The sequence below is a fragment of the Manihot esculenta genome, chromosome 7 (assembly GCF_001659605.2).
Source record: "Manihot esculenta cultivar AM560-2 chromosome 7, M.esculenta_v8, whole genome shotgun sequence".
Classification (NCBI taxonomy): domain Eukaryota; kingdom Viridiplantae; phylum Streptophyta; class Magnoliopsida; order Malpighiales; family Euphorbiaceae; genus Manihot; species Manihot esculenta.
In genome coordinates this window covers 33594239-33735649 of record NC_035167.2, presented here as the reverse complement: position 1 = coordinate 33735649, position 141411 = coordinate 33594239, and the positions used below count along the sequence as shown (strand labels likewise).

General features: G+C 38.5%; 8 protein-coding genes and 2 pseudogenes across 15 annotated transcripts; 7 read left to right on the top strand and 3 right to left on the bottom strand.

Annotated features, from left to right (window-relative positions):
• Window positions 1-43080: 43080 nt before the first annotated feature.
• On the bottom strand, window positions 43081-43644 carry LOC110619087 (serine/arginine-rich splicing factor SR45). The gene is made up of 2 exons (XM_021762340.1): window positions 43397-43644; window positions 43081-43294 (listed from the first exon to the last, which is right to left on the bottom strand). Exons 1-2 carry the CDS (start codon window positions 43642-43644, stop codon window positions 43081-43083), a joined length of 462 nt encoding a protein of 153 aa, XP_021618032.1.
• A 5657-nt stretch (window positions 43645-49301) lies between these two features.
• Window positions 49302-52272, top strand: LOC110618888 (probably inactive leucine-rich repeat receptor-like protein kinase IMK2). Its single transcript, XM_021762161.2, has 2 exons — window positions 49302-51402; window positions 51485-52272. The coding sequence occupies exons 1-2, from the start codon at window positions 49524-49526 to the stop codon at window positions 52105-52107; spliced, it is 2502 nt and encodes an 833-aa protein (XP_021617853.1). The 5' UTR covers window positions 49302-49523; the 3' UTR covers window positions 52108-52272.
• Window positions 52273-59467: 7195 nt separating this feature from the next.
• LOC110618774 lies at window positions 59468-62566 on the top strand (annotated as a pseudogene).
• Window positions 62567-68200: 5634 nt separating this feature from the next.
• LOC110618765 (laccase-5) lies at window positions 68201-70842 on the top strand. The gene is made up of 6 exons (XM_021762004.2): window positions 68201-68362; window positions 68466-68617; window positions 68713-68957; window positions 69057-69185; window positions 69574-70530; window positions 70644-70842. Exons 1-6 carry the CDS (start codon window positions 68264-68266, stop codon window positions 70772-70774), a joined length of 1713 nt encoding a protein of 570 aa, XP_021617696.1. The 5' UTR covers window positions 68201-68263; the 3' UTR covers window positions 70775-70842.
• An 18193-nt stretch (window positions 70843-89035) lies between these two features.
• LOC110619761 (dehydration-responsive element-binding protein 2C) lies at window positions 89036-91792 on the top strand. The gene is made up of 2 exons (XM_021763306.2): window positions 89036-89221; window positions 90005-91792. Exon 2 carries the CDS (start codon window positions 90133-90135, stop codon window positions 91297-91299), a length of 1167 nt encoding a protein of 388 aa, XP_021618998.1. The 5' UTR covers window positions 89036-89221; window positions 90005-90132; the 3' UTR covers window positions 91300-91792.
• Window positions 91793-94405: 2613 nt separating this feature from the next.
• LOC110619086 lies at window positions 94406-100497 on the top strand (annotated as a pseudogene).
• Window positions 100498-102966: 2469 nt separating this feature from the next.
• Window positions 102967-104352, top strand: LOC110618627 (abscisic acid receptor PYL4). Its single transcript, XM_021761801.2, has one exon. It carries the CDS (start codon window positions 103230-103232, stop codon window positions 103890-103892), a length of 663 nt encoding a protein of 220 aa, XP_021617493.1. The 5' UTR covers window positions 102967-103229; the 3' UTR covers window positions 103893-104352.
• Window positions 104353-108848: 4496 nt separating this feature from the next.
• On the bottom strand, window positions 108849-111744 carry LOC110618859 (protein trichome birefringence-like 33). Its single transcript, XM_021762130.2, has 6 exons — window positions 111341-111744; window positions 111019-111235; window positions 110129-110300; window positions 109837-110036; window positions 109580-109738; window positions 108849-109457 (listed from the first exon to the last, which is right to left on the bottom strand). The coding sequence occupies exons 1-6, from the start codon at window positions 111516-111518 to the stop codon at window positions 109118-109120; spliced, it is 1266 nt and encodes a 421-aa protein (XP_021617822.1). The 5' UTR covers window positions 111519-111744; the 3' UTR covers window positions 108849-109117.
• A 2399-nt stretch (window positions 111745-114143) lies between these two features.
• Window positions 114144-125117, bottom strand: LOC122724062. Of its 6 annotated transcripts, XM_043958481.1 has the most exons (9): window positions 124719-125117; window positions 124226-124268; window positions 123184-123247; window positions 117262-117380; window positions 117113-117150; window positions 116090-116179; window positions 115920-115983; window positions 115068-115115; window positions 114144-114531 (listed from the first exon to the last, which is right to left on the bottom strand). In XM_043958481.1, the coding sequence occupies exons 1-6, from the start codon at window positions 124853-124855 to the stop codon at window positions 116170-116172; spliced, it is 411 nt and encodes a 136-aa protein (XP_043814416.1). In that variant the 5' UTR covers window positions 124856-125117; the 3' UTR covers window positions 114144-114531; window positions 115068-115115; window positions 115920-115983; window positions 116090-116169. The 6 variants fall into 6 exon arrangements, with proteins under 6 accessions (XP_043814416.1, XP_043814419.1, XP_043814418.1 ...); XM_043958484.1 differs by lacking the exons at window positions 117113-117150; window positions 117262-117380 and having other exon boundaries at window positions 114144-114330; window positions 114486-114531; XM_043958483.1 differs by lacking the exons at window positions 117113-117150; window positions 117262-117380 and having other exon boundaries at window positions 114144-114327; window positions 114486-114531.
• Window positions 125118-125877: 760 nt separating this feature from the next.
• LOC110619355 (DEAD-box ATP-dependent RNA helicase 18) lies at window positions 125878-131891 on the top strand. 3 transcript variants are annotated; one of them, XR_006351291.1, is made up of 12 exons: window positions 125878-126442; window positions 127370-127682; window positions 128007-128243; window positions 128579-128827; window positions 129252-129331; window positions 129435-129540; window positions 129625-129738; window positions 129887-129985; window positions 130107-130196; window positions 130297-130383; window positions 130620-130726; window positions 130880-130906. XR_006351291.1 is itself a non-coding variant. In XM_021762748.2 (12 exons), exons 2-12 carry the CDS (start codon window positions 127413-127415, stop codon window positions 131575-131577), a joined length of 1770 nt encoding a protein of 589 aa, XP_021618440.1. In that variant the 5' UTR covers window positions 125890-126442; window positions 127370-127412; the 3' UTR covers window positions 131578-131891. The 3 variants fall into 3 exon arrangements, 2 of the variants coding, with proteins under 2 accessions (XP_021618441.1, XP_021618440.1); XM_021762748.2 differs by lacking the exon at window positions 130297-130383 and adding an exon at window positions 131304-131891 and having other exon boundaries at window positions 125890-126442; window positions 130880-131023; XM_021762749.2 differs by lacking the exons at window positions 130297-130383; window positions 130880-130906 and adding an exon at window positions 130797-130842 and having other exon boundaries at window positions 125880-126442.
• Window positions 131892-141411: the final 9520 nt, after the last annotated feature.

Sequence of the window (141411 nt, the reverse complement as noted above, 5' to 3'; positions counted from 1 at the left end):
CGCCAAAGTCTAACACACATAGGCGAAGCATATCCTCTATGGTCTGGATGGTCCTTTCTGACTGTCCATCAGTCTGTGGGTGGAAAGCAGTACTAAAATCCAATCTCGTGCCCATTGCACTCTGCAGACTCCGCCAAAAGCGAGAAGTAAATTGAGGTCCTCTGTCTGACACTATAGACACTGGGACTCCATGTAATCTCACTATCTCATCCAGATAGACCTGTGCCAACTTATCCACAGAATAGTTACTCCGTACTGGAAGAAAATGAGCAGATTTCGTGAGTCTGTCCACAATCACCCATATCGAGTCTATCCTGTTGGACGCTACTGGTAAACCCACTACAAAATCCATGGCTATGTTCTCCCATTTCCACTCTGGAATCGGTAATGGGTTAAGCATTCCGGCTGGTTTCTGATGCTCTAATTTCACCCTCTGACAAACCTCACAGGCTGTCACGAACTGCGCCACTTCTTTCTTCATGGCTGGCCACCAATAGACCCTTTTCAGATCCTGATACATCTTGGTGGCTCCTGGGTGAACACTATACCTCGCATTATGAGCTTCCCTCATAATGTCTTCTTTCACACTGCCCCTATCTGGTACACAAAGTCGACTCCCATAGCGAAGGATCCCTTTGCTGTCAAATCTGAACTCTGCATTGTTGCCTGACTGAACAGTCCTGGCAATTTTCATTAACTCAGGGTCCTCATGCTGTCTCTGAGCTATCTGCTCCAGAAACACAGGTGTCACTCTCATATGTGCAATCAATGCACCTGTACCAGACAACTCTAACTGTAATCCCTCGTCAAAGAGCTTATAAAGCTCCATCACAACCGGTCTCCGCTCTGCTGCTATATGGGATAAACTGCCTAGTGACTTCCGGCTTAGGGCGTCTGCGACAACATTCGCCTTACCCGGATGATACTGGATCTTACAATCATAATCACTGAGCAATTCAACCCATCTTCTCTGCCGCAAATTCAGTTCTCTCTGACTTAAGATGTACTGTAAACTCTTGTGATCAGTGAAGATCTCGCATTTAACTCCGTAGAGGTAATGCCGCCACATCTTAAGTGCAAAGATAACTGCTGCCATCTCTAGATCATGGGTAGGGTAATTCAACTCGTGCTTCTTCAACTGTCTAGAAGCATAAGCTATTACTCTATCACTCTGCATCAATACACAACCCAATCCCACCCGAGATGCATCACAGAACACTGTGAAATCCTTGTCACTAACAGGCAGAGCTAACACTGGTGCTGTTGTCAATCTCCTCTTGAGCTCCTCAAAGCTCTCTTCACACTGGTCTGACTAGATAAACTTCTGGTTCTTCTGAGTCAATTTAGTCATAGGAGCTGCTATCTTTGAGAAGTTCTGAACGAACCTCCTGTAGTAACCTGCCAGTCCCAGAAAGCTTTTAATCTCAGTTACTGTCGTGGGTCTGGGCCAGTTAGCTACAGCCTCTATCTTCTTGGGGTCTACCTCAATACCCTTTGCTGATACCACATGTCCCAAGAAGGCAATGCTCCGTAACCAAAACTCACACTTCGAGAACTTGGCATATAAACCATGCTCTCTCAGTGTCTGTAAAACAATCCTCAGATGCTGGGCATGCTCCTCTGCATCTCTGGAATACACTAAGATATCATCGATAAACACAATGACAAAGTGATCCAGAAACTCACTGAATACCCTGTTCATGAGATCCATAAATGCTGCAGGGGCGTTAGTCAACCCGAACGGCATCACTAAAAACTCATAATGCCCATATCTGGTCCGAAAAGCTGTCTTAGGCACATCTGCCTCTCTGACTCTCAACTGATGATACCCAGATCTCAGATCTATTTTCGAGAAACAACCTGCTCCAGCTAGCTGGTCAAATAGATCATCAATCCGAGGTAAGGGATACTTATTCTTGATAGTGACCTTGTTCAACTGTCTGTAGTCGATACAAAGTCTGAGGGATCCATCCTTCTTTCTGACAAAGAGCACTGGAGCACCCCAAGGTGAGGTACTAGGGCGGATGAAACCCTTATCTACCAAGTCCTGCAACTGTTCTTTCAACTCTGTTAACTCAGCTGGCGCCATCCTGTAGGGAGGTATAGAGATAGGTCTGGTACCTGGCAATAATTCAATATCAAACCCTATTTCCCTATCAGGTGGTAGTCCTGGCAAATCGTCTGGGAACACATCGAGAAACTCTCGGACTACTGGTACTGTGGCTGGTTCCCTAACCTGACTATCTAGCTCTCTCACATGAGCTAGAAACCCCTGACAACCCCTCCTAAGCAAACGACGAGCCTGAAGGGCTGAAATCATACCTCTGGGTGTACCTCTCCTGTCTCCTCTGAAGACACACTCTGACCCATCCTGGTCTCTGAGACTCACTAGCTTCTCTCGACAGTCCAACGTAGCACTATATGCAGATAGCCAATCCATCCCTAGAATGACATCAAAATCCATCAAGTCTAGAACCACAAGGTCAGCTGGAAGGCATCTACCCTCTATGAACACTGGACTGAAACGACAGACTGACACTGCCACTGATGGGTCACATCTAGGTCCACTGACCCAGAGAGGATACTCTAACTCAGAACTGATCAAACCCAACCTCTCTATGGCTCTCGAAGCAATAAAGGAATGAGAAGCACCGGGGTCCATCAAAGCATACACATCTGAACACCCAATGATGAGATTACCTGACACCACTGTGTTCGACGTGTTAGCCTCCTCCTGTGTCACTGTGAAAATCCGTGCTGGGGCTACCGGATTTCCACCTCGGGAACCTGCTGCTGACGTAGAGGCTACCCCTCTCCCTCTACCTCTGCCACTACTCTGAGGCATGACTGGAGCTACTGGCCGTACAACTGGCTGTACCACACTGCCTGAACTCATCTGCTGGGATGGTGCAAAAGTCATCTGCGGACAATCCCGAGCAATATGCCCTTCCTGTCCACATCGAAAACAAGCTGTAGATCCCAACCGACAAACTCCTCCATGTGGTTTTCCGCATCGTCTGCAGACTGGAGCTGTGCCAGAGCTTGAGCCACTACCGATTCCCAGACCTGACTTGACTTTATTCCAGAACTTACTCTTTGTTCCTTTTGCTCTATCCCATCTTTTACTGCTTGGTGTGGGGGCTTTAGAACCCGAAGCCTGTGCCTGTGACTGCTTCTGAATATTGGCACTAGCTTCCATTTTCCTGGCTGCATCTATAATAGAGTGAAAACTCTCCTTTTCTGCTGGAAGGATCAAAGAAGAATACCTGGGATGAAGTCTCATGGTATATCTCCTTGCTTTCTTCTGATCAGTATCATAGGCTTGACCCACGTACTGAAGCAGATCCAGGAACTTATCTGTGAATTCATCAACACTCATCTCGTCTGTTTGTCTTAACTGTTCAAATTCAATTACTTTCATCTCCCTCGAACTGTCAGGAAAAGCCCACCCTGCAAACTCATTGGCGAACTCTCCCCATGACATACTGTCCATTCTAGGCTCCACATAATGCTTAAACCATTCTCTGGCTTTCCTGCACTTTATTGTGAAACCTGCCATCTCAATGGCTCTCCTATCATCTGCTCCCAATTCACTGGTGATCACCCTAACTGCTCTGAGGTAATCAAATGGATCATCTCCCGTATTGTATTTAGGAGCATCCAATTTCAAGTACTCCGTCATTTGGACTTTACCTCCAGAAGAGCTAGGTTCATGTCTGTCAACAACAGGGGCTACTGGTTCTGGTGGTAGTACTGGTTCATTTGGTTCATTTGGCTCTAGGTGTGCTGCACTTGGATGGGTAGGGGAAGATGGATACATAGGATATGGTGGATATGATGGATAATAATGAGGATATGGCATATATGGCATGTATGTAGGATATGGGTCAAATCGAGAGTACTCCGACATCCCCTCCATCGGATACTCTGGCTCCTGAAACAAGGATGGATAGCCAAAACCTGAGGCTTGAGCACCACCCTGTGATTCTCCCATCCCTTCCTCAAAACTGCCTATACCCATGCTGTCATCTCTAGACGGATCAATTTCCATAGCTTCCCTCCTTTCCTCTGATCTTCCTCCCCTCACTGTTCCTCTTCTGCTCTCGTCTACAGACCTTCTAGGGTCTATTGACATGCCTTCCCTGCTGGATCTCTGAGACCTTGCCCTTGGCAATGCAGGAGGACGAGCAGCTGATCTCTCATTCTCTGGTGGGACTCCAGTCAATCGAGCTGATCGACGAGTTCCTCGCATCTTTACTCTGGAAACACAACATATAACATACCATTTTAGCACATAAACATCACATAGCAATCATACACTCATGGCATATCATAACAGATAGGACTCAAGACCCTATCCTAGTGGACATGATTTCCTATTGTGCTTGACCACTTCTAACCTGTCTGAGCCCAACACTGTCTCTATAGGTCCGATCATGTGAACCTAGGGCTCTGATACCAATCTGTAACGACCCCAAAAAGGACCGTCACCGGCGCTAGGATTCAGGTCGGCTTAAGGCCGCCAGAACCCGTAGCAAGCCTACTATACTCTCTGTGTACCTGTAAACCTCATACATGATCATACATTTTCAGTGAAAATAAAACTCTTTTCTAAACCAAGGCTTAACCTGTGCATGCACTATCTCTGTACTCTGTACTCATGTACTCTGTACTCTGTATCCCTGACTAGAGCTTGCTCTAGATGGGTTCATTCATACCTGTCAAGCCTGGTTTTCACATACAAGAAAACATATATACATATACAGATCATGTACAACACATACATCACTAGGTCGAGCAACAACTATTACATCTCTTTAATATTACATGTCCACTCTAAGCTATTACAGATCTCTTTACTCTTCCTGTACTCTGCTGAACTGTCCCTGTACACTGTACACTGAACCTGCAAAACTGGGGTTAAGGGAGTGGGATGAGCTCTATAGCCCAGTGAGTAGAACAGTAAAACATCTCAGTAAAATATGATCTCATGGAATGCACCACATCACAGACAAGCCACATCAAGAGTAAACCTGTCACCACATAGTCCCAGTAACTCTGTGCCAGGGCGTAGAATCGAGCACCTGGTCTTCCTGTCATATATGTATATGTGTATATAACACCTGTGAACTTACCATTGCCAGGGCGTAGTCAAAGGCTCCTGGTCTTTGCTATACGTGCCAGGGCGTAGTCAAAGGCTCCTGGTCTTCCTGTCTGTGACTATTGGATCATTCAGCATTTACTCACATCATCAAATAACGATGCAATGCAACATATTCGTGAATACTAATGCAATCAACCTATGGCATAAACATGATGCATGAGATATGCTAAAAGCAGTTTGTGGATCAATTAAAAGTTATAAGTTTAGTTCCACTCACCTCTGGCTATCTGGACTGACTGACTCTGCAGGCTCTGAAACTCTGGAGCAGTACTCACTGCTGCTCTCTCTGGTTCCTCTGGTCTGTACCTATACAGATGGACTCAAATGAGGGACCAAACTAACTTATCAATACCTCTATTAAACTCCCCAAGAATCCCCTGACACTCACTTAACTAATCATGCAAAGCATGCAAAAGAAAAGCTGGACAGAACACTTTCGGCGGCAGGTTCGGCGGCCGAATGTCCTCTCCAGAGACGAAACTCAAGCACCTTCGGCGGCCGAACCCTTTCGGGGGCAAGTTTCGGAGGCCACAAGGCACTCCAGAGACGAAAGTCTCTAACCTTCGGCGGCACCTTCGGCGGCCGAATCCCCCAAACAGAGCCGAACATGCACAAGCTCGCGGGGGCAAGCTATGGCAGCCTAAGCCACCATGCAAGAGGTTCGGCGGCCGAATGAACTTTCGGCTGCCGAACCTGAGTTCATCCAGAACTCAGTTTCAATGGCAAACCATCTCCCTCTTTCCTTCAACTTCTCAATCCATGCAAACTTCACTTCCTCAACATACATATACTCATGTATATGATCACAGGGGTCCAAAACTAGCTAATAACCCCAAACAACAAAACAAACATACATATAAACGTGTAACCATGCATAATTCTTTAAAACTACCATTAATACCCTAAGCATGCATCTCCTTCCTTTATCCCCATAAACTCAAAACATATACACATGTTCAAGTGCATCACTTACCTCCTGTAGCAAGAAGCTAAACACTCTGAACAAGGGAAAACGGATCACCTCTTCTCACACTCTCAAACTCTCTCAAACTCACTTTTTGCTTCAAACCCTTCAAAACTTGGTGAATGAGCAAACTCCTGCATGAGCTGCTCAAAACACTTGCAGATGAGTCATAGAAGACGTGGCTAATTCATGGCAAGAATCTGAGGCCAACATCTGTCAAAAGCCATGACTCAGCTTGGCTGGCCAACTCATCGTCGGCTGCCCAATCATATGCAAGACCATGCAACGTTCGGGGGCCGAACTTCCCTTCGGAAGCCAAACACTTTCGGCGGCCGAACTTACTTTCGGCGGCCGAACTTGGCTCAACTGCCTTAGGTCATTTCAACTCAAAACTCACTTCCCTTAACCTTAAAACATTTAAACACATCATAACACCTAGTAAAAACATAAATCCTACCCTTTTTAGAATTCCGACACCCCGGATTCCATCAAACAACAGGAATTCCGGTGCCGGACTCTAGCCGGGTATTACAGGTATCTATGATCCGCACTGGCTGTTCAACATAGGTGAGATCCTCTTGGACCTCTACATCAGGCTCACTAAGAACCTTGCTCGGATCTGACACAAACTTCCTCAACATTGAAACATGGAAAACCAGATGGATTCTTTCCATTGAAGCAGGTAAATCCAGCCTGTACGACACATTCCCAATCTTTTGAAAGATTTCAAAGGGTCCGATGTATCGTGGGGCTAGTTTACCTTTCTTCCCAAAGCGAACCACTCCTTTCATAGGAGACACCTTAAGCAATACCAGATCCCCCTCCTGAAACTCTAACTGCCTTCTGCGGATGTCTGCATAACTCTTCTGTCTGCTTGCAGCAGTCTTGATCCTTTCTCTGATTATGGGTACTACCCTGCTGGTAATCTCTACTAGCTCAGGCCCTGCCAAGGCCTTTTCTCCAACCTCTTCCCAGCAAACAGGTGATCTGCACTTTCTTCCATATAAAGCTTCATATGGAGCCATCCCGATGCTAGCATGATGGCTGTTATTGTAGGCAAACTCCACCAAAGGTAGATGCTGCCTCCAAGAACCGCCAAAGTCCAGCACACACATCCTGAGCATATCCTCTATGGTCTGGATGGTCCTTTCTGACTGTCCGTCCGTCTGTGGATGGAAAGCAGTGCTAAAATCCAACCTAGTACCCATGGCATTCTGCAGACTCCGCCAAAATCTGGAGGTGAACTGGGGCCCTCTATCTGACACTATCGAAATAGGAACCCCATGCAGCCTGACGATCTCATCAACATACACCTGCGCCAACTTGTCCACAGAATAGCCACTCCTGACAGGGATGAAGTGAGCAGATTTGGTGAGTCTGTCCACAATCACCCATATGGAGTCCACTCTGTTGGACGCTGCCAGTAACCCCACTACGAAGTCCATAGCTATATTTTCCTATTTCCATTCTGGAATAGGTAGCGGGTTAAGCATTCCAGCCGGCTTCTGATGTTCTAGCTTCACCCTCTGACACACTTCGCAGGCTGACACAAACTGTGCCACTTCTTTCTTCATAGCTGGCCACCAATAAACCTTCTTTAGATCTTGATACATCTTGGTGGCTCCGGGGTGAATGTTGTATCTTGCATTATGAGCCTCTCTCATAATGTCTCCTTTTAGCCCGATGTCATCTGGTACACATAGTCTGCTCCCATAGCGGAGGATCCCCTTGCTGTCGAATCTGAACCCACTATCATTGCCTGACTGAACAATCCTGGCAATTTTCACTAATTCCGGGTCCTCATGCTGTTTCTGAGCCACCTGCTTCAGAAACACGGGTGTCACTCTCATCTGTGCCACCAATGCACCTGTACCAGACAACTCCATCTGTAGACCTTCCTCAATGAGCTTGTAAAACTCCTTCACCACTGGCCTCCTCTCTGTCGATATGTGGGATAAACTGCCGAGTGATTTCCGGCTTAAGGCGTCTGCCACAACGTTCGCCTTACCCGGATGGTACTGAATCTTGCAATCATAGTCACTCAGCAGCTCCACCCATCTCCTCTGTCTCAAATTCAAATCTCTTTGACTCAGGATGTACTGCAGACTTTTATGATCTGTAAAGATCTCACATTTAACCCCATAGAGGTAGTGCCTCCACATCTTGAGTGCAAAGATTACTGCTGCCATCTCCAGGTCATGTGTGGGGTAATTCAACTCATGCTTCTTCAGATGCCTAGAAGCATAAGCAATCACCCTCTCATTCTGCATCAGTACACAACCCAGTCCCACACGGGACGCATCACAGAAGACCGTAAAGTCCTCATCACTAGATGGCAGAGCTAAAACTGGTGCTGAAGTCAACCTCTTCTTAAGCTCTTCAAAACTCTCCTCGCACTGGTCGGTCCACAGAAACTTTTGATTCTTCCTGGTTAACCTGGTCAGAGGAGCTGCTATCTTCGAGAAATCCTGAACGAACCTCCTGTAGTAACCTGCCAAACCCAAGAAACTTCTAATCTCTGTCACTGAAGTGGGTCTAGGCCAGTTAGCCACAGTTTCTGTCTTCTTGGGGTCTACCTCTATACCATTCTCTGACACTACATGCCCCAAAAACGAAATGCTCCTCAGCCAGAACTCACACTTGGAGAACTTGGCATACAAACCATGTTCCCTCAAGGTCTGCAAAACTAACCGCAGATGATGGGCATGCTCCTCTGCATTCCTGGAATACACCAAGATATCATCTATGAAGACAATAACAAAGTGGTCCAGGTATTGACTAAACACTCTGTTCATGAGATCCATGAATGCTGCAGGGGCGTTGGTTAACCCGAACGGCATTACAAGGAACTCAAAATGCCCATATCTGGTCCTGAAAGCTGTCTTTGGCACGTCTTCATCCCTTATCCTTAGCTGATGGTACCCCGATCTTAGATCTATTTTGGAGAAACAACCCGCTCCGGCTAGCTGGTCGAATAGATCATCGATCCTTGGCAGAGGGTACCTATTCTTGGTAGTGACTTTGTTCAACTGCCTGTAGTCGATACAAAGTCTAAGGGATCCATCCTTCTTCCTTACAAACAAGACTGGAGTACCCCAAGGTGAGGTACTCTGTCGGATGAAACCCTTTTCTACCAGCTCTTGCAATTGCTCTTTCAACTCCTTCAACTCGGCTGGGGCCATCCTGTAGGGAGGGATAGAGATCGGTCTAGTTCCAGGCATCAACTTTATCTCGAACTCTATCTCCCTAGCAGGTGGTAAACCTGGAAGCTCGTCTGGAAAAACATCCTGAAACTCTCTGACAACTGGCACCGAGGCTGGCTCCCTGACCTGACTGTCTAGCTCTCTCACATGAGCTAAGTACCCCTGACATCCCTTCCTAAGCAACCTATGAGCCTGAAGAGCTGATATCAGACCTCTAGGTGTGCCCCTCTTGTCTCCTCTGAAGACGACCTCTGACCCTTTCTGATCTCTAAACTTGACTACCTTGTCTCTGCAGTCCAAGGTAGCACCATGGGTAGATAGCCAGTCCATCCCTAGAATGACGTCAAAGTCTGTCAAAGTCTGTCAAATCTAGAACCACAAGGTCGGCGGAGAGGCATCTTCCTTCAATAAAAACTGGACTGAACTGGCAGACTGACACTGCCACTGATGGGTCACACTTGGGTCCACTGACCCATAGGGGACACTCTAACCCAGAGACTATCAGACCCAACCTCTCAACGGCTCTCGGAGCAATAAATGAATGAGATGCACCCGGGTCCATTAATGCATACACATCAGAACACCCAATGACGAGATTACCTGACACCACGGTGTTGGATGTGTTAGCCTCCTGCTGAGTCATGGTGAAGATCCTGGCTGGAGCTGATGGACCTTCACCTCGGGAACCAGAAGAAGAGACTGCCCCTCTCCCTCTACCTCTGCCACTGCCCTGAGTTGTGGCTGGAGCTGCTGGCTGTGCCACACTACCAGAAGCTGTCTGCTGGGGCTGACCCATAAAAGGTGCTCTAGGACACTCCCGAGCTATGTGTCCCTCCTGTCCACATCTGAAACATGTATTAGTCCCAGTTCGACACACTCCTCTGTGCGGTCTTCCACATCTCTGACATTCTGTACCATCTGAGCTTGAGCTCGAGCCACCGCCAAATCCCAGACCGGATTTCAACTTATTCCAAAACTTATTCTTCTTCGGCTTCTTGGTGGTGTTATCCCACCTCTTCTTACTTGAGCTCTGAGAAGAGAAACCTGGTCCTCCTCTGCCTGGGGTCTTAACCCCTGAAGACTGGGTCACTGACTGCTTCACTGACCCCTCAACTATAGCACTCGCCTCCATCCTTCGAGCCATATCCACCACAGTGTGGAAACTTTCTCTCACAGCTGACTGAATCAACGAGGAGTACCTAGAATGCAGCTTCATAACATATCTCTTGGCTTTCTTCGTATCTGTATCTAGAGCTTGCCCTGAAAAAGGCAATAGCTCCAAGAATTTATCCGTGAACTCCTCTACACCCATGTGCTCTGACTACCTCAGTTGCTCAAACTCAATCATCTTCAGTTCTCTGGAACTGTCTGGAAAAGCCCATCCCACGAACTCATTCGCGAATTCCTCCCATGTCGTGCCGTCTAGCCTCGGGTCCACATAACACTTGAACCACTCCCGTGCCTTCATGCACTTTAAGGTGAACCCTGCCATCTGAATGGCCCTGCTATCATCCGCCCCTAGCTCATCAGTTATTGTCTTCACTAGTCTCAGATACTCAAAGGGGTCATCCCCTGACTTGTACTTGGGAGCATCCAGCTTGAGGTAATTTGTCATCTTTACCTTGCTCCCACCAGCTGAGCTAGGTCTAGAAGGTTGAGTAACTGGGGCTGCTGGTTCTGTAGGTGGTGGAGGTGGGGGTGCAGCATTCCCCGAGGTGGGGTTCGCCGGGTTAGGATAGAAGGGTGAGGGTGGATAAGCTGGGTACTGTGTGTAAGGTGGATAGAAAGGTGGATAAGGCATGTAGGTAGGGTAGGGGTTAAAGCTGGAGTAATCCGATGTACCTCCCATCGGATACCCTGAACCCTGTGGGAAGGGTGGATAATGGGGTGGAAAACCATACCCCGAGGCCTGAACGCCTCCCTGAGACTCCCCTGTCCCTTCTTCCTCCATGCTCACATCTAGGTTCCCATCCCTCCTCTGCTCCTCTTCCATAACCTCCCTCACATCTGCCGAACTTCCTCCTCTATCTGTCCCCCTTCTGCTAGCATCAAAAGACCTTCTAGGGTTCCTTGACACTCTTTCTCTGTTGGCTCTACAAGACATTGCCCTAGGCTGTAATACCCGGCTCGAGTCCGGCATCGGCATTCCTGTAGTCCGGTGGAATCTCGGGTGTCGAAACCCTCGAGAAGGGTAATACATATGTTTTCCAAAGTCTTTTTACTTGTTTTCATGTTTTGAAGTGTTAAAAGCATTGAGTGGTGAAAGAAAAGCAACAAGGGAGAAATGCAAAGGTTCGGCCGCCGAAGGTCACTTTCGGCCGCCGAACATTGCATGGTTGCGGCTTCACGTTCGGCTGCCGAAGGTGGTCTGGCCAGCCACCTATAAAAGGGCCAAAGGTCGGTGAGAGGAGGGTATTTTCTCCTCCACTTGCAGCCAGAGGTGAGTTTCAGCCTCTCCACGTTGACTTTCATGTTTTCCATGATTTTCATCAAATCTTTCAAGAGTTTTAAGAGTTTTGGTGCCTTATGAAGGTTTTAAGCAAAAGAACCAAGTTTTGAAGTTTGGAGCTTTGGAAGAGCTTTTCTTCATATCTCCACGTTAGGATCCTTCATCCTCAAGTTCTTTAAGAGGTAAGTGAAGATCCTGAGCTTCTTTGATGATTTTGAAAGGTTTTATGAAGTTTGTATGGGTAGTATGCATGTTTAGGTTTAGGTGAGGTTTTGGGTGATTTGAGGTGTTCAAACATGTTTAAGTGTTATGTGCTATGTTTGTTTGGGGTTTTAGGGTAGTTGTAGACCCCTTTGTGCATATATATGTGTATATGCTAGTTGGGAGTAGTTGATATGCATGTTTGTAGGTTTTTGGGCAAAGTTTGCATGAAACAGAGCAGGGTTCTGCCCTTCGGGCAAAACCAGGTTCGGCCGCCGAAGGAAGGTTCGGCCGCCGAACCCCTTGTGGAGGCAGTTTCGGCTGCCAAAGGTTGCCCCCGAAAGCTAGGCTTTCAGTTTAGAAAGGGACTTTCGGCCGCCTAAAGAGGGAGTTTGGCCGCCGAAAGTGTGTGAGTTTCGTCTCTGGACGAGACCTTCGGCCGCCGAAGGTGCCGCCGAACATGCATGAGTTTCGTCTCTGGAGCAGGATTTCGGCCGCCGAATCTGCCGCCGAAAGTGCCCTGTCCAGCTTTCTTTTGCATGTTTTATGTGATGGTTTGAGGATTGTTTAGGGGGGTTTTGGGGAGTTTCTTAGAGATGTTCTTGAGTGAGTTTAGTCCCTCATTTGAGTCCACCTGTGTAGGTACGGACCAGAGGAATCAGGGAGGTCAGCAGTGAGTCCAGTGTCAGAACCTGCAGAGTCTATTCAGAGATAACCAAAGGTGAGTGGAATTTAACTTAATGTTTTAATATGACAACTGAATATTTTATCATGCTTCATGCATCATGAATATGCTTTAGGGTGAGTGCATTAGTTTACACAAAGATGATGCATTGCATTTATCCTTGTACTTGGCATTGCTCCTTGTACATTGTTTATGTGAGACGGCACGGACTTCGTGAGGATTCATTAGCCCTCAGAGGAAAGACCTGGAACAGCCCTACGGGGACCAGGCACAACACAAAGACCTGGAACAGCCCTACGGGGACCAGGCACATGGTACTTAGGTACCCCAGATGAGATAGAGGGAGTTTTGATCCGTCCGGCCGAGGTGATGTGATTATGTGTTGCATTCCATGAGAGCATGTTTTATCACCTGTTATTTTATCACTATTCGACTCACTGGGCTATCGTAGCTCATCCCTCTCCCCTAACTCCAATTGTGCAGGTTCAGAGGTCAGAGAGAACTCAGCAGGGTACAGGAAGAGTACAGAGTCTTGTAATCACTAGTGTGGACATGTAACTGTATAGAGATATTGTAAATGTATAGAGATAGTGTCTATGTACAGTTTATAGAATGGTGCTTGATTTATAAGACTTGTAATCCCTTTGTGGAGTCACATGATCAGTTTATGTATGTTTCTTTATTGTTGTATGTTTATGAGCAAAACCAGGCTTAACATTATGAGTTTGATCCGCCTAGGGCCATGAGGAGCTCTAGTAGGGATTAATAGAGCACAGAGAGAGTGCATGCACAGGTTAAGCCTTGGAAAGAAGAAAAGTTTTATGTTTTTACAGCAAATGTATGATCATGTATGGGATTTCACAGGTATACAGACAAAATAGCAGGCTTACTACGGGTCCCGGCGACCTTAAGTCGATCTGGATCCTAGTGCCGGTGGCAGTTCGGTTCCCGGGCTGTTACATAGGCAATGTAGGAGGACGGGCGCTCGTGCCCTCATCCTCAGGTGGTACTCCGGTCAATCTTGCCGATCGACGAGTTCCTCTCATCCTGTTTTCTGAAAAACAGTACACATCATACAAACATTAGCATCATATGGTTCATGTGGGCACACATGAACCCTCATCACATAAACATATCATTCATATCATAGCATCAATGCACATGTATATAATCATGGCATTTCACATCATCATACAAGACAGGACTCCACATCCTATCCTAGTGGACATGATCTTTCCTATTGTGCTTGACCTTCTAGAACATCTATGAGCCCGACACTCTAAGTCCGATCCTATGAACCTAGGGCTCTGATACCATTCTGTAACGACCCGAAAATCGGACCACTACCAGCGCTAGGATCCGGGTCGGCTTAAGGCCGCCAAGTTCCGTAGCAAGCCTGACTTACAACCTGAAAACCTGCTTAATCCCATACATGATCAACAACATACATAAAAAATTTAAAACTTTTCTTTCACTCATAAGCCAAACTCAACCTGCACGTGCACTGAACATACTCATAATCATAATCATGACCCCTTTGTGGGATCTCATCAATGCCCCAATGGGCGATACATCATAAGATGAGTTGGCTTTCATGAACATTATAAAACATTTATGATCATGTAACAAAAGGGATACCTCATACACAATGTCAAGCACAATATCTAATCCTCAATATCATTACATGACTGAACTATACTTTTACATAACATTAATACATTTATCATGTCCACACTATCTATTACATACACAGGACTTCAATACTCTTATGGATCTCCTGGTCTACCCTGTACCTGCAATCCTGGGAAAAATGGGAGAGGGGTGAGCTACTAGAGCCCAGTGAGCAGAATAATAAAAACATTTAAATCATATGGATCATGGAATGCATCACATCACAGCTAATCACATCAAGGATGAACTTGTCACCAATAGCCCTCTACATGGTCCAACTGTGTCAGAACGTAGAATGGGTCCAGGTCTTTCCCTTACATATCATAACATAACAGTGTCCAACTGTGCCAGAACGTAGAATGGGTCCTGGTCTTTCCCTTACATAGTGCCAGCGAACGTAGAATGGGTCCCACTGGTCTTACATTCCGTACCGTACATATCACATCGTCATATCATAGATCGAGGGCTATGGATCATCCAACATTCATCCACATCAACATAAAAATATGCAATGCAACATGTTCGTGAATTCTAATGCAAGCAACCTAATTCATCACATGGCATTCATGATGCGTGAAACATGCTGAAAAGTTCATTCTTTTCTTTAAAACATAATAAGTTATTCCACTCACCTCTGGGTAGCTCCGACCAAACACTGGGGCAACAGACTCACTGCTGGGGTCCTTGGTTCCTCGGGTCCGAACCTACACAGGTGGACTCAAATGAGGGACCAAACATACATGAACATAACTCTAAACTACTCCCCAAAAACCCCCTAAAACATCAAGAACCAATCATAGAAAAACATGCAAAGGAAGGCAAGACAGGGCAGGTTCGGCGGCACCTTCGTCTGCCGAAAGTCCCTCCAGAGCTGAAACCCAGGCAGGTTCGGCGGCACCTTCGGCGGCCGAAAGTCCCAGACAGACACGAAAGTCTCTTTTCGGGGGCAAGCTTCGGCAGCCGAAGGCTGCCTCCACAAGAGGGTTCGGCGGCCGAAAGTCCCTTCGGCTGCCGAACCTGGTTTCTCCCAAAGGGCAGAAACTCGGTTCAAACATGCACAATTGCCTCCAAACTCAAACCAACATGCATTTAGCTCAACCAAAACATGCATTCAAGCTCCTAGGGGTCTCAAACTACCTTAAGCCCCTACTACAACACATCAAACACACATTACAAGCCACATTGCTCAAGAACATAACATAAACTCAAAAACCTAACTATGAGCTAAACATGCATTCTACCCCATAGATCTTGCATAAAACTTATTTAAAACATAATGTAAGCTAGAGATCGACTCTTACCTTTTGAAGATCGAGGGTGGAGGCGATCTAACTTGTAGTTGGAAGAGATTTGAGTTCTTGAGCCTCAAAGCTCCAAAACTCGCTCAAAACTCGGAAATCTTCAAAACAAGATGAAAACTAGTGAAAAACTCGAAAGATCTGGAGGAAAAGACTCAAGATCGGTGAGGGGTGGCGGAGAACTCACCTTGGCCGGAAATGGGGAAAAAGCTCGCCCGTTTTCGGCTAAGGGACCCTTTTATAGTGGCTGGCCAGGCCACGTTCAGGGGCCGAACGTGCCTCCGCATGCATGCCATGTTCGGCAGCCGAACTTGAGGTTCGGCGGCCGAACCTGGACTTTCCTCACTTATGCTTTCGGGGGCCTAAAGGTGCTCCCGAAGGCATGCATGTTCGGCGGCCGAACTTGAGGTTCGGCGGCCGAACCTGAGTTTTCCTCCAAGATTATTTTTATGCAAAAACTCATTTCCATTTTACTTAAAACCAAGAAATACCTTAAAATATTTTATGAAAACATGATTCCACCCTACTAGAGGCTTCCGACATCCGAGATTCCACCGAACGGTAGGAATTTCGATACCGGAGTCTAGCCGGGTATCACAATGTACCTGTCGCGATGATGAGCAGGGCTCGTCTTTCTGCCTTTAGTTCTGTCTTGACAGGGACTGGAGTTGAGGTTTTATCTACTTCGTGCCATTAGATTTTCCTTGGATTGCCCCTTTACTTCCTCAGTATTTATTACATGAATAGTGAAGGAGTAAATCCCTGTACTTTTATTTGTACTTGCACAGCTTCTTTTAAGGCGATTTTACTTTGCTTTCTGGTTGTGAGCTCGGATGTCTGGTCCTCCTCGAGGTGATCCTTCGTCAGGCGGTGCAACTTAATTTGCGTGCTCCACTGGGACGGGGAGTTCGGTCTTTGTCGTTTTCCTTCTTCTTGGGTTATTCTTGCTAAATGTTTGTTCATGGCAAACTGACTCGAGCTATGAGTACAATCCTTTGCCCTCGTTTATCCTCTTATATGTTCCTGCATTTATGGGGCCTTTTCATAGAGGGAGCTCGGTTCTCTGTTATTTCCTCTATACTTAGCTTTATTCTACCTGAATGTTGCATGTTACGAGTCTATCCGAGCTGGGAGTTCGGTCCTTTGCTCTTTGCTTAGGCTTTTATGCCTACAGTCTGTAACGCTTCTTGTATCGCGAGCTCGGGAGTTCGGAATTTTGCTTTTTTCACTTCGGCACCCCGAGCTCATTTGTGAGGTTGGACATGGTTCGGGAGCTCGGTTCCTTGCCCCGTGCTTAGGCTTTTATGCCTACAGTCTGTAATGCTTCTTGTATCGCGAGCTCGGGAGTTTGAAATTTTGCTTTTTTCACTTCGGCGCCCCAAGCTCGTTTGTGAGGTCGGACATGGTTCGGGAGCTCGGTTCCTTGCCCCGTGCTTAGGCTTTTATGCCTACTGTAATATCCGGCTCGAGTCCGGCCTCGGAATTTCTGTAGTTCAGCGGAATCTCGAGTGTCGGAACCCTCGAGAAGGGTAAGACATATGTTTTCATGTGTGTTTTAAGAGTTTTGAATGTTTTCAAGTGTGAAAGGAAATGAGTTTTGAAAGAAAAGCAACAAGGGAGAAATGCAAAGGTTCGGCCGCCGAAGGTCACTTTCGGCCGCCGAACATTGCATGGTTTCGGATTCACGTTCGGCTGCCGAAGGTGGTCTGGCCAGCCACCTATAAAAGGGCCAAGGGTCAGTGGAAGGAGGCTATTTCTCCTCCACTTGCAGCCAGAGGTGAGTTCCAGCCTCTCTCACGTTGACTTTCATGGTTTTTATGATTTCCTTCAAATCTTTCCAAGGTTTTAAGAGTTTTGATGCTTTTTGACGGTTTTAAGCAAAAAGAACAAAGTTTGAAGCTTGGAGAGTTTGAGAACGGATTTCTCTATATCTCCACGTTAGGATCGTGTAATCTCTTGTTTAGAAGAGGTAAGTACAGATCCTGAACCTTCTTTGTTGATTTTTGAAGGTTTTATGAAGTTTGTATGGGTAGTATGCATGTTTAGGTTTAGGTGAGGTTTTTGGTGATCTTTCATGTTTAAGTGTTATGTGCTATGTTTGTTTGGGGTTTAGGATAGTTTGAGACCCCTTTGTGCATATATATGTGTATGTGCTAGTTGGGAGTAGTTGATATGCATGTTGTAGGTTTTTGGGCAAAGTTTGCATGAAACAGAGCAAGGTTCTATCCCCTGGACAAAACCAGGTTCGGCCGCCGAAAGAAGGTTCGGCCGCCGAACATGCTTGGAGGCAGTTTCGGCTGCCAAAGCTTGCCCCCGAAAGCTAAGCTTTCGGTTTAGAAAGGGACTTTCGGCCGCCGAAAGAGGGAGTTCGGCCGTCGAAAGTATGTGAGTTTCGTCTCTGGACGAGACCTTCGGCCGCCGAAGGTGCCGCCGAACATGCATGAGTTTCGTCTCTGGAGAGGGGTTTCGGCCGCCGAACCTGCCACCGAAAGTGCCCTGTCCAGCCTTCTTTTGCATATTTTCTGTGAATGTTCTAGGATGGTTTAGAAGGGTTTTGGGGAGTTTCTTAGAAATGTTCTTGAGTGAGTTTGGTCCCTCATTTGAGTCCACCTGTGTAGGTACGGACCAGAGGAATCAGGGAGGTCAGCAGTGAGTCCAGTTTCAGAACCTGCAGAGTCAGTTCAGAGTCAACCCGAGGTGAGTAGAACTGAACTTAGTATTTTAATATGAGAAACGAGTATTTTATCATGCTTCATGCATCATGAATATGCTATAGGATGAGTGCATTAGTGTGTACACGAATATGATGCATTGCATTTATCCTTAATTCTATGACTGTATGGACATAGTAAGGATTCAATAGCCCTCAGAGGAAAGACCTGGAACAGCCCTACGGGGACCAGGCATAAAGACCTGGAACAGCCCTACGGGGACCAGGCATAAAGACCTGGAACAGCCCTACGGGGACCAGGCACAAAGACCTGGAACAGCCCTACGGGGACCAGGCATATGGTATAGAGGGAGTGTTGATCCGTCCATGCTGAGATGTGATTACTTGTGATGTGATACATTGCATGAGAGCATGTTTTATCACCTGTTCTTTATTACTGTTCTACTCACTGGGCTATAGTAGCTCATCCCTCTCCCCTAACTCCAGTTGTGCAGGTTCAGAATTCAGAGGGAAGTCAGCAGGGTACAGGAAGAGTATATAGTTTGTAATAGTTAGTCAGTGTGGACATGTAAATGTAAAGAGATAATGTATGTGTACAGTGTATAGAATGGTGCTTGATTATAAGAGTTGTAATCCCTTTTTGTGTTTTCACATGATCAGTTTATGTTTATATATTGTTGTATGTTTATGAGAAAACCAGGCTTAACATTATGAGTTTTATCCGCCTAGAGCAATGAGGAGCTCTAGTAGGGATTGGTAGAGAACAGAGATAGTGCATGCACAGGTTAAGCCTTGGAATGAAGAAAAGTTTTATGTTTTTTACAGAAAATATATGATCATGTATGGGATGTCACAGGTTCACAGTCAGGATAGCAGGCTTACTACGGGTCCCGGCAACCTTAAGTCGATCTGGATCCTAGTGCCGGTGGCAGTTCGGTTTCCGGGCTGTTACAGATTGGTATCAGAGCATTAGGTTCACATAGTCGGACCTATATAGACAGAGTTGGGCCTATAGAGGTTTTAGCAGGTCAGGCACCATAGGGAAACATGTCCACTAGGATAGGATGTCAGTCCTGTCGCTATATGCTGATGTGCAATGCCATGATTCATACATGTGCATTAGTTTACATGTGATGTATGCTGATATGTGTTGCTTATGTGCTCTGTGATGTGTTGTTTTCCATAGAGAGTTAAGATGCGAGGAACTCGTCGATCCGCGAGATTGACTGGAGTCCCACCTGTAAGTGAGCGTACAGCTGCTCGTCCACCTGCCTTGCCAAGGGCAAGATCTCACAGGTCAAGCAGGGAGGGAACGTCAAGAGACCCTAGAAGGTCTTCTGACGAGAGCAGAAGAGGAATAGGTAGAGGGGGAAGATCAGACGAAGAGAGAGTTTCTATGGAGGAGGATCAAAGGAGAGAGGTCAGTATGGGTATAGGAAGGTCAGAAGAAGGTATGGGGGAGTCCCAGGGAGGCGCACATGCCTCAGGGTTTGGCTATCCACCCTTTCCTCAGGGCCCAGAGTATCCGATGGGAGGCACGTCGGATTACTCCAGCTTTGCCCCATATCCACCCTACATGCCATATATGCCCTATCCTTCCTTCTATCCACCATATCATATGTATCCACACCCACCTTTTCAGCCAAGTTCAGCATCGCCTGAATCCAGAGAAACAGTACCTCCACCACCACCACCTGAACCAGTAGCCCCTGTTGTTGAAGCACAACCCAATTCTTCAGGGGGAACTAAGGTGAAGATGACTGAGTACTTAAAGTTGGATGCTCCTAAATTCAATACGGGAGATGATCCCTTTGAGTATCTCAGTGCAGTCAGAATGATAACAAGCGAGTTGGGAGCAGATGATAGCAGGGCCATTGAGATGGCAGGGTTCACATTAAAGTGCAAGAAAGCCAGAGAATGGTTCAAGAACTATGTGGACCCCAGAATTGACAGTATGACATGGGAAGAGTTCGCCAACGAATTTGCTGGGTGGGCTTTCCCTGACAGTTCCAGGGAGCTAAAGGTTGTGGAGTTTGAGCAGTTGAGACAGACGGAGGAGATGAGTGTTGATGAATATACAGATAAGTTCCTGGAATTGTTACCATATGTGGGTCAGGCGTATGATACAGATCAGAAGAAGGCAAAGAGATATGCCACAAGGCTTCATCCCCGATATTTCTCTTTGATTCTCCACGCGGAGAAGGAAAGTTTCCACTCCATTGTGGATGCTGCTAGAAAGATGGAGGCCAGTGCCATAAGTCAAGGAGTAGTCAATCAACCAAAGGCACAGTCTTCTGGTACTAAACCAGGTTCCTCCTCATAGAGTATAGCAAGTGTGAGTAAGAAGAGATGGGACAAACTCAGAGGAAAGAGAGGCAAGTTCTGGAACCGGATTAAAACGGGTCTGGGAATGAGGAGCGGCTCCAGTTCTGGCACAGATATTCCAGTTTGCAATAGGTGTGGGAGACCACATAGCGGAGCTTGTTTGCTGGGATCTACAGCCTGCTATAGATGTGGGCAGGAGGGACATTATGCACGGGAATGTCCTCAGGCGACTTTGGTTACACCATCCCAGCAGATGACCTCAGGTAGTGTCGTTCAGTCAGCAGCTTCAGTCCGTCCACCAAGCAGTGGCAGAGGTAGAGGAAGAGGGGCAGCCTCTTCATCAGGGATGGGTTCTCGAGGTGCAGGTCCGTCAGCCCCAGCACGGATTTTCACCATGACTCAACAGGAGGCAGACACTTCGAACACAGTGGTGTCAGGTAATCTCATCATTGGGTGTTCAGAGGTGTATGCTTTGATGGACCCCGGTGCTTCTCACTCTTTCATTTCTTATAGAGCCGCAGAGAGATTGGGGTTGATAGTCTCCGAGTTAGAGTGTCCTCTTTGGGTCAGTGGACCTAGATGTGACCCATCATTGGCAGAGTCAGTCTGTCAGTTCAGTCCAGTGTTTATAGAGGATAGATGCCTTCCAGCTGACCTTGTGGTTCTAGAGTTGACAGATTTTGATGTCATTCTAGGAATGGATTGGTTATCTACCTATAGTGCTACCTTGCACTGCAGGGACAAGGTAGTGAGTCTCAAAGACCAGGATGGGTCAGAGTGTGTCTTCAGAGGAGACAGGAGAGGGACACATAGGGGTTTAATATCAGCCCTCCAGGCTCGTAGGATGTTGCGGAAAGGTTGTCAGGGGTTCCTAGCTTATGTGAGAGAGCTAGACAGTCGGGTTAGGGAACCGTCCTCAGTACCAGTTGTGAACGAATTCCCAGATGTGTTTCCTGAAGAGCTTCCAGGACTACCACCCTAGAGGGACATAGAGTTCGAGATAGAGTTGATGCCCGGTGCTAGACCGATCTCTATTCCTCCCTACCGGATGGCACCAGCAGAGTTGAGAGAGTTGAAAGAGCAGTTACAGGATTTAGTAGCTAAGGGTTTCATCCGTCCGAGTACCTCCCCTTGGGGTGCTCCAGTCTTGTTTGTCAAAAAGAAGGATGGACCTCTTAGACTTTGTGTCGACTACAGACAGTTGAACAAAGTCACTATCAAGAACAAGTATCCTTTACCCAGGATCGATGATCTATTCGACCAGCTGACAGGAGCAGGTTGTTTTTCTAAAATAGATCTGAGATCCGGATACCACCAGTTGAAGATCAGGGAAAGAGATGTATCCAAAACTGCTTTTAGGACCAGATATGGGCATTATGAGTTCCTAGTAATGTCGTTCGGGTTGACTAATGCCCCTGCAGCATTCATAGATCTCATGAACAGGGTTTTCAGGGAGTACTTGGATCATTTTATGATCGTCTTTATAGATGATATCTTGGTGTACTCCAGGAATGCAAAGGAGCATGCCCAGCATCTGAGGATAGTTTTGCAAACGTTGAGAGAGCATGGCTTGTATGCCAAGTTCTCCAAGTGTGAGTTCTGGCTAAGGAGCATTGCCTTTTTGGGACATGTAGTCTCAGAGAAAGGAATAGCAGTAGATCCCAAGAAGGTAGAGGCAGTAGCCAATTGGCCTACACCCACGACAGTGGCCGAGATCAAGAGTTTTCTGGGTTTGGCAGGCTACTATCGGAGGTTCGTTCAGGATTTTTCAAAAATAGCTGCTCCTATGACCAGACTGACCAGAAAGAATCAGAAATTTGTATGGTCAAAGGATTGTGATGTAAGTTTTGAAGAGTTGAAGAGACGGTTGACTTCAGCACCGGTGTTAGCTCTGCCGATTAATGATGAAGACTTCACAGTGTTCTGTGATGCATCCCGAGTGGGATTAGGTTGTGTGTTAATGCAGAATGACAAAGTGATAGCTTATGCTTCTAGACAGTTGAAGAAGCACGAGCTAAACTACTCGACACACGATCTTGAGATGGCAGCTGTTATCTTTGCACTTAAGATGTGGAGGCATTACCTCTATGGGGTAAAGTGTGAGATCTATACGGATCATAAAAGCCTGCAACACATCTTGAGTCAAAGAGAGTTAAACTTGAGGCAGAGACGGTGGGTAGAATTGCTCAGTGATTACGATTGTAAGATCCAGTATCATCCGGGTAAGGCTAATGTTGTAGCTGATGCCTTAAGCCGAAAATCACTTGGCAGTTTATCCCACATTGCAGTAGAGAGAAGACCGGTGGTGAAGGACTTTTATAGACTCATGGATGAAGGACTACAGTTGCAGTTATCTGGTACAGGTGCTTTGCTTGCACAGATGAGAGTTACACCAGTGTTTCTAGAGCAAGTGGCTCTGAAACAGCACGAAGACCCTGAGTTAGTGAAGATTGCCAGGACTGTTCAGTCTGGCAATAGTGCAGAGTTCAGATTTGACAGTGAGGGAATTCTTCGTCACGGTAAGAGATTATGTGTACCAGAGGACGCCAGTTTAAAGGAAGACATTATGAGGGAAGCTCATAATGCAAGATATAGCGTTCACCCTGGAGCCACCAAGATGTATCAAGACCTGAGAAGAGTATATTGGTGGCCAGCAATGAAGAAAGAAGAGGCACAGTTCGTGTCAGCCTGCGAGACATGTCAAAGGGTGAAACTAGAGCATCAGAAGCCGGTTGGAATGCTTAACCCACTGCCGATTCCAGAGTGGAAATGGGAGAACATAGCTATGGATTTTGTAGTGGGGTTACCAGCGACGTCTAACAGACTAGACTCCATATGGGTGATTGTGGATAGACTCACCAAATCTGCCCACTTCATTCCAGTCAGGAGTAACTATTCTGTGGACAAGTTGGCACAGGTGTATGTAGACGAGATAGTGAGGCTGCATGGAATTCCAGTGTCGATAGTATCAGATAGAGGACCTCAGTTCACCTCTAGGTTTTGGCGGAGTCTGCAGAGTGAATTAGGCACAAGATTGGATTTCAGCACTGCTTTCCATCCATAGACAGACGGTCAGTCAGAGAGGACCATCCAGATCATAGAAGATATGTTGAGAATGTGTGTGTTAGACTTTGGCGGTTCTTGGAGGCAGCATCTACCTCTGGTGGAGTTTGCCTACAACAACAGCCATCATGCTAGCATAGGGATGGCCCCTTATGAAGCTTTGTATGGGAGGAAGTGCCGAACACCTGTTTGCTGGGAAGAGGTAGGAGAGAAGGCTCTTGCAGGGCCAGAGCTAGTTGAGATTACCAGCAAGTTAGTGCCTATCATCAAAGAGAGGATCAAGACAGCTGTTAGCAGACAGAAAAGCTATGCAGACATCCGTAGGAAACAGATACAGTTCCAGGAGGGGGATATGGTATTGTTAAAGGTGTCTCCAATGAAGGGAGTGGTTCGCTTTGGAAAGAAGGGTAAACTGGCCCCACGGTACATTGGTCCCTTTGAGATTTTGCAAAGGATCAGAAATGTGTCGTATAAGCTGGATTTACCTACCTCTATGGAAAGAATTCACCCGGTATTCCATGTTTCTATGTTAAGGAAGTTTGTGTCAGATCCAGAGAAGGTTCTTAGTGAACCTGAGGTGGAAATCTTAAGTGATCTCACCTATGTAGAGCAGCCAGTGCGGATCTTAGACACCCAGATCAGAAAGCTGAGAAACAAGGAGATACCAATGGTGAAAGTCCTATCGAACCACCACAATCTAGAAGAGTGCACCTGGGAGACACGGGAGTCTATGCTCCAACAGTACCCATATCTGTTTTAAGGTTAGTTTTTCCCCTTTTCTATGTGTTTTATGTTGTGTTAGGGACATTCGGGGACGAATGTGCTTAAGGGGGGGAGAATGTAATATCCGGCTCGAGTCCGGCCTCGGAATTTCTGTAGTTTGGTGGAATCTCGAGTGTCAGAACCCTCGAGAAGGGTAAGACATATGTTTTCATGTGTGTTTTAAGAGTTTTGAATGTTTTCAAGTGTGAAAGGAAATGAGTTTTGAAAGAAAAGCAACAAGGGAGAAATGCAAAGGCTCGGCCGCCGAAGGTCACTTTCGGCCGCCGAACATTGTATGGTTTCGGATTCACGTTCGGCTGCCGAAGGTGGTCTGGCCAGCCACCTATAAAAGGGCCAAGGGTCGGTGGAAGGAGGCTATTTCTCCTCCACTTGCAGCCAGAGGTGAGTTCCAGCCTCTCTCACGTTGACTTTCATGGTTTTTATGATTTCCTTCAAATCTTTCCAAGGTTTTAAGAGTTTTGATGCTTTTTGACGGTTTTAAGCAAAAAGAACAAAGTTTGAAGCTTGGAGAGTTTGAGAACGGATTTCTCTATATCTCCACGTTAGGATCGTGTAATCTCTTGTTTAGAAGAGGTAAGTACAGATCCTGAACCTTCTTTGTTGATTTTTGAAGGTTTTATGAAGTTTGTATGGGTAGTATGCATGTTTAGGTTTAGGTGAGGTTTTTGGTGATCTTTCATGTTTAAGTGTTATGTGCTATGTTTGTTTGGGGTTTAGGATAGTTTGAGACCCCTTTGTGCATATATATGTGTATGTGCTAGTTGGGAGTAGTTGATATGCATGTTGTAGGTTTTTGGGCAAAGTTTGCATGAAACAGAGCAAGGTTCTGTCCCCTGGACAAAACCAGGTTCGGCCGCCGAAAGAAGGTTCGGCCGCCGAACATGCTTGGAGGCAGTTTCGGCTGCCAAAGCTTGCCCCCGAAAGCTAAGCTTTCGGTTTAGAAAGGGACTTTCGGCCGCCGAAAGAGGGAGTTCGGCCGCCGAAAGTATGTGAGTTTCGTCTCTGGACGAGACCTTCGGCCGCCGAAGGTGCCGCCGAACATGCATGAGTTTCGTCTCTGGAGAGGGGTTTCGGCCGCCGAACCTGCCGCCGAAAGTGCCCTGTCCAGCCTTCTTTTGCATATTTTCTGTGAATGTTCTAGGATGGTTTAGAAGGGTTTTGGGGAGTTTCTTAGAAATGTTCTTGAGTGAGTTTGGTCCCTCATTTGAGTCCACCTGTGTAGGTACGGACCAGAGGAATCAGGGAGGTCAGCAGTGAGTCCAGTTTCAGAACCTGCAGAGTCAGTTCAGAGTCAACCCGAGGTGAGTAGAACTGAACTTAGTATTTTAATATGAGAAACGAGTATTTTATCATGCTTCATGCATCATGAATATGCTATAGGATGAGTGCATTAGTGTGTACACGAATATGATGCATTGCATTTATCCTTGATTCTATGACTGTATGGATATAGTAAGGATTCAATAGCCCTCAGAGGAAAGACCTGGAACAGCCCTACGGGGACCAGGCATAAAGACCTGGAACAGCCCTACGGGGACCAGGCATAAAGACCTAGAACAGCCCTACGGGGACCAGGCACAAAGACCTGGAACAGCCCTACGGGGACCAGGCATATGGTATAGAGGGAGTGTTGATCCGTCCATGCTGAGATGTGATTACTTGTGATGTGATACATTGCATGAGAGCATGTTTTATCACCTGTTCTTTATTACTGTTCTACTCACTGGGCTATAGTAGCTCATCCCTCTCCCCTAACTCCAGTTGTGCAGGTTCAGAATTCAGAGGGAAGTCAGCAGGGTACAGGAAGAGTATATAGTTTGTAATAGTTAGTCAGTGTGGACATGTAAATGTAAAGAGATAATGTATGTGTACAGTGTATAGAATGGTGCTTGATTATAAGAGTTGTAATCCCTTTTTGTGTTTTCACATGATCAGTTTATGTTTATATATTGTTGTATGTTTATGAGAAAACCAGGGTTAACATTATGAGTTTTATCCGCCTAGAGCAATGAGGAGCTCTAGTAGGGATTGGTAAAGAACAGAGATAGTGCATGCACAGGTTAAGCCTTGGAATGAAGAAAAGTTTTATGTTTTTTACAGAAAATATATGATCATGTATGGGATGTCACAGGTTCACAGTCAGGATAGCAGGCTTACTACGGGTCCCGGCGACCTTAAGTCGATCTGGATCCTAGTGCCGGTGGCAGTTCGGTTTCCGGGCTGTTACACCTACAGTCTGTAACGCTTCTTGTATTGCGAGCTCGGGAGTTCGAAATTTCACTTTTTTCACTTCGGCGCCCCGAGCTCGTTTGTGAGGTCGGCATGGGGCTATGGCGCTCTTGGTTATTGTGCCCCGAGCTCCTTCGGGGGGTCGAAATCTGATTTCTCATTGGTAGCTTAGGACTCATCTTTTGCGTGAGATCAAAGCTGTGTTTTTATGAGTTGTTCCTGCACATGATATTGGGAATTTTTACTCCGGGAGGCCCTTAAGACCTTCACCGACCGTTTTTGTTTTGTTTTCCCGGGAGTTCTAGGGGATCCTGGCCTTCATGCTCCGGGAGGTCTTTTAAGATCCTCATCAGCCGTTTTTGTTTTGTTTTCTCGGGAGTTCTAGGGGATCCCAGTCTTCTTTGTTTTCCCGGGAGTTCTAGGGGATCCCGGTCTTCATGCTCTGGGAGGTCTTTTAAGATCCTCACCGGCCGTTTTTATTTTGTTTTCCCGGGAGTTCTAGGGGATCCCGGTCTTCTACCTCTGAGGTCTCTATGTCTCAGGGTCTTCGTTGCCAGGAGATCTTGGGGATCCTGGACTTGCATCCGAGAGATCTTGGGGATCCCGGTCTTCTACCTCTGAGGTCTCTATGTCTCAGGGTCTTCATTGCCAGGAGATCTTGGGGATCCTGGACTTGTATCCGGGAGATCTTGGGGATCCCGGTCTTCTACCTCTGAGGTCTCTATGTCTCAGGGTCTTCATTGCCAGGAGATCTTGGGGATCCTGGACTTGTATCCGGGAGATTTTGGGGATCCCGGTCTTCTACCTCTGAGGTCTCTATGTCTCAGGGTCTTCATTGCCAGGAGATCTTGGGGATTCTGGACTTGTATCCGGGAGATCTTGGGGATCCCGGTCTTCTACCTCTGAGGTCTCTATGTCTCAAGGTCTTCATTGCCAGGAGATCTTGGGGATCCTGGACTTGTATCCGGGAGATCTTGGGGATCCCGGTCTTCTACCTCTAAGGTCTCTATGTCTCAGGGTCTTCATATTATGTTCTTTCTTTTTCAATGAGAAGTGACATTCATAATAGAGATAACATCATTATGTAAAGAATGGCGTTATTTTATTCATTTGTGCTTTTCAGAGTACAATATTTTTCTTTACAAATATTTCAAGGGAAATGCCTCTTCAAGTGCTGGATATTCCAGGCATGGAGCTCAGGGTTTCCCTGCATATCTTCAATTCGGTATACTCCTGGCCTAACCACTTTTGCTATCCTGAATGGGCCCTCCCAGGTTGGTGCCAACTTGCCCACTGCCGCTCTTTTTCCCGTAACTTCCAAGTTTCTTAGGGCTAGGTCCCCTACCTTTAGACTTCTTTCCCTGACCTTTTGGTTGCAGTAACGGGCTGCCCGTTGTTGATAAGCAGCAGTTCGGACTTGAGCTTCCTCCCTAATTTCTTCGAGGGCGTCCAAGTTGCTCCTTAATTTGTCGTCGTTAGTGTTCTCGTTAACAAATTGGACTCGATGAGTGGGGATTTGCAGCTCGACTGGGACTACGTTCTCTGTGTCGTAAGCAAGTGCAAAGGGCGTTTCTTTAGTGGACGCTCTAGGGGTAGTTCGGAGTGCCCACAGGATACTGTTGGGCTCTTCTGCCCAGTTCGCCTTTGTCCCATCCAGCCGTTTCTTTAATCCTTGGAGGATAGCTCTGTTGGTAACCTCTGTTTGACCATTAGTTTGAGGATGGGCTATGGAGGAGAATTTGTGCCATATGCCCACGTTCGCCGTAAATGCTTTGAAGGTGCTACAATCAAATTGTCTACCATTATCTGAGATGAGCGCCCTTAGTATGCCAAATCTGCAAATGACGTTCCCCCAACAACCATATTGATGGTCTCACTGGATCCATCATTCACTGGTCCAGCTCTCGTTCTCCTCTGTACTAGGACTGCTGGATTAGGCTGAGGTCTCTGTCCCTCCGGTCTTTTAACGAAGTTTTTCAGGTGCCCTCTCCTTATCAGCCTTTCTATTTCTGCTATCAATTGGAAGCAGTTGTTGGTGTCGTGGCCGTGTGCGCGATGGTACTGACAATACTTGTCAGGATCTCTCTGATTTGCTTTTGTTTTCATGGGCCGAGGCCATTGGAGGAACTCCTTGTCCTGGACGGCCATGAGCACTTCGGCTCTAGAAACGTTGAGGGGAGTCGGTGTTTCTGGGACCCACGGGGGGAGTGACCTTTGTTCTGAGGCCCGAGGAGGGAGAGGTCTTTGGTCCCTTCGCTCCCAGGGCTGTCTGTAAGGCTCAGGCCTTTTGCCATGTCTCTTCTCTTGCTTCTCCGGCTTCCTTTCCTCCGGGGTTTTCTCCTTACCTGCCACTCCCTTGGCGAATCGGCTTGTCACCAAGGCGTCATCCTGCCTTATATACTTCTCAACCCTCTTCATCAACTCGGCCAGTGAGGTCGGAGGCTTCCTACTTAACGAGCCGAAGAACTCTGCTGAGGTCGTCCCCTTCTGCATGGCTTCTACAGCCCTTCCTTCATCGAGCTCGGAGATCTGCAGGGCCTCTATATTGAAACGAGCTACGTACTCCCTGAGCGATTCGTCTCCTCTCTGCCTGATTGTCTCCAGGTAGCTCGTCTTCCTATCTGCGGGCACTCCGGCAATAAACCGGCTGATGAAGCGAGTGGCCAGATCCCCAAAACTGCTGATACTCCCAGCCTCGAGGCTGTTAAACCACGGCCGCACTGGCCCCGAGAGCGTCGTTGGGAATACCTTGCACATCAAGGCATCCGATAAAGTTTGCAGCTCCATGACGGTCTTGTAGTTCATGACGTGCTCCCTCGGGTTGCCAGCCCCGTCATTCGCTGCCATAGAAGGCATCATGAATTTCTTGGGAATAGTCTCATGTTGTATCCATTTTGAGAAGGGCGAGGAAGTGGGCAGGAGGGTTTGGCTCTGATCCTTCTTTCCCAGCTCGACCAAGAGCTGTTCTCTCAACTTCTGCAGCTTTTGGTCCACATTCTCATCTTCCAGCCTGGGTTTCTTCTCCAGGTGGTATTCCTCCTCCTCTGCTTCACTTCTCGTCCACCTGGTTGTCCCGGTGGAATAGTTGTCAGCCTCATCATTCTCTATCATCTCCCTCACCCTCCTTCCATGGACTCGAGCCTCCGGTTCTTCCTCTTCCCCGGCTCTTCTCCCCTTTTCTCCGGTACCGCGGCTGCTGGTTTGAAGGCGGTCAAGGGCAGGTTGGGGCTCATTGGTTTGGGGTTCTTCTACCACTGGGAGTGTATTTACCGGGGTGCTGAGGCCCCTTTGTTGCATTATCTGCCCCAACCAGTGGGCGGTATTCTGTAGTTGGAGGGCCATGGATTGAAGGTCCTGGTTAGATAAGGTAGCAGTGGGAGCATTCCCTGCCAAGCTTGGCGAGGGATTGAGAGGAATAGGTGTTTGGTTATTTAGTGTTGTAGGACTAGAAAAGGAGAACTGTTGCCCCTCCTAGGCAGAGCTCAGGTCATTTGGGATGTTAAGGTTGCTTTCATTGTGATTAGCCATCGTGGATCTCAGTGGGTTTTGTTAAGAGTGGAACTCCGGTGATGAAAAGATCTCCTTCGGTTCACACAGACGACGCCAATTGATAATCTGAGATCCAGAGAAATAGGGTTTTACAGAGGTTTTTGGAATAATGAAAAACTTAGAGCTTAGGGGAGGATCATTCTCCTTTTATCTCTTTTTCTCCTATGCTAGTGACGTGCAACGGCCCGGCTATCATTGGACCACCTGTCTCTGCCATATTAATACGATCGTACGAGGATATTCGGTACATGTCTCATGCGTAACGGCCCCCGATTCACTTCGTGCGTGTGTGGACGGGTCTACAACGCTGAAGATGGGGCCTTCTTCCCGATTTCGGACTGGGCCGGGAAATAGGAATAAGACTGAACCCAAGGAGGATCATCCTGAGGAGCCATGAGGGCTGAGCCGGCCTGAGAGGCAGTGAAGACTGGGTCGGCCTGGTTGAGAAATCCACATGGACCCTGTATCAAGATTCGAACGGGCTAGACCTGTTTGTATTGGGGTCGTGTGGGCCTCTGAGCGATGGGCCATGATTAAGGGCTTGGCCCCTGACCGGGGTGGAGAAATCCAGCGGTCATCAGGTGGCATTAGTTGTTATATAGCAGTAGGTTTAGGTGCTGCTATTTTTGCACTAAAAAATCTTTTAAGGGAGTTGGACCGAAATCGTGAAGCTGTTGCCTCCATCCAAATAGGATCAGCTGGTGGGAGTTGCGATGTAGAGAATCCTACTCCTCAAGAGCAAGCTAGAGATGAGATGGATAATAGAGCCGCTGGAGATGAGATGGATGATAAAGCCGCTAATAAGCGACTTATTAGTCCTGAACATTCTAGAAGCAATGTAGGAATAAGCGATCTTTTTCCTACAGATTTGCCAAATAAACCTCCTAGACTACCAAGATCCCGCTCCAGACATCCCTCCCCAGTTAGTAGTGAAGAGAGGAATGTATCAACAGCATTGAACTCTCCAATTAAACCATTGCCACCTGGGCGAAGTATGAGACATGGTCATCATAGGTATGATTTACATTCCACTTTATTTTTTTGTTTACTATATATTTGTGGTTATCAGTAATTATTCTATATTATTTTTAATTGAAATTCTTTATTATTTTTAAATAAATTTATTTTTTTTAATTTCAGTTTTTAGTAGCCGAAGGTAGAACATGCTGAAAGGACTTCGATTCACTTAAAAATGAATTCAACAAATTGTATTGTGACATCTGAGTTTTGTCCATCTCTTTTCAATGTTATAAGAAAAAAAAATATTGTTGTTAAATGGAAGTAATTTCTGTTTGATTTGATATTTGTATTTATTTGTGTTTTTTGACATTGTCCTTTAAGTTTTTCAAATTAATTATTTAAAAAGTTCTCTTCTACTATTATTTTGTTTTTCTTTATTCACTATGCATTTTACTATTAGAGAAGTTATTATTAATCAACAAATAAGATATACTTTATTAAGAGCAAAGTAACCTTTGAATTACTAGTATTTTATTTAAATATAAGACAATGGAACAAATGTATAAATGTGTAAGAATTTGATCAAAGAATGGAAAAATTAAGTTGGAGTTTGTGGAAGTAGGCAAAGCATTAGGGCCTTTTCTAGAGCAATACAGCCTCCTTGGAAAGAATTTGGGGGGCACAATTAATGATAAAATGGGGCAAGTTCAAGCACTTGAAAGGTCAGTCTCCATGAGAATCTCATAGGTAACTCAAATTAAGAAAGCATTTTTAAACTTAGCAGATACAGAAGGCTTTGCAAACTATAGTAATGAGAAATCAGAGATGCTTAATGCATAGTTGACAAGGTTCTTTTCACTGATAGTCAGAGTGACATACTGTTAGTGAAGAACCTAATATATCACTTCATAACAAAGCACATCTGGCATAGATACCACTTCACTCGCAGTCTGGTGGAAGAAGGTGAGATGTGCTTGAAGAATATTGAAGGTACTAAGAATCCAGCAGACATGTTGACTATAGATATTGATAACCTCCAGATTTTTCCTAGCCCAGGAATAAGGTCAGATCCAAAAGAAGGCCACAGGTCCAAAGCCCATCAGATTGTACGCTCGAAAGACGGCCCGACTTCACGAGCCTGGGCCAAACGACCCAGGGCAATTCGAATCAGATACGAGCACAAGCCCAATAGGGGAGTAGGCCCAATCACTCACCAACCCTGTTCGCATGCGTATCCGGGCGAATTAAATGGCCGTTATGCATGAAGCAGGCGTCTGACATATCTGTAGGTACGGAGCTGAGTGACAAGGACAGGAAGCACTATATACTGGGGGTTCTTCTCTTTCAAGGGAATATCTTCTTCTTTCTCTCCTCCTGCCTGGACTCCATTTTTATTTTCTCTCTGCAACTCTTGCCTAGATATACTATTCTTGTAATACCCGGCTAGAATCCGGCACCGGAATTCCTGTAGTCCGGTGAAATTCGGGGTGTCGGAATTCTAAAAAGGGTAGGATTTATGTTGTACTAAGTGTTATGATGTGTTGCAATGTTTGTTTTAAGATAAATGGAACTAAGTTTTGAGCTAAACTGAACCAAGGCAGATGAGCCAAGTTCGGCCGCCGAAGGTAAGTTCGGCTGCCGAAAGTGCCCAATGTTCGGCTTCCGAAGTTCAGGTTCGGCCCCCGAATGTTGCATGGTTTTGCATGTGATTGGGCAGCCGAAGCTGAGGTGGCCAGTTAGCTGAGTCACTGTTTTGGACAGCTGGTGGCCTCAGAATCTTGCCATGGGATAGGCCACGCCTCTTATGACTCATCTGCAAGTGCTTAGGCTGTTCATGCAAGGATTTTGGTTAAGTGTTCAAAGGTTTTGGAGGTTTTGACTTGTAAAAGCAAGGTTGTGAGTTTAGTGAGTTTGAAGAGAGATTGAGCCATTTTTCTTTGTTCAGATCGTTCATCTTCGTGGTTACAGAAGGTAAGTGAAGATCTTGACCTTATTGTAAGGTTTTCCAGAAGTTTTGTAGAGGTTTGGTTAGAGATGCATGTTTAGGTGAAAAATGGTAGTTTTGATGCTTTATGCATGTAGTTATGTTTATGTGTTATGTTTATTTTGTTGTTTGGGGTTATTCGATAGTTTTGGACCCCTGTGATCATATACTTGCGTATATGTGTGGTGAATAGTGGAAAATATTCATGTTTGGAGAAGTTGAAGGAAAGAAGGAGATGGTTTGCTGTTGAAGCTGAGTTCTGGAGGAACTCAGGTTCGGCAGCCGAAGGTTCATTCGGCCGCCGAACCTCCTGCATGGTGGCTTGGTTGCCACAGTTTGCCCCGAGTGTTTTTGCATGCTCGGCTCTGTTTGGGGGATTCGGCCGCCGAAGGTGCCGTCGAAGGTGCTTGAGTTTCGTCTCTGGAGAGGACATTCGGCAGCCGAACCTGCCGCCGAAAGTGTTCTGTCCAGCTTTTCTTTTTGCATGCTTTGCCTGAGTTTTAGAGTGAGATTAAGGGGATTCTTGGGTAAGTCAATAGAGTGATTTTAAGGTAGTTTGGTCCCTCATTTAAGTCTTTATGTGTTACAGACCAGAGGAACCAGAGAGAGCAGCAGTGAGTACTGCTCCAGAGTTTACTGAACCTGCAGAGTCAGTCCAGAGCCAGAGGTGAGTGGAACTAAACTTAGTACTTTTAATGAAACAATGGAAGGTTTTAGCATATCTCATGCATCATGATTATGTAAATAGGTTGACTGCATTAGTAATCACGAATATGTTGCATTGCATTGTTAATTGTTGGTGTGAGTAAATGCTGAATGATCCAATAGTCTCTGAGTTAAGACCAGGAGCCTTTGACTACGCCCTGGCAGGTATAGTAAAGACCAGGAGCCTTTGACTACGCCCTGGCAATGGTAAGTACAGAGGTGTTATACACATATACATATATGACAGGAAGACCAGGAGCTCGATTCTACGCCCTGGCACGGAAGTTACTGAGGCTATGTGGTGACAGGTTTACTCTTGATGTGGCTTGTCTGTGTTATGACGCATTCCATGAGATCATATTTTATGACTGATTTTGTTATTCTACTCACTGGGCTATAGAGCTCATCCCACTCCCTTAATCCCAGTCTTGCAGGATTTCAGTGTACAGTGTACAGGGGAAGGTCAGAAGAGGTCAGAAATAAGAGAAGAAACTTGTAATAGCTTAGAATGGACATGTAATATTAAAGAGATGTGTTAATTGTGTTTACAGTTAGAACTGTGCTTGACATAGTTGTGTTGTAAATCTTTGATTTTTGTACATTATCTGTTTATGTATTTATTTTGCTGAGTATGTGAAAAACCAGGCTTAACAGGTATGAGATAACCCATCTAGAGCCAGCTCTAGTCAGGGGTACAGACAGAGATAGTGCATGCACGGGTTAAGCCTTGGATCAGGAAAAGAGTTTTTATTTTCACATCAAATGTATGATCATGTATGAGATTTACAGGTACACAGAGAGTATAGCAGGCTTGCTACGGGTTCTGGCGGCCTTAAGCCGACCTGAATCCTAGCGCCGGTGACGGTCCATTTTGGGGTCGTTACAGATTGGTATCAGAGCCCTAGGTTCATATGATCGGACCTATAGAGAGAGTGTCGGGCTCATAGAGACTAGAGTTGGTCAAGCACAATAGGAATCATGTCCATTAGGATAGGATGTTGAGTCCTGTCTTTTGATGCTATATGATGCATATGCATGTGAGTAAGATATATGTGTTTATGTGCTGATATGCTATAGTATGTGTTGTTTTCAGAGGTAAGATGCGAGGAACTCGTCGATCAGCTCGATTGACTGGAGTCCCATCAGATAGTGAGGGATTAGCTGCTCGTCCTCCTGCATTGCCAAGGGCAAGGTCTCAAAGATCTAGCAGGGAAGGCATGTCAATAGACCCTAGAAGGTCTGTGGACGAGAGCAGAAGAGGAATAGTTAGAGGAGGTAGATCAGAGGAAGAGAGGGAGGCTATGGAGACTGATCCGTCTATGGATGAAGGTATGGGAGAATCCGAGGGAGGCGTTCAGGCCTCAGGTTATGGTTATCCATCCTTGTTTCAGGATCCAGAGTATCCGATGGAGGGTATGTCGGAATACTCTCGTTTTGACCCATATCCTACATACACGCCATATATGCCATATCCTCACTATTACCCATCATATCCACCATATCCTATGTATCCACCCTCCCCTATACATCCAAGTGCAGCACACCCAGAAATAAATGAACCAGCACCTCCATCACCACAAACAGAACCAGTAGCCCCTATTGCCCAAATGGTTTCATCTAGTTCATCTGGAAGGAAGGTAAAGATGACTGAGTACCTTAAATTGGATGCTCCTAAGTTTAACACAGGAGATGATCCATTTGAGTACCTGAGATTTGTAAAGATGATCACTGATGAGTTGGGTACAGATGACAGTAGAGCCATAGAGATGGCAGGATTTACACTGAAGTGTAAGAAGGCTCGAGAATGGTTTAAGAACTATATAGAGCCCAGAATGAACAGTATGTCGTGGGGAGAGTTCGCTAATGAGTTTGCAGGGTGGGCTTTTCCTGATAGTTCCAGGGAGATGAAGATAATTGAGTTTGAACAGTTAAGACAAACAGATGAGATGACTGTTGATGAGTTCACAGATAAGTTCCTGGATCTGCTTCAGTACGTGGGTCAGGCCTATGATACTGATCAGAAGAAGGCGAGGAGATATACCATGAGACTTCATCCCAGGTATTCTTCTTTGATCCTTCCAGCAGAAAAGGAGAGTTTTCACTCTATTATAGATGCAGCCAGGAAGATGGAAGCTAGTGCCAATATTCAGAAACAGTCAAAGGCACAGGCTTCGGGTTCGAAGGCCCCCAGTTCAGGTTCTACAGGCAGTAAGAGATGGGATAGAGCGAGAGGAACAAGGAAAGGGTTCTGGAGTAAAGTCAAGTCAGGTCTGGGAATGGGTAGTGGCTCAAGCTTTGGCACAGCTGTTCCAGCATGTAGGAGATGTGGGAGACCACACAGAGGAACTTGTCAGTTGGGATCTACAGCTTGTTTTAGATGTGGACAGGAAGGGCATATTGCTCGAGAGTGTCCTCAGGTGACTTTTGTGGCACCTTCCCAGCAGATGAGTTCAGGCAGTGTAGCACAGCCAGTAGGGCAGCCAGCAGCTTCAGCTATGCCTCAGGGTAGTGGTAGAGGTAGAGGGAGAGGGGCAGCCTCTACTTCAGCAGCAGGTTCCCGAGGTGGAAATCCTGTAGCCCCAGCACGGATTTTCACCATGACTCAGGAGGAGGCAAACATGTCGAACACAGTGGTGTCAGGTAATCTCATCATTGGGTGTTCAGATGTGTATGCTTTGATGGACCCCGGTGCTTCTCATTCCTTTATTGCTTCGAGAGCCATAGAGAGATTGGGTTTGATCAGTTCTGAGTTAGAGTATCCTCTCTGGGTCAGTGGACCTAGATGTGACCCATCAGTGGCAGTGTCAGTCTGTCGCTTCAGTCTAGTGTTTATAGAGGGTAGATGCCTTCCAGCTGACCTTGTGGTTCTAGACTTGACAGATTTTGATGTCATTCTAGGGATGGATTGGCTATTTGCATATAGTGCTACTTTGGACTGTAGAGAGAAGATAGTGAGTCTCAGAGACCAGGATGGATCAGAGTGTGTCTTCAGAGGAGACAGGAGAGGTACACCCAGAGGTATGATTTCAGCCCTTCAAGCTCGTCGTTTGCTTAGGAGGGGTTGTCAGGGGTTTCTAGCTCATGTGAGAGAGCTAGACAGTCAGGTTAGGGAACCAGCCGCAGTACCAGTAGTTCGAGAGTTTCTTGATGTTTTCCCAGACGAACTTCCAGGACTACCACCTGGTAGGGAGATAGAGTTTGAAATCGAATTGCTGCCTGATACCAGACCTATCTCTATTCCTCCCTACAGGATGGCGCCAGCAGAGTTAAAGGAGTTGAAAGAACAGTTACAGGACTTGGTAGATAAGGGTTTCATCCGCCCTAGTACCTCACCTTGGGGTGCTCCAGTACTTTTTGTCAGAAAGAAGGATGGATCCCTCAGACTTTGTATTGACTACAGACAGTTAAACAAGGTCACTACCAAGAATAGGTATCCTCTACCTCGGATTGATGATCTGTTTGACCAGCTAGCTGGAGCAGGTTGTTTCTCTAAAATAGATCTGAGATCCGGGTATCATCAGTTGAGAGTCAGAGAGACAGATGTGTCGAAAACAGCATTCCGGACGAGATATGAGCATTATGAGTTCTTAGTGATGCCGTTCGGGTTGACTAATGCCCCTGCAGCATTCATGGATCTCATGAACAGGGTATTCAGTGAATTTCTAGATCACTTTGTGATTGTTTTTATTGATGACATCTTAGTGTATTCCAGAAATGCAGAAGAACATGCCCAGCATCTGAGGATAGTTCTGCAGACACTGAGAGAGCATGGTTTATATGCCAAGTTCTCGAAGTGTGAGTTTTGGTTGGGGAGCATTTCCTTCTTGGGACATGTGGTATCAGCAGATGGAATTGAGGTAGACCCCAAGAAGATAGAGGCTGTAGCTAACTGGCCCAGACCCACTACAGTGACTGAGATTAAAAGTTTTCTGGGACTGGCAGGTTACTACAGGAGGTTCGTACAGGACTTCTCAAAGATAGCAGCTCCTATGACCAAACTGACTCAGAAGAACCAGAAGTTTATATGGTCAGACCAGTGTGAAGAGAGCTTTGAGGAGCTCAAGAGGAGATTGACTACAGCACCAGTGCTAGCTCTGCCTGTTAGTGACAAGGATTTCACAGTGTTCTGTGATGCATCTCGAGTGGGATTGGGTTGTGTTCTGATGCAGCAGGATAGGGTGATTGCTTATGCTTCTAGACAGTTAAAGAAGCACGAGTTGAATTACCCCACCCATGACCTTGAGATGGCGGCAGTTATCTTTGCACTCAAGATGTGGAGGCATTACCTCTACGGGGTTAAATGCGAGATCTTCACTGATCACAAGAGTTTACAATACATTTTGAGCCAGAGAGAACTGAATTTGAGGCAGAGAAGATGGGTAGAATTGCTTAGTGATTATGATTGTAAGATCCAGTATCATCCGGGTAAGGCAAATGTGGTGGCAGATGCCTTAAGTCGGAAGTCACTAGGCAGTTTATCTCATATAGCAACAGAGCGGAGACCAGTAGTGATGGAGCTTTATAAGCTTATCGATGAGGGGTTACAGCTAGAGTTGTCTGGTATAGGTGCGTTGATAGCACAGATGAGAGTGACACCAGTGTTTCTGGAGCAGATAGCACAGAGACAGCACGAGGACCCTGAGTTGATGAAAATTGCCAGGACTGTTCAGTCAGGCAACAGTGCAGAGTTCAGATTTGACAGCAAAGGGATCCTTCGTTTTGGAAGTCGACTTTGTGTACCAGATAATAACAGTCTGAAGGAAGACATTATGAGGGAAGCTCATAATGCACGATATAGTGTTCACCCAGGAGCCACCAAGATGTATCGAGACCTAAAGAGAGTATATTGGTGGCCAGCCATGAAAAAGGAAGTGGCGCAGTTTGTGACAGCCTGTGAAACTTGTCAGAGGGTGAAGTTAGAACATCAGAAGCCGACAGGAATGCTTAACCCACTGCCGATTCCAGAATGGAAATGGGAAAACATAGCTATGGATTTCGTCGTGGGCTTACCGGCAGCATCCAACAGGATAGACTCTATATGGGTGATTGTGGACAGACTCACGAAATCTGCTCATTTCATTCCAGTTAGGAGTAACTATTCTGTGGATAAGTTAGCACAGGTGTATCTGGATGAGATAGTGAGATTACATGGAGTCCCAGTGTCTATAGTTTCAGACAGAGGACCTCAGTTTACCTCCAGATTCTGGCGAAGTTTGCAGAATGCTATGGGCACGAAATTAGATTTTAGTACTGCTTTTCACCCACAGACTGATGGACAGTCAGAGAGGACCATCCAGACCATAGAGGACATGCTTAGAATGTGTGTGTTAGACTTTGGCGGTTCTTGGAGGCAGCATCTACCTTTGGTGGAGTTTGCCTACAATAACAGTCATCATGCTAGCATTGGGATGGCTCCTTATGAAGCATTATATGGGAGGAAATGCAGATCACCTGTTTGCTGGGAAGAGGTAGGAGAGAAAACTCTTGCCGGACCAGAGTTGGTAGAGATTACCAGTAAAACAGTGCCCGTAATCAGAGAGAGAATCAGAATAGCACAGAGTAGATAGAAAAGTTATGCAGATGTTCGCAGGAAACTGTTAGAGTTTCAGGAGGGGGATTGGGTATTGCTGAAAGTGTCTCCAATAAAAGGAGTGGTTCGTTTTGGGAAGAAAGGTAAGTTAGCTCCACGATACATTGGACCCTTTGAGATTTTACAGAGGATCGGAAATGTATCATATAAGCTAGATTTACCTACTTCTATGGAGAGGATTCACCCGGTGTTTCATGTTTCTATGCTACGAAAATTTGTGTCAGATCCGGATCAGGTTATGAGTGCACCTGATGTGGAGATTCTAGGGGATCTCACTTATATAGAGCAGCCAGTACGGATTCTGGACACACAGATCAGACAGCTAAGGAACAAGGAGATTCCGATGGTGAAAGTGTTGTGGAACCACCATAACCTAGAAGAATGCACGTGGGAGACGCGGGAGTCTATGCTCCAGCAGTATCCACATCTGTTTTGAGGTTCGTTTCCTCCTTTTGTTATGATTGTTGTTTGTTTTAGGAACATCCGAGGACGAATGTTCTTAAGGGGGGGAGAATGTAATACCCGGCTAGAATCCGGCACCGGAATTCCTGTAGTCCGGTGAAATTCGGGGTGTCGGAATTCTAAAAAGGGTAGGATTTATGTTGTACTAAGTGTTATGATGTGTTGCAATGTTTGTTTTAAGATAAATGGAACTAAGTTTTGAGCTAAACTGAACCAAGGCAGATGAGCCAAGTTCGGCCGCCGAAGGTAAGTTCGGCTGCCGAAAGTGCCCAATGTTCGGCTTCCGAAGTTCAGGTTCGGCCCCCGAATGTTGCATGGTTTTGCATGTGATTGGGCAGCCGAAGCTGAGGTGGCCAGTTAGCTGAGTCACTGTTTTGGACAGCTGGTGGCCTCAGAATCTTGCCATGGGATAGGCCACGCCTCTTATGACTCATCTGCAAGTGCTTAGGCTGTTCATGCAAGGATTTTGGTTAAGTGTTCAAAGGTTTTGGAGGTTTTGACTTGTAAAAGCAAGGTTGTGAGTTTAGTGAGTTTGAAGAGAGATTGAGCCATTTTTCTTTGTTCAGATCGTTCATCTTCGTGGTTACAGAAGGTAAGTGAAGATCTTGACCTTATTGTAAGGTTTTCCAGAAGTTTTGTAGAGGTTTGGTTAGAGATGCATGTTTAGGTGAAAAATGGTAGTTTTGATGCTTTATGCATGTAGTTATGTTTATGTGTTATGTTTATTTTGTTGTTTGGGGTTATTCGATAGTTTTGGACCCCTGTGATCATATACTTGCGTATATGTGTGGTGAATAGTGGAAAATATTCATGTTTGGAGAAGTTGAAGGAAAGAAGGAGATGGTTTGCTGTTGAAGCTGAGTTCTGGAGGAACTCAGGTTCGGCAGCCGAAGGTTCATTCGGCCGCCGAACCTCCTGCATGGTGGCTTGGTTGCCACAGTTTGCCCCGAGTGTTTTTGCATGTTCGGCTCTGTTTAGGGGATTCGGCCGCCGAAGGTGCCGCCGAAGGTGCTTGAGTTTCGTCTCTGGAGAGGACATTCGGCCGCCGAACCTGCCGCCGAAAGTGTTCTGTCCAGCTTTTCTTTTTGCATGCTTTGCCTGAGTTTTAGAGTGAGATTAAGGGGATTCTTGGGTAAGTCAATAGAGTGATTTTAAGGTAGTTTGGTCCCTCATTTAAGTCTTTATGTGTTACAGACCAGAGGAACCAGAGAGAGCAGCAGTGAGTACTGCTCCAGAGTTTACTGAACCTGCAGAGTCAGTCCAGAGCCAGAGGTGAGTGGAACTAAACTTAGTACTTTTAATGAAACAATGGAAGGTTTTAGCATATCTCATGCATCATGATTATGTAAATAGGTTGACTGCATTAGTAATCACGAATATGTTGCATTGCATTGTTAATTGTTGGTGTGAGTAAATGCTGAATGATCCAATAGTCTCTGAGTTAAGACCAGGAGCCTTTGACTACGCCCTGGCAGGTATAGTAAAGACCAGGAGCCTTTGACTACGCCCTGGCAATGGTAAGTACAGAGGTGTTATACACATATACATATATGACAGGAAGACCAGGAGCTCGATTCTACGCCCTGGCACGGAAGTTACTGAGGCTATGTGGTGACAGGTTTACTCTTGATGTGGCTTGTCTGTGTTATGACGCATTCCATGAGATCATATTTTATGACTGATTTTGTTATTCTACTCACTGGGCTATAGAGCTCATCCCACTCCCTTAATCCCAGTCTTGCAGGATTTCAGTGTACAGTGTACAGGGGAAGGTCAGAAGAGGTCAGAAATAAGAGAAGAAACTTGTAATAGCTTAGAATGGACATGTAATATTAAAGAGATGTGTTAATTGTGTTTACAGTTAGAACTGTGCTTGACATAGTTGTGTTGTAAATCTTTGATTTTTGTACATGATCTGTTTATGTATTTATTTTGCTGAGTATGTGAAAAATCAGGCTTAACAGGTATGAGATAACCCATCTAGAGCCAGCTCTAGTCAGGGGTACAGACAGAGATAGTGCATGCACGGGTTAAGCCTTGGATCAGGAAAAGAGTTTTTATTTTCACATCAAATGTATGATCATGTATGAGATTTACAGGTACACAGAGAGTATAGCAGGCTTGCTATGGGTTCTGGCGGCCTTAAGCCGACCTGAATCCTAGCGCCGGTGACGGTCCATTTTGGGGTCGTTACAATTCTTATTCATGAAACCTGACTAAAACGTCGGAGGGTCTCCGCCGGGGCATCTCCGGTGGACCCCTGACCATTTTTTCTTATTTTATAGGTCCTTTCATCAGATAGAACATGGAGAGACCCATTTGACAGACCCGTCAGGGAGCCCAAAAAGGAATCAGATCCATATAATAGGGGACGAGGGAGGACCAGATCTAGTAAATATGGAGCCCAGGGAGATTTAGAGTTATCAAATGGCACCGTCTGTGGGAACGAAGGAGATCTTTTCGTCACCGGAGTTCCTAAATCCACCCATTGAGATCCACATGGAGGTATGAAAGCTTATGCGAAAAGAAAGCTGGAGATTTACAATAACCCAGCTGAATAGCCTAGCTGAAAAGAAAGACCCAGCTAGTTCAAGAATATCTTGACAGTCTTTTAATCTTCATTTTCCTGCCCTCGTTGTTTATTTTAACATTTATTAAATTTTATTACTACTAACTTTTTCTTTGAGATCTGACGAGGTGAAACTTCAGATCGAAATGCTTGTCTATGAGTATAGATTTTAATCTTTTCTATAAAAAGAAAAAAGAATCAATGATATATATATTTTGTGAGTTGGCTGTGTATATATTGTCAAGGTGAGAGGGGCAGATCGGCTGTGAAATCTCAGGTTAGCAGGTTAGAAACAAGATTAATAAATAAAAAATAGACGAGGTCGGACTAACATTTCAGGTCGGATGAGGCATGAGGTCAGATGAGACACGATTCAGGGCCATCCAACTCGGTTGCAGAGCAGCGCCCCTCAAGCATCGGAGCAACATGGAGACAATGAGAAATGAGACAATGAGAAATAATCAAACATCCGGGCTGCTCGAGATGGATGAACTCAAAGGTCGGTTAGGTTACGAGGCCGGCAGCAATAGGTTTTGGGGGTGGTGAAACCCCCTGTCACGGAGGTAATGTGAACCTTGCTCGAACAACATTGCCATCAATCTGGGTCCCATCCATGTATATTAAGGCCTTCTCAGCATCAGCCCTTGCCTTGAGTTCAACATATCCATATCCCTTGGGAAGATTAACAGTATGGTCAATTGCCAGCTCCACATGTACAACCTCACCAAAGTTACTGAATATCTCTTTTAAATGGCCTTCATGCACATTCCTGCTGAGTGAGCCAATGTGAAGAACAAGAGACTCACGAATGGGAGAAATCTTCCTTAGCGGAGAAGTCTTTCTAGATTGCAGGTGTGGACAATGACCTCACTTAGCCACTACAGCGAAACTCTTTCTATGAGCAGTAGGGCTGCGACTAACGGAGCTGAGGCTGCGAGAAGGGGAGGAGGATGAAGAGAACGATTTGGAACGAGATCGGGAGGACAAAGACCAGGAGCGTGGGCTGGAGCGAGAATCTGAACCAGAGTAAGAGCGTGACCATGACTTCGAGCGGGACCTGGACAATGAACCCGAGCCAGAATCGGAAGGCGGCAAACGGCCTCGCTTTGGCTTCACCATGGATACAAGCCAACAACAGCGGACAAGAAACCCTGGGTAAACTCCTACGGTGAAATTGTGCGACAGAAAGAAGGGGCAAGAACCATGTGAGTTTTATCTGTCCAGTGCTTCACAGCTCCTTATCAGCTCATGCTTAACAGTCGACGGACTCAAGCTCGAGACCGAAATCGTGAAGTCGGATAGATGTACGCCTAAGGTCGAAGTCATGTCCGAGGTCAATCCCGCATTCCTGGTCGTAATAGCAAGACAGAAAGGCTTGGAAAATCCAATAAGCACAGCGTTAGATTACTCATTGAGATCAGATCCGTACTCGAGCTTAGATCTATGATCGAGGTCGGATCCGTGCTCGAGCTTAGATCTATGATCGAGGTCGGATCCGTGCTCGAGCTTAGATCTGTGATCGAAGTCGGAGCCGCGGTGGAAGATTGGGCTCACATTTCAGGTTGGATAAAAGTGATCGTTGCGTCCAGTCGCCACTCTCTACTGTGGTCCGTGTAAAGCCGTCGGTCTTAGCAAATCCATCGTTGCTGGTTTTCTGCGTTTAAACTAAAGAAGCACTAAGGCGGGCCTCAAATCCTCCACCACCAATCTCTGCGATGGTACCGTCATGCACTGCTAGGTCCCCAAAATTCACAAAATTCAATCTCTATGCCCCTTTACCTCCTCTTCTTCGGCGATTCCCATACAACCCAACCCGAGCGGATCGAAGCGTTTCAGGCCCACTGTGTCATGGCTCTTATGGATGCACTTAATGCTAGGAATATGGATCTTATCGCCTACAGTATGGTGACGCAATTCAAGGAGCACGTCGAGCGAAGTGGTGCTGGAACACACTAGAGTGTGCTTCTGTCTCGTTTTCTAAACGATTTTATCGAGGTCAGATTAATTCATTTGACCACCTGAATTGCCTGTTATTTTAAAATTGATTTCTTGTGTGATTGGACAAATAACCTTTTTTATGATAGTTTTTATTAGGCAGAATAAAATATCTTGCATTCAATTGCAATTAATGCCTTGATATTAATTACCGAAAAATAAATTTGCGTCCATCTAACACATGAAACTAAGTGGTATGTGCGACATATTATTTATTAATGAATTGAATTAACAACGAGCATCTTCGTTATATACGCTCTGTGCAAGCTCTTATTTTGCAGAAAAATCTTGAATCCTTTAGAAGACCCTGAGCCATAGATACCTCAGAGGTAGAAGACTGGGATCCCCTAGAACTCCCAGGAAAATAAAACAAAAACGGCCGGTAAGGATCTTAAAGACCTCCCGGAGCACGAAGACCGGGATCCCCTAGAACTCCCGGGAAAACAAAGAAGACCGGGATCCCCTAGAACTCCCGAAAAAATAAAACAAAAACGGCCGGTGAGGATCTTAAAAGACCTCCCGGAGCACGAAGACCAGGATCCCCTAGAACTCCCGAAAAAACAAAGAAGACCGGGATCCCCTATAACTCCCTGGAAAACAAAACAAAAACGGCCGGTGAGGATCTTAAAAGACCTCCCGGAGCACGAAGACCGGGATCCCCTAGAACTCCCGGAAAAATAAAGAAGACCGAGATCCCCTAGAACTCCCGGGAAAACAAAGAAGACCGGGATCCCCTAGAACTCCCGGGAAAACAAAACAAAAACGGCCGGTGAGGATCTTAAACGACCTCCCGGAGCACGAAGATCGGGATCCCCTAGAACTCTCAGAAAAACAAAGAAGACCGGGATCCCCTAGAACTCCCGGGAAAACAAAACAAAAATGGCCGGTGAGGATCTTAAAGACCTCCCGGAGCACGAAGACTGGGATCCCCTAGAACTCCCGGGAAAACAAGACAAAAACGGTCGGTGAAGGTCTTAAGGGCCTCCCGGAGCAAAAATTTCCAATATCATGTGCAGGGACAACTCATAAAAATACAGCTCCGATCTCACGCGAAAGATGAGTCCTAAGCTACCAATGAAAAACCAGACTCCGACCTCCCGAAGGAGCTCGGGGCACAATAGCCAAGAGCGCCAAAGCACCATGCCGACCTCAAAAAATGAGCTCGGTACTGGAAAACCCAATAGGAAGACCGAATTAAAGGCAAAGTGAATCCTAAGCAAAATGCGTACCAAAATACAGAGAAACAGTGACAATCATAAGAGGCACCGACCTCGAGAATTGACCGCTGGCACTAAACTAGCTCAACTAGCCTAGAGAGAGGTCTAAACAGCAAAGAGCCGTAAAACACTCGGGGGCAAAAAACCTAACCAGCCAATACATACACGAGAGCCCAACGCTCAGATAAAGAATCAAAGAGATAGGAGCAACATAAAAAGCCAAATAAGCCATTCTGAACAACCAAATGGAGCAGTAGAAAGCCCTGACTCATCAAGATACAAAAGAATCGAACCACAGTACGGTCAAATCCAAAACAGATAGTCCGACCCCTTCAATCTAGGATCAACCTCCCCGGAAGCCTGGAGGGGCCTCATATCTGGACCGGAAAGGCTGTAAGCCTATAAAAGAAAAGTTAAAACCGAACAAACGAACAGTCAGACTGAAACACAGCCCGAATAAGGCTCGACAAGAAAGCAAGAAATTAAATCCGACTTCACAAAAGAGCTCGGGGCACCAAAGTGAAGAAGGGGAAATTCCGAACTCCAGAGCTTGCGATACGGGCAGCGTCACAGGCTATAGGCATAAAAGCCTAAGCAAAAAGCAAAGAACCGAGCTCCCAGCTCGGACAAACTTGCGACATGAAAACGCTCAAGTAGAATAAAGCTGAGTATATAAGACATACCAGAAAGCCAAGCTCCTTACATGAAAAGGCCTGCAAATGTAGAAAAACACAAAAGGACAAACGAAAGCGAGAGACCTTGCTCACAGCTCGGATTAACTCACAGTAAACAAACACTTAGCAAAGATGACCCTGGGAGAGGAAAACGACAAAAGACCGAACTCCCCATCCAAGTGGATCACACAACTCAGACTACCCTAATCGCCAAAAGGTTACATCCAGAGGGATAAGATGTCTGAGCTCGTAACGAGAACAAGATTTAAAATTGTCTAAAACGGGGCAGTCATGCAAATAAGACATTCCTCTAGGTATTATATATCCAAGCTCGTAGCACTGACGAGGTCATGAGCCTAAAACAGAAATGCCCTCATAAGAATAAGAAAAACTTGCAAGTCAGAAGCTTTACCTGACTCCGAGCTATTAGCCTAGGTCAGTTCGACTAGCAAAGCCCCAGTAGAGCCAGCCCGGTCCATCAAGTAAGTAAAATTGACAAGCCAGAAGACAGTCTGAGTAGGAAATAATGATGATGCACAGGCCGAGGTGAAATATCATCAAGAACACGTCTCCAGATCGCCATACATTTAAACACCAAAGTAAAGAGATAAAGAAATAAGGCAAGTAAAGGACGTTTTGACAAGAGCCGTTCTCGAGCGGCACGGTCATTAATGGAGCCTAAGTATTTACCTCCTCACCAGTCATGGAATAACCGATGAGGAGGTAAAGGGGCAATTGATAACCTCCAGATCTTTCCTAGCCCAGGAATAAGGTCAGATCCAAAAGAAGGCCACATGTCCAAAGCCCATCAGATTGTACGCTCGAAAGACGGCCCGACTTCACGAGCCTGGGCCAAACGACCCAGGCAATCCGAATCAGATACGAGCACAAGCCCAATAGGGGAGTAGGCCCAATCACTCACCAACCCTGTTCGCATGCGTGTCCGGGCGAATTAAATGGCCGTTATGCATGAAGCAGGCGTCTGGCACATCTGTAGGTACGGAGCTGAGTGACAAGGACAGGAAGCACTATATACTGGGGGGTCTTCTCTTTCAAGGGGATATCTTCTTCTTTCTCTCCTCCTGCCTGAACTCCATTTTTATTTTCTCTCTGCAACTCTTGCCTAGATATACTATTCTTATTCATGAAACCTGACTAAAACGTCGGAGGGTCTCCGCCGGGGCATCCCCGGTGGACCCCTGACCATTTTTTCTTATTTTGTAGGTCATTTCATCAGATAGAACATGGAGAGACCCATTTGACAGACCCGTCAGGGAGCCCAAAAAGGAATCAGATCCATATAATAGGGGGCGATGGAGGACCAGATCTAGCAAATATGGAGCCCAGGGAGATTTAGAGTTATCAGATATTGATGTTGAAAAGCTGGGGTTGTGCAAGGCCTCAATCGGTCTTCTACAGTAGTATGGAAGATATTTGCGGCTAAGTATTTTTGTTGGATATATTAGCATGGAGAATGAAGATGGTTGGGTTGACTAGATTAGTCTCCAAGTGGGAGAATTGTTAAGATACGGAAATTAATGATATATTATGGATTGTACATCATACCTCACAGTCGCGGATCCACATGTATTTTGTCTTTTTATATTTTTTCTAGTAATATACATATGTAATATTCTTCTAGTATATTTTGATCGAAAAACTCACCGAAAAATAAAAAAACTCTAGTCGCTATGAACATAGCCAAATTGATAATCTATATTAAATTTGTGTGTTATTTACTTTTTTGTATTTATTTTTTGATTATGTAATTATTTGATTTTTAACATAAATATTATAGAGACAACTGGTTAAGAGGAAAAAAAAAATCATTTGTCCCATCATAAAGATTGTGTGCGGGTTGTGAAGCGGCATCCTAGAAACATATTAATATTCCAAAGCACTAAATATGGCAGGTCAATAGAGAAAAGATGCAAAAGATTTTGAGTTTCCATCGATAAAAATCGCTTTTAAAAATTTTTTTTTCAAAGAGTAAAAAAATTCACCAGCATGCAAGAAAATAATTAACATAGAACAAGTAAAATGTAAAAAGCAAAATATAAATATAACCGATCAAAAGAGTATTCTTATCCTTATTTAATAAATACGGATTAGTAAAACAAAATAAAAAGACTTATCATAGGAAGGATTAATTTCACGCTTTGAAAAAAATAAAAAATAGCTATTATCTTGACAGAACAAATAGAGGATAATTATTTATCCGCGATAGAATGATAATGGATGAAGCACCATCAAGAACTTGTTTAGGTAAAGAACTTATTTAATATAATTTTAATTTAAAGATTTTTTTATTTGTTTAAATTAAAAAAGAAACAAAAAAAAAACACTTGTTTTAAAAAAATATAAAAATGTATTTAATATCCGCTTCCCAAATTCAACTTAATCCGTTACATGGTGATTATGCTAGCCTTTATAGGGACTTCCACGCAACCCCACCATCTAACGGTGTGAATTAAACACTTCTTCGTCCTCAACCCCACAACCGGTCAGGAATTTTATTTTCGCATAGCATCAGACAAAGACATCTCGTGTTATTTTTATCCTCGTATGAGTTAACTTCTCAAAAATGGCCATGCTTTTTGTCTGTATTATCACAACAAACCCATTAAGTATACAAATTCCTCAGGGTAGCATGGTCTTTTCGTCCATCTCATTTGAATAGTGATCTTACGTGGCTTAGTTTATGTTGGATTTTGAAGCAGCCGGCTTTTGGAGCAGCAAAAGACCAGATTAGATATAACCCACAATAAAAATTGGTCCATGCATATTTAGAAGACCCATCCTTGCAAAACTAGCCGTTCCTAAATAACAATAAAAATTAAAAAAAAAAAAAAAAACAAAGTAGCCGTTAGGCACTTTATGTGAGGAGAAGAGCCTCTATCCCAGCTCTCTACAGGAGAAGAGCCTCCTCTCTCTCTACCTACACGTGGTCTTCCACAGAACCCCGCCTCTAAATTCGTACTACAAAGCCCAGTAACTAATGTTTGAATCAGCTCCTGTTTCATTGTTGCTAAAGTTCAAATAAGAAAGAAAGCCTAGGAAAACAAAATTTTGTTCTTGTTTTCTGCATTGTTTGCTGTTTCTACCGAGGGTTATGGAAAATCCAAATACATATTTCAGTAGCTTCTGCAAGTACCCTTTTAGAAGTTTTGCAGATTGGTGTTGCATTTCCAATAAGAAGAAGGAGAAATGGAAGATTCAGATGGAATTGCAAGTACCCTTTTTCATCTATACCCAGTTTTTCTTGTTGTTTCATCTGCTCGTTTTTGTCGTTCAACCTGTTTCCTGCCAAGATTGGGATGGTGTGGCTGTCACCCAAGCTAATTTTCAAGCATTGCAAGCTTTCAAAGCAGAACTTGTTGACCCGAAAGGCTTTTTGAAGAGCTGGAATGACAGCGGCTATGGAGCTTGTTCCGGAGGTTGGACTGGAATCAAGTGTGCTCAAGGCGAAGTTATTGTAATTCAGCTTCCTTGGAAAGGATTGGGGGGCAAAATTACTGACAAAATTGGGCAACTTCAAGCACTTCGAAAGCTCAGCCTCCATGACAATCTCATAGGTGGCTCAATCCCCAAGACATTGGGAATCCTCCCAAATCTTAGAGGTGTTCAGTTATTCAACAACAGGCTTTCAGGCTCAATCCCACCTTCTCTAGGATCTTGTTTTTTGCTCCAAACTCTAGACCTGAGTAACAACTCTCTCACAGGGACAATTCCAGAGAGCCTTGCAAATGCTACCAAGCTTTTTAGACTCAACCTGAGCTATAATTCATTATCAGGTTCAATCCCACTTAGCATCACTCGCTCTTCCTCTATCATTTTCTTAGATCTTCAATTCAATGACCTCTCTGGCTCCATTCCTGCTTTTCTGGGAAAGTTAAGTGAGCTCCAAGATGTTTCCCTTAGTCACAACCGAATCACTGGAGCCATTCCAGTTGAAATAGGTGGGCTTTCTAGGCTAAGAACATTGGATATTTCTAACAACGCCATTAATGGAAGCTTGCCTACTTCTTTCTCTAATCTATCATCGCTTGTTCTTCTGAATCTTGAGAACAACAACCTTGATAACCAAATCCCAGAATCTTTTGGCAGATTGCGTAACCTTTCTGTTCTAAACTTGAAGAGAAACCAGTTTATTGGTAAAATTCCTACAACACTGGGAAACGTTTCCACAATCACACAACTAGATTTATCAGAGAATAAGCTCAGTGGAGAAATTCCAGATTCCCTAGCCAATCTACAACGTCTGGTTTCTTTCAATGTTTCTTACAATAACCTCTCCGGTTCTGTTCCGACGACTCTGTTACAAAAATTCAATTCAAGCTCGTTTGCTGGTAACGTCCAACTATGTGGATTTAGTGGTGCAGCTCCATGTCCTTCTCAAGCACCTTCCCAGAGCGTCCCATCTCCACCACCAGAGATGCCTAAAAAACGTCATCGTAAATTGAGTGCTAAAGACATAATTCTCATTGCAGCTGGAGCTCTTCTCATTCTGTTATTAATCCTTTGTGGCATTCTACTGTGTTGCTTGATAAGGAAAAGGTCAGCATCATCGAAAGCCAAGGATGGTCAAGCCACAGTGAGGGCTGCCGCTGCAGGAGGTGGAAAGGGAGCCTCACCAGTTGTGGGTGAAGTTGAATCCGGTGGAGAAGCTGGAGGGAAACTAGTACATTTTGATGGTCCCTTAGCTTTTACAGCAGATGATCTCTTGTGTGCAACTGCAGAAATTATGGGAAAGAGCACTTATGGGACAGTGTATAAGGCCACATTAGAAGATGGAAATCAAGTTGCAGTGAAAAGATTAAGAGAAAAAACTACAAAAGGACAGAGAGAATTCGAAAGTGAGGTTAATGTGCTTGGTAAAATCAGACACCCAAATCTTTTAGCTTTGAGGGCTTATTATTTAGGACCTAAAGGAGAGAAGCTTCTTGTTTTTGACTACATGTCTAAAGGAAGTCTTGCAACTTTCCTCCATGGTAAGCAAAAACACAATTTCCTGTCTTGTTTCCTACACTGAAATCAATTATCAGCCATTGACAAGCTCTACTTTTGTTGCAGCCAGAGGACCTGATAGAACAATTGACTGGCCGACGAGAATGAGGATAGCACAGGGCACGACACGGGGCTTGTCCTGTCTTCACAATAATGAGAACATCATACATGGGAATCTTACATCAAGCAATGTCCTGCTTGATGAGAATGCAATTGCGAAAATTGCTGATTATGGGTTATCTCGACTAATGACAGCTGCCGCTAATACTCATGTAATTGCAACTGCAGGTGCATTAGGCTACAGAGCACCTGAGCTTTCAAAGCTTAAGAAAGCAAACACAAAAACAGACGTATATAGCCTTGGAGTGATCATATTGGAACTCCTTACAGGGAAGTCTCCAGGAGAAGCAATGCATGGTGTGGATTTGCCTCAATGGGTTGCTTCTATTGTTAAAGAGGAGTGGACTAATGAAGTTTTCGATTTGGAATTAATGAAGGATGCATCTATAATCGGTGATGAATTACTCAACACATTGAAACTAGCTTTGCATTGTGTTGATCCTTCACCTTCTGCGAGGCCTGAGGTTCAACAAGTCCTTCAGCAATTAGAAGAGATTAGACCAGATACTGCTGCTGCTACCAGTTCCGAGCATTCTGGAGATGTTGCAGGAGTTCCCCTCAACGAGTGATTAAGGAAGCAATTCCAGGAAGAAACATAGTAGTAGAGTACAATTCTTTCATTATTAAGTATTGGTTTCAAGTAATAATTTCCATGTCTGTAATTATAAGATTGTTTGAACCTATTTAAGGATATTATTTTTTTTTTCAATAATAATAAGATTGATTTTTGAATCTATTTGAAGGAATACACCATAATTGATGTTTATAATAAAACAGTTGTATTATAAAGTTTCTCTATCATAAGTTGATAATTTTTCAAACATTGAGGGTTAGTGGATTGTTTGGGAGGTCGCCAAAAACGTTTGATTATACATGCAAAAAATCATCCTTAGAATTTTCTAAATTTAAATTTTATTTTTAAAATTTAAATAATTTATAAAATCTATTAAATAATCTAATATTACTCATAAAATACTTTTATTACTAAAAAATAAAATTTATTCTTTAAATTTAGATAGTTTAACGCATAATTTAATATAAATAGAGGCTCAACTAAATAAAATAAAAAAAAATTATCATTTCTTAGAATAAATTTGATATGAGATTAACAAAATAAGTTTAATGGTTAATGGTGGATTCTTTCGTAGAGTAATAATTATTCCCTAAAAAAAATTTTACTTTTATGATATTTGGTTCAATATTGAGAATAAAATTAACTTTTCTTATGTTTGGTATAATAAAATGATAAATAAAATAAGTTTGAGAGAATAAAATTTAATTCATTTAATTTGATATAATTCATTCGGATGTTGTATTAGAGGAGGTAGTGTAATAATTATGCAAGAATAATATATTAATCAATCATAGCTAAATGAAGTTAAGTATTACCTTGTAATATATAAATTTTATTTAACCTCACACCAAATGTATCTTATAATAAAAATATATTATAAAATTAAATTAGATTATGAGTAAATAATTTAAGAAAAATTTTACTATTTGGAATATTGAAATCTTGAAGATGAAAAGTAAATATTTTGGACTGAAAAATAATAAAAGACGAGATAGATTAAATATTATAATATAACTAAAAATACATAAACTAAATAGTATAAATATTAAAGTTCACAGAAAACTTATTTAATGATAAAAAATTTAAATTTATAAAAGCATAAAATATTTTAATCGAGTAATTTTAAAATAAAAATTATTAATGAATTTTCTAAACCGATAGAGATTTAATCATAACCATTTGATTCCAGCTCCCCTCGCCAGCCTCGATCCATCATCTTTTGCAGGTGATCTTTCATAGTATGTCTTTTTTTTTTCCCTTGTAATTTAATCTTACATTTAATAATTAAATTTATATGAAGCAGGGAACGAAGGCTTCTGTGGAAAGCCGCTGCCTGTATGTAACGAAGGAGTTCAACGCCACCTCCCACAAACTCACAGAAAATTCTTCATGCCTGTAAAAAATTGTGTTTTAGAGAAAATTTTCATCACTTTTTTTTTTCTTTTTCTTTTGAAAAAATTATCACCTATTTAATTTATGGACAAGTGAGAAAAATAAGGGAAAGTATTGTATTGGGTGTATTCTGATGAAGCTTTTGCTGCTTTTTTATTTAAATAAAATCTCCATATTTTAGGAAAAAAAAAATTCAAGTTAAGCTGTTAACTAGTGACAATGTCAATCATTGATTTAGTATAGAAGGAGATTCAGTTTATATGAATTAAAAATTTTATAAGAATTTAATTTAATTAATTTTTTATTTTTTTATAATTATTTTATTTGGAATGAAAGAATTTTATTTTTTTAATTTAATTTTTTTTATATAATTATGAAAAAAATTTTAAAAGGTTTCCGTATAAAATAATAATGCCAAACAAGGAGATATAGGCTGGGATCAAGGAGATGGATCCACCGCTTAGTGTTGGCTGCTACAAATAAAGAATTTTAACTGAGCTGAGTAGTATTTGTTTAAATAGAAAAAAATTGGTTAAATTGAATTAATTTAAAATTTTAATTTAATTTTTTATTTTTTTAATTTTGGTTTGGATTTTATTTTTAAATTTTTATTTATTTTAAATTTAATTTAATTTTAATTAAAAAAATTATAAAACTGAACTGAGTTCATTCGTAATAATAATATATTATTTTTTATAATATAAAAATTAAATTATAATTAAAGTTACAATATTTTAATTAAATTTTAGAATATTAAAAATAAAATATAAAAAATTAAAAAAAATTAAAAATTTTTTAACCGATCAAAATGAATCGAATCAAATTTAATTAAATTGATTCGATTTAAATTAATTTCTACTCAAAATTAATTCGATTTAATTTTTATAAATATTAAAAAAATTTAAATTTAAATTTATTTAATTCAATTTAATTTTAAACGTAACTCTAATTTTAACAGTTCTTTTTTCTAGATTTACAAAATAAAAACAAAGGACTCCATGGTCCCAAAACTAAAATAATCTAAATATGGGAGAATTCATTTTTGCATTAACACTATTTATTTGTTGAAAATAAATAATTTATGAAAAATATTTTATATAAAAAATAATTTATTTTCGAGAAAATAAAATACTAATAAGTTTATCTACAAAGCTATTAGTGTAATTTTCTAACCACAACAAAATGCTTCCTTCTTTAAAAATCAAATTATTTATAAAGAATATTAATAAAATAATAACTATGTTTTGATAAATTTATTTTTATTTAAATGAGTGTTGGACTAATCCTTTAAATTTGTTTCTAATTCCTTCAAACTTAAAAACAATAGTTTCATTAAATTTAATATTTAAAATTATATTATCACCCAATTGATCTTATTTTTGGCATACAATTTGTTTCTATTTATTTTATTACTTAAATTAATGAAATATATGGTTTATTAAAAAATAATAAAGTTTTATTGTTGTTTCATAAATTTTTATATTCTTTGAATTATTATAGTTATTTGTGATTTTTAAAATTAAAAAGTTTTTTTCTTGAATTTATAAATATACAAAATTTTTATTATCATTATTATTTTTCACCTCCAATAAAAAGATTTTAGTTATGTTTCTTACTTATAATAATACACTCATATATAAATAAAGATTGTATTATAAAATTTATATATAATATTTTATATGTCACTTGAATTAAAATTTAAAGGGGAAAGTTTATGTCAAAAAAAAAAAAACTTTTAAATTAAGGTATCATCAGTGTTTAATGGAAAAAAAAAAAAAAAGTGAGAAGGGAATATGTAGATGAATAAATACTGCTTCAATTTTCTTCCCAATGACATAGGCAAAATCATAAATCCTTAGTGTGGTTCAACAACTGTCCCAATAAATTAAACTCCAAGGAAAATTTTCATTATTGAAAAAAAAAGTTTTTTTTTTCTTTCCTTCAATAGGTATCTTTTCATTTCTATTTAGAATTAAGAATGAATCTCTTAAAATTAAAAAAATTATTATTTAATTTTTATAATATAGAGAAATTTATTAATTAATCATTCAGTTTTAAAAAATATATTAAAATATTTTTAATATTTTAAAAAATTTATTAATTAGTCTCCATTAATTTTACTATTAAATATTTTAATATTTAATCTTTATAATTTTAAAAAATTTATTAATTGATCCTTTAAATTTTTAAAAAATTTATTAATTAATTCTTCAATACCAAAGACATTTTAAATTTTTTTTTATAATAATTAACAATTAAAACTAATAGAGTGACCAAATAAGTTTTTTAAAATGTTAAAAATATTTTAATATATTTTTTAAAATCGAGATACCAATTAAATAATTTTATTATATCATAGAAACTAAATAATAATTTTTTTCTATTTTAACAATATATTCTCTAATAACTAAACTTGAGTTATGCTTTTGAAAAATAATGAGCTCTATCACTGTTTATGAAAATAAATACTTTTATAGCATTTTTATTTTTTCATAAAAGATGGGAGAAATTGAACTGAATTTTTAGATATTCAAGCAAGAACTTTTTTTTTTTTTTTTTCATGTCAATCGATATGAGATTTGTAAAGCCCACCAAACTCAGCCCATTGCCATCTCAAATTATGATTTAAGAGATTAAGAGTCATCTTAAAAATCAAGAAAAGTAACAAACTGAGCTTTTCTTTTTCTTTTTCTTTTTTCTAATTTTGGGTTAAATAAAAAATGGAAACTCAGTTAGAAAAAATAAATTGAGCTTATTAATTTTTAAATTAAATTTACAAATAATAATTTCGCCACTAAAATTTGATTTTTAAAATTAAATTAATACTAAAATGAAATTTCTGAGTTGATTTTGTAAAAAATTGAAATTAAACATTTATCCAATATAATTTCATAGTTGACTTTAAACAAAGTTGATTTGAAGAAGAAGAAGCCGTTAGCAGAGGAAGGTGACAGAACATTTGGAATAATTAGGAAAGAAAATGGGGAACAAAAATGTAATTAAAATGACACAACACCAGAAAAAAAAATTGACAATTTTATTTAAAAAAAAAAAAGTTGAAATTACGGAACATCCAATTAAAATATGAGGCAAAAAATCTTGCCTATTTATTAACTGAATGCGTATGGGGCAGGGAGAAAATAGGGATAATAATAAATTCTGATGTAGGTTACTGTTGATTCCTAACAAAGCCCAATTTCTAAGCATACACATTTGCTTTTTCAGTCTTTGAATGAAAATTGAAAGAGCTAGAGTACCTAATAAAGGAGATTAATTATTTTATCCTTAGTTGGAAATTTTCCTTTGTTACTAAGAAAATGGTAGTGAACAAAAATATTTGTTCCTTTATAAAATTTCTTGATTATTGGTTTGAACACTTACTTTTGATCTTATTTAACAGATAAATTTATTTAAAATTCAAATAAATTCTTAAACTTTAACAACCATTTGACTTCATATATTTTATAAGATACTTTGTACTTTGATATAGATTCTAGATTAGTGAAAACTTGTAAATTTTATATAAATTTAAATTTTCACATGATTTATGCAAGTAGTCACAGAAATTAAATTTGTATTTTAGTAATATTTAAAAATTAATAACAAAATTTAAATATTACTCTAAATTTTATGAAGTAAATAATTTATGTATCATTATTTTTTCAAAAATTTGATATATGCATAAAAGTTTATGCGTTTTTTTAATATATAAAGCCAAGACTCATATCATACTAAGTACGTATATCAATTCACTCTTTAATTTTATGCGTTTCTTTAATTTTATGCGTTTCTTTGATAGAGATAAAGACATGAACGGAAAATTTAGAAATAAGACTATATTATAAAAATTAAAATTTTTAATACTTAAAATAGTTAAATCTTTAAAATGACAAGTGACCTAATCTCAACATCATTAATCCCTATTTAGTATCTCTCCAACCAACATGTTGCTAAGAAATTTGTAGTTAGACCCAACAAATCTCTAGCACACATTATTCGTAATATCATAATTAATTTAACACCAACTTAAGAGGACTTTTGACACTCAATTTTTGTTAAGGAAATTTGATAAAATCTTGAGTTTGGTATACAATCAACCTAAACAAAAGACTTCTCCACCAGCATGCATAACTAATTATATACATAGTATTCTAACTCTCCAAGCTAATGATCTTGTTGACTGAGATGAATCTATGGGCATGCCTAAACTGTTTTTGATTATTGCAGGTGTTGGTCCATTTTTTTTAGTGTCCATTATTATTTGTCCCCAAGATTTTAGAACTAATAATAGGATTTCAAAGGTTGTATGAGTACCCTTTTCTTTTGGGCATGCCCTAAAATTAAGGTAAAAGCTCTAGGGTTTTTAACCTAATCATCATGTGCATAAAGGACAATTTCTCCATCATACTTGTTTCCTCTTGTCCATTGAGCATGATTAAGTGCACATGTTCACCAATATCAATGTGTTAATTAATTAATTAATTATCAAATCTTTAGATTTAGTGGGGCATGTTGTACATTATCAATTTAATAATAAATATTTATTTTATGATAAACTATACTTAAGAATGAAATTTTACCCTTTCTTTGCTTCAAAAATAGAATTTCCTTGCTAGATGAAGAGGTTTAATCATTATTAATGAGAAAGGTAAAGCAATTAAATGGAAGATTTCTCTAGAGGTGATTTTAGTAATTAAATTGCTAAATTTAATTTCTTTTAATTAAGAATCAAGCGTCTGTTTTATAATATAAAAAAATAACAATTTAAATTATTATAAAAGCTATTCTTGCTAAGACTCAAACCACGATGGATGTAAGATATAAATTTTAAGAGGATTTCATTTAATTTTTTTATATGAATTCATTATGTAAGGAAATTTATTTTTTTGTTGTTATGATATAAAAAAAAATTATTAGTTATTTCTTCAATTTTAAAAAAATATATTAAAATATTTATGAAATTTTTTTAAAAAATTATTAATTAGATATTTCATTAATTTTATTAGTTAAATATTTTATTATTTAATTTTTATAGTGTATAAAAACTCATTAATTGATTTTTTAATTTTATAAAACTGTTAAATTTTTCTAAATTTAAAATATTTTTTATTTTTTTATAATACTAAAGTAATAGAAAAATTAATTAATAAATATTTAAAATTTTAATTACATTTTAATATATTTTTTAAAATTAATAGACTAACTAATAAATTTTCATATATTTTGTAATCGTATAAATTGAATTTAAGTAAATTTTTATGGTTGTTACAATATCTTTTTATCTAATAAAATAGAAGAATTTTCTTACAAGTAAGATGAATAGTAAGATGAATTTGACAGGAGATGGGCATATTTGTATAATGTGTTTAGACTTTCGAAAATTGCATGCATGGAACTTCTAAAGAGATGGTCTACACCTTCCTCAGATAAGCTGTCAATAACAATGGAGGATGAACAGCCTTGATCATTCCACGTATCTTTCAGTTTGGACTTTTGTTGTATGCATGGAAAACAATGTGTTTGACTATTTCGTGCCTGTCATTTCTTTATATTAGATTAAGAATGAAGTCCATGTATTAGACTATTGTAATACTTCTTTGATATTTTACTGTCTAAATGTACATTAGAGTCGATCTTTTTAGTAACTAATTAAGTATTTAACCATTTAAAAATTTAAAGGACTAGAAACTCATTTCATTATTGCCTAATAAAACATTGTAATTATGATAATTTGTTGAATTTTATCACCTAAGAAAGACTTGTGAAACAAGCATTCAACAAAGTATTCTTCTTTTTCATAGGCTAGTGGGTGCAACAAGCTAACAACCACTATGGTGTTGAACCAAGTTTGCCTGTCTGTGATTCGACCACTTGGCTTGATCAAAACCTAATCTCCCACTTCATCAAACTAAATCTCTTTTCTTTTTTTGTTTTTTTATCAAATAGCTTCGACTGGTGTTCGAACTCAAGAATACCAATTCTAATATTCCTATAAATAGAGCATCACCCGGCTCCCATTCTACAGCTACATCACTAGCTAAACCATCACTGAAGCAAATAGACTTTAGAGATGGGCGATTCAAGTTCCTTCTTGTTCTTAGGCCTTTGCCTACTCATTGCTTCTGCATTGTCCTCAGCCAATGCAGACAAGATTCAATACCATGATTTTGTTGTATGTGATCTTCTCCTTCATGATCATTAACCAGAATTCTCCTCTTCTTCTTCTTCTTCTTCTTCTTCTTCTTCAAGTGCTAACCATTTGAGTATTGGTGCAGATTCAATCAACACCAGTGAAGAGGCTGTGCAAGACCCAGAATGTAATCACTGTAAATGGGATGTTCCCTGGACCAACTCTTGAAGTCAATAATGGAGATACTCTGGTTCTCTGTTGTCAACAGAGCTCAATACAATGTCACGATCCATTGGTAACTAATTCTAGAAATTCATTCCATTTATTAGTATTCTATTTCCAGTTTTCGGTTTATTTTTGCACACCAACTTTATTAAATCAATTTAAAATTTTAATTTAGTTTTATATTTTGTTTGGTTAGATTTGATTTTAATTTTTTTTAAAAATAATTATTTCAATTTATTTTGATTTTCATAAAAAAAATTCAGCAAAACTGAACCCAACATATCAATTAGCAATGCTGTGTTGTTGTGATAATATAGAAAAATTGCAATTTAATCAAAATTAAAAAATTTTAAAAAATTTAAAATAAAATATAAAAATTTTAAAGTTTATTAAAAAAATCCAATCCATTAAATCGAATTAAATCAATTTAATTTAAATTAATTTTTTTAATTCAACTAATTAATTTTTAATTTTTAATTTATTTGGTTAAACGCAACCAACGGAATGATCACCCTCCCCTCCATTTACATACCTCATGACATGCCATTAAAAATAAATATTATTGAATTAAAGCTAGTCAGTTTTTTTTTTTCTTTTTTTTTAATGATATTGTAGGCATGGTGTAAGGCAACTGAGGACTGGATGGGCAGATGGGCCAGAGTTTGTGACACAGTGCCCAATTAGGCCTGGAGGGAAATACACCTACAGGTTTACTATTCAAGGACAAGAAGGGACACTTTGGTGGCATGCTCATAGCTCTTGGCTTCGAGCTACTGTTTATGGAGCTTTAATCATTCACCCAAGACAAGGATCTTCATACCCATTCCCTCAGCCAAAGCGTGAAACTCCCATTATTCTTGGTATACAATAATTCCAAATTTGGATTTTTTTTTTCAAGAAAAAAAGGGAAATGATCATCATGATTAATGGTGATTACACATGATGATGATGATGATGATCAGGTGAATGGTGGAATGCAAATCCCATTGATGTTGTGAGGGAGGCAACTCGAACTGGAGGAGCACCAAATGTTTCCGATGCTTATACCATTAATGGTCAGCCTGGTGATCTTTACAATTGCTCCGCCCAAGGTTTGCTTGATTTCTAAAACCCTTTCTTTTTCTTTTTTATTTTTAAGATTCGTTTGGAAACCACAGAATCTTAAGACAAAAGTTGATGACGCTGTTTTCTTTTTTTTTTTTTTTTCCCTTCTAACATACTGTAATTGTCTTGCAGACACTGTAATTGTCCCGATTGACTCTGGCGAAACCAACCTTCTCCGAGTGATCAATGCTGCAATGAACCAACCTCTTTTCTTCACTGTTGCCAACCACAAGCTCACAGTTGTTGGTGCTGATGCTTCCTACGTAAAACCCTTCACCACCACAGTCCTAATGCTCGGACCTGGCCAAACCACCGACGTTTTGATCTCCGGCGACCAGCAATCTTCTCGATACTACATGGCTGCTAGAGCTTACCAAAGTGCCCAAAATGCAGCTTTTGACAATACCACAACTACTGCCATTCTTGAATACAAATCTGCACCCTGTGCTGCTAAAAATTGTTCAGGAAGCAAGCCAATTATGCCACCTTTACCAGCTTATAATGACACAGCTACTGTTACTGCTTTCAGTAATAGCTTCAGGAGTCGTGACAAAGTCTTAGTTCCAACTGATATTGATGAAAATTTATTCTTCGCAGTTGGCTTAGGACTCAACAATTGTCCACCCAATTTTAACAAGGCCAGCCAGTGTCAAGGACCCAATGGAACTCGCTTCACAGCAAGCATGAACAATGTATCCTTTCAACTCCCATCAACTTTCTCTCTATTGCAAGCTCATCAACTGAGAGTTCCAGGAGTTTTCACCACTGATTTTCCAGCTAAACCACCTGTGCAATTTGATTACACGGGTAACGTGAGCCGATCTCTCTGGCAACCAGTTCCTGGAACTAAGGTTTATAAGTTGAAGTATGGCTCCAGGGTTCAGCTGGTGCTGCAGGATACAAGTATTGTTACACCTGAGAATCACCCAATTCACCTTCATGGATATGATTTCTATATTATTGCAGAAGGGTTTGGAAATTTTAATCCTCAGACTGATACTTCCAAATTTAACCTCGTTGATCCACCTCTCAGAAACACAGTTGGAGTACCTGTGAATGGATGGGCAGTCATCAGATTCGTTGCAGACAACCCAGGTAAAAAAACTGCTCAAAATCAGACAAACTTCGTTGTCTTTTTGTTGAGAAATTGAATGATGTTATTTGTTTTTGCATGAACAGGTGTCTGGTTAATGCACTGTCATCTGGATGTTCATATCACCTGGGGACTGGCCATGGCCTTCTTGGTAGAGAATGGAGTTGGAGAATTGCAATCTTTAGAGTCTCCTCCTGCAGATCTACCTCCATGCTAAGATCAATCATAAAAACATTTATCCATTATTGTTAAATCAAATCAATTAACCCTGCAATAAGGGTCTTTGTCTAAGTATGTGAGTTCAGTACTGTTTTCCCTGCATTTGGGGATAGTTTCTTGCTCTGTTTCAATGTTGTTCTTGATAGATAGAAATGGGTCTGAAAACTATGGTGCTGGAGTGCACATGTAACACCAGGCACCAATAGATTTAGACATATAAATCTGCTATGTTTCTTGATTGAGGATGTAATTCTTTTTTCCTATAGCTAATGTTGAAAGAAAATTTCTCCATTTCTTTCCAGTTTTCTCTCTGTTTCAGAACCTGTCTTGATGAGTGAAATTATTACAGCAATACTTATCTAAACGGAATTTGAATTGTAAATAAATAATGAAATCTACCTGAAATTTCATATGTTTATACCATGAATCTATGTAAACTGGTCTGAATAAGTATTTTTCTATTGTGTTAAGAGATTTTTTTTTAATTGGATTTATTACATAAAAAACATATCAATAAAAAAAATAATCATCAAAAGTTATGATGATGGGCTTAACTTCCGTATCAAAGAATGAGATTTTTTGAAGTGTTTTGGTGATATTGAACAGTTCAATTATGAAAAAAAAGGAAACCTCCAAATGTCTTGATGATTCTGAAAAGTTCGTATTCTGCCTGTCCACCACTTCATGCCTAAGACTAGATTATGCCACATTACAACATAATTAAACAAGTAATCTTCTTTTAATTTTATGGTTTTCACTTCAAATAAACCATAATTCATTTCTCATAATCAATCATGCTTCTCACATGTGCATGCATTTCATTTCTCTTTTAGGCTTCTGTCCCTTCTTGATTTATCTTAGGATCAATTGGACCCCCTTCCTCATCTGTATGCAAAATTGAAGATTTAAGAAATTATGGTATTGATACTCTTACACTTCTTTTTTTCATTAAAAAAAAATACCGAAAAAAAGAAAGAGGATGGAGAATGATAAAGAACTAATTAGATTCCGTCAAAATTTTAATCAAATATCGTTTGTTTAAAATGATATAAGAGAAAAAATAGACTGAAAGGCAAACAGTTTTATTAAAATTTTTTAAATATTGGAAATTGTATTTCTAATAGTTAAAAAAAATTATTTATAATCGAAAAAATTTTAATATTTAAAATTATAAAACTCATTACACTTTTAAAAGTTGTGTGTCTCAAAATTTTCTTTTCGAAAAATTATTGTAGATTTTCATAAAATTATCGTAGATTTTTATCGGACGTCGACAGCATAAGTTAGGACAGATTCAATATGTCATTTTTACTGTTGTAATTTAATAATTATAACTAATAAAGCAGTTAATTTCTCTATAAACTTCCAAAATTAAAGCTATTAAAATAATTTGCTAATGACTGCTTAAGATTCTTGTATTTAGGTCTTTTTGTTCTTGGATTTTTTCTGTCTTAGCCATTAGATTACTAATGGCTGCTTCAGTTGAACTTGGTTTTATATGTTGGATTTTTCTCAGTTTCAGGTAAAATTTAAGCGCAACAATCAACAAACTTCCAAATAAAAAATGGTTTTATCAGTAAAAATTTGAAGTTTGGGTTTCTGTTATAGTTGCTTAATACTTTAATGATTATTTTAATTACATTGATGATGATATCAAGCATTATTTTCCTAATGTTAAAATAAGAATGAAACATATGATAATTCTCTAATAAAATTTTTATTTTCTATAATTTACAAAAAATCTCTAAAATATTATCATTCTTAACAAGTTTATCCGTATAATTTTAATCATTTATCATAGCATGTACTTCAAATTTAAATAAGCATTTAATGATCTCTGGTTTCAATTTATTATTAACACTTTCATTACATTTATTTTTTTTAAAAGAAAATAATCCATCCCTCTTCTATAAAGCTATATTGGTACTTTTATCATTAGGAATTGCTTGCTTTCAAAAAAAAAAAAAAATTAGGAATTGCTTATTATATAATTAATAACACAACCAAAAGGGTTATTACTTTTACATATGGCAACCACTTCTCCAGAAGGAAAAATCCATTAATTCAAAACTGTTTCTATTCAAGAGATTCAATTGGGTAATAACAGAAGGATTTGTTGGGTTTTTTATGATAGGTTTGGTGCAATTTTATTAGCTGATGCAGGCCAAACAACATCATTTTTCTCATCTTTCCTAAGGGAACATATGCACAACCACTAGTGGGTGTGCAAAGATTGCCTTTCACACAGTTTCTAGGTTTCTGTGGATTTGGGTCAGCACCCTAATTTTCTTTTCTTTTCTTTTCTTTTTCTTTCTGTTCTTTTACTGCTTGAGACCTGCAATTCCATTGCGTTTGATGTTCACCCTCAATTTAATAGTTATTATTTATATCAATATGCTTTAATTCAATTTTCAAACTCGAGACTTTTTAATTTTAGCCATAACTTCAATATCAATGAAATAAAGCTATTGAAAAATAGAAAATATTTTTATTTATTTATGGGATAGAAAGATAAGAGCAAGAAGCCATCATTTAAATGTAGGTTGCTTTTGTAATGTGGTCCATGTTTAATTTATACGGTATAATTCATTTTTCAATAACAGAGTTTAAATGAATTTTTTTTATTTTAAATAAAAAATTTAATAATTGAATTTTTATAAAAAATTTTATTTCAAATAAGGGGTAATTTCTTTAATATCACAACTTTCCATAGTAATTTTTAAATAAATGTCTCAACAAAGATTAATTATAAACATTGATGGGAACTTTTGAAGGGAAAAGGGCGAGACAGAGTGAGTGTGAAATCTTTGAGGCCAATTTGCCATTGAAATTAATGATGTTAATTAAAATTGCAAAAGTTTGCAACAATTCATAACCACCAAAGAAAATGGAAACCAATAAAAGCAATAACCAACATGCACAATATTAACAGATAATAAGAAATTTTTACTTTACTCCTTGAATTTTATTACTATATATTAATAATTTAATATTTATATTTTAAATATTAAATTATTAGTTTTTCAATTTTACTTCCTTCACATATCGAAGGTCCTTCTATTATTTTTAAAGTTACATTTCTATATATTATACGTGTCGACTTTAATTTTATAATTATTTATAATTTTATTCATTAATTTTAATTTTTATCTTTTTTCACATAGAAAAAAAGAGATATACAAAGGGAAAGAGATACAGAGAGCAAGAGAGATGAAAAGAGGAATGAAATTATAATTAATTTCAAAATTGAGAGATGTAATTGTAAATTATTATAATATTCAGAAATTAAATAGTAATTTAAATTTAAAACTAATAAAAAGATGGACGGAAGGATTTAAAATATGTGATAGAAGAAAAATTAAGGGTTAAATAATCTAATTTTCAAAATATAAGGATTAATAAAATTTAGGGATTAAATAGTAAATTTTTTTAAATAATAAGTTAAAAAGAAAAGGAAAAACAAGAGTGGATGATAGACAAAACACAGGAAAACTTTGACAAGGAACCATCACCTTTCAATTAAGCTTTCATTTTCTTAAAAATTTATGCTTTTTTTTTTTTAATTAATTAAGATTTGATATCTCAAGATTCTTGAAAGTCAATAACAAACTTCACCAAACTATGTTACTTGTTGTTTCAATCTTGTTAACCTTTCAAATTCCAAACCAGCAGATTCTTATCTCTGTTTACCTCTTGTCCTTCACTTAGTTGCTATCCATCTAACAAACAATGACCCAACCCTTTAGGTCTAATTTTTTCATATGTTCACTGTGAACTATACATCACAATATCAATCTCTTTCCACCATTGTTTTTTTTAAAAAAATCACAAATGAATTATAGCATATATTTTTTATTAGTCTCGACTAAATCAGAGTCGAACTAATTCACATATTTTAAATTATTCTCTCAAAAGCAATTTTATTTAGTTTACGTTAATTTATTTTAAAAATTATACTTCAAAATTTTAAAAATACAAAATTTTTTATTTTTTATATGGTGATGATGAGAATTAATAATTATGAATTACCCATCTGGTATTTAGTTCACCAATCGAGCAAACACATGAATGCAAAATTTTGAGATACATAATTAATAAGAACCAATTACTTGCTTCCTATTGAAATCCAACAATGTTCAATCATTGATCTTGACAAGCTAACTAATTCCCATGTGTGAATTTGTTGTTGGACCAACAAATCTCAATTACACAATTAGTACTCTGATTTTATACCGACAGTATAGTTAAATTTTCTAAAATTTTAAATTCAATATTTAATTCACATCTCCGCTATTATATTTTAGGTTTTAATCAAACAATTCTAATTTATCTTAATACTACTAAAACAACAGTTTTAACAATAATTTAAAATTGTTATAAATTAAAATTATTATAAAATAAATTCACTTGTTGGTTATATATAATAATATATTTTAATAAAAAAAATATTTTATGTGTATTTATTGTCAAAAAATAAATAAATCAATATTTTATGTTTAGGGGTGAGTAATATTCAGTTCAAATCGAAAAAATTGATCAAATCGGATTAATTTAAAAATTTAGTTCGATTTTTTATTTATTTCGGTTTAATTCGGTTTTTAATTTTAAAATTTTCGGTTATTTCGGATTGGTTTGATTTTGATAAAAAAAATTAAAAAAATCAAATCAAACCGATTAGTGATAATAATATATTATTTTTAATAATATAGAGTGATTAGATCATATTAAAATTAAAATATTTCAATTAAATTTTAAAATATTAAAAATAAAGTGTAAAAAATAAAAAATTTATTAAAAATTTAAAGCGATCAAACTGAACTGAATCGAATCAGACCGATTCAGTTCGATTCAATTTTTAATTAAAATTAGTTCGATTTGATTTTCATAAATATTAAAATTTTAATTTTTAATTTATTTAATTCGATTCGATTTTAAATCGAACAGACCGAATGTTTACATCTACTTATGCCCGGCAGCAAAAATAAATGTAATACATTTTAAATTATTATTATTAATTTATAATTACAATTAAAATTTATAAAATAATAATTAAAATTATAATCAAAATCAGGCTTTAATTTAATTTAGCATAGACATTCTTATCTTGTATTGGTCGAATATCATCATTAGTGGGCTTGTGCTTAAAGAACCAGTCATTTCGGTTAAACTGGTCAGTGTTCTTGCCTTGAGCTTTTTACCATTAATATCAATAATATTAGTTGGAAAATGACTTATCATTTAACATTTTCTCGTTCCTTTGTCATAATTTTATTTTTTAATTAGAACATTTCAAATTTACTTTGAATTATTTATAGTATTGTTTTTAAAATTTTAATTTTATTTAATATTTGCTAACAGTAATTAATGTTAAACAGACCTTTTCTTATGGTAATAATATAAAAGGATGTGAAGGTTTGACTTATTGTATGAGCACAATAATCAAAAGTAGGATGCCTACATCAAGATCCTGATTTGGAAAATTCAATTAAAAAATAAAAGAATGATTTTGACAATATTATGCATGTCTTTCTTTTAAAATTGGAATATTATTACATAATTAAAAAATTAAAGTGATCATATAAACTAAAATACAAGAAAAAAATACCCTTTTTCAAATTTACAAAAACTAGAAGGACCCATTAAACAACTTTTTAAAATTTCTTTTGGGCAGGAAATAAAATTAATTAGTAATAATGATTGATTATTTGTTGGAACAAAGAGAGAGAAGAGACTTGTGAAGCAAGCGTATGAGAAATTACTAAATTTAGATTTGCTAGTGGGTGCAACAACTCCTACAGAGTTGAACTAAGATTTTTCCTTTGGAAAATTTTGATCATTTTCTCCAAATCAAAACCTAATCTGCCAACCTCAAACAACCCCTCTCTCTCCTCACTCTTCCTATATAAACTCCTTCTCTTTCTCATTCTCTCATCACTTTCTTCACTGCTTCAACTTAGCTTCAAGAAGACAAGACTCAAAATTAAGAAAATGGAGATCATCAATTCTTGCTTCTTCTTTGTCCTTGTGCTTCTCTTTGCTTCAACAATGTCACTGGCTAATGCAAAAGTTCATCACCATGAGTTTGTAGTATGTCTCCTTTCTAGCTAATTAAGCTCTGGTTTAATGGGTATTTATTTATTTTTTTAATGTTGGTTAATTAAATATATAATGAACATTGTTGATGCAACAGATTCAAGCAACAAAAGTGAAGAGGCTGTGCAAAACTCATAATACCATCACAGTGAATGGGATGTTTCCTGGACCAACCTTGGAACTTAACAATGGAGACTCACTAGTTGTCAAAGTTACCAACCGAGCAAGATACAATGTTACCATTCACTGGTAAACTTTCTATATACATATATTTGCATGGGGCATGCAATTAATAATTCTTTTTCAGTTGAAATCACTCTTGAAATTATCAAATTTTCATGCAGGCATGGAATAAGGCAGATGAGAACAGGATGGGCAGATGGGCCAGAATTTGTGACACAGTGTCCAATTAGACCAGGTGGAAGTTACACCTACAGGTTCACAGTTGATGGACAAGAAGGAACACTGTGGTGGCATGCTCATAGCTCATGGCTCAGAGCCACTGTCTATGGTGCTTTAATTATCTATCCAAGAGAAGGAGACTCATACCCTTTCCCCAAACCCAAAAGAGAAACACCCATTCTACTTGGTAATGATATCCAATGAATTAACCAGCCATTATTACAGTCTTCATTGTATGTATTAAAGATCATTGTACTAATGGTGATTGTGGATATATTATCATCAGGGGAATGGTGGGATGCTAACCCCATTGATGTGGTGAGGGAGTCCACTAGAACAGGAGCATCTCCAAACATTTCTGATGCTTACACCATTAATGGCCAACCCGGAGATCTTTACAATTGTTCTAATAAAGGTAACTTTATTACTAAAATGAATTTAAGGCAAAATTGTTATCTTATATATTTAAATTGTAATTATAAGTCAATGGTAATAATTTAAAATTTATTATATTTGCTCTACTGCTATGGTAGCAATTTACTTACTTTCTCCAAGCGAATAAAAAGTGATTTACTTACTTTTAGCAAAAATTAGCATTTACATTTATAATTGCTCATGTAATTATGGTGGGCCAAGATAGCTCACCAACTTCTGGGATTAACCCAATCAGTTTCTTTGCTTGAAGACCATGATATCCTTGATGGGTCAGATAGCCCCACAAAGCCTCTTAACTGTATTAACTATAATTTGAATTCCCAGACATGATTTCAAAGAAGATGACCTCTGTTTGAACTACTATGTAGACACTGTAATTGTTCCAATTGGCTCCGGCGAGACAAACCTCCTGCGAGTAATCAACGCTGCGCTCAATCAACCATTATTCTTCACCATTGCCAACCACAAGTTCACAGTTGTTGGTGCTGATGCTTCCTATCTCAAACCTGTCACCACTTCAGTAATCATGCTAGGACCTGGCCAAACCACCGATGTTTTGATCTCCGGTGACCAGCCACCAGCTAGATACTACATCGCAGCACGTGCCTATCAAAGTGCCCAAAATGCTCCATTTGACAATACCACCACCACAGCCATTCTTGAATACAACTCTGCTCCTTGCCCTGCTAAATGCCTCACAAGCAATCCAATTATGCCTCAACTGCCAGCCTTCAACGACACAAACACAGTCACTGCCTTCAGCCAGAGCCTTAAAAGTCCCCGGAAAGTTGAGGTTCCAACTGAAATTGATGAAAGCCTCTTTTTCACAATTGGCCTAGGACTCAACAGATGTCCTAAGAATTTTCGTCCCAGGAGATGCCAAGGACCCAATGGCACTCGCTTCACATCCAGCATGAACAATGTCTCTTTTGTGTTTCCTTCAAGCTTCTCCCTTCTGCAAGCTTATCAGCAAAACATACCAGGAGTTTTCACCACTGATTTTCCGGCAACACCTCCGGTGAAATTCGATTACACCGGCAACGTCAGCCGATCACTTTGGCAACCTGCTACAGGCACTAAACTTTACAAATTGAAGTATGGATCAAGGGTCCAGATTGTTCTACAAGACACAAGCATTGTAACACCTGAGAACCACCCAATTCATCTCCATGGATATGATTTCTATATCATTGCTGAAGGATTTGGAAACTTCAATCCGAAAACTGATACAGCTAAATTCAACCTTGTGGATCCACCAATGAGGAACACAGTTGCAGTTCCTTCAAATGGATGGGCAGTCATTAGATTTGTTGCAGACAATCCAGGTAAAAACCTTAAAATTCCTGAATTTACAGCAATGATTTAAGACTTTAGCAACATTTTTTTTTATAATTTGGTCTGTAATTTATTCCTAAATTTGTCTGTTTGCAATTGATAGGGGTGTGGATAATGCATTGTCACTTGGATGTTCATATTACATGGGGATTGGCTATGGCCTTTTTGGTGGAAGATGGAGTTGGGAAGCTACAGTCTCTAGAGCCTCCTCCAGCTGATCTCCCTCTGTGTTAAGATTGATAAAAGAAATGCAACCCATCAATAGGGGATTGCAAATTTAAAAATAAAAAAAAAAAAAATTTCTCTGATTCATAGTTTCCTTGTTGGTTTTCCCTGTATTTGGGGATATAATTGTTGTTTTTTTTAATATTTTTATTTTTAATTTTTGGAAAGATAGAGAGATAAAGGTGGGTGTATAAGAGATGGTGCTGCCTTTGGTAACATTAGCTGCCATCTTATTTGGTTTAGTACCCACATGTTCTTTTTTTTTTTTTTTTAAATTACTTACTTTTCAATAACACACTTTCTTTTTAGAGTACAATGCTCTTTTCTCTATGTTTTTTACAAGAATTCCAATTTATTAGATAATGTTGTGAAAATCAATACATATTTAATATGAAATGAATGGCTATTTAAATCAATTAAAAATTTGTGGTAATTTGAATGTTTTATTTATTAATAATAATAATAATTTCTACAACATGAATTAAACAACATCATTGGTAATGGAATTAAAATTTAATGACCAAATTATTATAAAAAAAATATAAATATTATTATTCGCTTGGCCCAATAATTTTCCCACACGAAGACACGTATTCTGACATTCATAACAGTTAACGGTTGCTGTATGAAGCTGACACTTTTCACACATGCGCGGCTATACACGTGGCATTCATTCTAACCGAAACATTGCTACACTGATCGATGCGTCCAAACTCGGAACTCACAATATTACGTGTGTGCACGTGTCAAATCTACTCCCACGTGTCCACCTTGGGTGGGCTTGCTTTTATATTTTGTTACTATTGGACCCAAATTCCCCCAAGTTTGGAGACGTAATGAATTTCTCCTAATTACAACTAATTTTGAGAGGCAACGTGTAGTGGTTTAGAATTTCAGGGATTAAATTGTAGTTTTCAGGGACCATAGGGAGAGATCATAACACTATGTAGCGATAGTTATTTGAATTTTTTAATGTATTAATTTTAAGAAGTGAATATCAAATATATTGATGTCAGCACCTTTCATAATTTCTTATATAAATATTTTTACTTATAAGCGAATTAAAAATCGATTATATTAATTACGTATTCTTAATAAGAGAAATAACTCATTTATGAATATTTATACTCTATTACTTTTTATTTTTATAACCGTTGTATATTATTTGTGAGTTTTGTTGTTAGTCTTTAAAATTTTAAATATTAATAAAATTATTTTGTATATTATTATGTATTTTTTATGATTAATTTGACTTAAAAATATTCAAATAAGTGCCCCACAACCTTTAGAGGTGGTGACAATAATAAATCCTATTACCTTATCACTATGTTTGATAAGTTTTTGAGGGAAAGGGAAAACAAAAGTTAGGAAGGAAAATAAAGGTTTGTTTACTTATGGAAAATAATTTTTTTTTTTTATTTTTTATGAAAACTCTAATTCTATTTTCTAGAAAAAGTAAGTAAAAATATAGAAAATGTGTTCACTGGTTAATAATAAAAAGTATTTTTAAATTTAAAATAGTAGAAAATGCTACTTTCATAATTAAAACATAAATTATTTACAACTTTTTCCTTTAAAAATTTTGTTTACTATGTACTACTATTTAATTTTCTAATAGCATAATTCATTTTAAATTTTTTTAAAATAATTATTTAATTTTAGTCATAAAAATATTATAATATATTTTTTGTTATAAAAAAGCTATTATTTTTTATTTAAAAAATAAAAATGTTACTATAAAAAAAAATTATAATAAATTGATATTATACAACAATTGCTTAAAAATAGGCGGTGAGCTATTATAAAACAGGCTACATAGAATCTGATAAAATTATATGCAGTTCCACCTATAACAAAAAAAGATTCGGACGTTTCAAATCGGTTTTAAGTTGGATAGACCCACCCTTTCAATTTCAGGACGAGACTTTATAAAAAAGTTATTATTAATAATTACAATTCAATAGATCCCTTTTACACCTGTAATTATGAGATTTTCAATCAATTAGTCGGTAAAAGATCTCTTACCAATGAACCAGTTACATTATCGTCGAATAATAAAAAAATGTTATATTTATCTTCACATTTTTACAGTATAAAATGAGGAATGATCATAGAGGTAAAGGTATGCAATTCTCTAAGGTACGCAATTATCTGGCACAAATACCCTCAAATTTTTCGATCACTCTATTCTCCAATTTACTGATTTGAGTGTCGGATTAGCTGCCGTGGGCATGCACCACCTCACATTCTCTATTTTACAGGATTAACCAATCACAATACAACTCTATTCCGGCTACATCATCATTTTTGGCTTCATCAATATCATTTAGTTCTGTTGTCGGAATGTACATTGAATCCTTTTAGTTCATTTGGATTAAAGCCAGTCTCCTGTTCATTTTCTCTTAGAAAAGAAATCTCTCTCTTTTTTCTCTCGAAATGGCTGGTAGTTCGCGAACTGATGCTAAGGTTGCTATCAATGAGAGTGCAATCATTTCTTCCACTCCTAGCAGTAGACAAAACACACCCCCTATAGTTAGTAAAGCAGATTCCAACAATCTGAGCATTGAGCAAATACTCCAGTATGTCAGAAGGTTGCAAATTATTTTCGAGCAATACAAAACTCGGAAAGAGGCATCACTCATGGCACCCAGGGGAAGGGGGAAAATCTCCGTAAGGACTTAGAATAGAGGCAGTCCAGACACAATCCAAAGAAAAGGATAGGTCCGAGGAAGAAGAGCAATCAAATGATATTCTGAAGAACACTGGCTGAAAACTAGTACAGGCTGCTTAAAAGTACCGGAAAGGATGAGAAAAGGACAGAAGGATGGGCCAAAAGTAAGGTCAAAAGCCAGAAAAGCAAGGGTATGAAGGAGACCATAATAGGTACCTGGTCTTCCAAGGAAGGAATGGCTTAGGTAAGTATAAGAAATATGTAACGACCCCAAAATGGACCGTCACCGGCGCTAGGATTCAGGTCGGCTTAAGGCCGCCAGAACCCGTAGCAAGCCTGCTATACTCTCTGTGTACCTGTAAACCTCATACATGATCATACATTTTATGTGAAAATAAAACTCTTTTCTGAACCAAGGCTTAACCTGTGCATGCACTATCTTTGTACTCTGTACTCATGTACTCTGTACTCTGTATCCCTGACTAGAGCTTGCTCTAGATGGGTTAACTCATACCTGTTAAGCCTGGTTTTCACATACAGGAAAACATATATACATATACAGATCATGTACAAAACATACATCACTAGGTCTAGGTCAAGCAACAACTATTACATCTCTTTAATATTACATGTCCACTCTAAGCTATTATAGATCTCTTCACTTTTCCTGTACTCTGCTGGACTGTCCCTGTACACTGTACACTGAACCTGCAAAACTGGGGTTAAGGGAGTGGGATGAGCTCTATAGCCCAGTGAGTAGAACAGTAAAACATCTCAGTAAAATATGATCTCATGGAATGCACCATATCACAGACAAGCCATATCAAGAGTAAACCTGTCACCACATAGTCCCAGTAACTCTGTGCCAGGGCGTAGAATCGAGCACCTGGTCTTCCTGTCATATATATGTATATGTGTATATAACACCTCTGTACTTACCATTGCCAGGGCGTAGTCAAAGGCTCCTGGACTTTACTATACCTGCCAGGGCGTAGTCAAAGGCTCCTGGACTTTGCTATACGTGCCAGGGCGTAGTCAAAGGCTCCTGGACTTCCTGTCTGAGACTATTGGATCATTCAGCATTCACTCACATCACCAAATAACAATGCAATGCAACATATTCGTGAATACTAATGCAATCATCCTATGGCATAAACATGATGCATGAGATATGCTCAAAAGCAGTTTGTAGTTCAATTAAAAGGCATAAGTTTAGTTCCACTCACCTCGGGCTAACTGGACTGACTGACTCTGCAGGCTCTGAATCTCTGGAGCAGTACTCACTGCTGCTCTCTCTGGTTCCTCTGGTCTGTACCTATCCAGATAAACGCACATGAGGGACCAAACTAGCTTATGACTAACTCTATTTAAATTCCCCAAGAATCCCCTAAACCTCTCTCTAATAGTCATGCAAAGCAAGCAAAGGAAAGCTGGACAGAACACTTTCGGCGGTAGGTTCGGCGGCCGAAAGTCCTCTCCAGAGACGAAACTCAAGCACCTTCGGCGGCACCTTCGGCGGCCGAATCCCCCAAACAGAGCCGAACATGCACAACTCGCGGGGGCAAGCTGTGGCAGCCTAAGCCACCATGCAAGAGGTTCGGCGGCCGAATGAACCTTCGGCTGCCGAACCTGAGTTCATCCAGAACTCAGCTTCAACGGCAAACCATCTTCTCCTTCCCTTCAATCTCTCAAACCATATCTACTCCAACTCCTCAACACACATATACTCATGTATATGATCACAGGGGTCCAAAACTATCTAATAACCCCAAACAACAAAACAAACATAACACATAATCATGTATACATGCATAAATCATCTAAACTCCCATTAAAAACCTAAACATGCATCTCCTTCCACAAATCCCACTAAAACCTTCAGAAAACATATTCAAGAACATCACTTACCTCCTGTAGTAAGAAGCTACACACTCTGAACAAGGGAAAACGGATCACCTCCTCTCACACTCTCAAACTCTCTCAAACTCACTTTTTGCTTCACAACCTTCAAAACTTGGTAAACGAGCAAACTCCTGCATGAGCTGCTCAAACTCAGCAAATAAACCAAGGGAGACGTGGCCAACTTCTGGCAACAAGCTGGACATAACACCTGTCCACAATGCTGACTAAGGATGGCTCAAAAGCTGGCTGACCAACACAGCTTCGGCTGCCGAATCGCATGCAAAACCATGCAACATTCGGGGGCCGAACCTGAACTTCGGAAGCCAAACATTGAGCACTTTCGGCGGCCGAACTTATCTTCGGCGGCCGAACTTGGCTCCTCTGCCTTGGTTCATTTCAACTCAAAACTCAAAACTAAAGAACTGTAAAACCAGAAAACACCTCATAATACTGAGAAAACAGAACTCCTACCCCGGATTCCATCAGACAATAGAAATTCCGGTGCCGGACTCTAGCCGGGTATTACAAAATATATCCCGTTGAACGACTCACGAACACACATTCTAATGTGGACTAGGAAAAATGACAAAAAGACAACAGATACACAATGGAAGAGTGCTGGCAGAGGGTTGCAGACAAGGTCGAGAGGTTAATAAGAAACAACATACTTCAAAAATTCATCAGAAAGAGTAGAAAAGGTCAACAGATTATTTCGAAATGAATAATAGAAAGAAAAGGCTAACTAACTTGGCGCCAGCCAATAGGAATAGAAGGGGTCAGCCTCTCTGCAAAGATCTGCTTAGGTTGGCCTCTTTGTACATCTTCTTAGGTTTGCCTCCTTTCACAGGTCCGCTTAGGTCGGCCTCCTCGCACAAGTTTGCTTAGGTTGACCTCTCTGCACAGGTCTGCTTAGGCCGACCTATCCATAGATCAGCCTCCACACCATCTCATTATCAAGAACAAAACGTTGTTGTCTTGCTTCTAATTGTAATCTTTTCAAGACTCGAGCTCGAGGTAACAATTCCCGAGACCACCTTTGATAGTGAACCTCTGAGGGTTATTTATGCAATTGCAGGAGAACCGAGTGTTAATAGGAGTGGCAATAAGGAGAATGTCATAGATGTTCATCTCCTAGGTCAAAATCTGAGTTTTGAAACTGAAAAATAAAAAATGTTGAATGGATGAAAGCGTGGAGACAAGAACAAAGGCCACAAGGCAGAAATTTGCCAAGCCATCCAAGCTTTAGCCTCAATAAAGGGCCACAAGGCCATCCAGACATCAGTCTCGCATAGCAAGACATCTCATACTAGGTCACAAGGCGGAAATTCGCCAGGCTATCTGGACGTTAGCCCCAATAAAGGGCCACAAAGCCATCTGAACGTCAATGTAATACCCGGCTCGATCAGGCATCGGAATTCCTACCGTCCGGTGGAATCTCGGATGTCGGATTCGTTTTGCGGGGTATTGCAAGGGTAAACTGAAGTTTTCTACAATGTTTTCTAAAGGTTTTCTAACATGGTTTTTAGTGTTTTATGGTTTTGAAAGGAAAGGAAATGAGTTGTGAAGAGAAAAGGTCAAGGAGGGAAAAACAGAGGTTCAGCCGCCGAAGGTATGTTCGGCCGCCGAAGGTGGTAGAGTTTGTGCCCCCGAAAGCTAGGTTCGGCCGCCGAAGTTGGCTGAGTTGCGGGTGCAAGTTTGGCTGCCGAAGATGGTTGACCAAGCCACCTATAAAAGCCCCTTAGGTCGGTTAAAGAGGTAAGTTTTCTTCCTCTTCTCACCCAAGGTGAGCTCATGTCCTCCTTGAGATGATTTCATGGTTTTTACAAGTTCTTACATGGTTTTTAATGAGTTTTCTCCTTGTTTTGAAGAGTTGTGAGCTTTGAGCAAGGTTTTGGAGTTTGAAGCTCTTGAAGCTTGGTTTCTCCATGTTTTGAAGTTAGGATCACACCAACTCTAGTTCTTGAAGAGGTAAGTGTTGATCCTTATGTTTTATGGTGTTTTACGCAAGTTTTATGGAGGGATAAAGGGTAGGTTTGCATGGTTTGCATGAGTTGTGCATGAAGGGGTTTATGTACCCTTTATGCCTTTGTTTGTTATATGTGGTTATGTGTTGTTGTGTGTTGGAGTTTAAGGTTGTTTGAAGCTCCTATATGTGTGTTTAAGGGTTTGTGCATGGTTTTAAGAGGTTATATGCATGTTAAGAGGGTTAGAAAGGTTTAGGGAGGCTTGTTGGTGCATGGATCTGGGTTCTGGAGGAACTCAGGTTCGGCCGCCGAAAGGAGTTTCGGCCGCCGAACCCTTGAGGAGGTGGGATAGGCCGCCTAAACTCGCCCCCGAAGGTTTGGACTTCCGGCTCTGGAGTGGAGTTTCGGCCGCCGAACCTGCCGCCGAACATGCCTGACTTTCGTCTCTGGAGAGGACTTTCGGCCGCCCAAAGTGTCGTCGAAGGTGCCCTGTTTTGCCTTCCTTTGCATGTTTTTCCATGCATGTCTATGGTATTTTAAGGGGTTTTTGGGGAGATGTTTTAGAGTTATGTTAGAGTTGTTTGGCACCTCATGTGAGTCCACCTGTGTAGGATCGGACCTGAGGCGAGGTGTGTAGCTCCAGTGTGAGAGTTGGCCCAGAGTTAGCCACAGCTTGGCTTCAGGTGAGTAGAACTAACTATGCATGTTTTAAAGCTAATGGTTAAAGATAGTGACAGTATGAGCATGAGACACGCATCATGGATGCCATATGATACTAGGTTGTATTGCATTAGAAATCACGAATATGCTGCATTGCATTATTAGTGTTGATGGGATGGACCAAGGCGATCTCAGTAGCCCGCAACCTATTATGTCTAGATAAGACCTTTGGGAGCTCCGCAGTTAGGGGTTGGCCTCTAGTACATGTAGTGACCTGGGAGTCCGTAGGGGCCGGGCACCGACAGAGGGAGTTCTGGGATCATGTCTAATCCGAGATATGAGATGTTTGTGCTGTGACACATTCCACGAAAGCATGTAATGAATGAACTGTTTTATGGTTTCTACTCACTGGGCTCTAGTAGCTCACCCCATTCCCTTAACCCCAGTTTTGCAGGGCCAGAGTTAAGCAAAGTGAGCTATGGGAGAGCAGAGTTGAAGCATGGGTTGCCGTGTTTGGCTGTAATAGCATAGCTAGGTTGTGATAGAGTGGCATGTGGCATGTATATGTATAAGAGAAGCTTGATGTATATGTTTATGTAAGACGATGTAAAGATTAAGGATGATATGATATGATATGTTTGTTTGTATAGTATAGTAGTGGACATGATGTATGGACATGATGTGTTAGCATGATGTATACACAGGTTATGCATGGAAAGAGTAGGTGATAAAGAGATAGAGTATAATGAGATAATGTCTAGAGTTGTGCTTTGCCCAGTGTATGGTGAATCCTTTGTGTATGCATGTGTCCTATTTTACGTTTCTTGATGAGAAATGTGTCAAGCTAGGCTTAACATATGATGTGTTTATAAAACTCCAGTGATCAGGGAAGAAAGGGTATAAAACCCCTTGACCCATAATGGAAAGTAAGGCTAGCCTGTAATATGCTGACCCTAAGAGAGTGGGTTCTATGTTTTCAGCTTAGTAGATCACTGGTGTAGGCCTTGACGGCTGTGGTTTTAAGGTTAAGCCTGGTGGTTTTACAGAAAAGGTTTTAAAAGCTAGTGTTCTAGTTGGATCATGTCTGGGATTGATCAGGTACACAGAGTTCAGTTTAGGCTTGCTACGAGTCCCGGCGGCCTTAAGCCGATCTGGATCCTAGCGCCGAGCAGTTTGGGCCGTTACTGAGGGTATCGATTTTCGGGCTGTTACAGATGGTATCAGAGCATAGGGCCTCTTGAGTACGGTGTAATGAGCAAAGATGCTCAGGGATTAGAGGTATCTCACATCGGAAAGAGGTTTTTATCTTTAGGAGGGCAAGCACAATAAGAAAGATCGAGAGAAAGATCATGTCCACTAGGATAGGATGCGGAGTCATGTCTTGCTTGATGATTTGTAATGCCATGTGTAATGCATGTGCATTTCTGTTGGTATGATGGATGTTGACTGGTCCCTTAGTCCTCGATATGCTATGTTATGATATAAGATGAGTTGAGAGATCAGGTATGGCCTTTGGCACAGTTGGTCATGGCATGTTATGCTAGATTGAGGGCTTTTGGTGACAGGATCATCCATGATATATATGTGTTAGAGTTCATGTGACATGGACCCTATGTTCGGCTGCTTTTCATGTGCTTTGTGTGTTTTACATGGATCACATGATGTGAAGCTGATGTGTGCTTGTGTGCCTGTTGTGTTTCAGAAGAGTGATGATGCAAGGTGCTAGTCAGTTTGTGGAGTCAGATCCATCTGAGTGGGAAGGTACGGACACTTTTTCCTCCATTCTGCCAGGAGTGCAGTCAAGAGGAGTTGGCAATAAGGAATCATCCAGGAACCCTGAAAGGTCGCTAGAGATAAGCAAAGAAGGAATGGAGCAAGGAAGCATGTCCGGAGACATCATGAGAGTGGAGAGAATGGATGTGCCAAGGAGGGATGTAGGTGTGCAAGTGAATATGGATGAAGAAAGTATGGGAAAGTCAGAAGATGATGCGCAGACGAAGGAGTCTAAGATCTCAAGTTCAGGAGAAGTTGAGCCCTCCCTTCTGAGCACAGCTGCTAAAAGAGAGAAAAAGAAGGTTAGAGGCCTTCGAAAGTCGAAGAAGGGTAAGTTTGGTGGTGGCTCGAGTGCTGACTCAGGCCCTGGAAGATGTCTGAGGTGCAAAAGGCTGCATCGCGGACCTTGTCGGATTGGTACTGCGGCATGTTTCAAGTGTGGACAGGAAGGGCACTTTGCGCGTGAGTGTCCTATTGCGCCCAGGGTGGTACACTCCCAGCGGTTCACTACCAGGCATGCGGCTCATGCCAGGCACTAAGGAGGTGGAGCAGACACATCGGACATAGTGATGCCAGGTATGCTCACTTGTTCTTGTTCTGTTGTTTTGTGAGCCCTAGTGTTTCTTTTGCGTTAGTTGCTCTAGGAGCTGTGAGCGGTTGAGTTGATAGCTTCTCGGCTTAGCGTGTCCTCTTTGGGTTAGTTAGACCCGGGTAGGATTCATCTCTGGCAAAGGTTCAGTCCAGTGTCCTTGAGCGTAGATGCCTTCCACTCGACTTGATGGTCCTAGATTTGAGTGTCTGGATGTCATTCGGGGGATGGCTTAGTTTTCTCTTTATGATGCTGGGGTTACCTGCATCTGCAGCGCACGGTAGTCAGGAGCGGGGTTCAGGATGGATCCGAGATAGGTGTCAGAGGGGACCGAGTAGAATGCCTAGAAGTTTGATGTCAGCTGTCAGGCTCGTAGGGTGTTTCGTCTTGTTCAGGTTTGAGCGGTTAGCAGGCAGGTCTGGGAACCAGCCTTAATATCGTAGTGTGAGAGTGATTAGACGTGTTCGTAGGCTAGTGTCAGGTTTACCATCAGGCAGGGAGGTAGAGTTGGTATCGAAGTGGTACGTAGTACCAGAACCATTTCTATCTTTCCTCACAAGAGGGCACCTACGGAGTTGTGAGCGTGCGTAAGGGAGCGTAGGAGTAGTGGAGTGCTAGAGAGACAAGGATGAATCCGTGAGTCTAGGATAGTACAGAGGCAGAAGGAGAGCAAAGAAGAGTAAGAGGAGGAAAAAGAAAAGGATCAGAGTAGCGCAGCAGAAGCCTGTTGCGAGTGAAAGACGAAGCCAGTGTAGGACAGATGAAGAGAGAAGGGCAAGGATCAGAAGGCGCAGTGAAAGCTTGTGCAGTTCTAGAGAGCCGTTACGTTTCGTTTGTTTGTTGTTTTAACATTCGAGGACGAATGTTTTTATAAGGGGGTAGATTGTAATACCCGGCTCGGTCAAGCATCGAAATTCCTACCGTCCGGTGGAATCTCGGATGTCAGATTCGTTTTGCGGGGTATTGCATGTAACGCCCCGGAAATCTGGACCGCTACCGGCGCTAGGATTCAGGTCGGCTTAAGGCCGCCGGAACCCGTAGCAAGCCTACATACATCCTGTTTACCTGTTTAATCCCATACATGATCAACAAATATACATAAGAATTAAAAACTTTTCCTTTTTTTTTTCTTCATTCACCAAACTCAACCTGTGCATGCACTGTATTCATCATATACATAAACATTAATCCCTCTGTGGGATTTCATCAAAGCCTCAATGGCAATATACATTCAGTGTTGAGTTGGTTCACATATACATCATAAAATAAGATCATGTACATACCAAGGGATTAACATATACTATGGTCAAGCACAACTCTATCCTCAATAACATAGTTACATAAACATAACTGTTCAAACTTTACATTACATTCTTATCATTGTCATGTCCACATACTCTAGCTATTACATACATATGACTTTTCTCTTCTTTTCTTCTCTATCAATCCCGTACCTGCAAACCTGGGGGTTAGGGGAGAGGGGTGAGCTAAAAGCCCAGTGAGCAGAAACTAAAAACATTATATTAAAGTTCATGCTTTCATGAGATGCATCATAACACAGACAATTCACATCAAGGGTGAACCTGTCACCAATTAGTCCCAACATAGTCTCGTGCCAGGCCGTAGCATGGGGTCCTGGTCTTCCTGTCATAACATGCATAAAGTCTCGTGCCAGGCCGTAGCATGGGGTCCTGGTCTTCCTGTCATATCATGTATTAAGCCTCGTGCCAGGCCGTAGCATGGGGTCCTGGTCTTCCTGTCATATCATACATAAAGTCTCGTGCCAGGCCGTAGCATGGGGTCCTGGTCTTCCTGTCATAACATACATAAAGTCTCGTGGACTAATTGGATCATACAGCATTCACCCACAACCACAAAGGAAAATGCAATGCAACATATTCGTGAACTAATGCAATCAGCCTATTACATATCATCATGATGCGTGAAGCATGCTCAAAACATTCAGTTATTTGATTTAAAACATTAAGCTTGTTTCCACTCACCTCTGGCTAGCTCTGACCAGACACTGAAGCAGCTCACTCACTGCTGGGGTCCTCGGTTCCTCGGGTCCGAACCTACACAGGTGGACTCCAATGAGGGACCAAACATATATAAACACAACTCTAATATATCCCCCAAAAACCCCCTAAAACATCATGAAAACATCACAGAAAATATGCATGAAATGGCTGAACAGGGCACCTTCGGCGGCCGAAAGCCCCAGACAGAGACGAAACTCAGCTAGGTTCGGCGGCACCTTCGGCGGCCGAAAGTGCCAGACAGAGACGAAAGTCTCTTTTCGGGGGCACCTTCGGCAGCCGAAAGCTGCCTCCACAAGGGGGGGTTCGGCGGCCGAAACTCCCTTCGGCTGCCGAACCTGGTTTCTGCCAAACGGCAGAAACTTGGTTCGAATGAACCTCCTGCCTCCCAAAACCATAAATCATGCATATTTCTCAACTAAAACACACATACAAGTTCCTAGGGGCCTCAAACATGCATATACCCCATCTACAACACTTCATTCACACACAAACAAGCTACATTGCTCAAAAATCACAACTTAAACCCATAAACCTACACATGAACTAAACATGCCTTTAATCCCCAAAGATCTTCATAAAACTTGTGTCAAGCATAAAAAGAGTTCAAGATCGACCCTTACCTCTTGAAGATCGAGAGTAGAGGCGATCTAACTTGGAGTTGGAAGAGATTTAGCTCCTTGGGTCTCCAAGCTCAAAACTTGCTCAAAACTCGATTCAAAAGCTTAAAAACTTCAAAGCAAGATGAAAACTTGTTAAAACCATGAAAGATCTAGAGGAAACACTCAAGATCGAGGGAGGAACGGTGGAGACTCACCTTGGCCGACAATGGGAGAGAAAAAGCTCGCCCGTGCGGACCAAGGGGACCCTTTTATAGTGGCTGGCCAGGCCACGTTCGGGGGCCGAATGTGCCTCCGCATCCATGCAATGTTCGGCGGCCGAACATAAGGTTCGGCGGCCGAACCTGCACTTCCCTCACTTAGACTTTCGGGGGCCTAACGTGCCTCCCAAAGTCCATGCATGTTCGGCGGCCGAAAGTGAGTTTCGGCGGCCGAACCTGGGTTTTTCCTTAAAGAATTTTCATGCAAAAACTTATTTAAAATCATACTTAAAACATTAAAATACATGAAAACATTTTATAAAAACATGCTTTTACCCTTCTAGAGGTTTCCGACACCCAAATTCCACCAGACGGTAGGAATTCCGATACCGGAGTCTAGCCGGGTATTACATTGCAAGGGTAAACTGAAGTTTTCTACAATGTTTTCTAAAGGTTTTCTAACATGGTTTTTAGTGTTTTATGGTTTTGAAAGGAAAGGAAATGAGTTGTGAAGAGAAAAGGTCAAGGAGGGAAAAACAGAGGTTCGGCCGCCGAAGGTGGTAGAGTTTGTGCCCCCGAAAGCTAGGTTCGGCCGCCGAAGTTGGCTGAGTTGCGGGTGCAAGTTTGGCTGCCGAAGATGGTTGACCAAGCCACCTATAAAAGCCCCTTAGGTCGGTTCAAGAGGTAAGTTTTCTTCCTCTTCTCACCCAAGGTGAGCTCATGTCCTCCTTGAGATGATTTCATGGTTTTTGCAAGTTCTTACATGGTTTTTAATGAGTTTTCTCCTTGTTTTGAAGAGTTGTGAGCTTTGAGCAAGGTTTTGGAGTTTGAAGCTCTTGAAGCTTGGTTTCTCCATGTTTTGAAGTTAGGATCACACCAACTCTAGTTCTTGAAGAGGTAAGTGTTGATCCTTATGTTTTATGGTGTTTTACGCAAGTTTTATGGAGGGATAAAGGGTAGGTTTGCATGGTTTGCATGAGTTGTGCATGAAGGGGTTTATGTACCCTTTATGCCTTTGTTTGTTATATGTGGTTATGTGTTGTTGTGTGTTGGAGTTTAAGGTTGTTTGAAGCTCCTATATGTGTGTTTAAGGGTTTGTGCATGGTTTTAAGAGGTTATATGCATGTTAAGAGGGTTAGGAAGGTTTAGGGAGGCTTGTTGGTGCATGGATCTGGGTTCTGGAGGAACTCAGGTTCGGCCGCCGAAAGGAGTTTCGACCGCCGAACCCTTGAGGAGGTGGGATAGGCCGCCTAAACTCGCCCCCGAAGGTTTGGACTTTCGGCTCTGGAGTGGAGTTTCGGCCGCCGAACCTGCCGCTGAACATGCCTGACTTTCGTCTCTGGAGAGGACTTTCGGCCGCCGAAAGTGTCGCCGAAGGTGCCCTGTTTTGCCTTCCTTTGTATATTTTTCCATGCATGTCTATGGTGTTTTAGGGGGTTTTTGGGGAGATGTTTTAGAGTTATGTTAGAGTTGTTTGGCACCTCATGTGAGTCCACCTATGTAGGATCGGACCTGAGGCGAGGTGTGTAGCTCCAGTGTGAGAGTTGGCCCAGAGTTAGCCACAGCTTGGCTTCAGGTGAGTAGAACTAACTATGCATGTTTTAAAGCTAATGGTTAAAGATAGTGACAGTATGAGCATGAGACACGCATCATGGATGCCATATGATACTAGGTTGTATTGCATTAGAAATCATGAATATGTTGCATTGCATTATTAGTGTTGATGGGATGGACCAAGGCGATCTCTGTAGCCCGCAACCTGTTATGTCTAGATAAGACCTTTGGGAGCTCCGCAGTTAGGGGTCGGCCTCTAGTACATGTAGTGACCTGGGAGTCCGTAGGGGCCGGGCACCGACAGAGGGAGTTCTGGGATCATGTCTAATCCGAGATATGAGATGTTTGTGTTGTGACACATTCCACGAAAGCATGTAATGAATGAACTGTTTTATGGTTTCTACTCACTGGGCTCTAGTAGCTCACTCCATTCCCTTAACCCCAGTTTTGCAGGGCCAGAGTTCAGCAAAGTGAGCTATGGGAGAGCAGAGTTGAAGCATGGGTTGCCGTGTTTGGCTGTAATAGCATAGCTAGGTTGTGATAGAGTGGCATGTGGCATGTATATGTATAAGAGAAGCTTGATGTATATGTTTCTGTAAGCCGATGTAAAGATTAAGGATGATATGATATGTTATGTTTGTTTGTATAGTATAGTAATGGACATGATGTATGGACATGATGTGTTAGCATGATGTATATACAGGTTATGCATGGAAAGAGCAGGTGATAAAGAGATAGAGTATAATGAGATAATGTCTAGAGTTGTGCTTTGCCCAGTGTATGGTGAATCCCTTGTGTATGCATGTGTCCTGTTTTACGTTTCTTGATGAGAAATGTGTCAAGCTAGGCTTAACATATGATGTGTTTATAAAACTCCAGTGATCAGGGAAGAAAGGGTATAAAACCCCTTGACCCATAATGGAAAGTAAGGCTAGCCTGTAATATGCTGACCCTAAGAGAGTGGGTTCTATATTTTCAGCTTAGTAGATCATTGGTGTAGGCCTTGACGGCTGTGGTTTTAAGGTTAAGCCTGGTGGTTTTACAGAAAAGGTTTTAAAAGCTAGTGTTCTAGTTGGATCATGTCTGGGATTAATCAGGTACATAGAGTTCAGTTTAGGCTTGCTACGGGTCCCGGCGGCCTTAAGCCAATCTAGATCCTAGCGCCAAGCAGTTTGGGCCGTTACTGAGGGGTATCGGTTTCCGGGCTATTACAGTCAATCCCGCATAGCAAGACATCTTATGTCAGGCCATAAGGCAACTTCAGCTAGGGCATAATCTAGTCATTGGACCATGGAAACAAACAAAGGCCATAAAGGCAAATCGCCAGGACATCCAGGTGTTAGTCCCACTAAACAAGGTCACAAAGCAGGTTCCGCTAGGCCAGAAGACCGAGTATCGGACCCACTAATCAAGACAACTCATACTAGGCCACAAGGTGAGAATCCACTAGGCCAGAAGACCAGGCATTGGACCCAATAATTAAGGCAACTCATGCCAGACCATAAGGCAGTCACCAGACCATAATTCGAGCATTGGATCGCGAAAACAAATAAACAAAACCCATAAAGAAAATCACTATATGCTATCTATGTATTGGTCCCACTAAACAAGGCCATAAGACTGGTTTCGCCAGGCTAGAAGACCGAACGTTAGACCCACTAATCAAAACAACTCATGCTAGGCCACAAAGCGAAAATCTGCTAGGCTAAAAGACCGGGCATTGGACCTAATAATCAAGGCAACTCATGCTAGGCCATAAGGCAAGTTCCACCAGGCTGACCAATCGAGTGTTAGCCCCGTTTCATAAGAAGTTTCTAAGGCATTTCATGCTTGGCCTCAAGGCAAGAATACACTAGGCTGATCAATCGGGTGTTAGTCCTATTTCACAAGAAGTTTCTAAGGCATTTTATGCTCGGTCTCAAGGCGAGAATATGCCAGGACAATCAACCAGGTATTAGTCCCGCTTCACAAGATGTTTCTAAAGCATTTCATGCTCGGTCTCAAGGCGAGAATAGGCTAGGCTGACCGACCAAGTGTTAGCCCCCTTCACAAAATGTTTCTAAAGCATTTAATGCTAGGCCTCAAGGCGGAAAAATACCAGGGCAACCGACCGCATGTTAGCGTCGCTCCATAAAATGTTTCTAAGGCATTTCATGTCCGGTCTTAAGGTGGAAACATGCTAGGTCGATCGACCGAGTGTTAGCCCCGCTCTACAAAATATTTCCAAGGCATTTCATGCTCAGGCCGAGGAGCTCGCAAGGGTTGAAAAATGCTTAGAAACTCGTCAAGGCTAAAAAAATACATGGAAACCAGACAAAGCTGGTTGGGGATCAAAGCTCGACAGGGATGAAAAATGCTTGGATGATCCCTAAGACTTGTTGGTGCTAGAGAGAGCCAAGAAACTTGTCAAGACTTTACTGTATCACTCAATTTTTGCCAGACAAGATCTTAAACCTGACTGGTTGACAGAGTAAGTAAGAACAAAGTAAGGACATCGGGCGCTCAGCGCGAATAGAGACTGACTTGGTTCGATGGACTTAACTAAGGCTGCAAGGTTAGTATGTTTTACATTCTAGGATCATGACATAATTCGCGACCAAATCACTAAGGAAGGCAAAGCAATACAAGTATGGAAGGTCAATCTAAATAAGTCACTTGCCTCACATCATGAAGACAACTGTTACTTTCGAATATAAAGAATCGAATACCAGCGGGGGACCTCTGATGTTATATAACAATCGCCTAAAAATAGGTAGTGAACTGTCACCATAAGACAGGACCACGTGGCAAGGATCTGATAAACTTATACGCGGTCCCACCCATATAAAAAGAAGACTTGAGAGATTCAGGTTGGTCTCAGGTTGGACAAACACGCCTTCTCAACTTCAGGGCGAGACTTTATAAGAAAGTTACCGTTAACGGCTATAATCCAACAGATCCCCTTTACGTCTGCGATCACGAGATTTCCAACTAATTAACCGATAAACATTCCTTACTAACGAGCCGACTACATCATCGTCGGATTATTAGAAAATAATATATTTATTCCACCTTTTTACAGTATAAATGAAAAACGATTACAAATGCAAAGATATACAATTCTCTGGCACAAATATCATAAAGTTCTTCATTAGCTCTATACTCTAATTTATTGATTTGAGTATTAGAGTGGCTGCTGTGAACATCCACCACCTCGCATTCTTTATCTTACAGAATTATCTACTCACACCACAGCTCCAATCTGACCACATTATCATTTCTTCAGCAACATCATTCATAAATATCTTAAAAGTTATTTTTCAAATCATAGTTAAATGGTGGACAACCGATTTTACGGTTGAAAAATTAACACGAGTAAATATAAAACTTTGTTTTTCCAATTTTTGTAGAAAAATTTCTCCACACAACTGTTTCAGCTTTCTTTGTAAGTGAACGGACTTTATTTTTTTTCCTCTTATTTTCATTAAGTCTAAAGTTCCTTTTTTTTTAAACAATTATATGTCTTATATTAATAGATTGAATGGCTTTTATTTTAAATTAAATTTCCATTCATTTTATGAAAAATAGAAACAATGTTTTTATATTTTTTAGTATGTAAACACAGATAAATTAATTAATGAAAATAGAACATTAAATCACCTTTATAATAAATGATTTTTTTGAAAAGGAAGTTATTTCTTTATTTTGAAGATTTTATCTATTATTTAATTTTCTATATATAATTTTTAAAAATTATTATCAAATAATATAAAATAAAATTTCTCTTAAAAATATTTTTTAAAAATAATTTTTACATATATTTATTTAGTAAAATGAAGAGAGCTTTAAATCCTAAAATTAAAATGTTGAGGACTAAATCAATACTCTCGGGGAATAATTCACTTACAATTTGTTTAATTTATTTATTTTAAGAATATATTCATAAAATAAAATAAGACAATTTAACTTTAAATTGTACTTAATATATTTATTCAATAAGACGTAGATGATGATTCAAAAAACAGAAAAAAAAAAAAAAAATAAAGACGTAGATGATAAGCACAAAACATTACTATATTGTATTTTGTTTTGGGGCAAAAAAGACTTTTTCCAGTAGGAGTAAAGTGGAAATTTGCCTTGGCAGGAAGAAAAAGGAACAGTAGTTCGCTAATTCTCGTGGCCGTTGAACCTCGAAGGTTCGGGCACATGTTTTAGTTTTACTTATTCTAGGACAAAGAAACACCACGTCATCACTATCATTAATATAAAAATATCAGAAATATCTAGACATAGAGAAGGCTATAAATATCTCTATTTCCTTTCTTTCGAAAAGATTTCTGGATTCTTGAAGCTACCTCTACTACTATTGCTCTGTTTAAGCGATCTCCTCAACTGTACTACCATACGGAAAACACTTTTTCTCGCCAAAAAAGATAGGGTCGAGAATCTAACTCATACACAAGTGAAGCGAACGTAGAGCTCGCAATTTCAGAGGATCTTGACAGGTTGGTTTCTTTTTTTCTTTTTTCTGTTTCTTATTTTATTTTTAATTCTTGTTTTTTTTTTATTTAGGGAGTTTTTGTTGAATCCGGGGTATGGATTTTGATTAATTGGTGATTCCTTGTGAGGTGGTGGGATTTTGTGAAATAATCGTTCTGGATTTTAGTTTTTTGGGGAGCTTTTCCCCTTTTCGAATTAGGGTTAATTTGAAGCTAACAGCAGATCGAGCTTTTGGGAATCCGAAAACGAATTCTGGGTGGTTATTATTATTATTCACTATATTCAATTTTGGGACTTTTTAGTTTCCTTCTTCTATTTGGCTACGGAGTTCTCCCCTTCCTTTTTTTTCTTTTTTTTTGGGGGGGGGGGGGGGGGGGGGGTCTTGTTTTGGAATATAGAGTTAAGTTACTTGGTGGCGAAGAAAAGTTTTGGTTTTGGTATGAGAGATAGTCCACGATGTTGTCGTTTTATATACTTATCGGAGATTTCACGATTTTGTATTATTTTCAGTTTTGCTCCTTGCTACCCAAGTAATTTAAAAAAAAAACACTCCTAATCAAGAAGGGAAAGTGATAAGGAGGCTATATATATACCCACACACCTACACACCAAAAAAGAAAAAGGAAAAAAAATAAAAAAAGAGCGCTTGGTAAGCTTCTACAGGTATTAACCATGGATGTAGTACTTTCTGGTGATCTCGTAATTGAGGTTCTCAATTCGACTTCTGTATCTTTCTGGTGACTGTTGGCTGGCTTTTGGTGCTTACTGCTGCTTTCTCGTTTTTGCAGATTCTGAAAGTCTCATATCATACTCGGTTTTTATTGGGTGTGTGTAATTATCTGCCGAGTTCTGTCTTTTGATTGAAAGAAGGTTGTGGTGGTGATTGTGATCGAGTTGCAGTATAAAGTTGGCCAGGATGGGTACATTTGATCAAGCTTCTAATGCAACTTTTAGGCCATTGGATTCTGTAAGGAAGAGGAAAAGACGGGAAGGCACTAACTCTGTTGCAGAGACCCTTCAGAAGTGGAAAGAGTACAACAAGTATCTTGATACTTGTACTCCTAATGGAGATGGTAAACCAGTCCGCAAAGCTCCTGCTAAAGGCTCAAGGAAGGGATGTATGAAGGGGAAAGGAGGACCAGAGAACTCACGGTGTAATTATAGAGGCGTTAGACAAAGGACATGGGGTAAGTGGGTTGCAGAGATTAGGGAACCAAACAGAGGACCAAGGCTTTGGCTTGGCACTTTTCCAACTGCATATGAAGCTGCTCTTGCATATGATGAGGCTGCACGGGCCATGCATGGTGCACTTGCCCGGGTGAATTTTCCTGAATCATCAAATTCAACAATCTCATCGAAGGATTCTCACTCGGCTGCGAGCTATTCTTCTGTAGCAACTCCTGCAGGGTCAGACTCTACTACTACATCAAATCATTCTGAAGTTTGTGCAGATGAAGACAGCAAGGAGCACATTGTAAAATTTGGGGATGATAAAGGTGAATCAAAAATAAAACCAGTTACTGAACCTGCCTCACCATGTAGTACGCTGAAACAAGAAGTGAAAAAAGAGCTGGAAGATGTTTCTGGGAGCGACTGCGGTGGGATTCCTGAGAATGAAGTCCCAGATAAAACTGTGCTTCAACAATACAATACCTGTGTGCAAAAACAGAAAGAAAGTTGTGATCTCCAACATCACAAGGACGAGCCTTTAGATGTGAAGGATTACGGCTGGGATAATGGATGTGAGGGGCAGGATTACTGGAAAAATTTCACCATCGACGAAATGTTTAGCGTTGATGAGCTGCTAGGTGCCATAGACAGCAACCCACTCGGTCTGGACTTTGATGGTGGTGAACTATTCGCTGATGATGGTCATGTACAGCAGGAACCTCCTCTTGATTTATCATTCCAGTTGCAAAGCCCAGATGATAGGTTCATTGGGGGTCGTGAGCGTGTAGAGCAGGTGCCTTCAGTGGGTGATTACAACTTTGATTTCTTGAAACCTGGCAGGCAGGAAGACGAGAATGTTCCATTGGACGATCAAGGATGCTTCAGTTTGGAATTGTCGAACTCAGGTTTTTAGGGGAACAAGGAAGACGACATCGCGCAGACTGAAAATGATACTGTTTATCTTGTTGAAATGAACGAGTTCAATAAGAATACTTGTTCTGTTCTTGTTCAGATGGAGGGAGGAGGGTTAGGGTGTAGGTTCCTGCTATATGTATATGTGTTTTCTAGTTTACTGAATTTGTTCTTTTAGAGCTAACCAACAGAATGAGCCGATTCTCTAGAGGTTTTTAGATCAGAGTAATTGGCCATGAAATTTCTTGTTTTTTGCAAACATACTTCTATAGTCGGAGGGCTAGTCATTGTTATACTTTTGGGAAGCTTTTGTGAGATTTTGGGAATCTTGTTTGTTAGACAAGAGTACTCGGGATAGAAGTTTTTGTTCAATTCGGATCTATTTTCTCTTCTGGGTATTCTATGTATGAACATAGACGCATTTGTAATAATGTACTGAACCAGTTGAGCGTGTACCTGTAATTCTTTTATTTTTTATTCTTTAATTTTCTTGATACGAGATCTATGAAGTGATTTTACATAATTGTTCTAGTTGAATCTTATGTAATTTTGCATATTGCAGACCTGTCAAAGTGCTTCTGCCATGAATTCTGCAATCAAGAGGCCTGAATTTTTTATGTAATAAGCCGTTAAACTTTTTTCAATGGTTGTCAAAACCACTAAAAAGAAAGAAAAAATTTCTCTTTTTTTTTTTTTTTCTGTCTTTTGTAATCTATAAAATTGTTTTGAGTTGAGAAAGTTTTTGGGACATTATTCTCCATTGCTTCACATTAGCATATTTTTAAATTTTCATTTACTCTTATCTGGAGATACTATAAAATTGTACCTTTGTTATTCCATATTATATCTAATTAATTTCTTTAATTGGATTATAAGGATATGAAGAGATTCTTTAGCATTGCATTGAAAATATTAATTATTGAGAGAAATATTTCACAAAATATATGTCAATAGTATAGTAATATTAATTGAAAATTAAGTTTCATATATTTTAATATAAACTTTCAATTCATTTAAGTATTTAAAATTATATTTGAAAAAAAATATTTTTATCAAAATCTTAATTCCAAACAAGACTTTTAACTAGACATATCATATTCATTTCCTTTTTGTAATCTAGAATTATCGTATTATCGAAACGACTTACCATTTCAAAGTGTAAATTTATAATTTTAATGCCAAATAAAATAAGTTTTGCACATAAAATATGAAAATAATTCCATCTATATTCGAATAATGAGATTTTTTCCTTAAGAACAAGGTTTAGGAGGATACGACCAGTCGCATTTCTTCAACAGTTGCATGACCAAATGCATGGGCTTACACTGCCAGTTGCACACTTGCACCAACCTCTGAAAGCCCAATCCTCCATTTTCGGCATAGCTATGAAAACATTCTTCCTTTTATTGGCTCAAAACAGAGTAAAAAACAGTGACAAAATCTTCAAAAAAAGAAAAAGAAGTGATAGAGACTTCGCTTTTTATATATGCAGAAAGGCATAGAAGCTTGCATGCTAAGAGCCTTGAAAACCTGCTTAATCTGCTGAGATGTCATCAAATTCTGCACTTTTGTGGTAGCAAGAACCCAGAAACATAATCACAGCCATTAACTCATAAAACCTCATTTCTAAACTACCCTTTTCATCCTTATCTGTTTACAATTATTGCCTTTAACTGTGAGGCGACTTGAGCAGACTGACCGAACAACCTAACAGTGCCCATGAATTTACAGTAACTCAAGAAACTGCAGGAGCCCCGAGATTTTCCGACCACTTTAAAGAATTCTGGTTGTGCTCTCTTACATACTCACTTTTCGAGAGAGCTCCTTTCTCAAGGTCCGCAACATTTTCTTTCATCAGTGTGCCTCTCTCCACGGTGATCTAACCGGAATTTGGCTCTCTTTTATCAGAATCACCTGAATTTTGCTTCTATTAGATATCCACAAATTGTTTTCAGGTAAATTTGCTTGGTACTGTGTTTTCGTTTTCCCCGTTTTTTCCTTTTATGCCATGCATTACACTGGGCTTTATAACACAATTTCCTGTTTTCCTTTCTTAACTGATGTCATCTATGGGTTTGATTTGTTTGAGTTTTTCAGTTTTGATATATTTTTATTGTGCTGATGGTTTGATCAATGTAGGCTTCTGTCGTGGGAATGGAAGGCAAGATTTATTTATTTATATATATATATATATATTTTTTTGCCTAGATTTATTTATTTATATATATATTTTTTTTGCCTTTTGAAGTCACATTTCCCCCCTTTTTTAAAGATAATAATCCAATAGTGAATTGTTTTGCCTGTGAAATCTATTGCCTTAACAGCCATTCATGATTGGATGACTATGAGTAATTAGGACTCTTACTCTTTACCAATAATTTCTTTACTTATTGGGATGACTACAGTTGCTATTGAATAAGTTTCAAAAAGAAAGAGAGGAGGTTTTTTGAAGGTTAACTACTAATCCTGGCCTTAGGATCTATGCAGGAGGATCACATGGATATTAGTAATCTAAAATTTAAATTTTCCTTTTTTTCTCCTTTTTCATTTTCCCTTCATTTTCTGGTTGGTGGAAAAAGAAAATCACAAGTTCAAGATTCCATAATCTTTAGCTTCATTGTTTATGTATATAGTTATGCTTTGGAATATAGATAATGTGGAAGGTGTCATTGTTAGCATATTTCTGGGACCATTCATTGCTGGAAATGATAAAGAGAAAAAGGCACCTCCTTTTGTTGTTCTTGTTCCACCATTAGCAGGATATATTTTTCTGGGAAAACTCTGTTTGGATTACCATGACTCGAAATTGAAATATCTCTAATAGATCAGAACAGTGAGTGGCAAGTGGCTGCATATATCCATTTTTGCTCAGCCTTCTAGCTATTCAACAATGAAGAGAAGCGCTTGCATGAATCCAATCATCTGTTTAATACACACCGTAAGCACAACCTCCTCCCTACTTTTTCTTGTTTATTTGGCTTTTGTTGTGATTTTTCTTTGAAGTGAGACCACAAATTCGCAACAGAGGATTAGCAAGAAAACTCAGGAACTGAAATGCTGTGGAGAAATGGAACTATGTTTGGAATCAGCTTATCTTCTTTAAGAGAATGAGGTATAATTTGTGAAATTTTATGAGTATTTTGGTTATTTTATATCTCAGTTACATGTTCATGTGTTGCCTCTCTCTTATTCCCTGATTCTTGTCCCTCACTCATTCTAACTCTACATTTTTGCATATATTTATGTAGGTATATCCTATTTATGGTGCTTATCTTCTTTATCCCTAATTCAGCTTAGTATGAGGATTCTCAGGTTTGAGCTCCCACCGTGACCGTGCAAAAATCAACTGAATATTGCCAGGAAGTAGTTATACTATTGTTCCCTCTTGGCCCCTTGAATAGATCCCATGATTTCATTTGTATTTCTTGTTCTGCCACATTTACTAACTATGCAGAGGAGTGACAACGCTTATTTGCTATGATTTTAATCTAATAAGAAATCAAGCACTATATATTGTTTAACTGTATACACAATTTCTTTGGAGTTGGGCTACTCAGTTTGGTTGGTCTTTGAACAAGGCCAATAATGGAGACCTTTTTCAAGATGGACTACATATTTCCTGCATTCAACTTCAACCTTTAAATTGTGCCATATCTAAGCTTCAGACATCTATCTGATTACCATCCCTTTTTCCCTCTAGGCTGAAAGTGTAGGCTTGACTGCAGAAAATAAATCATTCGATAAAGCAGATTCAGAGCAGAATCAAGGTGAAGAAGGAGGCTTAAATCTATTTAGCATCTATGTTTCCAATGCAGACCTGTCTTTATCAGCAGAAAATGATAATGTATTGGCCTTGATACCTGATATGAAGTTGCACTTGCATTTTCTGATTATTGCATTTCTAACTAGTTACTGGAAGCTGTTTCCTGGAAAACAGCTTTTGGTCCTTGCTCTGAAGACAGCACTCTATAATTGTTACAAGGAATTATTAAGTGGAAAGTTCCTATCCCAATTCATCTAATCCATGGTTGCAAAACGTATAGTCTTCAGGCAGAACTTAGTGACATTTTGAGGAGGTCCAAAACCCAGTCAAGATTTTTTGCATTTTTTTGATTGCTTGGAGAAAATTCAAAGGCGGCATGCACAACCAAGTGTTCTTATCATGGGTTATACCTAATTTCTTACACTAATGTGCGAAGATTCAAACTTCCCTCACAGAAAACAGGTGGCTAAATTAATTGCATGAAAGTCTTGGACTCGTAGTACCAGATGAAGGCACAACCACAAGAGTACCAAGTCAAGGTTAAGGAAGGTTTTGATGAAAGTCCAAAGTGATCTCAGGATGTTGCTTTCAGGTACTTTGCTTCACAATAATTTCTCTTAAATATTTCAAACCCTTTGCCTGGCAAGACTTATGAATAAGAGAAGTTTGAAGGAGTTAGACCCAAAGTTCAAGAGATAAAAGAAGGGAGTGGAGAAAGCATGATAGTTGTAAGACGCGGAGCAAGAAAGTTCTTCTTGGATAACATTGCAAGGAAAATTGATTCAAATGTAAATGAAGAATGAATGCAGGTTTTAAATATGCTAACATCACAAGAGGGTTTTTGATGTGTATGAAGGTGGAGCTTCTGATGGACTTCCAGGTTTACAGATACTATGTTGATGAATTCACAAATATACAACATGGGATTTTGGTGAAACTACACAGTATTGTGGCTACATATCATGGATATTCACTGGAGTTAGAGCTATTGATAACAATTGCGTAATACATCCTTGGCAGGTCAAAACTTCTAATTGTGTTAACAAATTCTTCACTTGAGCGGAAATGGTACAGACTGAGAAGCAGAGGTTTGACTTCAAAAAAGGAGTCCAAAATTATATTTGTCTTGATCTTGTGTATTGGATAGTCAAGCAGGAGAAGATTATGATATTTTGACATAACATTGCACTCATAAATTATTTGTTGAATTGTTTGAGAAGGGTAGAGAGATTATGGTCCTGACAGGGGACTTGGAGCTGTTTGAACGAGGAAGTGCGATGGATAAGTTTGAGGAACCTGGTGGTCCTTCAAGGATGCTTCTTGCTTCAATTATAGCATGTATTGAAGGCATTAGCTTGACCGCAGCTTCATGGGTAATTCTATTGGACTCAGAGTGGAATCCTTCCAAGACAAAGCAGGTTATTGTGAGGTCCTTAAGTGCCAGGCCAACAAAAGGTGATCTATCTATGTCACTCTTGGCAATTGGTACTCTTGAAGAGGACAAGTACAGTAGAACAACTTGGAAAGAGTGAGCGTCTAGTATGATATTGAAGGAGGCATTTTTGGAGGACCATTCGCTAGCAAGTGGAAAAGATCGAAGATTATGTCTTGCACAGATGATAGAGCAAGACAGAATTAAGTCATCCCATATGATAATGAAGAATGAGAAGGCTTCAATAGGATGAAAAGAGGCTAGCTTCACTGTAACAAGTAAAGAGGACTGCTATTTTATTTGCAAATTCTCTTTTATTTTTTTCATTTTCCTAGTTTTATTTTTAATTTTCACTTCTGTTTTATCATGCAGGACATACAAAATGGTTTGGTGGATATCGGAAGATTTAAATAATTGTCAGCAATGTAGCTAAACAGTGTAAGTATATGCTGAATCAGGCCATAACTTTTGGGGTAAGCTCTCTTCTGTTCTCATAATAAACATCATAAATCCAGGTGAATAAACTTATTTGTTTCTCATTTTTTAATAAACTTCTTTGTTTATCATTTTTCTTTTCCAATGCTCTTTAGTTACAATTCATCATAATTTGTGAATTTTAAGCAGCAATAAACTTTTCAAACATTTTCGAAGTATCTTTGTCAACCATGCATTTACCATAGAGTTGCTCATTTATTGGGTACGGTATAGCAAATGATATTTTAGCTTGAAATGTAAAATAGTTGGTTTTTCCAATTCGTTCTCAGGCATCTTGCAAATTATTTATATAAATTTTTTTGGGGAAACTATAGTTCTTATGTTAAAAGGCTCAAAATATTGGATCAGTCAATGTCGAACTTCCTGCGAGATGTAGGATCTTTGAGGATTTCTTTTTCTTTCATCATCGGCGTATCTAGTGTTGATTTTTAACTGGACAGATGAACATAGAACTTGGAAGTAACTGGTTTATCAACAAGGTTATGATGCCTTGGGAATTATTATTATTATTATTATTATTATTATCATCATCATTATTATTATCACTATCTTCAAGCTAATTGCTATAGATAAGTCATTGTGAAATCTGAACATAAATCATTCAGCTTACAAAATGATGACAAAAATTGCCATACTTTTGGTAATACTTCTCCGATGAGAAAAAATCTGATCATCAGTTGCTGATGGAATGCAACTAGAGTATGCAAGGCATGTGGTTTTGAAATATAGGAAGCAATATAACTAAAGGAACATTTGCTTGTGGTTTCTAATTTACTTAAAAGACAATTGAGTTTAGGCAATGGATAAAAAATTTGAATTCCTTCAATCATCTCTGTCCTTCTCTCCCCATTTTGAATGGCTCTCGTTGTTTCTGTTTTTCCCATTCCAAATCACCCCCCCCCACTGGCCAGGACCACCACCATTCTTGTATTGCTTATAGTTACCTTTTCCTCATATTTCACCTAAGTGACCACCACAGCATTTTCCTTTAGGTTATAGTGGTTTAGTGGTAAGTGCTTATGAATTATTTAATTATTTACCCTTGATAATATACTGGTTAGTGCCATCAATATGTTAGTGGAATAAGAAATCAATTGCAGGTTTCTAAAATACTAGGATGGTTGTCCTTGTGCGAATGTGCCACTGGTTAAACTTTCTGACTTATGGATTTCATGTTTAAATCCAATTTTGACTAGGGTTGTGGGATAGGCAAGGACTAATCCTGAGTTCGAAATTGGTGATCTTCATTTTACTTTGACTGGAGTTGAGATAGAAAAGTTATGCGTCGAGGTAGAAAGAAATGCTAGGATCTCGTTATGGAATTCATCTTGTCTTCATGTTTTGGACAAGCATGAAGTCTTTTCTCTTCCATTCCATATAAATTACTAAATGGACTTTCTTTTCTTCTTGATACTAAAATTAAGAGAATCATATTTAGCCCCTTAAGAGACACAATAGTCACAACTTTGAATTTCACCATTGGAGGTCTCAAGTTTGAATCACCAGAAATGGAGATTTATGGGTTGGGGGAAAATCTATCCTTGCTTTATGACTCAAAGAGGAGAGAGGGAAGAGATTACTAGATTAGGATAATCTACCCTGCTTTTATGTGATAACAATTCCAAATTGCTTCAGGTCCTAACCGTTGCATGGTTGGGACTTGGGATCTGACCCTTATATTCTACAATGCTGCTTTTATATGCTCAATCTATCCTTTATTGCTGCAATTTTAAAAGTGCTTTAAATAACAGTGGCAATGTTAACGCCAGGCTAAACTTCCTCTAAATAATGGCTGTTACCTTAGTTTACTTATAACCATTGTTGTAGGAAGGCAAAGTTTATGCATCAATAGGAGTTAACCATTTCATTGCATAACTTTTTGATATTTTCTTTTCTCAATAGTCAAAAAGAAATTTACCACCAGGTCCATATGAACTTTTCATCCTTATGAGATAGAGAGATTACCAATGTTGTTAGATACTCAAAACTATGGGCTAGAGTTTGAAAACAGGAATGTCACCATCAAATTGTAAAAACTTATTGAGACTTTCAAAGGTGACCTCAACCATTGTAGCATTAGCTTGATATATTAATAAGCTACTTGTGGGGAAAAGCTCAAGTTTATTATATTGATTGAAAGCTTTTTTATTTTTAAATTTCTTGCACAGAAGCTTCTGCATGAACTAACCATCCATGCCAAGTTGGCAAATATGTTTTATATATACACATGTCTGCTACTAGATTCATTTCCTTGACCAGCTACTAAGATCAAATCCATCTTTACTATATTAAGTCAACTTGGCCACTATTCCTTATCTTGATTGTATCTTATTTAATAAAATAGTTGATTATTTATAATTGATATATTTTATGTTTTGCTTTTTCAAAATTTGAATTATTAATTTTATGCGTTACGTGTGATGAATGTTTTTGCTGCTACATACGTTGTATAACATTCTTGGCATTTTCTATTTGAGATTTGAAAATTTTCATATGGCATTAGTATATAAACTTACAAAGTAGTAGTTGAATTTTTTTTTTTTTTTTCCATTTCTTTTCAATTGTTCCTTGTGTGGAGAAGGTTAATTTAGCTGGAGTTTTGGCCTGCAGAGGCAAAACACCTAATATTTAAATCTCTAGTTGCTTTGTGGAAATTGTCTTTGATGCTGAAATACTAATTGCAGATGAATTTGCACTAGCTGATAGTTATGGGAGAATTTTTTTTTCTTCTTTTACATTCATTGAAATTCATATTAGGTACAGAATTACACAACAGAAATGGCTCTTTCTTGTTTCATTGAAAATTTCCAGGTTACCTTGGATGTTTGATTCCTTGAAATTAGAATTCTCCATTTGAAATAAACTTGATGTTGATTATGTGACTTGATTTTTTGGTATATTTTCTTATAGAATGAATTGTGACTCGACTTGAAAAGTTGATGCTGCGATCCGAAAATAGAAACAACATGGAGTGTTATAAATACTTGTATCTCTGCCTTTCTTGTATTATGTGAGATTTCAAAAAATATACTGGAGTAGTATTTTAAGAGTTTTGAAATATTGTATCACTCTTTCATCATAGCAGAACTTTATTTCTGCCTTACTTGTGGACACAAATCTTATGGTCGAATTACGTTAAATTTTTTATCTTTTTTTCTAATATTATGATTGAAAGTGCGTGCGCGTATTCATAGTTTTGACTTAATTAGCAGAGACAGGTACCATCAAGATTACCCAACTCTACGGAAATTTGAAAAAAAAAAAAGCAAGCTTATCAAAGAAGCTATGGTTCTATTTATATATAAGGAAGAAAAGGAGAAGCAAATGGATGATGAAGCTCATGAGAAAATTAGTAGTGCTTGTCAAGTTAGTGATAATGCTTTATGATCAAAGTATTGTCTGATTGGAAGCTATAAAGCTAACACCAAATTGTAGGGAAGAGGCAGTTGGGATCTCACCTTTTGTAGGTCTTCTTCTTCATGGCAAAAGGTTATCTCCTTTTCCTTTTTTTTTTTTTTTATTTTATTTTATTAAAAATAGTTAAAGTTAAGGGAAGTTGGTGGGATTACAGAAAATGGGGGAAAAGGACAAGGGGTAAAAAAAAGAGTATAGGTTAAAACAGAAATGGGGTAATTCCAAAAGCTGTAGGAGTAAACAATGCCCCAACTAGTTTTTTTAAAATATATTTTCGATAAAATAATTGTGGATATTAGAAAATTAATTAATAAAAAATATTTAAAATAAGTTATTTCGGGTTTAAAAATTTTATTTTTGCAAAATTACAATAGAAAATATATTTTTTTTAAAGAAAACTTGTACATATTTTTTTATATTAGTTATTTTAGCAAAGAAATAAACCCTCAAATATTAATGCCTTTGCCTCCAACTTGGGGAAGTATAGAGAGAGAATTAAAGCTGATCTGGAAATTTTTAAAAAGCAGCAACTTGTTGTATGAAAAATTACTGTAATACCCTTCCACGGCCAGGACAAAAATTGCAAGGTTTTAAGGAAAATGAAAGCAAGTGACTAGGCCATGCATGATCCACTAGCTCTAATTTTCTAGAAGTTTCATTAAAATTTGACATATAATGATATAGAAACCACTTGATTTTTGAGACTACTGAACTAGCTTTCACCATTTTACCTTTTTTTAAAAAAAAAATAAAATTATCAATTTCATGCCTAATTAAATACAATCTCTAAATTTTAGATAAAAAAAAATTAATTGACAATATAAACTTTATAAAATATATTAAGTTTAATTTAAAATTAATTCTCTCAACTATATTATGCACAACTTCAGCATTATTAGCGACAACAACTATTATAACATGTAAAAATTGATTTTTTTTTAAATAACATCAACAGTAATATTCCATGCATTCAACATTGTTTTTGGTTTTTTAAAAATTTCCAAGAAAACTATTTTTAGTGGTTCACATGAGAAACTGTCTATTTTATTAAAAAAAAAAAAGAAAAAAAAGAAAAAGTCTATTTTTCCTCCCGACACCTAAATATTTTATCTTAATCACTTTAAAGAAGATTCTCACTGTACAAATAGCACCTTTCCCCCTTCTTTGTTTTACATAGTACAAAGGAACAGCAATCAAATTTTTTTTATTTACGTGCTTTTATTTTTTTTAAAAAAAATTATATAATATATTATTTTATTAATCCAAAAATTAATCCTTTATATATAATTAGTATCATTACATATAAATTATTTATATCTCATGAGCTCACATTGATACTTTTTGATAATTTAGGGACTGAATTCTCAATGTCGGCAATCAAATTTTCATAACTCCATTGATTATCCTAATAAATTCTTAGAAATTTTACTTACTAAGCAAGATCAAAACATATAGAATAATATGATTTTTTTAATAATTGCAATACTCCGAGACCCATTAAAAAAAAAGAAGAAAAGAATACTGCTTTTTCTAGCCCACAGACTCATAAAGAAGAAATTATACACATAATTTTTTCAGACTGATTGTGCAAATTAACCTATAATATTTGAGCTTTTGTTAATGAGAGAGGAGATTTGACCATTAGAAAGATCATCATTATAGTTAATTAACAGTGGCCAAAGGCAAAGAATGTTAATTAATTTTCAAATGGGTTGCTATTTATAAAGATTAATTTCAAGAAAAAGTGTAAACTTTAAGTACATTGATTCCATTCAAACAAAAATAAAGAAAAAAACCCATCAAAAAAATAAAAATAAAAAGGCATGGTTCATGCGTTGGAGCATTAAAATTAATGTAATTATGCTTTCTAATATCTTTCTTTTTATTAATTCACTGTAAAGCATTTTGTACAATATATACTTATAGCAGAGAATTTCTTGAAGAAAGCATTAAGATTTCAAGATCTAACATAGAGTGTACACAATTTCTCTCCTGGGTTTAATTTATTATTTTATTTTATTTCTAGATTTTGTGATATTCATATAATATATTTCTTTGATATATTGTATTAAATATAAATCATATATGTAACATTTATAAAAAAAATAAAGGGTAAATTGTACCACCACACTAGAAATCAATATATCATCCTCTCTGACTAATATAAAAATAAGCCTAAAATAAACGGCCGTATATAATTATTTATTTATTTAAATTAGTAAATATATAAATTAAGAAAAAAAAAAAAAAAGAAAACCCAATTCAGGAAGAAAAGGAAATTGAGTATGCAAGTGAATAATTTTGCCACTATCCATTTTATAAAAAAAAAAAAAGCAAAAAGATTGTAAAATAGGCATTGTTGAAAAGAGAAGTTGATTCCTTATTTTTCATACACAAACACATACACATACATATCATGCATGTGATTGAGAAGTTGGCAAACCCTTTGAAATGAAAATGACAAAAACAAAATTAAGTGGCATTCTTGTAGTTTTCAATTCAACAATGGCATAATCTACTTTAACTAAGTCCAAACAACTTGCAACTTGATCATCCACTTGCTAGCTACTAGGGTGTCTGATGCATGATTTGATCACCACCCCAAAAATCTCTCTCTCTCTCTCTCTCATCTCTTACATCTCCAAGAAAACATCAAACTAATCCAAGTTGCCATAAAGGAAAATTGAAACTTTCTTTTCTTTTCTTTTCTTTTCCTTCTCTTTCTCTCCATATACATATATATCTTCCCATGTCTTGCATATGATTCTTAACCCTAAACCAATCCTTAAGAAACCAACCAAAAAGACACCAATAACATCTCACAAATATGCCTGCTGCAGCTTCCCTGCAACTCCAAAGAACCACCGCCACAACCACCGCTCTCCCTTGCCACAAGCACTCTCCACCCACCGTCATATGGCGGGTTCCTCTCATTTGGGATTCTTCTTCTGTTCCTGATTATGTTTCTTGCTACCATACTCGTAGCGTTGGACCTAACCAGTGCTGCTCCGCTGTCGTCAAGATTATAAATGCACCTGTCTCCACCGTCTGGTCTATTGTTCGCCGTTTCGATAACCCTCAAGCTTATAAACACTTTGTCAAGAGCTGTCATCTCATCAACGGTGATGGAGATATAGGCACACTCAGGCAGGTTCATGTGGTGTCTGGACTTCCTGCTGAGTCAAGTACTGAGAGACTTGAGATTCTTGATGATGAACGTCATGTCTTGAGCTTTAGCGTGATTGGCGGCAACCACCGGCTAAATAATTACCGATCAGTGACCACGCTCCACGCTTCTCCGGGTGAAAACGGTACGGTTGTTATTGAATCATATGTGGTTGATATACCGGCAGGGAATACAAAGGAAGATACATGTAGCTTCGCCGATACAATTGTACGGTGCAACTTGGAATCTCTGGCTCAGATGTCTGAGAACATGGCCAAGAACACCCAGATAAAGATATCATCTCCATCGCCATCATCATCTTGAATTGATTGTTTTGAAATGGGTTCTTTCATAAATTTTTTGTTTTCGATTCAGGTTTGGATTTGATCATCAGATCAATCATAGATAGCCAATGCCAGAATCGAAAATTCGTAGATCCACATATATATTGGCTCTTGAAGGTGTTTATAGTATTTTGATATGCTCTCTGCCAACTTTGTTTTCCTTCGAGATAGCTTCCACATTAGCATACAATCATAGTTTTTCATTTCATGTCCTTTTTCTTTTTCCTTTTAAAGTTCTTTTTCTCTTGCTGTTGTTGTTGTTCATCAAGGGAGAAAGCTGTCGAGTTTTAAGTCTGTGTACATATATTGGTGTCCAAATTCTTATTTCTTTTTTTTTTTTTTTATTTTTCCTTGTTTCTGTATCTGATCTCCCTTGCCATTATTGTACATGTTATGTATTTCTTTATGAGAACTATGTTAAAGAGAGTTAATTAAGGAGACATTGTGTGTTTATTATTTATTTGTCTGGGGATTTCAATATTATATACAAATCATCTGCAATTTTTACCAGTAGATGATTCTGTGTTTTCTAAGTTTTATCCACCTATCTGATCTGCATTTTTCTTTGCATAATTTAATATAACTTAATCTGGGGAAATCTTTAAATTAGACTCTACCCATTACCAAAATATATATAATAGAAATTTTAAAATGTGTTTGGTTCATGATTTTCTTTGCATATACTGATATTTGCAATTTTGAGTTTCATCCTAAAGGAAAAACTGAAAAAAGAAAAAAAAAAAAAAACAATTTTAGATATCTCAAACAATAGTTCAAAAAAATTATTTTGTCATTTTTGTTGTTTTTATAAATTAAAAATATGATAAATGTATACTTTAAAATTTTTTTAATTTATTTAAGAATATATATAGTAATAGTATTAACCAGAATACCATTATTGAAGACAAATAGGTATGCAAAAAGATAATTAGTGGTAAATAATTATGACAAAAATGCATGTAAATCCTACAAATTCTTGGTAATTAAGATAATACGAGTTGGGCACTTTTTTTTCAATTGTTGCGACCGTTTGAGTGGATAATTTGAAAATTCTGTTATCTTATACAATGGCTAGCTGTCTCGTGGGAGTCGGCATTGATATTTAAATACAAGAAGATTTTTCTTGGAAAGATATGTAACGTATTGTGGATATATTTTAATTAAAAAAAAAGAAATAAATCAGAATATTTCAAAACTTTACAGCAAAGTGGGAAGTCTTCTGCGTTAGCAGATTTTGGACTGACATTTTGAACACAGAATTAAAAAAATAAAAAAAATAACTAGTGAATTATTTTAAATTAATTTAATTTAATTTTATGGAGGAATCAAAAGGTGATGGAGCAACTTGACTTTAATAATACAAGTTGTGTTAGAAACTAAGGCAAGTTGGTTAATTTTGCTGCCTTTTATATTCTTTCGTGAATGTAGCAAGTGGGTTTGCAAGTTGCAATGGTGGGTTTTTTTAATTTCACCTGCTTGTTCACATCACCAACAAATCAAAGCCTCTCATTTTTTTTTTATAAATAAAAAATTTATTAATAAGTCAGAAAAAACGTAGCTTAATAAATTCAAACTAAATCCGATTATCAGACTCTTTATACACACTCAAGATAAATCATGCTAAATAAAAAAATTTGATATCAGAAAATATGAACAAAACCCACACAGCCATATAAAAGACCCCTTGCTTTACTAGAGTGTCAATTATGGAATTGCTTCTCGAAGGGTGCATTTAAAGGACACAACTCGGAGAAAAGCAGAAAGGTTTACTATTGAATTTATGATTGCAGAAAATTTCCATGGAGCAGAATCTATTTCATTTACCCATGATACAGCATTCCTTGAGTCTGATTCAATGATGATTTTTGTATTGAGACATCCCAGTTTTGAAAGTGATGTTGATAATTCCAAGCCTTTGTGTATCCATCAACTCTGCTTCACTGGAGTCTTTTATCCCCCCAAGACAAGAAAATAAACATTTGAAGCAACCGCTTGTGTCTCGAAGAACCCCTCCAATGGCAATTGGGCCTGGCTTTCCTAAATAAGAACCATCAACATTCCATTTAATTAAATACTCGAAGAACTCATTTTTTTTAATATGTCCCCATGATTTTATAAACCTATATATAAAAGTTGTTTAATTAATGTTTCATCTTCCCTAAAAGTTTTTAAGTTTACATCATTAGGGAATAATCATGAGTATCAATTTAAGATTATTATTGAGTAATGCGATCGAAAAACAGAACTGTGTTGTGATTTACTAGATTCGTAAAGAAGAGAACGTGAGGTGTGGTGCATATCAACGGCAGCCACTCCGACACTTAATTCATAATACTGGAGAATAGAACGAATATAATGAATTGTTTAGAGTTTGAGTAACGTGTGAAAATATCATATATTTGCCTCTATGATTCTTCTCCTTTTATATTGTAAGCAGATTGAGATAAATATAGTATTTTCTAATAATTTAGCGATGATGTGGCCGATTGCCTGATAAGAGATATCGTCAGCTGATAGGTAGATGATCTCGCAGTTACAGACGTAATGAGGATATGCTGGGTAACGGTAACTTTGTGTCGAAACTCGCCTATTCAAGAAATGATGAGTTTTCATGATGAATCGGGTGTTAGGGTGTTTGGGTCTTTCTTTCCTCAGATGGGATTATGTTACCCATTTATTTGATCCCTTACCACGTGGACCTGTTATATGGTGATAGCTCATAACTTACTTTGAGCGAGTCTTATGTAGCATTAGAGGTTCCCCTGCTGGTCTTCGATTCTTCAAATTCGAAGGTGACGGTTTGTTTTATTGCTACGGGACACACGGCACGATTTGGTTGGCCTTTTATAATGAAAATACATGTTTCGCATATCTATTTTTAAGTGTTTATTTGTTTCGTGTGTGTGCCCTCGTTGCTACTAATGATTTGAATAATTTTTTATCATCTAGCCAAAGGGCTACTGTCCAATTAAATCCATAAATCTGGTGACCATCGTTTTTTACCCTAAAGAAGAGAGCTAATGCACGTTCATTTTGCATGGCTTAACATCCGGTTAGCAGAAAAATAATTTAAAGAATTTTTACAAAATAGGCATGTGGCTTGACGGACTTCCACCTCCGAATCATGAAACACTTTAGGGAAATTTTGCAATAAGGGACTCACAACCTGTCGCACATCCTGAGACTTGGCCATAAGACTCACCTCGCCAACATTAATGTTAATTTGACGCCTTCATCTTTTACGGATTGGCATACTCGCTTTCTGATATAGATGACTTGATTAGTGGGACCAACATCATGGTGTATAAATTGCAATATATATTTGATGATATCACTTATATAAGTGTAGAGTGGAACCGCTTCTATGAGACCGTGATATAATTTCTAGAGCACTTATGAACTATCAGGCGTGCGCATGACCTATTAATGCAAAACAACGTTGACAACGAGATCTGTGGAGTGTTATAAGATTGATGGGATATTAATATACAAAAAAGAGTTTTGATTCATAGAAGCAAAAGTTTCACCAATTACTCTGTATGTTCAGTCTCATTAATCTAAATCTGATTCATAGTCTAAAAGACACAAAATTCGAAACACATACACTAAATTTTTAAATCCAGCGACGAAAATCTTTTGAAATGTGAGGGATCGTTGTAAAATGAATTTAGATTTCAAAATATTTTGTGATCTTTGAAAATTTTATTTGTGACATTTTTTTATTGTTGCATATTTGATATTTAAATCTAATATTTAATCTGACCGTTATGATTTTATTATATTATCTTAAAATTTTTATAACAGCTATTTTTTTCACTATAAATAGCTTGTATCTTCACAAAAAAAGTCAACTATATTTTCTACTTTATTTCTTTCCTTCTCTATTTTTTGTTGCTAGATTATAAATTAGAAATAAATTTTTATTGTTTTGATCCTAGAAATTAAATTTCAGAATGATATGTTTAATCCTAGAGGATTACAAAATAAATCCTTAAGAACAGTGTTCAACACGACTCAGATTTTATTATTCTGTCATATTTTTCCAACAGAAAGGTCGATCAATGTTTGTATTTATCTTCAGAATATATCGAATCGTGCTTGGCATGCTCGGCCTTTGCTGAGGCCGATAGACTCTGTATTTAAATCTCGTTTGTAGTATAGGTTTGAAAAAGTCGGCCTATCTATTTCGAATTTTGATAAAGTTAGAGATATTGGTAGTCTGATTCTTTGTATTCAATATGTACTTTCTACTGTCCTATCGAATTAGATGAAAATGGTCACAAGACTCTTCTGAATACCGTGTACACACATCATGATTTTACCAAAATCTATTTTTTATTTGTTATCAGCTACTGCCCTATCGAATTAGATAAAAATGTTCACATGACTTTTCTAAATATTGTATATACACATCATGATTATACCGAAACCTATTTTTTAAGTGTATAAAATCAAAAGATTAAATAGTTTAATTTTCAAATCAGTATTAATGGTAACACTTAAGAATTAAATATTAATTTTTTTCTATAAATATTGTTTGTACATCGATTTGCTAAATTAATATGAATAAGTTATTCCATCTGTTAAATAATTTTTGTTTATTTTATTTTTTATATATATTATGAAAAATATTTTTTTATTAATTTTTTAATTATATTTATTTTAAAAATATTAAATTTTATTAAATATTAAAAAATATTTTGAGAGATTTTTTAAAAATAAAATAAAATTAAATCGAGTTATAATAATTATTTTATATATTATTATAGTAAAAAAAAATAAAATGTACAATTAAGACGATAAAAAAAAAGAAATGTGGACAAAATTATGAAATGGAGGAAGGGAGTATTTAATTGCAGAAGGAAAAAAAAAAAAAAAAAAAAAAAAAAAAAAACCATTGAATTAATATTATAACGGAGGAAGTCATGCTAAAACTGAAAAAGGGGCATTTCTAAAGCAGTGAGCTTTTCATTTCACAAACAAAAATTTTGCTGTGAATTTCCATTGCAACAATAATGACTACTATTATAAACAGATTCTCTTCTTTATCTTTTCTCGACATTTTGTTTCATCTCTTTCTCTCCTCCTTCCCAATTCCACAACATCAATTACTCCACCAAAAAATTTCAACACTCAGAAACCCCATTTCAAAGGAAAAAAGAAAGAGCTTTAATTCACCACTCATGATTTTATGAGTAAAATCTATTAAGGATAAAAGAGTTTGGTAAATAGAAGCTCATTCCAAGTATCTTGAAGGCCAGGTAAACACCAATGCACACAATCTGCATAGCTTACAGGATTAGCTAGCTGCTCAGGAGTCAATGGACTCCATTGCTTCTTGTAGATTGATGTGTGTGCATCTTTTCTATAACTTGATAGTTGAGTTATGTTCAGAAATGAGATTGGGAATTTCGATTTACTAAACACTTCTCCTATCACTTCCATTATGCTCTTCCTGCAATCCGAACCCCAGTAGGTCGTATTATCTATCAAAGTTGTCTCGTTATAACAGTTGAGTCCCGGTTCACCTCCCCAATCTATGCTCCTACAGAAACTTCAAACATTAGATTACTGGATATGTCTAATCTACCATAATCAATAGTTATAATGAAAAAGTTTGTATTCGAAAATTTCTCGACAAGAAAAAAGTAAGTGAGAGTTACTTACTTTCCATGAGAAGGTGACATGCTGGTGAAGAAGACCCTAGTTTTCCTAGGGTTCATATTCTTTCTAACCCATCTCAACATACTTTTCATTGCCATCCGGTAAGCGTCTTCCGTCGCTATCTCCACGATATCTTTCGCTTCGTCGTCGAAAGACCCTCGCCTGAAAATGCAGTAAGTCATCATTAGACCTTAGTTGAGCTAGGTAGCTCTAGGGTGACATGATAAGTTTGATAAAAGGGAAGAAGAGAAGAGAGTTACAAGATCTTCATTTTGAGACCAGTCATCCACCATAGATAAGTATTGAAGACCATAATATCAACTTTTTTCCAATGCTTGCCATGTTTGTTGATTGAACCTTTCCTTACAATCCTATCAGATATCCTATGAATGACAGCATTGTCAGAATTTGATTCTAGAAGAAATGGTGCCCAGTAGAACTCAATCGTGGCATTATACTCCTACATATAAATTAATTAAAAAAAGAAATATGTTAAGCTTATTAATTAATAAAATTAAATTTAAAAAAAGAAAGAAAATTTCAATTATTCACCTTGGCAGTGAAGACAGTGAGTGAATCGAAAGTCTCCATGGATTTGGCATCTTCAGGGATGAGTCTATGAAGAAGACAGACCATAGAAACATACTGGCCACGGTTCAATGAGTCCCCAACAAACATCATTCTCTTTCCTCGTAGGGTCTCAAGCATCAACGTGGCATTGAAACTGTATATAGTTTGAAACGACATTAATTAATGTCGTATAGAGCATTAGAAACAAGCTTTAATCTAACGTAAAAACAGAAATATTTTTATCCGCATCAAAACGTATAAACAGCTATTCACAAGTAATGAGGTTTAATTTTTGACATTCGTATTGGGGGGAGGGAATTAGCTCTCTGAGTTGGTCCCACAAACCATTAAGAGGGTGGCCCGTATGACAAGTGTAACGCTATAAACGCAGGGAGCCGGTGAACTTGCCGGCATCGGGTGGAGAAAACAAGCAAGCCGGCGAGCCAAAAATTCTGAAGACGACGGGTCAACACATTGCTAAGCCCAAACTCAATGTGAGCATAATATAAATATATTGATTAATTTATACATTAATCTTAATTAAGATACTGAAATGTTCATACCATGCATTAAATTTATAAAGCTTTACTATACAATTAGTCTTAAATCTTAATCATTATAATCTTTATATAATTGTTTTCTTTACGATCGAGTACAGCATTATATTTATAAATATTAATTAAATATTATTTCCTGAGCATATAACTTGATGTTGTTCACTAACCCAACACCAATCAAAATGGTGAAACAGAAAGAAGCAAATTATATGCTCAGGAAATTAAAATTTCATAAGAATCATAAATCTACCATTATCAAATAAATAAAGGTTCTATAGAAATAAGGAGAGATTTAGTAGAGAGAAGAAACAAGACCTTGGAAGATCACAGCCATGAGGTTGCCATCTCCAGTATTGATAATCTTTATCAGGCCTGCCATGTTCTTGGCAAGTCAACTGCGGTTGAATATAAGGACATTCCGACTCATCGTAAAGTGGACGAGTCAAGTCATCCCTCACCCATCTCCCACTGAAAATATCACACCCTTCTGGTGTCTTCCCAATGGCAAAAGGTAGCTTCTCCCACTTCTTCTCTAACCCCAAAACAACACCCAACTCAATGAGTCATAACAACAACTCAACTCATGCATGAAAACAAGTTAATTTTTCTCATTAAACCAACAATGAGCTACACTCACCAGTTCTTGTTAGGAGGCTGCCGGAGTTTGGGTCGAGTTGGCCGAGGAGACACATGAAGTCTTCGCCATAAAGGATAGCAACGAAGACAATGAAGGCAAGAAGAGTGAAGAGAAATGGAGAGAGACGAGCTTTTCTGATGAGGACAGAAGAAGAAGAAGCAGAGAGAGGAGACTTCATTTTCCTTATTCTTGGGGAGAGTTTGTACTATGCTTTTATTACATAACATATGATTATTATGTTTTAATAAGGATGTTTTATATGAAATTTTTGGAGTTGTTATTGTGTTGTTTCAGTCATTAGAGGATTGATTGTGTAGGATAAAATCATGTGCACTTGCCATAGATGATACTAACATCAAGTTGATTTTGATGCCTCCTAACCGTTTGATTTGTTCATTTATTCTATTTTCTGTTGGTTTTTGTGGTCCCTTAATTGATATTATATATATATATTCTTAAGTATATCTTAATTTTTCTTTATTAAAATAAGATTATATTATATATTACTTTGAGTAAAGTAAAACAAAATTATCATATAATTTCAATCATTTTATTTAATTTATGTTAAAATAATATAGCGAATAAAATATAATTAAAAAGTCTAGTTTGAATTATTTGTTTACCCTCTAATCAATAGTTTCTTGTGGTTCTCTGCCTACAATATTTAACAGTAATCCAATTTATTTTTCCAAAATTCTGTAATAATAATAATAATAAATTCATAGATTTTTGTTGTCCAAACTATGTGAGGCATCCTATATATGTATGCAGAAAGAATGAGAGTGTTGAAAAGAAGATAGACTTTTGAGGAATAGCTTGATGAGTAAGTGTAGTGGGTAGTGCATAATTGTTAGAGAAGTGTTATAATTTCACTTTACTTCTAAGTTAAGGGTGTCTATAAAGATAGCATATCATTTTCCCTTTTCTTTTTAATTTTTTTTTTTACAGCAATACTTTTATATACAAAATGATTTATTAATCTTAAACCATGTAAATCATTTGAGAGAAGGTGGCTATTATATTTAAGTTGCTGGTGAGAATTTGGTGATATTTCAGTTTCAAGTGGTTGGTACTTTTCCCTTTCTTTTTTTAATTATTATTATAATTATTTTAGTGATTTTTACAAAAATAAGTAATAAATAATTTGTTACCTACTGAATTATTATTATTATTATTATTGGGTATCCCATTATCAATTCTTAGTGATGTTAAGAATTTTAATTTTTTAACATATTTAAGATAATGTTCAAATGAACATAAGCAGGAAAATAGTGAAGAAACAAAATTTTTCTACATTACATCAACAAATATTGCTTATTTATTTGTTTTTGTATTTCTCTGTTCTAATCAAACCATTAGAAATTGAGATTAAGAGATTTATCAATTTTAAATTTTAACTCAATAGTATTAAAATCATTTTTAAGATTATGAGATATTGAGTTTGAAAATTTGATTAAGTTAATAAAGAAGAAAAATAAAAGGATTTGAACAAGTCTTGTAGAATAAAAATATGGTTCAGAAATGAACAAGTTTTCAATATTAAGCAAGCCTGAAAACTTTCCTGCCATTATTTCTTCCTTTTTTCAATCTTGTTAATTATTTTTTTTATAAAGATTTGGTCACATCCATAAGAAATGGATAAAATCAATACCCAGTTCAAAGATTAGTTGAATTTGGGACACCATAATCATGATAGACACTACTGAGGTACAAAACTTTCAAAATCACAGGTAGCTAAAAGGCTAAAAATGGAGTTTTAACCCTTCCAAAATGTTAACATAAATATTGCTATTGAAAATAACTGAATAGAAGATGGAGATCGCTAATAGGTCTTTATCAAATAGATATTCTCTGTCACCACTTCCTCTGCCATTGCAAGATTTTCTTTTGTCCAACTAATTCTTGCCATCTAAGTAACAGCTACCTCTCTCCTTTCTCCAACTCCGACCATATTAGAACAAGTATTCACATATCTGGTGAGTTTTATTTAATATTTCATGTCTTCATTCTCAGTTTTCTTATTGCAGACAAGAGAAGACTTTTGAGGATCACAGGGAACCTGTGCTGGGGCCTTGAAAGTTATGTTATACTAGCAGAAACTATTTTGCTAGTTTTATATTCTGGCCCTTTTCTGCTACCTAGTCGTTAAGGATCCAATCTTTCTTTGGTCAATGGTCAGTGGCTTCTTCAAGCCTATCACAACACATGCAGTAGATTAGCACTACTGCCAGCTTTTTTCAATCCATAATCCTCTACATGTTTTTAAATAATGGCGGTTATGTTATAAGTTTTGGGGAAGGTCATGGCCATTAATGCCGTTATTTAACGGCAATAAAATTTTGTTTGAATAACAGCTGTTTTGTAAATTCAAACTGTTTTGTAATCCATTACACAATTGACGGCCGTTATAGGCTATGACTTAACGGCCGTTATCGGCTATGACTTAATAGCCTACCGTTACTTTCTTTTATCTGCACAAATTTGTAGAGAATGCTATCTTCTTGCTAGGGAGTGAGAATAGCCTTCTTCATGTGATGTTTGAACAATTGAAGGCTTCAAGACCCTTTTTTCAGCCTTATCACTTCATTTTTCAAGCCAAATTGCTAAAACTAAAAATAAATAAATAAATAAATAAATAAATTTCTCTCAATTCTCAAGCTCTCTTCTCAACTTTCTCCTAAATTTCTCTAAGTTTCACTACTAAAGAAATCTGATGCCACAGCTGCCATTTGAAACCATGATCCTTGGCCACTTTCAAGAGCCAAAATTCATACGCCTTTGCAGTTTCTAAATGCTTTGCATTATCAAGAATAAAACCATCACTTCATAGTCACGAAGTTACCCTTAGCAAGGTTATGAACTAAACGGTTAAAAACATCGATATTCATCATTCCATGGATCACATTGCAGCTTTATGCTAAGCACAGTCGCAGTATGGATGTGAAAATATCAAGTGTCCATTGCCATGGACCTCACGGTAAGGCCAACTGCTATCAGCATCCAAGACACCAAACAAAAATTCAGTCTGGCCCTATCTACTCCAGTTTCATTTATACTCTATGTAAAATCAACCATAGACAACCTCCAGAAAGAGTAGCTAGTTTTCTACTGTGCAAATACAATCATCAATGAAGAATACTAATACCTTCTGTTGCTCCTCTAAATTTCCACACCAGAGATGCAAAATAACTCTGCAAGGAGATTAAAATGATAAATTCCTAAGTTCAATACTTGACAGAATGTTAAGCTTTTCAGATATTTATACCAAATATGTCTAATGTAGGTAAAGTTAGATTCTAGTTTGATATTTGTAGTTTCAGCAAATTTAGATAGAATTGGCTTCTCCTTTTGTACAGTCAATCAATCAGAGTTGCAACTGGCTTAAGAGTTTCAAAATTACATAGTTCTTGTTTTCTTCTTTTTGAGAGAGTGAGTCAGTCATCCACTTCAAATAGGAGATTGCTGCTGGACAATAATTTAACTTCAGGAGCTTTGCAAAAAGATATTAGCCTGATGAAATCTTAATGGACCTTAGCTTATGGTGAGCGTTTATCATTTCACATTCAACTATTTGATCAATAAAAATTAGATATGGCTTAATCAATAATTTTAAATCCCCTGAATAATGCCATATGTGTAGTCAATGAATATTTGCTTGGCATGTTCCATGTTACAGAACCAAGCAAGGGAAAATTTTGCAGTAAAAGCAAATACATAATATCATTACCTGTGTTATCTGAGGCAGTGTGACCCAAAAATCAAAGCTTGGAATCATCTGATAAAAGAGGAAAACATAATGAGTTAAAACTTAAAGTTTGCGATTACAACAGCAGGTAAGCACTGTTGTTAATTTACGCAGCTGACCTGCTAAGTTTCTGTAAAGATAAACATATACTGCTACTCACACATTCCTAAGCTGTTCGAGTCTGGTCTTTCAATAGTATAAGAAAAGAAGTATAATGACAGAACTGAGACACGTGTACCATTTCGGATACATGTCTAAGTTTGTGTTCCCAAATAGTGGAAATTGGTCTATGCAATGACACCTACTTGAGATAGAAGAACATCAGGCAGCACATTCAGATTTATTTGTTCCTTCTGGTCAGAACTGATCAAGCAGCCTTAGTATAGACCTTGAAGATTTTCTATTGCTTCTTTGCCAATGCTAAAGACCATGTTCAGGACATTGTCATTCACATCAAAATGGCTATTCATGCTTGAAGCCATTGGAATGCCAAAGCCACCATAGAGTCATGCACAGTGTTGCATGCCTCAATGGTTAGTTAAGCACAGAATATGAACATATTCTACATGCTCCAAGCCTCCAATAAATCTCTCATTTGAATTCCAAAGGAATTGGAAAGCATGATTCACCAATAAACACAAAAAATTTAGTCACATTACAAATAATAGATTATGGACACTGGACCAATTTCTTTATGCATGTATTAACAGATGTTAACAATGTTGCTCCATAATGCACAATTGCATTATTAAGCTTGATTTTGGATAAGCACAGGTGTCATTGTCGGTTAAAATAGTTCAAACAATCAAGAAAACAGATAGAGATGAAGCATACATCTAACTCACGTGCTCCAAGGACTGCACCCACCAGCATATAGCTACCAGAAAGACATAAGATACTGAAAAATGAAACAATCAGTCAATCAAGGTGACTCCAAGTCTATGATAGTTTAACCAGATCAAATCTATTCATGAGGAAAAGAAAAAAAGAATTGAAATCCTTACATGATGACCAAGGTACCAAACCAGCCCCATCCCTTCCCATGAACAGATACAATGGCACAACCCAAAGGATGCTGCCTGTATTACTGCAGCCTGTTACAATAAAAAATGACAGACTTGAAACGTTCATATGCAAGTCAAATCCTATAAATGTATCAAAAGAGCAGTTGACAGGGACAAAATAGAATTACAAATATAAAACCTATCCATGATAAAACTACAAAATCTACAATATTCACTATTTTTACTATTTATTCTCTGGTCTTCACATGTTGAAATCTTTTGGCCCACTGCAAATGTTACAGGATCACCAGTTACAGCATATTTTCCATTATACACCATAACTTGCTAGCAGAAGCGATGCCCTTAAAGAAGGACACAACACGAGTATAACACGAAATAGCATGGAATGGATTGATAACACCTTTTTCCAAAGGAATTTAAAAGGTATTAATCAGCCACTTATCTAACTTCTAAGTTCTAACTAAAAACTACCTTAATAAATGTCTGGAATACCAACACTGGCAAGAAAAGACTTTAATGTTAAGTGATAACAGTGGGAAGAAATGGAAACGTCCAATCAAATCCATCTCAAGAAAATGTAGAATCATGCAGACAATTAATCCCATGTCCTCTGGTTTACTAAAAGAGAGTTCAAGATGAGAAACAAAAAGGCTATCAGTCTATAACAGCAGGATTAGCAGATTCCATACTATGCCATAGCCAACACCTGATGTCCAATAGGCATGCAAAAACACAAATTTTCAAATACATAGGAAATGCCAGGAAGTTGATCGTCAACAAAGCATGATAACACCATTCATAAGAGATGATATGCGTTGCTCAAATATATCCTGAAGTTGAAGGGGTTAAGACTTAGGCATTTAGTTGTATACTTAAACATGTGAACTCAAACTGTGCAGCACATATTGCTTGCTGCAGACAAACATTTGGCGACATAGAGCTAATAAAATAATTTACAGAACATTAAACATTTTAAGTTCTAGATGAATTGCAGACGCTCACAAATCACAGGTCCCTAATTTCTCCAGTGAATGTGGCCCCTGTGAAACATAGTGATGACAAAATCAAGGAATAAACAAAGTACTACCAGATATAGAGAGAATTAATGTATTAGAACAAGTAGGAGGAAGGGAAAAAAGAACTTCTCTCACTTGAACACCATTTGAATCGCAAATGACAGAGACATTGAGCGAACAATTCTTGGAGCCAGTGGATGTCTTAACAGTATTTGACATCTTAACAATGACACCTTTTTGTGGATTCCGTTCATCTACATTATTGATGATTATAAAGATAATGTTAGGCACTTGCAAGTGTATTTATATAGAAGGGTTGAATAGATCACCCTCACAAGCAAGAGAGCATTTTGTAGGGCACAAAACACTCGTTACATTAACCAAAATACATCTGTGGCAGACATGCCAAAAATAATAACAAAATATTATTCACACTATTTAAATAAAGGAAGAAATATCTTACCAATGATGCTAGTAACACAGATCAGACATGTCCAATAGTAGTGCATACATCATAAACTGCAAATGTGAAGAGGTCTAATTAAAATCTACAAGGAAATCTCCAACTTAACCTACCAAAACCAATATTTCAAATGACAAAGATCCATAGTTGAGCTCCATGGTTGTGTAAGACCTTCAGTATAGGAATCTAAAAAACTTGCTATCCTTTGAGAGTAAGCCTGATGTTAAGAACAATGTTTCTAACCATTTGCTCCCCTTTTCATGTTTCCTGGGAGTATGAACCCAAATATATTAATCACCAGGAAAAGTGCATTTTCCACTTCCCTCAATTAGCTTTATATTAGGTCATACAAGGTTTTTCTTTTTTCTTTTTTTTTTTTTTTTTCCCATTCTTCAAATGAGTCCTAAAGTTGTTTCATGTTTTCTTTCATCAGAAAGAAAAAAAAAAAACATAAGCAAAAGTTCATCATGGAATTCACAAAAATAAAGCTCAGATTGTGCTTCAGGAACCAACTATGATTTGCCAAAAGTGGTCAAGCCTTCACAAAAGTCAATTACTAAAACATTTACACAATGATATAGATGGCAGGCATATTGTGATAGATAGGAAAGAAAACATTGATATAGTGATTCCCCACATAAGATAATGAAGAATTTTGGGAAAATTTAGAGTATTCTTGTATTTCACTCTTAATCTTTACAATTGGTTTACATGACTCTTTATATACAAAGAATTATATCTAAATAGGAAGCAAATAATCAAATAATAATTACAAAGATAATTAAGGATTCTAATCAAATCAAATCATATCCCTAGAATCAGTTAGGATCAGCAAATAAATCAACACTCCCCCTCAAGTTGGTGCAAAGATGTCACACATGTCCAACTTGCAAATCAGATTATGGTAGATTTTGTTGTTGAGCCCTTTAGTAAACACATCCGCAAGTTGCACAGTAGAAGTCACATGAACTAGGATCAAGACATCGTCTGTTAATTTTTCTTTAATGAAGTGCCGATCAATTTCAATGTGCTTCATCCAGTCATGTTGGACTGGATTTTGTGCTATACTTATAGCAGATTTATTGTCACAATATAAAGTTATCATGTCTCTATCGGACAACCTCAACTCCCTTAATAACTTCTGCAACCATAAGAGTTCACACACACCTTGGACCATTGCTTTGTATTCTGCTTCAGCACTTAACCGAGCAACAACACTTTGTTTTTTGCTCCTCCAGGTGACAAGGTTCCCTCCCACAACTGTGCAGTAGCCAGAGGTGGATCTCCTGTCATCGAGAGATCCTGCCCAATCTGCATCTATAAAAGTTTCATCTCGGAGATGACCATGTTTGGAGTAAAAAAACCCTTTTCCTGGCGCAGACTTTAGGTATCTCAAGATGCGAAGTATAGCCTGCATATGAGTCTCGCAAGGGTCATGCATGAATTGGCTGACTAAGCTAACAGCATAGGCTATATCCGGTCGAGTGTGTGAGAGATAAATCAACCTTTCTATCAATCTTTGGTATCTTCCAATATCCACGGACTCACCAGTTCCTGCTTCTAGCTTGTGATTACTTTCAATGGGGATCTTGTTGGTTTACACCCCATCATACAAGTTTCTTCCAAAAGATCCAGAATGTACTTTCTTTGGGAGATGAAAATTCCTTTTTCTGATCTAGCCACCTCGATACCTAGGAAATATTGCAGTTTTTCTAGATCTTTAATTTCAAATTCCTGAGCTAACAACCTTTTTAGTTTAGCCATTTCCTCTTTGTCATCACCTGTCACTACTATATCATCAACATACACAATAAGAAGGGTGATCTTACCCTTGTGATGTTTAATAAACAGAGTGTGATCAGCATTGTTTTGTTGGTAACCAAAGGATATCATGGCTCTGCTAAACCTATCAAACCAAGCTCTGGGAGATTGCTTTAGCCCATACAAAGTTTTTTTTAACCTGCACACATTTCCTTGTGTCTTCTCATCAGCGAACCCAGGAGGAATTTCCATGAACACTTCCTCCTCTAAATCTCCATGGAGGAAAGCATTCTTCACATCAAACTGTTACAAGTCCCAGTCCAAGTTGGCTGCACAAGATAACAAAACTCTGATTGAGTTAATTTTTGCAACTGGGGCAAATGTCTCTTGGTAATCCACTCCATAGGTTTGGGTGAATCATTTAGCAACCAATCTGACCTTAAATCATTCAATTGTGCCATCAGCTTTGTGTTTCACTGTGAACACCCATTTACAGCCAACGAATTTCTTCCCAGGTGGGAGAGTGACAAGCTCCCAGGTTTCATTTTTAGACAATGCTTTCATCTCTTCAATCATTGCTTCCTTCCATTTAGGATCTGCAAGAGCTTTCTTCCAATCTTGTAGAATAAACACAGAGGAAATAGACAAGACAAAGGCTCTATAGGAAGGAGATAAGGATTCATAAGAAACAAAGTTAGAAATAGGGTGTTTAGTACAAGATCTGACTCATTTTCTTTGTGCAATAGGTTTATCTAAGTCATTGGAGCATTCAAGAGTTATGGTTAACTCACCAGAAGAAGATTCTTGACTATGTAACTCACTAGAAGAAGATTCTTGACTTTGAGTAGACTGCATAATGGCTTCTTCTGCCTTGTCTCTCCTCGAATACCTTCTCAAATCTGACTTGTCCAAACAACCAATTCTCCCTCCCTGATTGGACATCTCCCCCTGTCTACTAGAACTCAAACTCTCTAATTGAGCCATATCATTCAGAATCACCGAATTCGGAATCACCTCTTCTTGCTCATTATTCCCCCCCTGAAGAGGTAAGTGGGTGGTACTGAAATAGGGTTCAGTTTCTCGGAAGGTAACATCCATACTGACAAAGTATTTCCTAGAGGGAGGGTGATAAGACTTGTATCCCTTCTATGTCGGAGAATACCCAACAAACACACATTTAAGGGCCTTGGGATCCAATTTCCTTGTCATCCTAGTATGGACAAAGCAAACACACCCAAATACTTTTGGTGGAACAACGTATGAATTCTTCCCTTGTACAACCTCCAAAGGACTCATAAAGTCAAGGATCTTAAGAGGCATTCTATTGATAAGATAAGCAGATACAAGAATTGCATCTCCCCAATATGCTTTGGGTAGATCATGGTGAACATAAGAGATCGAACTACCTCCAATAGATGCCTATTTTTCCTCTCAGCAATGCCACTTTGAGTACTAGTATAAGGACAACTAGTCTGGTGTATTATCTCATTACTCTCCAAATAAGCAAAAAAGCTACTATCCATGTATTCTCTTCCATTGTCAATTCTCAAAATTTTCACCTTATTATCAAATTGAGTACAATCCATTTTATGAAAGGATTGAAAACAAGAAAAAAACATCACTTTTAGCTTTAATCAAATAGACCCAAGTCATTCGAGTGCAACAATCAATAAAGGTGACAAACCATCAATTACCAGACAAGGAGACAGTTTGAGTAGGCCTCCAAATATCAGAATGAATAGTCGCAAAAGAAATTTGACTTTTATTATGACTCAAAGGATAAGATGTTCTAGTGAGTTTAGCATAGTCACAAACATCACAAAATAGAGAATCAAACTAAGTTTTAGCAAACAAATTAGGATAAAGTTTTTCTAAGAGAAAAAATGATGGATGCCCTAACCACCTGTGCCACTGTATTATTTCCTGATTAACATCCTTATTTTCTCCAAAACAGGCTTGAGATATCGAAGAACCTGGATCACCCTCCAACATATATAAGCCATCATGCAACCTACCATTATCAATCCTCTTTCCTGTGCGAAGATATTGAATAATACAATGATCAGGAAAGAATTCAATTTTACAGTTAAGGGCATTGGTGATAGCACTGACTGATAAAAGGTTGACAGGAAAGTGGAGAACATGAAGGACAAATGATAATTTAATGTTGGATGTGCAAATAACAGAACCTGTTCCGGATATGGGAGTAAAAGAGCCATCAGCAATCCTAACACTATCTTTGGTTAGAGAAGAAAAATAATTGAGAAAGCCTTTAGAAGAGCCTGTCATGTGTCTATTCGCACCAGAATTGATAATCCATAGAACATTATTAAGAGAGGAAGCATTACCTGAATTTACAAAGTTAGATGTGGCACCGGAGGCTGAGTAATCAGAGTTAGGAATTGAGACCCTTTTACCTTCTGCCATGGTAAAGATTTATGAACCGTGAAAGAATAGGAGGTACTCAAGGTTGTACACACAAGAGAGCCCAATTGATTCACCAAAAGACCGGGTAGCAGCACGGGAAAGCCGGAAAGATGGTCGAAATCGTCGCCGGAGTGATCAAAGCGGCAAAGCAGCGTCAGGTGATGGGACACGCGCGGTGAGAAGGAAAGGCTCCTAGATGGATTAGTATCAAAAAGGTAGATCTAGGGTTTTGAAACCCTCAAAAGGAAAATTTGAATTTGAACCCTAAAATCAGGGAAAGGCTCTGCTACCAATTGAAACAGCCCGGCCCAAACTGACCCAAATAACTTTTGGACCCACTTTCCACTTGGTTCAAAATGGTTAACCCAAGTTATTTAATAGTTTCGTGCTAGCTATTATATATAATTTCGATTTACCGTATTCCACCGATGTAGGACGAAATCCCGCAAGTCCTTGTCGCAACTGAATCGGATGCAATTGCTAAACCAGGACTGGACACCCTCAGGTATTGTGGTTTGCTAGTACCTCAGGCGGCTCCACCTCGTCTCACACGGGTAGCCCTTTCCTTGCAGGCCCACTAGCTCCGCACAATTTGTCTAACCCAGGGTAGCTCTAATACCATGAAGAATTTTGGAAAAATTTAGAGTATTCTTGAATTTCACTCTTAATTTTTATAATTGGTTTACATGACTATTTATACACAAAGAATTATATCTAAACAGGAAGCAAATAATCAAATAATAATTATAAAGATAATTAAGAATTCTAATCAAATCATATCCCTAGAATCAGTTAGGATCAGCAAATAAGTCAACAAATAATAATGCTGAGATTCTATTTTGAAGCAATCAACTAGTGTTTCCATTATGCACACTTAATTAAACAGTATATCTACCTACATATAATAAACAAAAAGAACTTTTCTTTTCCAGCAAAAGACAATGTTATATACGATGAATAAAATGAAGAGATATCAACTAGCTTGTCAAAGAAAAACTTTGGAGAGAGCTCCCTTTGTGATTGACATTTGTTAGTAATTTGTTCAATGTAACAAGTTACTTGATTTGGGGAAAAAAATTAGCAACATTCTTTACCATTCCAACAACAAAAATAACTCTCTGCTCTCAGTTCATTATAATTCATAAGAAATACTAGTTAAGTGCAAAATGCAAATATATGATATACTTGTTGGGTTAAGGATCAAATTAGGCATATTAGTTTGAAAAATTAGCAACAAAATATAAAAGCCTTATCAGTTTGGTACTGTTCAGGATAAAATATTCCAAACATATCAGTTCATTATACTAAACAAACATAGCACGAAAGAAATTCTCCATGAACATTAACATATCTCCAAATTCAATGTGAATATGCCTTAAAGTCAGGCATTTATGCTATATATTTACCTCCTATGTTGTCTGTCACAAGTGCACTACATTCCATGCCATAATGTAACGGCCCCCCACAATCCTACAGTATCAAGAAGACAGTTAAGTCCACAGAAAAATGGTATACAAGACGTCCGAAGAAAGCATTTACGTTATGATACCTAGCATATGTAATTAAGAATAACAACATTGGTATTCTTAAATAGATTTGGCAGGAAATAAACGCTAGATATTTGTTGCTTCTCCCATGCAGGTGCCTCTAGACAAATTAAAGCAAGCAACAATATTGCTTTTTATCCAATATATGAACGTCTAGCACCTTGTTCCAGGAAAATATGAAATGTTTTAAGTCCAATGGAATTTCTCTATAACGACAAGATTCTACTTAGAGTCTCTCACATCATTGCTATAATAACCTTCGAATAATTCTATTGTTCAATTTGGATTAAAGACAACCTTCCAGAGATAACTCCAGCCCTATGATGAAGATGTGAAAAAATTGAATAAAGATGAAACTAACAGTACATGACAGGAAGGTAAAAATATGCAATAATCCTACAAAATGCATGCTTTCTTGGTATATCAGTTTAAAATGGAAAAATCATTTGAGATACATCTAGAGGAGAAGCATTTAGCAGGCAACCAACACATCTAGGTGGATTGTGATTAAAAATCATCCCATTGCATAGTTGGTCCACAGAGTCAAATAAGATAAATTCAATGTCAAATGAACTAAAAGTAATTGGTCATAAGTGCATAATGGTATCTAAAAGGTTATTACAAAGAAAATACAATGGAAGTAAAAAATAAATGGCTATGTGGCTTTCACACATTTACAGTAGCATTGGGATTCTTTTCATTATTCTTTGGATGACCAATAATGTTCAATACTTCAATATCAACATAGAGATCTTGGACTGCAATGAAAATCCAGCTAGCATATAGCTTAAATTATATTTCTTCCAAATTCAAAAGCAATTTGGAGTTTAATCTCCCAAAAATAATAACAAACTCCTTACAGTAAATGGAAAACAAAGAAGTGTAACCTGATGGAGCCAACCTCAAACCATAGCACAGATTCATTCACTGCCACCTTATAAAAGCTACAACAGGAGAAATGAGCATCTTATTAAGGATTGGACTGAAATGACACACGCAGGTAGGCTACCAACTTAATGCTACAGATCCCATAATCGAAAATTTTCACTTCAGATTGATGTGCTAAAGAAATTATTTTTCCCAGATGGAATTTTAATGTTTAATAGAAGCCTTTACGATAAATACCCAACCTAAGTAGATTTCAATTAATTAAAACCATAAAATACCAATTATACAGCACTACTACTATCTCTTAGAAATAGTAATACTTAATTAGCATATACCAAACTGTCATCATGGATTAGTGAATAAATAAGAAAATAGTAAAAATAATAGTTGGGTCTAACACTAATGTAAAGAAAATTCAATGAAGCAATGCATCAACTCTTACCAGTGCAAAATAACATAATCAGATGATAAATTCCAAAATCAAGAAAAAGAGAAAGAGATAATACCCATCTTCGCTGAGGACACCGTGAGGAAATTTTGGGAGAGGAGATGCTAAACTGAAGTTGAAAAGCTTGTGGCCATCAACAAAGTTGAGTTGGCAGACTGCAGATACAGAGTTTAGATACCCAATTCGTAGAATCATTGCAGAGACTAAGGTTGGAAAAAAAAAAATTCAATGAATTGATGCCCATTGTCATTTTTTGCCAATTCAATTGTGTATTGATCTTCCCTTTTCTTTTCGTTTTATCTATTCATTGTTGGCTGTTTATCAGAGAGAAAAGAGAAACTGCATAGAAGTTGCGAGCTCAACAATGCTGGGCAAAGGTCCTCGGCATTGATTAATGACATGTGACGGTGAAAAAGGAGCAATGTGTCCAAAGAAAAAGGACACTGCTTTTTCTTGGCACTTTATTTACAGGGGATGAGCGATTAAGGTCAAAATGACTTTTTGGATTTAATAAATTTATAATTTATAATCCTGATTATATATTTTCTGAAGAATTTAAAATATTATTTTCAATTTTAACGATAAAAATAATTTTAATATTTTTCATACAATTAATCAAATAATAAAAAAAAATTACACCCTTTTGAACAAATTGCCAAAAGTTTAGAAATTAAAATGAAATTTATCTATTAAATTTTGAATGCTGAATACACTTTAGTAAAAAGTATCAAATGGCTATTTTGTTGATAACTCACTGAACTGCTATAATATTTTATTTAATTTTTTATTTATTTTAATAATAAAATAAATATGATATAATAAATAAATATATATATATAATTATTTTAATAGTAAAATAATCTTATTAATAATTTTACATATCAACAATATAAAATTTTATTAAACACTCGTTTAAGTTAACTATTATCAACAATTATATATATATATATATATATATATATATATATATATATGAATAAATTTAAGAAATTTTAAATTTTACTTTTTAATTTTTAATCCCTATTTAAAAACAAATTATTTTTATTAACTAAATACTTTCCATTACAGTGTTGAGCTGAGTTGCTAATGAACGTATCACGTCCAGAATCATGCTCGCGTCCTTGTCCGGAATTCAACAGGCAACTGAATTTGGATCCAAAACGAATTGTCGTTTAAATAACTCGTGTAACCCAAGCCTGCCACGGCCACTTTTAGCATGCGAAATCAAAATTAACCCTAATCCCTAATTCCTTTTTCCATTTTATCTGCTTCCCTCTCTCTCCGTCGGCGCCTCTCTGCCCCCGCTTCCCTTCCCATAATTCCCAATCGCTCTCCCCCACTTCACTGACGACTACCGGCAGCCCAGTCGGCACCGGCGACGTCTCCTTTCTCTCCCCAGCGACGATAGATCTTCTCCCTCCCCAGTCAGCGATATTTCCTTCTCTCTTTCCAGTCGGCGACATCTCCCACTTCCGAGTCAACGCTTCTCTCCCCCACTTCACTGACGAATGCCGGTAGCCCAGTCGGCACCGGCGACCAGTCGACGATAAATCTTCTCTCTCCCCAGTCAGCGATATCTCCTTCTCTCTTCAGTGTGGCGACATCTCCCACTTCCCAGCCGGAGGCAACTCTTCCCTCTCCCCCGTCGGCATCGGCGACATCTCCTTCTCTCTCCCCAGTCGGTGACATCTACTCTTTCCAATTGACGCTTCTCTCCCCCACTTCCCCGACGACTGCCGGAGACACGTCGGCGACATCTCCTTTGACTGGAACTCTCTTCAGGTTTGCAATCAAATTTTTTGATAATCAAGATCTTTTATGTGCATGTTGTTAAAAAATTTTTAGTTGCTATTAAAGATTTTTAGAATTTATGTATTATTAATCTGATTATTTGGATACTGTTAAAAAATCTGATTATTTGCTATTTGATTTTTAGAATTTATGGACTGTTAATTTGATTTATGGACTAAAAGTTGCTATTAAAGATTTTTAGAATTTATGGACTATTAATCTGATTATCTGATTATTTGCTATTTGGTTACTGTTAATCTGATAATATGTTAGTTCTATCAGATTTCATGCCATTTAAGAAAAATATGTGATAATTTATCAGAATGATATTTGATGTAGTGAAGAGATTATAAATCCTAAGTACCGGTTCGTGTCATTGAGCATTTCTCCAATGTTTCTACTGCTGGGTTGTGCATATCCTGCAGATAGTTTTTGTGAAAATTATTGCAAGTTTTCAGACTTGATTTACAATCTATGTTTTCTGTATTTATTTTTTTGAAGGTTTTCAAGCACAATTTGATATTGGAGATTAAAATGGCCAATTGAATATATTTTATGTTCAATCAATGTAGTTTAATGAACTTTTGGAACATTTCATTTGTTCAAAATTTTATGTTAGGATAGATAATTGATTAATGGTTGTGTTGATGAATTTGTAATATTTTTATTTTGTTTTAGTATATTTAAATTTTCTAATTCAGGTTTGTTATTTAGGTTATAACATTCAAATCTTTGAATTTTTTTGTCATTGAATTGAAGTAAAAAAATCATTATTGTTAAATGGATTTGGAACGGGTATGGGTAGTAAAATTAAAATACTAAACGGATTTGGGACGGGATCGAAAATTCTAGATATAATCGGGTTCGGTTTTGGATACCCTCAATTTTGCGGATACCAAATACGTTTTTCTTCTTCAGGCTTTGAAGGAAACCAAACTAGCAGCGGCGGGTGTCTGAAGCGATGGACGGTGAATCGCCGAATCCGAATAGAGCGTTAACGGAAACGCGCTTCTCCGATCTAAAACCGCCACTCTCAGAGCCAGTTCTCGAAGCTCTAACATTAACAGGTTTCGAGTATTGCACGCCGGTCCAAGCAGCCACGATTCCACTACTTTGCAGCTACAAGGATGTTGCAGTCGACGCTGCAACCGGCTCTGGAAAAACCCTCGCTTTCGTAGTCCCACTTGTCGAGATTCTCCGTCGAGCCTCCGCTTCTCACAAATCCCACCAGGTGTGCTTCTCGTCTATCTTCTCCTTTTCTTTTCTCCGTTTATTTGCTGGGAGAGTCACTGTAAAACAAGATAAAGTTTCTTCCTTTTTTGGCGTTTTGAATTTCAAAATGAGTCCTTTTTCTATAGGGTGAGTTATATGAAGTTGAGTTAAGCTCAGCTTTGTTTCTAATTCTAATATATTGTAGTGTCTTTAGCTTACAAGTGATATGCTCAAATTTGTAATGGTTGAGCTGATTAGAGTGAGCTTAGCTGTGTTATCTATTTGTGTACAGCTCTGTGTCATTGTGGCCTTTTGGTGGCTTAGAATTTGCTTTTGTTTACAGGTGATGGGGATAATTCTCTCTCCTACTAGGGAGTTGTCATCACAAATATATAACGTTGCTCAGCCTTTCATTGCAACTTTGTCGAATGTTAAGTCGATTCTTCTTGTTGGCGGAGGAGATGTGAAAGCTGATGTGAAGAAAATAGAGGAGGAAGGAGCTAATATATTGATTGGAACGCCTGGAAGACTTTATGACATCATGGAACGTGTGGATTTCTTGGACTTTCGAAACCTGGAGGTAGTGATTTTCACTTGTCAATGAGTTTGTGAACTTTATTTCATGACATTTGCAAGTCAAAACAGAACAAACTCAGGCAGTAGATCTTATAGAATTGATGTTGTTTTCCATTAAAATAGGTAGCATTGACTTCATATAGTTTTATAGAAAGAACTATACCCATTGATTTCGAGGACATAGTACAAACTTTTACATGCCTTCTCAGTGTTTACTGAGATATTTACTTGTTGAAATCAGGATATATTTTCGCAACTTTAATGAGAAAAATAATTTTATTCGCAAGAATGTGATGACTATAAAGTTTATTAATGGTGATACATTCATTGGTGGTACAGGTTTTAATCTTGGATGAGGCTGATCGACTCTTGGATATGGGATTCCAAAAGCAGATAAATTCCATTATGGCTCACTTACCCAAGCTTCGCAGGACTGGTCTTTTTTCAGCTACTCAAACTGAGGCAGTTGAAGAGTTATCCAAAGCTGGACTAAGGAATCCTGTGAGGGTTGAAGTTCGAGCAGAAACAAAATCATTGACTGACTCTGCATCTTCACATTCAAAAACACCTTCAGGCCTTCAACTTGAGGTTTGTAGTTTGTTGAAATTTATCAGTTGTGTGTCAAATAGTTATTCTTTCAAGATTTTTTTTTTCCCTTTTTGTGCAAATTGCACTCGCTATTGCAAAATTCTCACTTAATTAGTACATCAAATTCTTTCAACATGGCTGCACTCCTTTCGTTTGAATTGTGTTGCTTGAGTATAACATTCCATCTCATCTAATGGCTTGAGGATCCATGGTTGTTTTTGGGACTTGTCAATTCTGTATTGATTAACATGCTTGCATATTTGGTGAAAAATTTTTTTGCAATGCTCTTGTACACTGAACCTGAAAATGGTTATCTATGGTTCTCTAATTGTTAAGCATGATATGTTGTGTGCTTTTCAATTGCTTTGTTAGCTGATGAACCTACTTTTGGTCCCCCCCTGCGTACCACCCTCTCTTTCTGCAGTATTTAGAATGCGAAGAAGATAATAAATCGTCTCAGCTTGTTGATCTCCTTATTAAGAACAAGTCAAAGAAGATCATAGTGTGAGTTATTTTTTATATTTCCAATGTCTTAGTAAAGCAATCAGTCTTACTGGTGATTGAGATTGAGATCATTTTCACAATAATGATTTCCTCACATTTGCAGATATTTTATGACGTGTGCATGTGTTGATTATTGGGGAGTTGTTCTTCCACGTCTTACTGCTTTAAAGGGCTTCTCACTGATTCCCCTTCATGGGAAGATGAAGCAGGTGAATTTTGGGAGATGATATTCATGGTACTGAAATTCATGAACATTGTGTATTCTGACACTTACAAATTCTTTTGTCTCTTAGACTGCAAGAGAGAAAGCATTGGCTTCATTTACATCTCTCACAAATGGCATTCTTCTATGTACGGATGTTGCAGCACGTGGACTTGATATTCCAGGCGTTGATTGTATAGTGCAGGTAGCATAATAAATAACTAGACTATGTAGCCTTGTAATTTTATAAAAAATGAAAATAAAGATTTCATGTGAAGGTTATTGACCCTTTTCCCTTTATACTCTTTCATTTCTAAAAGCTGATTGATGTTGATGTCCTTCGTATTTTTCAGTATGATCCTCCTCAGGATCCAAATGTTTTCATTCACAGAGTTGGCCGAACTGCTCGGTTGGGTAGACAAGGAAGTGCAATCGTTTTCCTTTTGCCAAAGGTTAATTTCTTATGTCTCTATCCATGTGATCATTACAACTCGGTTCATAATTTTCTGCTCTTGGTTTAAGCATTCAATTCATGTATTATGGGAAGTGATCAGTCTGGTTATGCGTATGCAGGAGGAAGCTTATGTTGAATTTCTGCATATAAGAAGGGTTCCTCTTCAAAAGAAGGAAAAATCAGATCATGCTCCTGATGTTGTTCCTCAGGTAAGAGTGATATCTGTGGTAACTTGGAGTGTCGGGATAGATATTGACTGATCCTGATTAAGTTGATAATGCTATTAAAAAACTTACCTTTAATGAACAGGAAGCATCACAGGTGAAACCATTTATTTTCTATGATGTCCACTCCATCATTAAGTGGATGCCTTGAATTTTTATTTGAGCGCCATTGGTAATTCCTGAAACCATCAGATATAATGAACCCTACTGTTCAATTATCATAATTTCGAATTATGTTGAGAAATTTGATCTGATTGCTGTATGTCATTATTTGATGTTTTTGAAGACAGCACTATATTTTATAATTACTGGCTTCTTTCTTTGAAGATACTTTATTCAGTTCTCGTTACTTCCATCGCGTCTTTTCTTCTTTGCTCATTTGATAAAATCTCATGATTTCATGTTCAGATACGATCTGCTGCCAAGAAGGACCGAGATGTCATGGAGAAGGGACTGAGAGCATTTGTTTCATTTATCCGTGCATATAAAGAGCATCATTGTTCGTACATTTTCAGGTCACTAAATAGTTTTCTCGAGTTTAGTTGTTTCTCTCTCTCCCTTGCTCTCACAAGTTGTATTTAACAGGGTTGGGACTGTATCCAGTATTCCTTCATAAAACCATACGCAAGTGAGGTTGTAATTGTTTAATTGTATGTTATGTTCCACAGATGGAAAGAACTTGAAATTGGGAAATTGGGCATGGGATTTGGCTTATTGCAGCTCCCTTCAATGCCTGAGGTAAAGCACCACTCACTTTCAACCGTCGGTTTTACTCCAGTTGAGGACATCAAATTGGAGGACATCAAGTACAAGTAAGTACTCTTTTCCATCCTTGAGCGTATGCATTAAGTAGAATCAGAGGGGACGACAACTTGTACGACTGAACTTTCCAGGCTTGAAATTTCTTTGTAATTACTTTATGGGCAGGTTGATTTTTCTTCCCTTTTTTTGGCCCTCTGATATCTTTCCATTTGAAATATTCTCTTATTTTTCCAGAAATTTCCATTGTATCCATGGGCTTAATCTCTTCGTTATGTTAAGTTGCCTGAAATGATAATTTTCAGTTCTAACAGCTAATGACTGTAAAATTAGGGATAAATCTCGGGAGAAACAAAGGAAGAAGAATTTGCAAGCGAAGAAAGAAGCACAACAGCAAGAAGCAAAACCTCAGAAGCCCAAGAAGAACCCCAATGACGCTGCCCCTACTGTTATGAGGAAGAAAACCGCTAAGCAGAGACGAGCTGCGCAGACGGTTGAAGATGAAGATGAATTGGCGCGGGAGTATCGATTACTGAAGAAGCTAAAGAAGGGGACCATCGATGAAAGTGAATATGCAAAGTTAACAGGAACTGAAGAATTACTATAAAATGCATGATCTGCAAATGGCTAGTTTTTGAACTGGAACCTTGCATTAAAGCTTACAAAAGCAAAAGGGGAAGTTAAAACTTCTGCAGGTGGAACTCATCTGGAGATTTTGTTGAAGGCTAGATTGGCACAACAGATTGGAGTTGTAGATTTTGTTTCCATGTTATTTATATCTTAGATCAAATTTTCATGCATTGTATAGTGTATGGATCTCACCATTGATTAGAGTTGAAAATTCAATATTGGAAGAACACAAAAGATCAAAGATTCAATATAGTGTGCTGAGCTCACTACCTATAAGCTTATACTTTTAAATGGGATTAGTATGTCTCAGAGAAGTGTTTGTATTTTATTTTAACAGAACATTTTTTATATTTTAAATGTTGAAAAATGATGAAATTTTTTAATTAATTATATATAAATATCATCTATTCTACTGTGCAAAAGCAAAACACCCATTAAGATCATAGATGTAATGTGCATGTTATTTGAACTTGAAGCATCCAACTTTTCACTGAAAACACCTGCTACTTTCTGGCATCCTAATTGTGAACAAAATGTTTATTGCAGAATGATCTTTAATTTTTCCAAGATTTGCAACTAGTTGCCTCTTTTTCCATGGTAGCCTATCTAAATTATCAATGCTCAAATTAGAATTAGAAGCCTTTTTTGCTTTGGGCCTTGCGCCTCTGCATTGTAGGAACTTGTTGGGCTTCAAAAGCCTTCTTTTATAAGCTGATTTGGAACTAATTATGGGCTTTGGGCCTTAATATCAATGAATATTTTTACTTTTAATAAAAAAAAAAAAAAGATTAAAAATATTTGCTGAGAAATGTTAAGTTCTTTAGCTAGAAGTCTTATAGGGAAGACAAGAGAAGCTTCCACCTTCTTAACTTAGCAATAATAGACAATATAGGGAAGCTTCTTATTAATGACAGAAATTATCATTCATTTTGTAATATGGATGCAAGTTGAGCATGGATGAATGGTCTAGCAAATGCTTAAGGCTGACGGCTGCCATTGCAATGTCATTATCACATTCCTGAAGATTTACTGGTTGAAAGTGACTAATCTCACTCCAATTACAACCAAATAGGATTAGTACATGTAACTTAAATGGTGTAAGTATAAAGATTTCAAACCAATGTTGAAAATAAGCAACAGATTATTATAAAAAAATTATAGAACAAGACAAAACTAGCTGCTCCCATTTGTCTATCTATCTGGAATTTTACCTCTTTATGGAGACAAGAGGATACTAGGAGAATCCTCTACTCCTCCATTCTCTTTTGAGGGCTCGAGGATAATACTTCCAAAACCAATGCGGCTTGATTTTCAATTCTCATTCTATCTTTTAGTTTTTTTTTTTCTTTTTACATTTTATTTTTTCTATTCTCTTCTCTTGTATCCTAAATTTATTTTTGTTCCCTTTGATTCAATAAGAGAAATCCTGAGAGATTGATGGGATTTTAGTCCCATATAATATTGAGTTAAAAGTTTCTACATTCATCCTGACTCCTCTCTTGGGTCCACCAACCAATAGCAGAAGCTTATTTATGGTATTTTTTGAATGAACATTCTTAACAATTCTAATGAGGAAAGTTCAAGTTTCTTTTGCTTCATGAACGTTGCGTATCCCTTATGGCTTTAATGGACCAATAATAGAGCAGCTTTTTCAAGCTCCAAATTTTGTACTGTGCTCTTGTTTTGGATACAACAAATTACATTGAAAAACACCATCAGAAATAAATTTTCTAACAAGAGCATGAGCTCCAGGATTCTTTTGCCTTGTAAGAAAAAAAACTCTTCGTGAAAGGAGGATGTCCGAAATCAGATCCTGGATAACAACAAGAGCTTGCCTTCCTGAATATGCTTAGATAATTGTAGATAAAAGTAATGTTTACTGTTTATTCCATGTATCATTGAATAATACATTGATTTTATATATTTAATTTGTTTCTGTCAAAACTACATCGTTTTCTGTTAGTTTCCCTTTGGTTATGTATATTGTTTAGACAGTGTCGTTTTAGGACAGTTTTTTGGGTCTCTTGCACGTGATGTGCACAAGCTGGTCTTTTGTCTTATAAGGAAGATACAAGCTTCCAGAACGTAATGTAACGACATATTTTTCTTTCCATTTGAAATAAAACCAGAATGTTTTCTCTCTCTCACTCGTTCTTGAACATGGTATCAAAGCCTGGTCTCTAGCTCACGCCGGCGCGTTGCTGGTCGCCTGAAGGCGATCATCTGCTCTTTCGAAAGATCTGACGATGGCGGAGCGAGGAAACAGTAGTAACGATCAGAAGGCGACGAGACCACCCGAGAAAGCACAGATCGCGAATACCGGGATGGAAGATCTGCTGAGTCTTCAAACCTCCGATCATCCAGGTATGAGTCTGGTCTCCGCTCCTCTCATAGGTACTAATTTCAGATCTTGGAGCAGGGCTATTAGAATAGCGCTGGGTGCCAAGATGAAATTAGGTTTTGTCGAAGGCACAACTTCGGCACCTAGTAAAGATTCTGAGGGATATGAACAGTGGAAAAGATGTGACTTCATGGTCACATCTTGGATTCTTAATTCCATCTCTAAGGAGTTGGTTGATGGTTTCATATACACTGCCTCTGCCAGAGATCTCTGGTCAGAGATTTGTGAGAGATTTGGAGAGTGCAACGGACCGATGATCTATGAGTTGCACAGAAAGATCTCTCTTATATCTCAGGAAAATGCTTCTGTGTCTGTTTACTTCACTAAGTTGAAGAGGTTATGGGATGAACTTGAGTCGGTAGAAACGCTCCCAACCTGTACCTGTGGAGCATCTAAGGCTATGGCTGACATAGCCAACAGAAATAGGCTCATGCAATTCCTAATGGGTCTAAACGAAGTCTTTGGGTCTGTAAGGGACCAAGTGCTAGGAATGGATCCTCTGCCAACGGTAAACAAAGCTTACTCTATGGTAGTAAAGTTTGAGTCTCAAAGGGAAATCTTAGGAGCCATGAATGACAACACTGAATCCCTTGCCTTATTAAACAAAACTCAATCAGAAAACCTGAATAGACCAAGAAGGTCTGAGAATAAGAAGGGGCATTGCACCTTCTGTAACATGAATGGTCACACCCGGGAAGGGTGTTTCAAGTTGATTGGGTACCCGGATTGGTTCAAGGGTAAGAGCAAGGCTGGGACACAACCAGTCAAAAATTTTAGAAGCACCAAAATTATGGCTGCCATTGATGGAAATAATCCAGAGGAGGACAGTCCTCTGGAATATCTGGATACATCAAATAGAATACTTGAATTGTCTTCGATGCTGAGCTCCCTGAAACAAGAAGTCTCCCAACTTGCAAAAGGGAAAGGAGTTCTTGGCCCAAGCACTTCTCATGGTCCAGAACCACACTTCATGGACTTTGCAGGTAAATCTACTATCTACAAGACTTGTAATGCACAAATACACAACAATGTTAGTTGGATCTTAGACACTGGAGCCACAAACCACATGTGTTCAGATAGTACTCTCTTCACCACTCTACAATCATCACACAAACACATATCTATTTGCTTCCCAGATGGAAGAACCACTCAAGTTTCTCAATCTGGAAAGGTCAATCTTTTTGGGAAATTGTTTCTTGATGATGTCTTATATGTGCCTCACTTTCAGTATAATCTGATCTCTGTTAGTCAGTTGATAAGTAGATATGGCTACTGTATAATCATATGTGATCATTACTGCCTCATACAAGACCCACTGAATAAGAGGGTGGTGGCCATAGGCAAGAAGCAGAGAGGTCTTTTCAGACTTAACCAGATGAGCTTTTCTCATTCTGACATCAGACATTGTTTACTTGAGATCATGAACTTTAATGCTGATCTTTACAGCTTTGTAAATAGTACTTTTTCTCTAGTGGAATTAAATAAAGAATGCTCAATGCAATATGAACAAGCTCATAATTGTCTTGTAACAATGAATGACATGCATGATAGACTAGGACATGCATCTGTTAGTAAACTCAAACATATTAAAGGAATGAATATGAGCAATGAGTCTATGCAATGTTGTTCTGTTTGTCCTCTAGCAAAGCAAGCAAGGTTACCCTTTCCCAGAAGTCATACCTTGACTTCAAGACCCTTTGAGTTAATACACATCGATATATGGGGACCATATAGGACCAGCTCTATTACTGGGGCTAAATACTTTCTCACCATTGTAGATGACTATAGTAGAGCTGTTTGGACCTTCATGATGCACTTGAAAGATCAAACCTTTAGCATAACTAGACACTTCATTCATATGGTAGAGAACCAATTTAATACTGGCATTAAGGTCATTAGAACTGATAATGGGAAAGAGTTTCTAAGTCAGAATTATAGATCTTTGCTTATGAACAAAGGGATAATACACCAAAGATCCTGCCCATACACCCCACAACAAAATGGGGTTGTGGAAAGGAAACATAGACATATTCTTGATACCGCCAGAGCTTTGAAAATGCAATCACATGTTCCTATTGAGTTTTGGTCAGAATGCATTCTTACTGCCACTTACCTAATAAATAGAATGCCCATGGAACACTTTGATTGGACCACTCCCTATGAGAGACTCTATGGGACATCACCTAATTATTCCCATTTGAGAAAATTTGGCTGTCTATGCTATGCAACTTCTGTGGGAACACAAAAGGATAAATTCCAAGAAAGAGCTGTTAAAGCTGTTATGATAGGTTATGCTAACACACACAAAGCCTATAGATTGTATAGCATGAATGACAAGTCCTTCTTTGTGAGTAGGGATGTAATTTTCCATTAAAATATCTTTCCCTTTCAAGGGAATGATAGGGTAGAAAGACCTGTGATTCCTCTTCCTATGGTTGAGGATGATAAAGTAGCTCCAGATTCCTCTCCTCCCAGTCACACCAATGAGGATCTTCAAAATTGCCCTTCCATTAGAAGGATGCAAAGGCCAAGAAAGGCCCCTGCTTGGATGAAAGACTATGTTAACTCTTTAGAAACATCCTCCATGTCTTTCCATCCTATGCATAAGACTTATATTTGCAATGTTAACAAGGTTACTGAGCCTGGTACCTATGCTCAAGCATCCAAGGATGCACAATGGGTAGAGGCCATGAATCAGGAACTTCATGCCTTGGAAAACAATAGCACATGGGTTCTTACTAGCTTGCCTAAGGGTAAGAAAGCAATAGGGTGTAAGTGGATATATAAAGTGAAGTTTAAACCAAATGGGGATGTAGAAAGGTATAAGGCTCGGCTGGTTGCTAAAGGATACAACCAAATAGAGGGCCTGGACTACAAGGACAGATTTTCTCCTGTGGCCAAACTTACCACTGTGAGAATTTTCATTGCCCTTGCCACCTTTAGACAGTGGCCTATTTTCCAACTAGACATAAATAATGCCTTTTTGCATGGACATTTGGATGAGGAGGTGTACATGACACCCCCACAGGGATATCACAAAGCCCAGCCTGGGGATGTTTGCTTGCTAAAAAGGTCCTTATATGGGCTTAAACAAGCCTCTAGGCAATGGAACATTGAATTCAGCAACTTCCTCAAAAATTTAGGCTTTGTGCAATCTCCTCATGATCACTGCTTGTTTACACAGCATACTGATACTATAACTCTGATATTACTTGTCTATGTTGATGATATCATTCTCACTGGAAACTCTATTGATGCTATAACTGAGTGCAAGCTTGCTTTACACACGAAGTTTACTATTAAAGACTTGGGGCCCATGAAATATTTTTTGGGTCTAGAGATTGCTAGATCCAGTCAAGCAACCTTCATTAGTCAAACTAAATACATTTCAGATGTATTGAAGGATGCAGGTATGTTCAATTGTAAGCCTGCCTCCTGTCCTTTACCTCAAGGTTTACACTTATTTCATGATACAGGGGAGCCTTTTGATACACCTGACATGTATAGAAGGCTCCTTGGCAGATTGCTTTACATTAATCTCACAAGGCCTGATATTTGCTATGCTGTCCAGCACTTAAGCCAGTTTATGAGCATGCCTCGAAAGCCTCATTGGGAGGCAGCTTTACATGTGCTTCGTTATCTTAAAGGTTCCTTACAACAAGGCCTTTATTTTCCTATAAGTGCTGATATGTCACTAAATGCATATTGTGACTCTGATTGGGCTGCTTGTACTTACTCCAGAAAATCACTTTCTGGTTATTGCATATATTTGGGGCCTTGCCTTATCTCTTGGAAGACTAAGAAACAACCTACTGTTTCTAAATCTTCAGCTGAGGCTGAGTATCGTGCCATGGCTAACACAGTATGTGAGCTCCTCTGGATTAGCTACATTTTGCAGGATTTGCAGGTTACTGTCCCGTTGCCAATCCCACTACACTGTGACAGCAAGGCGGCCATGCATATAGCTGCGAACCCAGTGTTTCACGAACGCACCAAGCACATCGAAATAGACTGTCACCTTGTCAGAGATCAGCTTCAAAAGGGATTCATACTACCTCATTATCTCCCTACTGAAGAACAGTTGGCAGACATCTTTACAAAAGCCTTGCCAGCATGTCGCCATGTTAATCTCACTCACAAGTTGAACCTTCTGCCTTTACCAGCTTCAACTTGAGGAGGGGGTGTCAAAACTACATCGTTTTCTGTTAGTTTCCCTTTGGTTATGTATATTGTTTAGACAGTGTCGTTTTAGGACAGTTTTTTGGGTCTCTTGCACGTGATGTGCACAAGCTGGTCTTTTGTCTTATAAGGAAGATACAAGCTTCCAGAACGTAATGTAACGACATATTTTTCTTTCCATTTGAAATAAAACCAGAATGTTTTCTCTCTCTCACTCGTTCTTGAACAGTTTCTGTTAAATTAAAAATCTTTTATTTAATTTTCTGTTAATTTTTTTATTTTAATTTATCGAAATTAACACTATGTTCCTCAATTTATCAATAATAAATTATTTATTTCATGTATTTAATTTTATTAAATGGAAAGAAGACATTATTTTTTTAAATTAATTTTTAATTTGATAAAATTAAAATATAGAGATTAAAATGTTGAGTTTTAAAAATAAAGAGAAATATATTATTTTTACATAATTTAGGAACGTGAAAATAATTAATATGCCTAAAATTAAAACAACTTCACTATAACTGTAAAAATGGAAAAAAAAAAAAAAAAAAAAAAAAAGATATGAAGAAGAAATTCATTGCAATTATAACAGAATTTTCTAGCCACCCTCTATATTTTCCTCGGAAAAAACATTATAATATCATAAATTTTCGTCCAAAGTTTGATATTTGTTGCACCATGATTAGACTCATGCAGTGGGATAATGAAACATCTGACCCCATTAGCTTTGGAGCCATGTTTCCAAAAACTGATTTCTTACTGGCTAATGAGGATTATAATATATATATATATATCCAATATTATTAGTTTTTTTTTTATTTTTCATTTTTCTTTTATTTTTCATTTTTATTTTCTTCTATCTTTCATACTCAAGTTGTCACTAGTGGAAAGTAAAATAATGAATTGCTTAATTATTAGTTTATTTCATATCCCTGATTAATAAACTAAATACAGAATCAAGCCAGCATTACATTCTTTACAACCACAAATATATAATATCTTTTTGTAGAGTTGTTCCTTGTTTGGTCAAACAAATTTGTCCCTCCTCCTATTCTTTCTTTGTTTCTTTCTTTTACTTCCTAGTGCAATCCCTCATATGTCTGCTTCTTCTTCAACAGAGGACAAGTGCCATATCATTTTCCCAAGTGACAAAAAAAAATTGCCCAAGTCACATCTTCTCTCTTTGCATTGATTGAAATTTTCAAATCAAATGAATAAATAATAATTACTACTGATATATCTCAAGCTCAAGTTATCATTACTAGGCTGTTTATGTCCTTCATCTATTGTAATTTGTAATTAACTAGATAAGCTTCATTAACCCATGACAATTCTTTACATGTAATTTTTTTTTTTTCATTTACATATAGTTGGTAATATATATATATATTTTTATTATTTTACTTAGAAATAATATTTTTTTCTTTATTATTTTAAATGTTCCGCCGGTTACATTTAAGTTCATCCAAAGAAAACAAATCTCAACATTAACTCAAAGTTATGAATCCAACCAAAACTCAATTAAGCTCTAAATTTCCATACGAAAACACTGATGACCGCTAGGCTTCTCTCATCATGGGACGAGACTGAACCCTAAAGAAAAATATAGACCCAAAATTTATCAGGTCACACGCAAGTAAGTCATTTCAACATCGCATGATCCAGTCCTGTAATGTGAAGTGAACCAGGCTGACCACGCGAGGGCCTACCCAAGAAAAGTCTAGTTCGGTAACGTGACAGAGGTAAGGAAAGCGAAGTCAGTCACCTCATAATCCTGTCAGCATGCACGCCGAGAGAAATTAAATGATCGCCTGGCATGAAGGGGTGCTTTGACTCGTCTGTATTTACGGTTCTGAATGACAGAGACAGATGGCACTGTAATAGGGTGACAGTTATGCATCACTAGAGGTCAAAAGAATGGTTCTGAATGACAGAGACATATAGAGTGATAGTTATGTATCACTAGAATCAAAAGAAAAAAGGATAAAAGAGAAGGAATGTGATTTTTTCTAATTAAATTTTCTCATACCGTAAATTCTATTTTTTGAATTTCAGAATATTAATATTCAACAATACAAAATACAAAGTAAGTGATCTCCGTTGAGCGAAACAACAATCAGCCAACTGCTGGACCGTTCGCCACACAACGAACAAGCCCATAAATAGGAAATAACTAAAACAGGAAGCTAATGGCAATTATGCAAAACCAGAAGAAAATCGAAAGCCAACAGTGTGTTGAATGTCAATAATGTTCATACTATCGATAGGTTGATTTTGAGTATAAATTCTAATAAAAATAAAATAAAATAAAAAAAAATTGAAGAGTAAAATATTATTGGTGGACACAAACAGCCAAAGCATGAGGGCACATGTGTTGAAAACCAAAAGATCAAGCAGACACATGATCTCAGTGGAAGCTTTGAGTTGAGACAATTATTTAACCATAGGCTTCCAACTTGAAAATTGATGCAAAAGGCCTATAGAAAGAGACCGATATTATATAGCCATAACAAGATAACTATACAAGTTTGACTTTGAAGAATGCTTCCACATTAAACAATAGCTAATGAGGAATCTTTTATTCAGTCAGTTGTTGCCCTCTGTTTTTTCTGGTAAATTAATTATTCAATTATTTTTATTTTTATTAAATATTAATTAAATAAAATAAATCCTATTATAAAGATTTTCGTTCTTGAGAATAGAAACAGTGATTTATTTATATTTTTACGGTAAAAAACTAAAATAAAAATAGAAGATTTGTCGTGTAGCAAGCTTCCATGAACTGACCACTTCCTTGCACAGCCCTCCAGGCTTCCACGTGAACAAATTAGAAGAATCTGTGATCCAACGACAAGTAGCAGTATGCCAATTTTGATCTTTTCTACGTTTTCCCTTTGTCTATGAATGGTTCAGTGTCAAGAAATTAACCAATGATATTATAGGAAACTCAACACAAACATGATTTGATATTCTTCCACAATGGAATTTTTTCCTGTACATTATAGGCTGCATTTGAATGTATGGTGATTTAAAATGTAAATACTAGAAATTGAATTACTAAAACAAGTAGAAAAAGATATTTTCAATTGATAAATTATGAAATTATATATTGCTTTTCAGGGTTTTAAATCTTTTCTAGCTATACCCTTGATGTTTTTCAAGAACCATGTATTGTATATCAATGTTTATGTAAAAAATTAGTTAAAAGAATTTATGTCTGAGATTATT

What these genes read in the sequence shown, in the direction of transcription:
- LOC110619087 (XM_021762340.1), bottom strand. Translation starts at nt 43,644, where the DNA reads ATGGTGAAGCCAAAGCGAGGCCGTTTGCCGCCTTCCGATTCTGGCTCG. An exon ending in AGTTTCGCTGTAGTGGCTAA is followed by an intron (nt 43,295 to 43,396) that starts GTGAGGTCATTG and finishes CTCACTCAGCAG; the next exon opens with GAATGTGCATGAAGGCCATT.
- LOC110618888 (XM_021762161.2), top strand. Translation starts at nt 49,524, where the DNA reads ATGGAAAATCCAAATACATATTTCAGTAGCTTCTGCAAGTACCCTTTT. An exon ending in TCTTGCAACTTTCCTCCATG is followed by an intron (nt 51,403 to 51,484) that starts GTAAGCAAAAAC and finishes CTTTTGTTGCAG; the next exon opens with CCAGAGGACCTGATAGAACA.
- LOC110618765 (XM_021762004.2), top strand. Translation starts at nt 68,264, where the DNA reads ATGGAGATCATCAATTCTTGCTTCTTCTTTGTCCTTGTGCTTCTCTTT. An exon ending in TACAATGTTACCATTCACTG is followed by an intron (nt 68,618 to 68,712) that starts GTAAACTTTCTA and finishes ATTTTCATGCAG; the next exon opens with GCATGGAATAAGGCAGATGA. An exon ending in TTACAATTGTTCTAATAAAG is followed by an intron (nt 69,186 to 69,573) that starts GTAACTTTATTA and finishes ACTACTATGTAG; the next exon opens with ACACTGTAATTGTTCCAATT.
- LOC110619761 (XM_021763306.2), top strand. Translation starts at nt 90,133, where the DNA reads ATGGGTACATTTGATCAAGCTTCTAATGCAACTTTTAGGCCATTGGAT.
- LOC110618627 (XM_021761801.2), top strand. Translation starts at nt 103,230, where the DNA reads ATGCCTGCTGCAGCTTCCCTGCAACTCCAAAGAACCACCGCCACAACC.
- LOC110618859 (XM_021762130.2), bottom strand. Translation starts at nt 111,518, where the DNA reads ATGAAGTCTCCTCTCTCTGCTTCTTCTTCTTCTGTCCTCATCAGAAAA. An exon ending in CATGGCTGTGATCTTCCAAG is followed by an intron (nt 110,301 to 111,018) that starts GTCTTGTTTCTT and finishes AACTATATACAG; the next exon opens with TTTCAATGCCACGTTGATGC. An exon ending in GGTCTCAAAATGAAGATCTT is followed by an intron (nt 109,739 to 109,836) that starts GTAACTCTCTTC and finishes CTGCATTTTCAG; the next exon opens with GCGAGGGTCTTTCGACGACG.
- LOC122724062 (XM_043958479.1), bottom strand. Translation starts at nt 124,855, where the DNA reads ATGATTCTACGAATTGGGTATCTAAACTCTGTATCTGCAGTCTGCCAA. An exon ending in GGTGTCCTCAGCGAAGATGG is followed by an intron (nt 124,269 to 124,718) that starts GTATTATCTCTT and finishes CTCCTGTTGTAG; the next exon opens with CTTTTATAAGGTGGCAGTGA. An exon ending in AATCTGTGCTATGGTTTGAG is followed by an intron (nt 123,248 to 124,225) that starts GTTGGCTCCATC and finishes TTGATACTGTAG; the next exon opens with GATTGTGGGGGGCCGTTACA.
- LOC110619355 (XM_021762748.2), top strand. Translation starts at nt 127,413, where the DNA reads ATGGACGGTGAATCGCCGAATCCGAATAGAGCGTTAACGGAAACGCGC. An exon ending in TGGACTTTCGAAACCTGGAG is followed by an intron (nt 128,244 to 128,578) that starts GTAGTGATTTTC and finishes TTGGTGGTACAG; the next exon opens with GTTTTAATCTTGGATGAGGC. An exon ending in CTTCAGGCCTTCAACTTGAG is followed by an intron (nt 128,828 to 129,251) that starts GTTTGTAGTTTG and finishes CTCTTTCTGCAG; the next exon opens with TATTTAGAATGCGAAGAAGA.